General features: G+C 49.6%; 3 protein-coding genes across 7 annotated transcripts in view; all 3 read right to left on the bottom strand.

Moving 5' to 3' along the window:
• The window catches only part of OXTR (oxytocin receptor), a 7,264-nt gene extending 349 nt beyond the window's left edge, over nt 1-6,915 (bottom strand). The window contains exons 1-2 of the mRNA XM_063348308.1: nt 5,826-6,915; nt 1-909 (exon numbers count right to left, since the gene is read on the bottom strand). The exon at nt 1-909 is cut by the window's left edge and continues 349 nt beyond it. Coding sequence (XP_063204378.1) covers nt 662-909; nt 5,826-6,756 — 1,179 coding nt within the window. The 5' untranslated portion in view covers nt 6,757-6,915 and the 3' untranslated portion in view covers nt 1-661. The remainder of the gene's footprint in view (nt 910-5,825) is intronic.
• A 25,505-nt stretch (nt 6,916-32,420) lies between these two features.
• RAD18 (RAD18 E3 ubiquitin protein ligase) lies at nt 32,421-92,505 on the bottom strand. Of its 3 annotated transcripts, XR_010072826.1 has the most exons (14): nt 92,188-92,505; nt 91,703-91,784; nt 87,612-87,673; nt 86,070-86,140; nt 77,834-78,189; nt 75,572-75,671; nt 71,994-72,178; nt 68,497-68,573; nt 67,631-67,691; nt 61,604-61,738; nt 58,241-58,397; nt 46,792-46,854; nt 35,226-35,478; nt 32,421-32,634 (listed from the first exon to the last, which is right to left on the bottom strand). XR_010072826.1 is itself a non-coding variant. In XM_063348371.1 (13 exons), the coding sequence occupies exons 1-13, from the start codon at nt 92,245-92,247 to the stop codon at nt 35,376-35,378; spliced, it is 1,512 nt and encodes a 503-aa protein (XP_063204441.1). In that variant the 5' UTR covers nt 92,248-92,505; the 3' UTR covers nt 34,998-35,375. The 3 variants fall into 3 exon arrangements, 2 of the variants coding, with proteins under 2 accessions (XP_063204441.1, XP_063204442.1); XM_063348371.1 differs by lacking the exon at nt 32,421-32,634 and having other exon boundaries at nt 34,998-35,478; XM_063348372.1 differs by lacking the exon at nt 32,421-32,634 and having other exon boundaries at nt 34,998-35,475.
• A 34,938-nt stretch (nt 92,506-127,443) lies between these two features.
• The window catches only part of SRGAP3 (SLIT-ROBO Rho GTPase activating protein 3), a 122,095-nt gene continuing 106,702 nt past the window's right edge, over nt 127,444-142,836 (bottom strand). For 2 of the 3 annotated variants that reach the window (XM_063348425.1, XM_063348426.1), the window contains exons 16-22: nt 140,721-140,826; nt 140,220-140,447; nt 138,659-138,738; nt 135,537-135,717; nt 134,781-134,930; nt 134,089-134,416; nt 127,444-131,564 (exon numbers count right to left, since the gene is read on the bottom strand). In XM_063348425.1, coding sequence (XP_063204495.1) covers nt 131,148-131,564; nt 134,089-134,416; nt 134,781-134,930; nt 135,537-135,717; nt 138,659-138,738; nt 140,220-140,447; nt 140,721-140,826 — 1,490 coding nt within the window. In that variant the 3' untranslated portion in view covers nt 127,444-131,147. The remainder of the gene's footprint in view (nt 131,565-134,088; nt 134,417-134,780; nt 134,931-135,536; nt 135,718-138,658; nt 138,739-140,219; nt 140,448-140,720; nt 140,827-142,836) is intronic. The other variant, XM_063348427.1, reaches the window with a different exon arrangement.

Here is a 142,836-nt window from a genome sequence, read left to right as displayed (position 1 = left end):
TAAGGACACCCGGGCACCAGCGCTGTCCCCCCACATTGTCCCCAGCCCTGTCCCCTCTGCCCCCCTGCCCGTGGTGGCAGGACTGCCCTGCTCTGTACCGGCGGTGCCATGGGACTGGGGGGCAGCAGGGCTGGCACCGAGCAGGGATGGGGCTGTCTCTGCCCCACAGCGCTTCAAGTGCAGCAAGCGCGCCCACGTTGAGAGCCCGGTGCCCGCGGCGCTGCCCCATCCTGTGGGATTCCTGCTGCAGGCGGTGGTGGGGCCGGGTGCCGATGCCCGTGTGCCCGGGCTGGCACCTCTCACCCTGTGCTGCTGCCCCTTGCATCCAATGGGGACATAACATGCCTGCCCCAGTGGCACAGGATCATTCGGGGCAAAACCCATCCCTCCCGGTGGTACCTAAAAGCCACCGATGACAGTGGTTTGGGGGCTCAGAAGCAGGTTCCTGGCATCCAGTCCCAGGCAGCACTGAAACTTGGACGACAGAAGTCCTCCTCCTCCCCCCTCAGTTAAATAATGACTGCTGTACATGCTCACACGTGCACAGACATATATACACCTATTTACAGAGAACCCCCCTTGTTTGTCCGAATCCCAGCTTTTCCCTGGGAAGCGCTGGAGGCAGCAGGGCGGCGGAGCGAGGTCCCGGCCGGCGATGCCCTCACGTCATGGATGGATGCGTGAAGCTCCTCTGGCTCGTGCTCTTGCAGCTGAGGACGAAGGAGGAGGAGTTGCTCTTCTTGCTGACGCTGAGGTCGCACGCCGGCCGCGACTTCAGGTAGCGCGTGGAGCAGCAGAGGAAGCGCCGCATCAGGTCGTGGAAGAGGTGCCCGGTGTACAGCATGTAGATCCAGGGGTTGCAGCAGCTGTTGAGGCTGGCCAGGAGCATGGCGATGATGAAGGGGGAGGCTGCAAGGCAGAGAGCACAGCAGCGTCAGGACACAGCGCGGGTGGTGAGAATCACTACCCTGGGGTGCCAGGCACACAGCGCGGTGGGCTCTGCCGAGAGCCCTGAGCTCTGCCGGCATTGCAATGCCTGCAGGAACATCACGGTCAGTATATCCGTAAAGAGCTGGCAAATAAAGGGGGGGAAGCAAGTCTGGTTTTAAGCAACTCAGTTCTAGGTTTTTTCCCCCAGGAGAGCTGTGTTTCCCCGCTCAGCTCCTGCACTGCTGCCTGCTCAGCGCTACCCTAGAAATGCCTGGCCGAGGGGCAGAGCTGCCCCCAGCACCACCTGCGCAATTTGCCTCTGCGGTGCCCAAAGCGGGGAGGAGCGAGGGCAGCCTCTCCGAGTTGCCATGGCAAAGAGCAGGACCGGGAACAAAAAGAGCTGCGTGGCTCGTTTTTCCCCACCTGTGGCCGATTTGGGGCTGACTAGCAGCTTCCATCTGCTCCGGCTGTGGGGAAGCCACACTATCCCTCGGCCCCAGGGTGTCCCCAGCTCCCAGGCTGTCCCCACCACCAACACAGGGCCGACAGGACCGCGCCCTGCGTCCCATCCCTGCCTCATCTGTGCCTCTTTGCCCGGCGCTCTTCCAGCCCCAGGAGCGGTGGCATTTTTCTTCCCCTGGATTAATTTTCACATACGACACTCTGCCAGGGGAAATGAAGGCCATTTCCATCTCAGTAATGACGCCCAGGAGCCTGGCAATGCCTGCTGGCTGCAAGCGGAACGCTGGCGACAGGAGGCGATGGTGGCAGCGGGGTAACAGGATGCCAAGTCTCTGCCATTCCCGGGGCACAAAGTACCCGACAGTCTGGCGAGAATGGGCCGGTGGGACTCGCACCCGCCGTGGCAGCCCCGGCCCCCCGTGGGGCAACTCCCCCAGAAGCGGCTGCGGGCAGGGACGGAGCCTTTGTTCTGCTCCCCGCGTTCTCAGCCCGGCCCCTCGTCCCCTTCTGCTCACAGGGGACGTGCCAGCAGCGAGGACGCATGCTTGGGTTTGGCTGCTTCTGGTCCCCTTCTGCCTCTGCAAAAATCCACTCGCAGTTTTTAAACTAGAAAACAAGTGTGAATAATGAATACTAGTTTCCAAATTCACCTTTAACCAACTCATGCATAATTCCTGCTCTAGTGATGTCTGGTCCAACCGCTTTTAATTTCAAGCATATGCTAAAAGGAATCCATGGGGAATGGCTTACAAATCCTGGGCACAAGACCTGAAATTCATCATAGCATTTCTATCCACTTAAAAAAATCCATCCCCGGCTGACTCAGCTCTTCTCTCTCTGAGGGAGATAAATTGAATTTCATGGAGCTTACTGCAGGGCAGGAATTAAGCATGGATCTCTCCCTCCTCAGCAGGGCTGCTGGAGATCCCCGAGGGGTGCTGCACAGAGCAAGCTCTGCTCCTCACAGACCTTCCCTCTCCTCAGGCTCCAACACCCCCACGCGGGATGGGGTCGGCGCGCTCTCCGGAGGGGTCGGCAGAGGCAGGAGGCCGTGCCCAGGGAAGGGCTGCCGGACCCGCTGCCAACGCTGCTGCAGAGGGAAATGAAATGAGGACTGCTCCTTAATTCCCACACCCAGACAGATGCGATCACTCACAGCCCACGACTCAAGGCATCAGCTCCCAAGATTAAGGGACCAATATAACGGAGTTGCGCTGCTTCACAGCCTCACTATTACCTTCACAGATGCTTTAAGCCAACTTTGACTGAAAGCTCAAAATGCCACATGTAGCTTAAATTATCTGTAAGGTGCGTGGAGCAGAAACCTCATTTAAACTAATGTTCTGTGAAGGATCCCCAGAGCCGAAGCTGACACCTGAATCACAACCTGCAGCTCCAGACCACACTTCCAGAGGCTGTAGGTTTGCACAGCTGGCAAAGGTGGGGACCACCGCTGCCTGTCCCGGGGACACCCCACTGCCAAGGGGGGACATCTGATTTCCCGATATCCCACCGACACCCCCAGCCCCTCCCCGGGCACGCAGCAGACCCACTGACAACCCTGGCACCACAGCAGGGCTCCAAAGTGGTCAGCACAGACTTTGAGGCACTGTCACCTGCCCAGGGCAGCCTGGGGAAGGGACACCCAGGGGCTGCCTGGCCCCGACGTTCCATGGAGCCCGATGCTGAGCAGGGCGATAGCGTGGCGGGGGGAGAGGGGGCGTGGGGCCACATGGGTGGCATAGCCTGGGACCCCAGCCCCATCCTGCGCTGCCTGGCACTGCTCAGGGCGAGGGTCCAGCCTCTGCGCTTCACTTGCCTTATTTTATTTAAGTTGTTTTTTGAAGTGAGGAAGACCTGTGTAGAAAGCCATTGAAGTGGATCAGTACTAGCAGGGTGAGACCCCTCTGATTATCACTCTATAACTAGGAAAGGAGAGCTGCTTCAGTTTGTTTCCTTTACAGCCTCATCTTTTACCCCTGACACACCCCAAACCGCAGCAGACTTTGCCCCTGCGAAGGTGCAAGCACGGCCCGTGACAGGCTGGGCCAGGCACCGGGCAGGAGCAGTATCGGAGCTACACCGACAGCAGACCAGGTGCCGCGCATCCCTCTGCTAACGGCTGACACCTGCGTCCACCGCGCTCCGGGATGCAATGCACGGGCAGAAACCTGCAGGGCGCCTGCTCGGGATTCATTAGGATTCAGGTAGGTATAAGGAGACCTTCCCTTGCCAAGGACACTCTTTATGTCATCCTACATAGAGAAACCTAAATATTGCCTTAAGTAAGCGACCCTCCATCACACAGCCTTTGTGATCTGCTCGTCACCTCCCGGGGTGCAGTCCCTTGGTGCTGCAGACACGACGGAGCCCCGGGCTGCACAGCGAGCACCCTGCCCGCCTGCGTCCCTTCCTTCCCCAACATGATGCCCGTGCAGACTGCAAAGCCTGCAAGATGATAAACAGCCGAACTCCTGTCTGCCACGGGGCACACCTCGGTCAGGCGCCCTGATGCTGCCCGGCCAAGGCAGCCCAAGCCTCGGAGCAAAGGAGAAGAGATCCGGGACGCTGGGCAGCACGGTCAGGAACGCAGCAGACAAAGCCCGTTTCTTCTGCAGAGATGGGGACCCTGCCGCCCCTCTCATGCCTCTGGGCTGCCAGGGAGGAGGAGGGTGGGCCTGGGAGGAAGGGCTGGGGTCTCCCGACATTCACCATCCACAATAACCCGCCCAAGGCTTTTCCTCCCCGTGCCATGAAAGCCTCCAGCAAATGCCCTGGCAAAACTACCACCCTTTACTGCAGACACAGGCCCCCGAGCAACAGAAAGGTGAAGGAAAGGGGAGTTCGTTACAACTCAGCTGGGCTGGAGCTTCACAAAAGCAAAGCAAAGCCGAAAGGAAAGGCGTCGCGGGGCCGATTGCGCCGGGGGGAGCACGGGAAAGGTTCCCGAGTCAGCAGGCAGGGCTGGGAGCACACACCCCGCCGTCCCCCCGCGCCGCCCGGACCAGCACGGCCGCAGGGGTTTGTTTGCGGATGAGTCAGGTGGAAGCACTCCAGATTGCAGGTTTGACATACAGCGAAAGGGAGAGATGCGACTTCATCCCAGGGCACATCTAAAAGCTAGAAGTTTCTGCCAGCCTGAATCAGGTGGAAAACCAAGAGATGGCCGCCTGGAACACCTAGGGAGGTTTAAAAAGCTGTGCTTCACTCCTCCACCTGAAATAAAAGGAGCAGAAAGGAGCAATAAAGGCAAAGTAAGGAGAGCTGGTGCCAGGCAGGCTACCAGCTTCGGTTTCTGGTAGAAGAGATGTGAACGGGCTGGGGGAGACGGCAGGTTTTCCACTGAGTGCTATATAGCTGGAACAGGGTTAAAGAGGGGAAAGGAGTGCCGGTGTAAGCAAGCCGAGCCCTCCGCTGCACAGCCCCTGCCACGGCGGAGCTGCCGGGGGAGCCGGGAGGGGGCCGCAGCTCATCATTGCTCTTTGATGTCCCCAGACTCAGCATTTCGGCTGAGTTGGCTCAGTCTGTCCAAGGAGAAGCTGTCCCTGGACGCACTTTTCTCACACCTCACAAACTTGTGCAGAGTTTTTCTTTTAAGCTTTCCCGGGCAGTTCTCCCTGTGGGTACAGAGGGACCATCAGCCACCTCTGCCCGGGGACAGCAGACATGCACAGCTACAAGTGTGCAAAAGCAAGGAGGGTAATATATTTGACTCCGTCTGCAACCTTAGTGATGACAGGAGCAGCCAGCACCAAGTATAAAAAATGGCAAATCAGTGACACCATGTCCTTTAGGAAAAGCGTTTGCCCATAAATCAGTGGCTTTCTGCAGGAACGGTGCTTATTAGTCAGAGACAAAATAACAGCAGCTCTGTCCCGGGGTGGATGGGAATGGGAGAAGAGCAGAGAGAAAAGAGGGCAAAAGAGTAGAAAGCAAAGAAGTCAGTGAGGACAAAACGATAAAGCAAAAGAAAAGAAATCGGTCACTAACGCTGTGCAGTTTTTCTCCTGAGGCCAGCGTGGGGCTGAGCTCCCACCAGCCCCCACGATGCTCCAGCACCCAGGGTGGGCAACGGAGCCAAGAGGAACCCCGGAGCAGCCCCGGAGGGCTGAGCTCCCACACCCGGGGACAGTGAAAACCTCCCGAGCCACCATCCACACAGCCCGAGCCCTGAGTTGTGGTGGCCCTGAACTTGCCGGGGGCTGAGCCAGCCCTCGCCTGCACCAGGGAAGCTCACGTGCGGCGGCTGCTGCTGCCTCTCGGGTGTTTTCCCATTTCAGGACTTTTTCCTGTCTCCCTCCCAGCCCCCGAGACCCAGCTCGGAGCAGTTTCTGGCTGTCGCTCGCAGACCCCGGGCCCGCTGCTGATGTCCCTGTGGCCACTGAGCTAAGCAGTCCATGCAAACAAAGGGCTATGGGAGGGGGAGGACATACCTTCTTGCGGAGCATTCGTGTCCCACACAGACCACATCTGCACAAAAAAAAAGGGAGTCCAGCACACTATGAAAGCTAACACTATGATGAAGGTCATTTTGACTGTCCGGATCTTGGCTTTGGAGATGAGCCTCGTGCTGCTGACCCTGGCAAACGTCGTCCCGCTGCAGGAGCTGGAGCTCAGACCCACATTGGGCCCATGAGCCGTCTTAAGCTTCACATTCTGCCAGATTTTGAAGCTGATTAAGCCGTAGCAGATGCTCAGCATCAAGACAGGGATGATGTAGACCATAAGGGTTATCCAAGTGACATAGGCTTTAGGTCCCCAGGGCTGTATGAAATCTGCCCAACAGTCATAAACGCCATTCCCCACATCCCTCAGAGAAAATATGTGGATCTGAGGGATGCTGACCAGCAGGCAGAGCAGCCAGGTGAGGAGGACAGAGACCCGGTCTGCTCTCCTGTGCAGAGACCTCAGTGGCTGACAGATGGCCAAGCACCGGTCCAGGGACATCAGCAAGAGCATGTAAGTAGAAGCAAACATCCCCACTACCTGCAAGTACTTAATCAACCGGCAAAGGAAATCTGGCCCATAAAACCTGAAGGTGATGTCCCAGATGAGCTGGGGCAGCACCTGGAAGATGGCCACGACCAGGTCAGCGATGCTCAAGTGCTTCATGAAGAAGTACATGCGGGAGTGCTTCTGCCGGGTGGTATGGATGGCCAACAGCACGCACAGGTTGCCTGTCAGGGCGAGGAACAGGATGAGGCAGAGGACCGTCACCTCCACCTTGGCCATCTCCTCGTTCCTCTTCAGGGGGTCCGTGGTGGTGTTCCTCCCGGAGGTCTGGTTCTCCAGGCGGAGGCTGCCGTTCCCCAGAGAGCTGTTGATCGTCCATACGCCGCTCCCCGCAAAATACAACTTCTCCATGACCGGCTCCGTCCCACATAGAGCCTGGTGGCAGAGAAGGTGGGTGGCAGATCCTCCACGAAGGCGTCCCCGTTCTCGCTGGCGTGTCCCCGCCGCGGCTCTCACCTCCGCAGGCTGCGCCGCTCCGTCTCTGCCTCCCTCCGCGGAGCAGCCTGGCCCTCCCCGTCCGCGTCCCCGGGGCCGGCGGGCTCCGGCGGCTCCTCCCTGTCCCCTCCCCGGGCACCCGACGTTTCCGCAGGCTCCTGCCCCCAGACAAAACCGAAGCGCAGGAGGCGGGTCAGGGGAAAGGGCCGGCAGAGACGCCGTGTCCCCGTCCCAGCCCTCCCGTGCTGCTGTTCCCCGCACCCAAACCCCGCTGCAGCATCATCTCCCCGTGCCCGTACAGCCGGGGGGAGCGGCCAGCTCACACCCCCCCCCCGCCTGAGCAGCCCCGCTCCCACCCGCCACGGCCCGGGCAGCTCCCCGGGGAGCGCCGGGGTCCCGCTCCCACCTCCGGCCCTTCCGGGGGCAGCCCTTGCTTCCCCTGCCCCGCTGCCGGCAGCGGCCCCGGCGGGGCGGTGCGGTGCGGTGCGGGGCCGGACCCGAACCCCCGGGCGGGAAGAGAGCCGCGGGCTGGATCCTGACCCCCCGGGCGGTGCGGGGGTCCGGGACGGACCCTGCCCGCCGGCGGGCGGCTGCGCTGGGAGCGGCGGCCGCGAGAGGGAGCGGCAGAGCGGAGGCTGCCGGCCGGTCCCACGGTGATGGGCGGCGGCTGGCGGCACCGGTGCAAGCGGGGGCTGCAAAACCCCGCCGGCGACCAGCGTCCCCTCGCCCAAAGCCCCCCGCGACCCATCCCGTCCCGCGCCGGGCAGACCCCTGCGTGGGCGTGAGACGCGGAGGGTGGGAGAGCACCCAGGCCGGGCTCACCGCTTCTGAAGGCCGGCCCCGGCCCTCGGGGGCCCGTAGCCTCCCGGACGGGCAGAGCAGGGAAGACGCGGGGCGGCGAGGCAGGTGGGGTTTCCCCGGTGTAGCGCTCGGGCGCGGCACCGAGACCCCGGCGAGGAGCTCGGCCGCCCGCGGCAGCCGGCTCGATGCTCTCGTTGTCTGACAGGCGCTGCGAGGGGGTGTCGGACGGCAGCGAGGAGCGCTGTTCGGGGCTCAGGGCTCCGCTGACCAGCCCCAGGTGGGTGCCCAGAGCGGGGGCTCCAAGACCCCCCAGCAGCTGGAGCTGCCGGCCACGAGCAAAACCCCACGGCATCTGCGAGCACAGCCGCCTTCAGGGGAGGCTCGCCCTTCTGTTACCTGGCAGTTAAAACAACCACAAGAATTTTTTTTTTTTCTTTCAGGAGGATTATTTTAGAGTATTATTAAACTTCATTTCTATAATAAACCAAATTTCTATAAAAGAAAAGAAAGGTGGCTATTTGACATCATTTTTGTCCTGGTTTGTGGTACCACAACAGTTTGCCATCAGTGCCACTAGCTCAGCAGCACATTCCACTGGTTTTCCAGAGACTGGGGTCCCTAGGAGGGAAGCAGGGACCCAGGAGCGCGGGCAGGAGTGTTCAGGAGAGCATCTAACCACCTCAGCTCCCCATCCCCGAGCTCAGTGGCAGCAGCCACTGAGTCACTCCCAGGCCTTGTAACCAAAAGGGTGGCTTCAACGGGAATCACCTGGCCTGGCCGCTGCAGCCCCTGAACTGCAAGCACAAGCCAGCAGGGCTGGTGCTCGTCCGCCTCTGCTGCCTTCCCCTGAAAGCCACATCTCAAACTCTACTTAGCCTAGCCTTAGGCCTTGAATAAACATCTCTGCAGTTATTTTTAAAGATTTTTGGGAACCTTTAGCTCCATGCAAGATGTAGAAATATTAAATACTTTGGCAAGTTCTTCCCTCCAGGGTTCACGTTCTTCCTCCTTCAGGCAATAAAACGGCTGTGGGAACTGCTGAGGATAACAACTCACCATGTGCAGCACTTTTTTTTTCATTGTTCTGCCTTTTTCGGGAGGGTTCTGTAGGAGGAACTGACCGTGGGTGAAATCCTGGCTCCAGTGGGGTCAAGGGGAGGTTTGTCCTCGTCTTCTGCACGGATCCTCTAGCAGCTTGCAAGGCACTCAGAGATGGTGAATCTGCTTTGGGACCCAGCTGGGACGGCAGCACTAGTGAGGTACTCGCCTCAGGTGAGACAGAGCAGCCACTGGTCCTCTTTGCTCTCAGCTGAGGTGCCATTCACAACTACATGGATACTAATTTCCTCACAGATTAGAACTGAACCACTTCTAGTGCAGAAAAGAGCCGTACGCCAATTGTGTTGCTTAGACATGCTGCAGCTGAACGCCTCAAAGAGTGGTGTGTAATTGCCGAACACATTTTATTTCAACAGTGAATCATAAATGCTAAGCTGTGAAAGAGCTCTCCTAGGATTCATCCTGTTTGTCCCCTTGCCAATGCCAAACTGTTCCCAGGACTGCCTTTTCTAACGCTCTGGCTGCTCTGATTCAGAAGTGCAGGGGCTTAGTGAGCCGCTCGCTGTTGAGGTGAAGGATCATGCTCCTTGAGGACTGAACGTTGGATTTAAAAGGCTAAGTCATGGAAGGTTTTCATTAGCTTTACTCTAAGTGTCTTGGCTACAGACAGGCTCTTTGCTCACATCGCACTTGCAGAGGCAGGAGCCTGGAGGGGATCGGTGCAGCTGCGTCAGGGAGCCGGGGCCTGCGAGGGAGCATCTCCGCTTCCTCATGGAAGGGGGCTGCAGTGTTACCCCTCCCCATCACGGAGGGGATGAATTTCAAGAGAGATGCAGACGCTGCTGGGTGCCCTGGGTGCACACGTATCCCCGGCCATGGCAGTGTGGCCCCTGGCCCCCCACTGCTCCCCTTCACCATCGCTTTCCTCTGCCCAGCCTGCCACCTCCCCAGCAGCCATTTCCCATGGCTTTGTGTCTGGACAAGCTTCAGTCAGAGCTTTGTGTGCACCTTGGACTGGTTTGCCGCTTGCCGAGACAGCCAAAGTGCTCCCACTGCCCAGCCATGAGGACCTGCCCAGGGAAGCCATCCCCATTCACACAGAGTGTTGCTTCCCTCCTGGGCAGCTCGGCGACAGACACTATTCACCGGGGTTTGGCATCGACCTCGCCAGTTGTGCAACATCTGACTCTTCCACGTATTTTCTCATCTGTGACCCTGTTTTTTGGCTGTCAGTTTGGCACTGAAGATGTTTGTTTTAGTAAGCACGAAAGGGAAGAAAAAAAAAAGAAACCTCTCTGGTTGAAAATCAAATTCAGTAGCCATAAAGCAGGTTGGTGTCCCGACATGGTGCCGGGGCAGCAGCAAGGCTGCGGGGACGGAGCGGTCCCAGCAGTCCCCCTCCATGGCGTTCGCAGCCCAGCTCCCAGCGGGCTCTGCCCAGCTTATTTCATCCCAGACCCCAAAACTAAATGGCTTGAACCAGCTCTGGGACACGTGTATGCCTGTCACCTGGGCTCGCAGGAGCTGTTGAGGCTGACGCAGCACTAACGCTTTGATAAAAAGAAAAAAAAAACAAAACCCAAACCAAGCCCCGCAGGTGCCCGCTCCCCCGCCGTGGGCTGCACCGCCACATTGACCACTGCCTGGCTCTGGATTTGGCCGTTAGCCTGTGACAGCATCCCGGTGCTACCTGACGCGTGCCAGGGCGAGGGCAAGGCTCATAGAGGAAGTCACTCCGTCACTAGACCAACAAACAAGCTTTTCGGCAGCTCCGGGAGCACAGGTCCGAGCTCCCAGAGCCACCCAGCCACCGCTGCCCCCAGCCCCAGCCCGCGGCGGAGCTCCTGGGGCTGCTGCTCCCGCTCCCTGCACGGAACCCCCACCCCGCAGCCCTCCCGCCGAGCCCACACCTGCCCAGGGGAAACCGGAGCTTCTCCCGGTCCTGCCCGGGAAACCTTCCCCTTCCTCACCTCCCTGGAGCCCCCGGCGCAGCTGGCCAACATGGCACCCAGCGTGGTGCATGGGAGATGGGCACAGCTGAGGAGGGTGACCCCAAGTTATGCTCGGGGCACAGAGAGCAAAAGATGCAATAAGCAGAAAACTCAGGCTTTTTTTTTTTTTCCCCTTTTCAACTTTCCCTTGCTTATTTTCTTTTTCTCAGTTTCTGTTAGAGGAAAATTTCCAACCGGTTCTCAAAACCACTAAGTCCAGTCAAAATAAACTCACCCTGCCACTGCCAGCTGCCGTAAGAGTTCACTTCATTGCGCCTATAAACATTAATTTGAGCAAATAAAGATGTGACCGAGCAGCGGCTCTGTGCCACACAGCCAGTGCCCGCGGGCGCAGCCCACGGTGACACCAGTGACCGTGTCCTCTTGCGGGGGAGCCGGGGTCCATCCTGCCGCGGCTCCCGGTGCTGGCTGGCAAGTTCGGCCTCCCGACCTGGGAAGACAATAACGCTGTCACTGTGTGAAATTAAAATGCTTTACTGTTAATTGTGTGGGCTTGTTGCCTGCTGTGTGTCTGTGCCGTGGAGGAATGGTTTTGGTTTTGCAACTGGAAACTGTATTACTGGCAGACGCCGCTGTTGGGGGGTTTCCCTCCGTGGAGGCGTGAGAGTCAAACGCAAGAGCTCGTCGTTCTGTCCGTACGGCAGTTTTCTCACATAAATTACCACGTGTAAAACCCCAGCAGGGGCTCAGCGAAGAGGCACTTGCTGAGAACAAGGTGGTTGTTGCGCTGGCAGAGCCCTGGGCACAGCAGGGACGGGGAAGCAGCCCCGCGCCCCACGCTGAGCCCCACGGACCTTCTCCACAGCCACGGTCGGACTGAAGGCTCCAGCCATGAGGTTTTAATTGCCTCTCCTTCTGCCTGCAGTGGGAAGAGAGCAAAGGGAACGGCTGGAGCAAAATGTCCCACCTACGCAGAGCGGGTGGCTGGGGCTCGGGCCAACATCCCGCTCCTGGTGCCATTCCCTGCGCCGGCCCCGCAGCAACGGGGGATGCTCGTAGCCCCTCGCAGCCCCTCGCAATCCCTCACAATCCCTCGCAGCCCTCGCTCCTTCTTCAGGCAAAGCGGCGGCTGCCCCACAACTCAAAAAACAAACACACGTGATTTTAAAGCAAAGAATCTTGTGAGAATGAAAGGGTTTTCTGAGTCACCCCCAGCTCCTTCCAGCTTTAAAAATTCAAGGATGCCATAGAGTTGGAAACATTTTTATTTTAAAAATACATGCTCTGGAATAATCAAAAGCACAAACGCTACACAAAGCTAAATTTAATTGCGTTTCAGTTTACTGCTGCATCTGAAATAGCTGTTTTTCCAATAGCTATCTTGAATCCCAACTTTATAGTCCCCATGACACAAGAGGTCTGGCAAAACTTCAAGTCCAGGCCACTGTTTTACAGAAGGAGTCGCAGCCGCTCATGAACTCTCGCGTATGGACGTGGCCCATAGCAGGCATTGCAAGCTAGAAAATCAGGATATTTTATCTGGCTGCTTTTGCATGGGAATTTATCTTTATCCTAGAATTTTTTCCTAGTCCTCACCCCCTGCACTCAGTCTACAAGAGGCCCAACTTTGGTAAATTTCCTAAAAATACAGGGATGTGCAGTCCCATGCTCACACCTCCCTGGAAAAGGCGTAGTAGTGCTTCAGTAAAAGCTGCTGAATGTCAGGAGCATTAGATAAGGCCTGGGAATATACTAAGGGCAGAGAGAATGATGAGTGTTTCCCTGTCTGTCTTAAATGTGCACGAGTGAATCCCCAAGTATGATATAAAATTCCCACATAGCTATCCGTTTGGCATACTGATTTTCAGAGGAATACACACTGAGAGGAAACATTGTAAAATGTACTGTACTTAAGTCAACAGGTCTTTGGAGATGGAACATGGAAATACAAGCGATGCACAAAATTATTTGGTCCCAAACACTCATTAAAACTTCATTGTGATAATGAGGTCACTGATCATTGGTAATGTGCTACACGTCTTTTTTAAGATGCGGGTAAAATACTCCTAGGTAATGCCATACCAGCACTTACATCATCTGACTGCCCAAACCATAGTCTTGGCCTCAGTATTTTCAAACAAAAACAAATGCCAAAACTAGTCCTCAGATTGACTGTAGTAAATAATCTCATGGGAAAACACAGCCAAAGGCCGTGGTCACTTCAAGCGTTCCTGCTCTGTCCGCGCGCAAAGGGGCTTGTTGGGGCTCAGCACGGAGCTGCTCTGACAACTGTTGTTTTGTTTTGGAAACTATATCATCAAAGCATTGCTGGGAGGGAAAAACGGTCCAGAGAAGCTGGCTTGCACACAGGCAAACGAAAAAGGGAGGAACAACTTGGATGCTGCCGTCTCAAGCTTTAGAAAGCATTTCCAGTTGAAAAAGAGAATTTGCATGAGTTCATGCCACGTACCAAGACCATGTCTTTTTGTTTATCTAGGAACACTGAGCTTACTCAAGGAACTCGGTGTTATGATCCTTTTACATCATGTTGCTGTAAGGTTCACGGGATTGAAACCATTTCCTTCAAAGAAGTCCTTTACTTATTAAAAACTGTCAGCCTCTGCTCCCGTGGCCTCCTGCCCCTGGCCGTGCAGGAGCCCAGGTCATGCTCATTCAACTTCTCCAGATAAAGTCTTGAAAAAGAGCCTCAATTTGTTGGCGTTAAACCAGCCCCCGTTTCCATAACCGTTACCATTAATGCTGCAGCACTGCAAGTAAAAATCCCCCCCAGAGCCTCTGGAGATGCGCCAGTGTTTCGCTCGGTGGCCAGAGCTGCAGAAGGATGCCACCTCCTGCTCTCCCGAGGGACGCAGCAGCAGCGCCCCATGCAAACCGGTGAGCTTACACCTGTGCCAACGAGAGCGGGCTATCGGTCCGGCTGATCCTATAATCCAGGCCGATCCTGTAATCCAGAAAGTCCTGTTCAGGCTGTGGCAGACCTTCGCGAGGTAGACGTCCAGGGTTTCTGCAGGGAAACCCACAGGTTCCCATCTTCGTCCCCTGGGGCGCGGGCTGGGGGGTACCTGCTGCAGGGGGGGAACGGGAGCACGGGCACCAACACTGGCTGCAGTGGGTCCATGGTGGGACCACAGCAGAGGTCACCTGCGGAGAGAGGAAGGGTGGCGGGGGTTACACATGTTATACCCAACATATATAACTCTGCACAGGGTAATAAACACCCCCTCCACACCCCTCCTTGCAGGCGCTGAACCCGCCTGGCTGAGTGTACATGGCTCCAGAACGGCATTGTTCATGCTAAAATGTTTCTCGCTTCATCCCATTACGGCCTCAAAGCCCATAAAAGTCAATGGAGCCTGCACAGACCTTGGGAATAACAAGCTGACCTAATAGAGGATGGTGGAAATATGTATACATGTGGTTTTTAACAGAGACACTTCTGTTTCAAGCTTTTGGGAGATTATATGGGAATTTTACTTCTTCTTCTGTTTGTTTGTTTGTTTGGGTTTTTTTACTGTACTTCTGTATAACTTCATGCTATTTATTTCAGTTGCCCTGAATGCTCACTCATCAACAAGGAGAAATCAAAAGCAAAACAAATGTCTCTGTTGCGCCGAGGCCATTCTGGCTGGGGAGGGCAGGGGGTACTCGGGGGGACGGGGCCTGCTGCCCCCGCCTACACTGGGCCGGTGGTGGCCGCCTCCGAGCGGCCGAGGCCCCGACGAACAGCCATCAGAAAAATGCAAGTGCAGCAATAGCGAGTTTTATGGCATCTGCAAAACCAAGGTACGAAGCGACATATTATTGAGCATCACCTCCTGGCACCTCGGATATTAACTGAATATTTCCATACACGTAGGTATGAATCAGTCACGTAAGGCCAAGTACCTGCTGTGCAAGCCCTGGCCCCGTGCTGCCGGCTGCAACCCGGGCGCAAAGAGCCACAGCAGAACGCTTTTCTCCGTTAAAATGAGCCCATTTCTATTTGAGCATAACATCTTGCCTCGTTACAGTAAAGATAGAGGAGCCAGAACAAAAATCAAATATATACGTCTGCTTATTTTAATTTGTGTTCATATGTAAATTAGAGAATTAATATATGCATAAAAGAAAGTGAATCAACTTTGCTGCTCGCCATCACTTCCACAAAATCTGTGCTGAGTGATACGAAAGGGACTGCAGTCCTTCTCAAGGTAATGAAGCATATACCTGTGTGTATATACAGGTGTATATACGTGTGTGTGAGAGTACGTAGGTAGGCGTACGTTTAGAAATGTCCACAGCGGAGTGTGTGCGTGTGTGCGTGTCTATATACACCCCCTGCCGTGGCTCACTGGCCGTTTCTCTCACGGAATACCTGCCATGCGAACCACGCGCCTGGGCTCCAGCAATGCATCCGCGGGGCCAAATAATTAACCAGGGCAGCAAGCTCTCACTCCGAAAATGAAGCCCAACTACATTTATACAAACTTTTCTGCCTCGCTAATTATTCCCCATTTGCAGTAATGTGTTTACCTTCTCCTTCCCGAAGTTAGTAATTTGTCCTCCTCTCTATTTAATTTCAGGTGGCTGATTTGGAGCCAACTCACCAATTTGTTAGAATCACTTGGAATTCAGGTCCGCTCCTCCAGAGTGCTTGCAGCAACTCCTCCACCGCTGGGCTCTGAAAAAACCATGATTATTTACTTTCTTCTGAATGGAAAATAACCGGTGTTAGGCTCGCCCAACAGGCAGCAGTGATGATTTAGCTTAAATTCCCACACCTGGGTAAGGCATTCCAATCCCAAAATATCTCTTCTTCTACCAAAATGGACTCGCTGTAAACCAAAGGGTCGTTTATTAATTACCCCTGCCAGCAAACACGCCACGCTTGGAGAGCTGGCCTCGAGGCGCCAGGGCCCTGCCTGTCCCCTGCCCACGTCCATCCTCCATCGCAGGGACACACAGCCCCCGCCGTGTCCTCGGCTCCCCCCGCCTGGCCCTGCCTGCACTGGCACCTCTCAACGCCGAGCAGAACCTGGCCCGGGCTGCCCTCCCGCCCCGCAAAGGGCAGCCTCCCCCCGGGCTCAGGTACGCTCGGTTACTGCAGGCAGCTCTCGAGGAATAAAGTACCATCTGGTTTATATAAGCGGAAAAGCTCCCCGACTGCTTGTTCTTGGCTGTCCATTTTACCACAATCTATTACAAAACCACCTTCAAGAAAAACACACAGCGGTTGTGTGTGCTGCGCTCCAGCCGCCGCTGCCCAGGCGGAGGTGGGAAGCTGCCGCTCGGTGCCAGCGCTGTGCAACGCACGCACACCCACGCGCACCCACGCACGCGTGCACGGCCCTGCTCAGCACGGGTGCCCCTGGTGCCCCCAATACGGCTGCTGGAGGCAGGATGCTGGATGTGGGAGGCAGGACGCGGGAGGCAGGATGCTGGATGTGAGATGCTGGATGCAGGAGGCGGGATGCTGGATGCTTTTTTGCTGGCTGGTGGAAGCGGCTCTGCAGCTGCTTCACACACCTGCACCCAGCACCGGCTTTGTGGGACGGGGCTCAGCAGCTCCAGGGAAAGCCCCAAAGCCGGGGTGGTGCCTGCAAGACTTGAACAGATACAGCTCAAACCTCCTGGGAATAATCACAGAATTGCGGGCGGCCTGTACTCAGCCTTTATGACCCCAGCCAGGTACTACTCAATACTTCTGCCATGTATAAAGTAATCAGGATGGAATACTTTATTATGAAACTTATTCTCAGCTGAAACCTTGCACGAAGAAGTGTGTAAACCACTTAACGCAAAAACACAAAAAACCCACCCAAAACCACAGCATGCACGGAACAGGCTGATTTAAAGGCTTTTTTCAAGATTATGGCATTAAACTTTGAAGACGACACACATTTCCCCCCAGTCACTGCATGCTTCATGCCCTGGGCGTTCACGCAGTTTTACACTCTATTTTCCCATCTGGCACGTTAGTTACTTTGCAAGTTCTCAGTCTCTGCCCTCCGCAGCAGGGCTGGTCCCGGCCTCGCAAGGCTGCGTGCTCCGTGTTATCCCCCTATATCAGTACCTGCAAGCACTTCTGCCTTCAGCCCACTGCACTGAATAAGGCAAAGCGGAAAGACCCACTCTGCAACGCCTACCACAGTGGGCTGCTTTCACCCAGATATTTTTTTTTAACATCAGAAGTTAAATAGCTGCTTTATAGAGAAAGGCTTCAACTGGGAAAATTCCTACTATCAAAATTAACACTTCTGCTGATTAGACGTTTCAATTTAAAATGTGTGTTGACACCGGGCAAGAGTTAGACACTGGAGCGCGGGGCCCCAGATCTGTGGCGTGTGGGACCCTCCTCATATGGGTTCCCAGAGCCACAACGGCTTGTACAAACAAAGGGGTCTGGTCGCAGTGGTCCTTCCAACAGGGCAAGCTATGTAATCATCATTTTTTCATTCTGTTTTATGTATTTTGTTTGGGTTTTTTTAAACCTCAAATTGCATTTTCTCGTGCATGACCATCACTTAAAAAGTCAACACAATGGAGTACAAGACAGCAGCAATTTTTCTAAAAACCCCTAAGCAGAGGAGCTCTCACATGCACAGTGATTTTCACTTATGCAAACTAAGTCCAAGTAAAGTAATTTATTTATTTTTTACACCGATTGTTCCTTCTGCATCTAGACATATGCAGCTGGCTTTTAAACCAGGCCCTTTCCGTCAGGGTCAGTGATGGGTTTGTCCCCAGGTGAATCCAGCCCGTCCCTGGTAAGAGGAGCAGCAGCCAAAGGTGTCTTAATGGGCATGAACGGAAACTAAACAAACAAATGTAGGCATTAATGAGCAAATCAGAATAACAAGCTGTGATTTGTCAACCATTATCAAGGTAAAGGGAACTCAGCTGGCTCCTTAATTAATTGTCACTAAGTGCGAACAGGGGCCCAGCATGTTCTGATCCCCTGCCAAAGGCTTTCCAGAGCGCAGGGGATGAGGAATGGCTGATCCGCCACGGAACAGGGAAACGGGGCGCTTGGCGGGCAGTGACTGACGCGGGGGAGAGCCACGCGTGGGTTTGCCAGGCAGAACCACGCCAGGGAACCCTCCCTCCCGGGGGCGGCAGACCCTCGAGACCCAACCCCAGCCCCAGACTGATTTCCCGGAATGTTAAAAGCTGCAGCAAGTGGTGGGGACGTAGCATCCTGGAAGACACAACCGTGCAATAGGTGGTCCTTGCTGCCTTTTCTCGGGCAGCAGCAGCCCGGGCAGGGCACACAGCGGGCAGAGCTGCCGACGGGGCTGCTGTTGCCCTGCGAGAAGGAGCCATCTCCAGCGGCAGCGAGTGCTGCTCCCAGGATCCCGGTGGGAGAACAGGGCCAGAGCACAGAGAGCATCCCCAGAGAGAGGCGCGCTTTTCTGGGAAACCAGCAAAATATGTTCCCTTGTGCCCTGCGTGACGATGGTCGTTAACCCAGGCAGGCGCTGAGCTTGGGCTGGGAGCTGCAATCACAGCGACGCGACCCCCCGGCTATAAAAAGAGACATGATTCACATGTGAACCCAAAAAAAAAAGGTTCTTTCTAACAACAGTCAGACACAACTCGCTCACTGAGCTCACAACAGTACCAGAGTAATTGCCAATGCCCCGGTGAGGAGACGGCAGGGCAGTGCCGTGCCAGCCTGACCTGCCAGACCGTGGCTCCCTGTCCCGAACGCAGCCAAAGCCCAGCCTGGCTCCTGGGACACCAGCAGCCTCTGCCCGGGCAGTTGGATGCCACTCCTGGAGATCCTGGCATGCCACATCTGCCCGTGCCCGGGTGGATCGATGGGGATCGCAATGGGGTTTAGGGATGCCAGGTCCAGTGCACTGATCGCCACCGACCGCCCCGGAGCACCTCTGCCTCTGCTGCCCAAGGGAGAGGTGCCCGTGAGCCCCTGCCCCACAGCTGACAAGGAATTAAAAGCCATTTTGGGGGCTATCGTTTTGAGTGGAATATTACTTACTAACAAAGATGCTTCACTGAAATTTCATCACGCCACTTCATATGCATAAGAGTAGCTGCCTGACACGTACAGCCAAAGGGGAGTCACCCGGGATAACGAGGTGAACCAGGGACAAAAAGACCACACGTGTTCACATCCCACGTGCAGATCCCCAGCACTGCCGAGCTGCTGCCTTTTTCCCCAGTTAACGGTGCTGGGGGAACCAAAGGTTTGTCCCAAAAGTCCTCCTGCACTTCACCCGCTGCGTTACTTCATCTCCTAACTGTGAATCAAATATTCCAAAGCAAGGGGGGGAAAAGGGAGAAATCAGGGGCCAGTTTTAAAAGATTAGACTAATCACGACTAGAAACCTTTTGAATTTCAGGACAGAGTGTGTAATTAGAATTAGTGTTACACCTCAGCTGTGAAATCAGCGCCGGCGCAGCAGGAGAACAGGCTGCAGCAGCTCGGCCCCGCGCTGGGCAGGTCGGGGGGGGCTCCATCTGCCAGAGGCGGGCTGAACTGTAAAGCGCTCTGCGGGAACGCTCCCTCTGTGGCCACCGTCGCAGACTTCCCTCTTGGCTTCATCTGCTTCCAACGCAAGATACTGCTCCAAGCATTAAATCATAGAACAGTTTGGGTGGGAAGGGACCTTAAAGCCCACCCAGTGCCACCCCCTGCCCTGGTCAGGGACACCTCCCACCAGCCCAGGCTGCTCCAAGCCCCGTATATTCCATACCCCAACACACGCCCAGTGCACAAACCGGGGCTGGCCGGGGGCAGGGACGCGCGATCGCTGCTTGGGACCAACTGGGCAACCCATCACCGGGTGGTCAGCAATTGCATTGCAGCACTTATTTTGTATATTCTTTTACCAGTACTATTATTATTATTACTTCTTCCTTTACTGATCTATTAAACTGCCTTTATCTCAACCCACGAGATTTTTTTTTAATTTTTTTCCCCTTTTCCTCCTTGTCCCACTGAGGGGGGCAGTGAGTGACCGGCTGCCTGGTCCCAGCTGCCGGCTGGGGTTAAACCCCCACAACGGCACACGTTAATTCCAAATACTCTTTTTTATAGGAGCGTGGTTGGTTTGTTGAATGATTTAAGGCAAGCTATGCTGTATTTAATGTTATAATTTATCCAACTGGTTTCCTCATTAGCATTTTAACGCAATCCTACGGCTTTCCGCTATCCCAGCAGAGTGAGCAGGGAGACAGGGGCCGCACCCGCACACGGACACACTTTTGCCCCAGCGCAGTCCCTCTGCTCTGCAGAACGTGCTGCTGGATCCCCGTCCTTCCAGGTAAACTCTTTCTGTTTCACTTGCAGACATTTTTATATTTTTTTTTCCCCAGGAAACAAATGAATGTTTTGGATTTTTAGCCCTCTGATGATTCAGTTAATGAGGAACCTGCACTTAACCGAGGCTTTCACCATGAGCCGAACACAACAAACAGGACAAATACTCACTGCTCTAGCGCTTGGCTAAAGCATTTCGGACCTTCATTGAAAGGTACACCATAATACTGCTGAAAAATACGCTTCTGCCACAGAAAATACTGCCTTTTTGTCTTAAAAAATGTGAACTACCAAAATATCAAAAATTCAACTGGACGTTAGAGCTGGAAAGTCAATGGGGGGGGTGGGGGGGGAATTAGCATTAGTTAAAGAAAGCAAATACTTTCTGTAAAAGCTTTCATTAACTGGGAAAACCAATTTTCCCCTGTGATAAAAGTTGAGATGGAAAATTTTCCAATCACCTGATCCTATACCAATTTTCAGAAAATTAAACCATTTTTCGTCTTGTTCAGACTCTAAAGCGTCTCCAAAAGCCAGCTGCTATTCTATTACTTCTGACACAGAACACCTAAATAAAGATGGGAGAAATTTGACAGGAGAAATCAGGCCTAAGCGGTCTCATTTGGAAACAGAACTCCGGGACTACGCTGATGGTCAGGTTTCTCTGATCAGCTGCGGCATTTGCGTTTTGCCCAGGCCAGGCCGTGCGGGTGCGTTCCCACCCCATTCCTGGGCTGCCGGGCCCTGGTCGCTCGCGGGGGCATGGAAATGGCTTTGGAGAACAGCCACGGGCATCACAGGCTGCGGCAATTCCGTTCGTTTCCAAAGACATCCCTGCCCGAGAAAAGCAGTCTGATGGAAACACCTTGTCACCTGCAAAGCAAAGGAAAACCGGGTAACCCCCCCCCTCCAAATCCCTGCTGAACCCCCCCGGCCACTGCCTCTGGGAGAGGGACCGGCAGCGGGAGGCCGAGGGGACCCCGACGTCGCTGCCCTCCAGCTCCCCACCACCGCCTTTCACACGCCTCCCACAGACGCGCTGTTGGGGACGGACATTATTACTGTGTCTGTGATTATTTTGTTTCAAGCGTTGCCCTCCTGCCCTGGCCTGAGGGACCGCTCCGTGACTAAATTAATTTCCTCCTGAATGGATTTTCCGCCTAAAGCCGCCCTTCCCAAAGCTTTCTGGCCGCGACCCCCCGCGCAGCACAAGGCGTTTGTAGCGGGTGAGTGTAAGATGTGACCAACGCCATCCAAAAGTAATGAAAAGGTGAAGAGAGAATGGCGTGCCCCGCTTTATGATCCCTCAGAATAACTGTGTTTTTTCCTGCCTTTGCCACCCCCGTTGGAGCCGAGGGCTGGGACACACGGGGCTGCGCTGAAGCCCAGGCGATGCTCCGCTCCGCAGGCGCTGCTCGGGCAGGAGCCAGCGCACCGGCCTCTTGCTGCATCTCACCGCTTTTAAGCGCTGCCTTTGCTCCTCTTCGCTGTGACTTTTGTCCCCAGCCCGGCCGTTCGCAAGTCCCTGACGGCTCCCAGTTGCCCCTTGACTCGGTGACGGAGGAGCGGAGCTGCCCAAGGGAGCGAGGGGACGGGACAGCGTGGTGAGGACACTGCGTTTCCTCCGGCAGTGTTGTTTTTTCCCTTACATTATCCAATTTATGTGAATTTAGGGCTGGTGAGAGATGTGCAGCCAACAGCCCTGGGGGAGCCATCGATGGCACCCCGCCGGGACCGGCAGACAGCGGCCACCGGTCCTGCCCGGGCACCCCGCTCCACTGGAATGGGAATGAGAGCCACTAGGCCACCAAATCCACAGTTTTTTCCTAAGCCTCTGCATTTCCAGGGCTGTCTGCTCCACACGCCTCCGCAGCTGCTCCGCACGCCCAAACGCCCGCTCAGGTTTGTCACATGCACAAACGGAACTGCCCACCTTCGGCAGTTACTCACAGCTTGTCACAACAAGGACAAAAACCCCTGTCTCACCCGATGGTCCACTTATCTCCGCTCATCCTGGTGCTCATCCTCTCACAGGAGCGTGGGCCCGCGGTCCCTGCCCCACGTGCCACACACCTCCGGAGGCACCCCCCCCCAGGGTCTCACAACGTTTCTCACGCCCTGCAAAGCCACCAAAGGAGGTGACAAGCCACAGGAGGAGGTGATAAGCCATGGGAGGTGACAACCCACGGCAGGAGGTGATGCACCAATCGCCTGTGAAAGATCCCAAAGCAGTTTCTTAAGCTCAGATGTCTCTAAATATGCCAGAGAAGATGCTTACACCAGGTACATTAAGTGAACACAAAATCTCCCTCTTCAGCAGATGCCCACGTTAGACTTTAAATGGTGACTTCAACAATACGTGATATAAAAAAAATGAGTCTCAGCAGGTTGTTGACAGACCAGTTTGATTTATGTCTGTGTTGAATGTGTCCTTGCTCCTCTCTCTCTCTCCTATTACAGCAAGTAATTGCTTCATTATCTTAATGCTCCAATTATTGTGGTAGCACAGCTCTTTAGCTTATTTTCAATGGAAATGTAATCATCTGCAGCCACACCAGTTCACTGATCAAAGATGTTGCGGAATTGATGACCTGCTTCATCCCTGCATACGAATGTCTTTCCAAGTCGCCACCCAGCACCACCCTGGCTGGTTTGCCGAAGCTCTTTGCGATATTATTGCTCCTCAAACACAGAAGGTTGAACAGTTTACCCAATGACGCGTGGCGAGGAGTCAGTAACAGCTGAATTTGCGTGAAGGGATCGCCAGGATCAGGTGCCGGCTGGTCCAGCGTTTGCTAGTTGCTCCTGCGGTGTGGAAAAACTCCAGAGGAGGAAACTCGTCCCTCCAGGACAGCAGTCGTGGCCGAGCACGGCGAGACGCTGGCCCCCTGTGGGACTTGCTCAGAGCGCGGCGGGTTGGCCCCACGTTACTGGGCAGCTCCGGTGGGTTGCAGCAGGTGAGTGCGTGTCCCAGGAATGTCCCAGCTGTCGGGATGTCACCTTAACGCTGAGGCTTGTCGACACACTATCAAACTCCGGAGGAGCTGCAGTAACTACCCCCGAAACAAATACATCTGATTTGCATCTTTGTTTGCAGGCTTGTTTAATTGCTCGACACTGGCACTAAATGAGGCACAAGAGACGCGCTCGCGTGCGCTGGGATCTCTGCTTTGAGTCAAGGCTACATTGGGAAGCACAGAGATTTATTTCTGTCGATGTCCACTGAACGGTTTCAGAGCCCAGGGCGGCGGCTGCAGGGCAGGAGCTGAGCCCTGACCCACTCCTTACCCCGCGGCACCCGGCACCTGCGCGGCAGAGCCGAAACCTGGGGCGTGGATTTCTGCCTCTGCAGAAAGCGGGCTGGCAGCCCTTCCGTGCAAAGGCCTCCCCAGAAAGGGCTGCAGGTGGTGGCGTAAAAATTCAACATGGGGCACAGAGATTCTCCCACGTCACAGGGCAAGGAATGTTTCACGCTGAGGGTGGCGAGCCCCTGGCCCAGGTTGCCCAGAGAAGCTGTGGCTGCCCCATCCCTGGAGGGGTTCAAGGCCAGGTTGGACGGGGCTTGGAGCAGCCTGGTCTGGTGGGAGGTGTCCCTGCCCAGGGCAGGGGGTGGCACTGGGTGGGCTTTAAAGGTCCCTTCCCACCCAAACCATTCTGTGATTCTATAAGTTTAAACTTAGATATAACACCTGCTGGAGCATTACAGGGTAATAATACTCATCAGCACCTGCAGGACAATAATAAGAGCAAGACTTTTTAGATGAAAAATAATTAGAGCACGTAGAAGATTTTATGGCCATGCCACTAAGTGTACGTTTAACACTGAGAACAGTGATTAAATCCCCGTGTGCTACAAACCTTTCCAAACCTCCTGCTGTCGCTCTGCCCTTGCTCTCCTGTTCACACGGTCTGCAGGGGCTGCAGCCCCATCCTGGAGGTGCGGGTGGGCAGGAACGGGCCCACCTCCCCCCCGAGGGACCCCAGGGTGCCCCACAACGGTGCGAGTGAACTGTTGGGACAGAGCTGGTTTCACCCACGCCAACCCTGAACACCTGGCAGCAGCGAGGTGTGCAGACCCCGCAGACCCCGCGCCCCAGGAGTGCCGGGGCTGCACCTCCTCCTGAAATAACCCCCCCAAGGCTGGCAGCTCCCTGCACTCCCTGTCCCCTCCCTGCCCCACAGACGGTGACAGCCCTGTGCCACCCACTCTCAGCATCGCCGGCGCTGGCCCTGGCAGCCGGGCGAGGGAGGAAAAAGGGCACAAAATCCTCTTAACGCCCACAGGGACCAGGGAAACGGCTCACCGGCCACCGATTTGCAAAACCCTGAAAAAAACTTTAAAAGAATGTAAGCTGTTCAGTGTCCGGCCCTGAGGTGACCCTAATGTAAAAAAGTGAAATGAAGACTTGAAAATGGGAGTCCCAGCCTAAACTTGCTGCTCCAGAAAGGCTATAAACTGACAGCAAGGTGGTTTGAGATGGCAAGGGGGATCATTTCTCTTGCTGAATGGCTCATGGGGCCATAAAAGCTGCCATTTCCACAGCGTGTGGCGCCGTTCGTCACCGAGCTCTCTGGCAGGGCCAACATTCAAGGGGGGGAATTGACTCATAGGGTTGAAAAATTCCTCCGTGTGCTCCTAACGCTGACGCGCAGCAGCAAAACTGAAATTCGTGACATCCTTTCCCCAGTTGTGGGGGCAGCTTGGATCCAACTCAGGCGGGACACTTCCAGGGAGCCGAGTCGCCAGAACCAAACCGGCTTTCAGGGGGCTCTCTATAGCCTGTTAAACACGCCATGCAACTGTTTCATGGAAAATTAAACATTTTGACCAAGATTGCAGCTTTAACACGTTCACATGCTGTAACAGCATGGGGGTAACAGTCGTTTTCCAACAAGAGCAAAATCTTCCGTCCTTCCATGCCCTCCTGCAGCTCCAAGGCTGCTGCGGGGACCCCCCAGCCTGGCCTGGAGAAGCTGGGGAGCACCCAGCGAACCCCGACGGGAGGCAGCAGTACCTGCAGAGACAGATTTTGAACAGCTCCTGCCCTGCCCTGCAAAACCCGACCTGACGGGAACGCTGCAGTCGTGGCACACGGTTACCTCGACGCAGCAGCTTCCACACGAGAGACCGCAGAATTGGTAAGTTGGGATGGAAACCCAAAATTTTGCTCAAAGCAGAGCCAATACCTATGAGTCACCTACGCAACACACCTATGCCACAGAGAAATCATTTGCTCTTCAGGGGGAGGCTGCTAGAATGCCGATGGCTTTACTTTCGGTAGGCGTGGGCTCAGCTCAAACACGCTGCGGTGAGCCTTCTGCCTTTATTTGGGCTAGCACCATCCAGGAGCTGTGCGTCAGGTAAATCACCGGCGCCTGTGAGCCAAGCCAATGTGAGTTGCAAATAAATTGTTGTCTGCAGGGCTACTCCAGCGAGGGATTTAAAAAGAAAGGCTTTTCCTGGAGAACACAAAGCGGTATTCGATCGACTTTGATCGTACCTGGAGAGGCAGGGATGATCTTACCGGGAATCAACAGCTCGCTGCAAATTAGTACCAGCTGAGGGGCCTTAGTGGAAAAGAAGACATGAAATAGCATCAGTCCTCGCCACAACAGCCCGCAGACCCCCAGCCCCTGTTCCATCTCCTGCCCCTCAGGACCCTGGCACTCCACAGCCGCATCCCGCAGCATCGCCTCCCGCTGGGCACCCCCCAGCCGCTGTCAGGGTCCCCACCTGGCTCCCCTCGCCTTCCCGGGGTCTGTGCCGGGGCTCAGCCCGCCCCGCTCCCGGAGCACCGCATCTGGAAAAAGGGGGAGGGGCTGGAGACCCCCGAGAAGGACCACAGCTCAGCCTCTGCCCTCCCACTGGTCTTCAGCTCGCTGCAAAATGCCTAAAAACACGCTGTCATGTTTCATTTTGAAAACACGACCCCCCTGGGGAGGGGGTACGGTGGTCCCTGCGCCCCCCATGGCTGCCGTGTGGGGCAGTGGTGTCCCGGGGAGCGCGGGGGGAGCAGCATCCCCAGCTGGGGACGTGTGCCGGCAGCTGCCCCCCCGCAATTTATAATTACTTGCCAGTCATTTCCTTTCCAGTCATTAAGAGCTCCACTGAAATAAACACCCTTCGCTCAGCTGCTGTTATGAATGGCACCAAATAAAGCAGCCGAGCATTTCTTCCAGCAGCACTAAAAGAAAAAAAAATAAAAGTCACCAAAAAAAAAAAAAAAATCCCAACTCCGTGCAGGGTACGGCGACGCTGTTGCTGAAATACTGGTGCTAATTAACAGTGTTGTAGGAAGCCGGTGTAGGAAATGCAGCTCTGCACGAGCAGCCCCTCAGGTCACCACACAACACCCCGGTGACATTCCTGCCGGCACACTCGGGTTTCGGCTCTGGCTGCTCTTCGTTAAGCCCGTCACTGTGGCCTCGGCTGTTCCCAGAGCGTGGCTCGATTGCGCGTCTGGTCTCTGGTCTGTCCCTCCTGCGGCAGCGCCTCCTGAGCCAAAACTCGGCGGTGGGACTGTCACCTCCGTACTGCTGGCCCTCCCGCCTGCGCTCCGAGCAGCCGCTCTGTCTTCGTTTAACGGATGGCGGCCAGGAGAAGACAAGCCACGGAGGGTTGCGTAGCTGACAACACGTACCACAGTGGGTATGTGATGGAGGGGACAGCGTGGCGAGGGAGGGCAGGAGGCAGGGCAGGGAAGCACAGAAGGGACTTTCAGAGCAATAACCCCGCAAAGTCATTTTCTCGGCAGCGTGTCGGGTACCTGAGCGCGGGGGGGTTACTTCTGATAAGGCTGGTGAAAAAGCGATTTGCCAGAAAATTTGCTTAGTGTAGTTCAAGAGAAAACAGACTTCTTGGGCCAACTTCCAGACAGTTCAAAGGAGCTTCCAAAAGAAGGTGGTGATGAGCCCCAGGTCTTCTCAGGGCTCTCTTCATGCGGTGCACGGGCCCAGCCAGCCGCCAGCCCCGGGCACAGACCCCGGCACCTCCTGCTCTCTCCTGAGGGATGTTCCTCATCCCACACAGAGGGACCTTCTCAGTGCATTCACTCCCTTGCAGGGACCAGACTGTGCTACGATACACAGGTCACACCCAGCTGGTGGGGGGGAAATTAAATCTATGCAGCTTTATAGCACTGCTGTTTGCCGTATCGACAAGAAAATCAACCCATATGCATTCATGCTTCTGTCCAGGCGCGGTGGCACGGCCGCGGCTCGGATCAACCCTCCATCCCATTTGCACCATGAAGCGACTCGTGTGATGCCACCTGGGGGGGCAGAGAGCTCCCGAAAACGAACCGGGGGTTCTGCCCCAACTCAGCGTTTCCCATCACTACCGCAGCACAACAGCATCCCTCCGGCATCCTCATGAGTGCCAAAAGCACACGATTTCGGAGGAGCCAGCGGTGTGGGTGCGGGTCCGGAGAAGCAGACGACGACCTGTGCTAGCAGAGTGCATCCCCCGAGCAGCGCACGCCAAGTGCTCGTTAGGGGAATGCTCGTTAGGGGAATGCAGAATGAGGGAGGCTGGAACGAGCCACTCCTGCTCCCTTTCATCTTGCAGCACCCGGGTGCCCCGACTGCAGCGCCCACAGGAACGACACCCAGGGGCCCAGCAGCTTTGAAGGGTTTAAATTATTCATGGTAAAAACAACCCGCTATGAGTTTAACTCCGATCCATACCCAGCCACTGCAAATTGGCTTTTTTTTCTGTAATTGCCAGTAATTTGTATTACAAATTGCGCTGTCTGCGGCAGCGAAAGCAGGATGCAGCTATTCCGATGCCTGGGAGGACATCTGACACGTAAAAGCAGTAACTATCACTGCTCGTCACGGGGCCCTGCCAGCCATCTAAAATGCGGATCCTGGGAAGTGTCGGGATGAGTTTTCTCAACCATACCCGCTGCTCCGCCAGGGATGCTCCCCCGTGGCAGGGAGATGGGAAATCCTGCACGTCGTACTTCAGCATCCCTCCCACATTTCGGGCTCCACTGAAATCCCTCCAGCTGCAATCTGGGTCGTTCACTCTTATTTCTGGTGAGCACAAGAGGGAGAAAAGCGGGTACCAGTCACAGGAAGCAAACAAGCATCTCCAGCAGATAAATTGTAAATTGGCCGTTGATAGTATTTCCAGGCAGAAGTGCCTCTCGGAGCGCAAAAGCAGAGCTCAGATTTCAGTATCACACTGAATTGTTTTCAAGGACCTGTCTGAGGACGGATCATCACAGCAAAAGCTAACGCAACACTTAAAAACCCAGTGAACCAACACGAACAACAAATAACTGGTAATCACTTACGGAGTAGACGTGGAAGGTCGGTGAGAAAAACATGGTTAAACCTCCCTAAAGATCCTCTCTAAATACTTGTTGTGAATTATTTGCTCAGCTGTAATCAGGAGGCGCATTAAGTATTTAATAACGCAGTTACTTGAAAAAGATTTTAAAAGGCTTTTGTTAAAGACGTACCACGGAAGTGGGGATTCCAGCGGTCAGGGAGGAGGGTGGCCAGGCACTTCTGCACCCTTGGGGGCAACCATTATTTTTACTGAAGTTGCTTTATGACTGCAGCGCTCTCTGTTACTGTGCAAAGCTGGGCTTCCCACGCAGCCCATGCCAGCGATCGCACCCTCTAGGAAAATGAAATATTTCATTTTATTTTATTTCTAACTAATGTGCAATGCCTTCCCGAATGCCTGTGGTGGTGGGGGGGGATGCTGCAGGTCGCCTCGCTGGGTGGCAGCGGAGGGGACACCCTGCTTGCGCTCAGACGGGTGCTCCTGGGACCGACACCGGCCCAACCTGCCCAGGAGGAGTTGTGTCCGCACCTCAGCAGGGCCAAAGCAGCAGGCTTTGGAAACGCTGCCAACAACGCAAGAGAACGGCCCCCGGTACCCGTCTGTGTGCACACGTACCGGGGATTACCTGGGGAGGGGAAGCTCCTGAGGGCTTTGTGATGCCCTGCTTCTGGCCCACAAGAGTGACAAAAAGTGGCCCCTACATCAGATGAACCTGCCTCGCATTTACCCCCCCTCAGACAGCTGCTAAACCCCCTCCTTTAAGCAGAGGAGGAGGCCGGAGAAGGGCGGGTGGGCGCTGGAGGGGAGCAGTGCTCAAGATTGGGTGGAAACGGCAACGGGGGGGTTTTAGCTGCACAGCCCGCCAATCTGCGCTGGAGAACGCTCTCCAGCTGGCTGCACAGAGTATCAAAATAACGATGTAAAGCGCATCTACAAACGGCTGTCAGAGAGGCTTTCCTCCAGGTGCCGGCGGGAGGGACCAGCGCTGCCCGCACCACACGGACGCTGCGCCCGGCAGGGACCACGGCAGCAGGCGCCGTCCCGAACCCCGCTTGCCGGAAACATCTTCCATGTGCCCGAATGCAAAACTCCGGCGCAATCCCACAAGCCGGGCTGAATCCTGAAATTCCGCCTCTGGCTTACTCAGAATTGTACCAGTGATTTATAACTACGGAGTAACGGAGAGCGTTACACAGCTGCTCATCGGAAGCCGGCACACAGGCAAACACAGTGGGCAGCGAGAAGAAATCGTAAGGTAAAATTAAGAAACCTATTGTCAATTAGGAGCTCATTTAATCTCACACTCCGACTTGAAGGAGAAGATTCCTCGGGGCCTTTCTGGCTCGCGTGTGCCTATAAATAGCATCACTCACGTAGAAATGGTAGCTCTATTTACCGGGTTTTATAGTAAAGCAAGCAGCCTGAGCTGCAGCTGGAGGCCCTGGCAGTCATCCGATGCGAATCTTCACTGTTCCTTTCTTCCTACAGTCTGAAAATGTAATTTCACTTAATACCTTCCTGATGTTTTTTTGCTGTTTTGTAGTTTAGCTTTCCTAATTTGCCAGCCTTCTTACAGTTTTGTGCAAAGAATTCTTCTTGTTAGCGGCGCTGCCACCGACACAATTTGCTGGAAATCTCAACTTTTAAGATTACCAGTGTTAAAACCATGGCACGATGAAGGATGCAGAGATTTTTCCAGGAAGACTCAAAGCTGTATCTTATATTAAGAGATGCCCTAAAAAGAGAGATTTCGAACTCACTCGAAGCATTTACAGATGAACACTCAAGTTCTCCCAGCTGGACAAGCGACAGGGTCCCTGCGCACACACACGGACGCCCCCCGCCGTGACCTACAGCTCTGCAAACGCCCTCGGAGCGACATCGGAGACAGTCTTTGAGCTGCAGGATCAATTCAAGATGTAATTTTCTATCTGAATAGGCCGGGCGAATTGTTTATAGAAACCCCCGTCCTGAAGACGAGGGAACCCCCCGGAGCTCCCCTTTCAGAACATGACTTTGCTGTACCCAAAACCGGGCTGAGCTGCCGAAACACCAACGGGCAAAACTGTGCTTTACAGCAAGGCTGTCTGATGGGGAAACGAGCAGTAAACCATTTCAGCAGAGATGAGGAAGTACCCAAATATTCGCCTAAGCCTGTCATTGCAATGACCCAATGCATTAACCAGGCGCCCAAGCGCCGGGTGGCCTCAGCAGCCGCCCCCTCCCCGTGCCAACAGCGGTGAGGGCAACCCAGCTCTGCGCGCACAGGGCAACAGGCAGAACAAAGAATACAGGAAAATAAACGCATTCCTTTCATGATTCATCAATCACAACTCTCACACTATAATCTTCTCCCTAAAAAAATGGCAGTTTTCAACTCATCTACCCAATTCTTGCATAAATCTGTACTTTTCTTAGAGAAATTACAAGCTTGGTAGAAAACCCGATGCCCATGCGACTAGTTGTGGCACAACCTCGCATTTAGGCAGCACTTTCCCTCTCAGCCTCGCCAAGCGATTGCTGAGGTACCAAAACCACCAGAGCATCCCTGGCTCTGCATTTGGTTTTTAGCGCAGAACTGAAAATACTTCCCAAAGAAGAGGCTCATCCAGCTCCTGCGGGCACGTACCGAGACGCAGCCATGCCACGGGCTGGGATGACAAACGACGCTCCGACCGTTTTGGAGAAGCCGCTGGCACCGGGGGGAGGTTCCCACAGAGCCTGGGGAGATCCGGCATTTCCAAGCGAGAGGGAGGGGGGCTGCTGCCCCGCAGCCATCCCTGTCCCCGTCCCCCACCAGGGTGGGGGGGTAAAGCTAAGGGTGTTTCTGCCTGATATCACGGCTGGCTCTGAAACCTTCAGGGAGTTATTAAAAAGGTCAAACTTTGAGAAGTATTTCAGGCTTTTTTTTTTTTTTTTTTTTTTTCCTCCCCTTTAAACGCACCTTTTGAACCGGTTTGGAAGGAGGCTGGGTCTCAAGGTTTCCTTTTTCTGAGCTGAATTCTAGCAGGCACAAAGTAACCCAGCAAAACCCCAAGCATTCTCTAATAGACGCATGGAAACGTCACCTTTCAGAAAATACGACGTGGCTGAATTTGGTTCTACATCAGCCCCAATACACAGTGCAAACACCGGCTGTGACGTACTAAACCATGGCACAAGGAAGTGAAAAATGGCTTTTTGCAAACGGAACAGCCAATACGCCAACAAGGGAGTATTTGGGAGCTCACTAAACCCAAACAACCATCAGATGGTTGCACCCTGGTACCCCGTCACTCGCCGTGACGCCGTGTGAAGGGCCAGTGCTGCCGTACACCAGCGGCTCCACGGCCGGTCCCAGCGCCGAGCCGAACCCTCCTGAGCCGCGGCAGCCCCTCGCCAAGGGGAAGCGCGGCAGCACGTCCCGGTCAGTGCTGGCGTCCGCAGGCTGGCACCCCGGCCACATCGCCCCAATCCTCGCGCCAGGCGGGGCTTGGGGAGCCACAGAGGAGCCCATGACAACTCCAGACACAAAAACGGTTTGGCTTTGTAGTGGATGGATCAACAGAAGCCCAGAAATGGTTCTCGTTCCTTTATGATGCTAACACACACCTAAAATAACAGAATTCACACAGGAAAAAAACCCCACAAAAGTTAAGATCAGACTTGCAGGATCGTCTCACAGTGGAGTCTTTCACTCACCAAAGTTAATACCCTAGAATTTATCTATAATATTGTGTTTTACCTAATCATTAAAAGAATTGATTTAAAACTGCCTATACTAAGAAGTTGTCTTAGGGACAGGAATATTGCATAAAGTGTTCTCCCTAAGTAACGAGTTTTGGCAAATAAAATGGTTTAAAAAAAAGAAAGTGAAAACTTAATTAAATCCTGCTCTTTGCAAGCAGGAGATTGGATGGATTCATTTCATCCAGCTCATTGCCCTGCACAGCTCTCGAAGGCGGGATGGAAATCCCCGCTGAGCATCCCTCGCCGTGCGGGAGCAGAGGGGTCGGGATCTGCTCCAGCTCTGAGCCCCCATCCTGCTGCCCCCGCGCTGGCTGCATGTCCCGAGTCACCAGCTGCTGCGGGAGCTGCCGCAGACGATGGAGCGACACACAGAGCGCTCCAACAGCCAACAGCCAGCGCAGAACCCCCTCCAACCCCCCGCCCGCCAGCCCGGGCTCCCTCGGCGACTTGCCTTCCTTTTCACATGATGGTCCGAGTCATTTGCGTGATGAGAGGGCCGGGATTTCTGCTTGGGGCTATCTGTCCCCTCAAGATTTTTCTCCTCCAGCAAAGGAGCGGGTGCAGCCTCAGAATTGCTCCTTTCCACTTGTCCTTCCCCAGGCACTGGGAGTCACGGCTCCTTGCGGGAGGAAGGGGCCGGAGCATTACACTTGACTCAGTCACTTAATCACCTGAAAAAAAAAAAAAAATAAAAAATGAAGAAAAACAAATTATAAAAACAGCACAGCCTTAAGAAGGGTTTCCTTAAGACTCCCCATACCTCAACCCCCGCGCACCAGCTCAGCCCCCCCAGAACACCCCCCGGAGCAGTGGCTGCCGCCAGGGCCGCCTGGCTCAGCCCCGGACGGGGCCAGCACAAGCCACGGCCCAAAGCTGTAGGCATGGGGCTGGGCTCCCTCCTGACTCTGCGGGTCCCCGGGGTGACGGGGAAGAGCCGGGCACGCAGCCGCAGGTGGCATTTCCAGGCTTGGCACCCGGCACGGCACAGCGCGTCCCGGGCACCGGCTGCACGGCCACGCCGGCGGCACGAGCGAGAGCAGCCTTCGTGCCAAAAGCAACGTACAACAAATAAACATCCAGGGCCTGTGTTTGCAGAGGACAAAGTGGATGCACACAAGAAACAAACATTTTGGGTTTAACTGAAAACAGCTCTTTGGGGAAAGCCCGCCCCAAGATGGCAGGTCACCCTGTGGTTCACTGCAAACGACAACACAAGGGTCTAGAGCCAAAACGTTTGCACAAGGCTAAAACATTGCTAGGAAGGGTCATGTCTCCCCACATCTGCCCAGGCTGACAGGAAGGGAACCCTCCGAAACACACACCAAAGCGGGACTGAGCTCCGGCTTTCGGCTCGGAGAAATAATGCTTTGGTTGAATGAATGGAGAGAAAACAGTCACTTCCAAAACTTACGACTTTTTATATATTAAGGAGTATAGCTTCAAGGGCAACAGTTTTTCTTGCGTTCTTCAAGTGCCAGGTGCCAGGGGACGCGCTCTGAAGTCACGGTGACAGTCGGGATGTTCCGCTGCCGCCTGGGACGTGCACGGCCCCAACAGCAGCGTCTCGTCTGGCTGCGGGGGGTACAAAGCCCCTCGCCAGCCTCCGCACCCACACAGAGCGCGTACTTCACATTTCATCTGCTTTTATTCACTTTCTATATCCATTTTTTTTTTCTAAGTACTTTCTAGCCCATACTTACTTAATAAATCAGACTTTTTCCCCTTACTGGGTATTGAAATACATTTTCATCTCACATCACTAGTTATTGTCATTAATGACAGATTTAACCCTGCAAGCGCCACCCGGTTCCAAAGCTAGACAACACTGACACAACACGTTTATAGCCCCAGCTCTCAAAAAGGAAAGCTCGCAGACAGCTAAGGACCACGGGACCCCCATCCCCGCGCACCGGCGCTGCCCGGCGTCCCGCGTCACCCCCGTCAGCCGGGCAGCCCCCGCCGAAGAGCGAGGACACCGCCTCACTAGAGGCATATTCACCGTCCCCTCTGCAGCTGCATCTCGTGTCTGACCTTCCAATTGCACTGACAGAGTTTGCTGAAGCTGTTCTCTGCGCATGACAGGCGACATCATCACCGTATTAAAGAAAGATGACGTGCTGCTAACTCAAATACCATTAAAACGTAACAATAAAAACCTCCAAGGGATGCTCAGCGGCTGAGGTAAACCGATCTGCATGAATTTCATTGACCATTATGCACACAAACATTTTTATTCTTCTCTGGCTAACTGCACAAAATTTAAATCTGTCTTGTATTAATCACTATAATTAAAAGGCAGACCCAAAAGCAGAAGTCGATAATTACACTCTTTTAAAAGGTTTGCTTTCAGTAAAAAACAAAACAAGCAAACAAAATCAGCTTCCTGTTTTTCCTCTGCATCTACTTACCTCAATGCAGCGATTACAGTTTGTATTCGCCACAGATTCAACCCGTTCTACACAAAAATATTGCTGGGAACCACGGTTTGAATCATGGAATCACAGAATCGTTTAGGTTGGAAGGGACCTTTCAGATCATTGAGGAATATTTTGGAAAGCAAAATGTCCAGTCCCGATTACAGCTACCGTCTGAAGCCAAAAGACACAAAGACCTCAGTCTTCGACAGACTTTGCGCTTTCTTTGCGGAGTTCTGATGAAAGGCGATGGCCAAAGCTCCAGGGCTCCGTAAGAACATCTTGCAATATTTTGCATGGTGTGTACTTTGCTTACAAGCTGTGTTTTAAAAACCTGCCCAGTTGTTCAGCTTTAATTTTGTCGCGTTGCTTTATTTCATTACAAGACTTCAGCGTTTTCCAAGATAAGACTTTAATGCTAATATTTATTTTAAAGCTAGAGTATTTAATCTCCAACAACCTTCCAATTTCTTTCAAATTTAATGACTTTAAACTGAAATAATGACACATACTAATGAGAAAGTTTACATGGATATATTTTAAAAAAAAAAAAAAAAAGCATGTTTCTGTAGAAAGCAGCTCACCCCGTCCCTCAGCTCCCCCAGGCCCCATCCCCAGCCCAGGCAGGGAACCGGAGCATCCGCGTCAGCCCGACCCCGGGGAAAACGCTGTCCCATGATTGCTTCCCAGAGGGCAGAGGAAGCATCCGCGGGACGCAAGCAGGGACAGCGGCTCCACGCAGCCCCACGGATCCGCTCCAGGCTCCAGCAGCTCACCGGCGCTCCATGACCAACCTTAAACTTCAACGGCCCACAGAGCTGGGAACAAAAATCCACCAGCACACCCACCTGGCTATTTTAAGGCAGGTTGAATGACAGTCATGAGAAAATTCAGCATTTTATTAAAGTACCCAGATACACTGAAATCTGGAAAAAAGCAAGAGGCGTTTCCCAGCATTAAGCCTCCCGCGCAGGCGGAAGCTCCGCAGCAGCGCAGCACTAGCTCTTCTTCCGCTTGCTCTTGGGAAGCAGCTGATCGTTGTCTTGCGCTCGGGGCTGGCGTGACTTTCTCTTGTTAGCTCGCAGGTCCAGAAAACTGCTGCTGGAAAAAAAGAAAAAGGAAAATAGGGTTTTGAATATTTCACCTTCACTGGAGGCTGCCTTAAAGCGCTGTAAGCGGTACGTGGGCACACACACGAGCGTGTTACTGCTGATGGCGAAGAGAAATACAGCCCCCGCGAACTGCCCCGTTCACCCCGAGCCCGCAGGACGGGGCGTCGCGGGGCCTCTCCCGTCACCAGGGACCGGTTTGGACGGGGAAGGAGCAGCAACGACCTTTCAAATTCCTTGTCCATAAATGAGAAGAGGCCCTGGCACTGACGAAACCCCATTACATTATATCAGAAAAGGTCAACCTGAAAGCGAGCCCTCCTGCGCGGCACAGCCACCCAGGGCAAGGACGAGGGGTTTTGGCCACGGTTACCCAAGAAGGAAAGCGCGTGGGACTCCCGTCTTCAAACAGGCTCTCTTTGCCAGAGGCTCTTCTCATTTATGGACAAAGAATTTTCCACTGGAAACTCAAAGAAGTGTTTTCTTTTTAGTCATAGAGTTAATTTTAAAGAAAAAAAATTGTTAAACTAGCCATATTTAAATTAAGCAGCTAATTTCCATCATTCAGCCTCAGAGCTTAAAATTCCACGTAGTGTTGACATGAAAGATATTGCTCATCCACCAATAGCTATTACTAATTAAACAGTCCTTACAAATGCACTCTTTTTTTTACCATTTGCTAGGATGAATCCATCTTGCAGGGATTATTCATTTGGCTTAAACTGGTAATTCACAATGGAAAATAACAATGGAAAACTCTCCAATGCCAAAGTCCGCATCCCTGCTGACTGCCACGAGACATCCACTAGCAGGGATGAACGGGAAGAGCTCGCATCTCCACGCTCAGTTTGGCGCCAGGGTGGAGGCAGAGCTCCTGCAGCTCCGAGACCCTCAGCCACGTCCCAGAGGACCAGCGCCAATCCCGGCACAATGGGATCCAGGCTGCGCCTCTAGAGCCGGCGGGAGGATTGAACGCACGCACCTGCAGAGCACAGGGAGGAGACGATGCATATCCATGCCCTACCCGACCCGGCGCAGCCCTCGGCGCCGCCGGCCGGACCAGTGGGATCGCTGTACTGCGGATGGATGGCGAGGGCCTTTCCCAGCCTCACCCTCCACCCCCTGCATTCACGCGGCGGCGAGCACCGCTGCAGGGCGACGGGCAGAGCTGTGGCCGTCCGTAATGTCTTGCATTTGCTTTGGCACAGCATCGCTCCCTCTCTTAGATCAGTATTCTCCTTTCTCCAGGAAATAAACCCCTAAACTTGACTATCTGTGTAAACCCAGATAAGAGTATCTCAAAGTACTTCCAAATGTCCTTGTAGCTTATGATGGCAAAGTAAACTCTCTGTGGCAGCCTTCATCTCATACCAAATACCCTGCTGACAATAATGATATTTGAGTTTGAAGTGCTTGAGGACAACTGCTTTTTATTTTTACTTCCATAAATACTTTTACAATCCCGCCACTACTTATAAGTATTTCACTTTATAGAGGACCTTACAGATACGACTTTCTACTGCCCTTTTATTACATCCAGATTTTGTTCCGGAATGAAGTATCTCCCATTTTCTACTTTTGTTTTGCTGAATTTAAGATAGGATGCAAACATCAGGAAAAAAATTAACATTGAACTAAATAAGGACTTCATCAATTATTTTCCATAGAAATTAATAATATTTTAAAAAGGAAACTGAAAAAAAAATGGGGAAGTTAATTACAACTTTTACTAACCTAAAGCTTTGTAACTACCAGTAACCCAGAGAAGATACTGGTCACAGAAACCTGTTCCAAGAAATCAGTGATTGGAATCAATCTAAACACCCACCCTGCAAATACTCTGCCCTTTGTCCCAACCGGGCCCGTTCACACCACTGACAGCGCCTGGGGGAGCTGGGAGAGCGCTTCAGTGCGATGCCTGCGCGAGGCTGGGGGCTCCAACCAGCGACGCAGCCCCAGTACCCAAAGGGCACCCCACGCCAGCCAGACACCATGGGGATGCCCCAGAGACACTGTCATTACATATTTCATTACAGTTTTCATACTTACCGAGCCCTTCAGAAATAAACCAATAACTAATTCTTGGTAAGTAACATTTTAAGTTGGCCAAAGAGACAGAATCTGTGCCCAGTACCAGGACCGGTGACTCCAGAGGAGCCTACAACCAGTTTGCGCCTCAAATATCAGTATAGAATAAAATCCAGCCAGTAACACACCTGAGGAAACACACACTGCACGGGAATCGCTCCACTGAAGCAGTGTGACGTTTCACTAGAGAGAAAGGTAATAAAGTCCAAGAATAAGCTGCTTAATGAGGTTCCACTGCATTATGGGGAACTTGTGGGGGATGCAACACATTCAAAAGGCTGAAAAAGGGAAATACGGGGAGGGGGAGCAGAGAGGCACAAACCAGACCAAAACATTTGTTTTTCATACAGCGCTCCCCAGGAAGGTCAGCTATCGCAATCTCCGTTGGAACACTGTGTATACGGCACATTGTTTTCCCCCCATCGTTCCCTCGTCCTCCAAAGGAGGTCAGAAAAGAAAACCAACTAGAGGGATTAGAGGTGTAAAGGAACATGACTTTACAGAAACTGGTTTTGTTTCCTCTGGGAAAGAGAAGACTGAGGAGAAATGGCGATAGTCTTCCAAAGTGTAAAACCCACTTCTCTCCTAACCAGGCTTCTACGCATCACTCACTTTTCAGCAAAGAAATAACCGTCCTTTTGATGACGGTGCTAATGAAACAAATAAACACCAGGAGACTGTGGAACCCTCACCACCGGGCATCTGCATCGACCCATTAAACAAGGACCCAGCAGCCCCTTTCCCACCACAGCAGGTACGGGATTTATGGAGACACCAGACAAATGACTGGAAGCCTAGTAATTTAACAAAGCCCATTTGAGTTCCCAAACTCCATCTGATATTATTCTTACTATAGTTACGAGGAATACAAATGACTGCACCTGCAAAACTTTAGAATGAAAAATATTTTCTTATTCATCTGACACCTCTATGAGTTTGTCTTGACCTGAACTTAGGCCTGCCAGATGTCAGCTAACGCCTTCACACAAGAACACACATCTCCTGCAAGTCTGGCAAAAACCAAGAATTGCCAGTACCAACTACTCCAGAAAGCACAGTATAGAGCCCCAGATGACACAGAAAATCAATGCTTTGTCTTCTAAAATCAATCTCCAGCTACTTTTCCCTACGCGCTCACCACCCCGGAGGTGAGAGGATGCTGCAGGCTGCAGGCACGGGCTCCTCGCGCTGCCACGGCTCCTCTTTGGCAGCAGCCGCCTCCAGCGCTCCCATGGAGCGGAGTCCCCTGCTGAGGGAGCAGCCCCCCACCTGGCGCTCTCTCCCGAAGTGTAAAGGGTACAAAAGAAAACACAAAATTCACTAAAAAAAAAAAAAAAAATCTCTTTTGATTACAAAATACATGATCACATTCACAAACACGTGATCGGGAGATTTGTGTTTCTCCCCAAAACATGACTCAGCAGCCTGATGCTGTCATCTGCAGACACAAAAACGGGTTAAACAAGCAATTTTTGCCTGGAGACTTTGTTTAATAAGGCAATTTCTGAACGCAGGGTCCATGTCAGTCTAATATTAAATGCTTATCAAGCCACAAACCTGTAAAGTCGCAGGCACTGGTACAACCCCGTAAGCCAGCAACACACTGAAGCCAACAGCACTATCTGCATACAGAGCTGTGTCCCGCAGCGGCTCACTCGTCATGCCGAGTTTCATGCCTCACCTATTAACACTTACCTGCACAAAGACACTTGCTCAGAGTCAGGAACTTAATCTATACTTGAAGGATTAAAACCTTACTCTCTTTCTGAATTTGAATTTAAAACCACTTGTCTGCCAATAAAAATTCAAGTCACCAGCAGCAGAGACTAATAAACCAGTGTGGTTCCTGGGGACAAGCAGGCAATGGCTGGGTGCGCCTATTCCGCGGGGGCAATGGGAGGCAGAGACTGTGGAAAACCAGCCTTGGCTGAAATGGCTGAAGGACTTGCTCCGTGGAGCCAGGCAGGGCTGAAGTAAATGCATCCTTCGGAAAGCAGCCAGTCAACCGTCACGGACCACGTCTCTCCCTAAACCAGCCCTGGTCGATGTAGTGTGATCTTGCTAATGTGGGACTGCCGCTTACACAGTCTCCAGAAAATTAAGAGTTAAAGGTGACTTTGACGGAGTTAAGTATGTTCTTCGGCCAAAGAAAAAGGAAGTTGCCTATTTTAATAATTCTAACAACAGAAGAACAAAGAATTTAACTCCGAACTGTCTTACCCTGGAATATGTGTGGAAAATGTCTCTCCACTGCATGGTTGAAAAGACACGCTGAACTAGGAGGACAAAAATGAACGCGTTCTGATCTTTGATACACTGTCCATATCTGAAAGCTTTCTTCTTAAGAATCGAGGGAGCATTGGGAAGCCTCCAAACTCCGCACAGCATTGCCAGGCACTTCGGAAAGTCCGAGCACCCGCAACAGAGGCAGGTACCCGCCGGTACGCCGTACCTGCTGCAGGGACGCCGGCACCGTGCGGCAAGTGGCCAGACCCGACCGGGACACTCCTCTGTAAGGGGGAGGGACCAGCTGCAGGGCGAGGAGCCCCCCGCGGCAAGGAGGCCCTGTGGCAAGGAGCCCTGCAAGCCAGGAAGCTTCTGGGAACCCCAGGGCCTCTCCACACGCATCTCCCGGTACAGTAAGGACATAAGAGTCATTACTTCAGGGTGTTTAAAATAGATTCAACTTCGGTTTACGTTCATTTTAATTAGGCTAAGAACATTTTGGTACTCTTAGACTGTGAGCCACTGGTCGCATGGCACGGTGCCACCAATATTAAAAACGCAGAGCAAATGTACTTGACCTTCTACAGAAATGTGCCCGCGTTAGCATTTGGTGCGACAGATCCCTTCCCATGCCATGCGGTGCATTTTATAATAATGAGGTTTGCTTCTCCAAGGATAAGGAGATCCCAACTACACACTACAGGGTCGTTTGTCCCCATCTCGGGTCAAGTCAGGCACGGACAATGCGACGGCATTTCTAGCAGCCTGCCTCACCTCGGGGCTGAAGTGAACTTGGTTCTCACAGCATCAAGGTACGCTTCGAGGCAGGCGGGGATCTTGAATTGCAACAGAGCACAATTAATGACTAACTGTCCTTTTGGTAAAAAGTCAAAAGTCCTTTGTTTTGTTTTGGGTTTGGTTGTTGGTTTTTTTTTCCCTCCACACAACAAAGTCATTTAGGAAATACATCCAGCAGGTACCATTTCTGAAATTTCATTAAAAGCTCTACAGAAAAGCTGCAACTGTATTTAGGAGTGAAACTGAGCTATGACTGAATGGTAAAGTCACTATAAAAGCCACCCATCAATCCCCACATTAATTTTGAGGCATTCAGATCTGGTACTGCCCAAAGAACTGACCCAGGTGCGCAGTTAATGGGGTGTCATCAACCACCTATTTGCCATCCGCACCAGGGAACCGTGAGACTTTGAGTAAGTGCCCCCAAAGAGGTGCCCGAGAGCTGAAATGCTGCCTCAATTTCATCAGGTACCGAGTAATACAAACTTATGTCATCCCAATAACGTTACTCCACAGCAAGTGGATTTGTTGCTTAACAGACAATGAGAAAAGCAAGAAAAAAAATCCCTTTTGAAAGCTCAGAGAGCATCGAATTGTGTTTAAGTCAATTGCCGGAAAGGAATGAAGTTTTGCAAAAAATATGCTCCAAACTGCCACTAAAATATCCCTACACTGCTCCATTTTTGCACTTTCACAAATAAATAGCAAGGATGTCATATACAAATGAAAGACGACTCTAGGGAATTTATGTAATATCTCAATTTTCATTAAAAGCTACAAAAAAATAGACAATTTATTCTAAATGCAGAATATGTATGTTTATTGCTTCTTTATTAGATCTGTCATGTAAATTAAAATGCTCAACAAATCACCGTTCTCACTGAAAAAGGCACAATATCCTGGTTCAGGACTTCATCTGTTCACACAAGTCTCTCGCTCTCTGCTAAGACATAACTGCACCGAGAGATGCTGTTACGGCCAGAGCCCCTTCAGCTGCTCACCCGGACAGATGAGAAGGCTTTGTTTGGAAACCAAAGCTATAGATTTGCGCTGAGACTCAACCATCCCATCTCCCTCTTGCCATTTTTTCATCTGCTTAGGGAAAACAAAGAGTCAGCGCGAGTTTTAAGCTTGTTTTACATGGTCTAATTCTCTTTCAGAGACCTTCAGTCCATAATTGTATGAAACCTGTAACTCTGCTGCTAACACTGGCAAACACTAAAAAATAAAATGGTGATAAAAAAGCCTGTGGGAGGATCCAGTCCCGCCCGTGTCACCCCACCACGGCACCGCAGAGACCATCCTGGGTTAGGGACAGGAACATGGAGCTGAGTTTTCCCCCTGCCAGGTGCCTGGCACCCGTGCACCGCCTGGACACGCCGCAGGGGACACCAGCTCGCCGCTCCCGCTGGGGAGGGGAGAGGGGGGATAAAAACACTGATCTTCCTTCCTGCTCCCAGGAACGCACTCCCTGAATAAAGTAAATTCAAATTATCAAGCCGTGCTGTCACTACTCAGCAAAGAGCAGCCCGTTCATATCTCCTCCACTGAAGCTTCAACTTGAATTTAACCCTTCCAGAGACACAAGAAACCCCAAATCCAAACTGTGGAAAAGCGTAAAATAGGAAGATATTCTTTAGAAGGACTCAAAATCACATTTGACAAAAAGGAGTCATTTACATACAGAAAAATAATTTTCTCCATTTCAGTTCACAAAATGATCCTGCTTTTACGGATCATGCTCTGGGGCAATACTGGCTTGCCTTTAGTACGGAAAAGTAAGTGCAATAATAAGGATTTGCATCTAAAATACTAAGAGAGCATAAAGAAACGTATTCTCCCCGATCACAGCTGTAACTAAATGAAGACCCCTTGCCCTGGTCTTGCTCTGCAGAGCCTCAGCCAGTTTCGTGCCTAGACCTGTCACCAGCAGGTGGGGACGTCCCCACCGCCAAAGGGAGACCGTGTGGGGCAGCACACAGCAACGCTGTGACAGGTTCCGTCCCCACGCCCTAGTATCAAATAATGTCAATTGGGATTTCCAGGTACTAAAAGATGTAACAGCCCAGAGATGGACTATTTCAAAGTATTTTCATCAGTACAAAGCGTGCATTTGAGCCCCAGCGACACGCAGACCAGCGCTGCGCCTTTCACGCTTCCGCAGGGAAGGTGGAAAGCTGATGGAAAGTCCCCTCCAGGACAGGGATTCAGGCTGTTCCTTAGCTCCGGGCCTTTGTTCTACACGGAAAAACCTCACTTCTGGTAATCCCACCCACCGGCAAACGTTTCATGTGCTCCAGAGGCACGACGGCAGTATAACTCAATGCCAATAGTTTCAGTATCTGGAAAGCTGAACTGTAACACCACACGGGGCAAAGGCAAACGACATCCAAACTACCAGCCTGGCGAACGCGCCACTGCACACACAGCACCCAGCAGCAGGTGCGCCTTCCCCCCACCCCCGGCTTTGTTTGGTTTTGAGACTTTGCAAAATACAACTACCCTTGAAAAACAAATTACTTGGGACAGAGAATGAGGCAGAAATCTCATTTAGTTTTAGGCTAGCTTTACTGTTTTAAATTCTGCCCATTTCTAGCGTCGATGCCTACAAGCTTCCACAGCAGAATGGTAATTACCTTATGTTCAAAAGCGTATTAAAACACAAAGCCAAAAACTGGAGCTTCTATATCACTTGGTTCTCTCACTTGGAAATATCTGATTGTTAACTCTTACAAAAATAAAGTGAGAGAAATGGTATCTTTCTGGCATAACCCAACTCGCATAAGATCTGGGCTGGTGCTGAGACAGAGCCGCTGCCTGTCCGTGCCGTGCCGGAGGTGCCTGCCCGTGGTAGGGCTGGCAAAGCCCAGCCCTGGCTCGCTCCCACCCGCGCCGCCTGGCACCCTGCAGGACACAGTTCTGCAACAGAAAGAATAGCTTTCAGCAGAGTTGTAGATCTGCTGTACTTAACATTCTTCTGCACTTACCCAACCTGGCCTAACTTTGTTACCATTCCACTTAAACAAACCCACCAAATGACTGAGGAGTTTCTGTGTGAAGGGAATTATCAAAGGAACAAATGATTTTGCTGTGGATATGTATCATAACTAATGCTAACATCCAATACTGCTAGGTAGAAACACTCCATTAACGAGCTCCAGCGCTGTTTTCATTATTGACATTCCCATTTCTTCTTCCACCAAGGAACACGTTTTTCCAACTCATGCAAGAAGCCACAGATGCCAAGCCCTGAGGGCACAGCGTATTCTCTCCTGCACTGCAGAAAACAATGCTGCCAGTTGGCATCGCCAGAATGGAGTTCGGGGAGCACACAAAAAGAATAGACAGTAATTTGATTGCACCGTCACCAAAATATTGCAAGCCACTATCTGCTGATAAAGAAACTGGAGTCCACCACCTGCAAGTTTGGGGATGGCAGGCTCCAAAGATACGGAAAATACAGCTGGGAAGGCGAAGACTGTTGGCCTTGCCATGCACTTTTACAACATTTCGCAAAAATATTTTTAAACTGGATGATGTTTTTAACACGTATGGTAGACTAGCTACTACCTGCAACATTAAAACTAGATGTAATACATAGAAGCCATATACTCCAGGCGTTACACAGACAAGTAAAATCTCATGAGAATTATATTAAATATCCTCATACAGGAAGCACAGAATCACCAAACCCAAAGTTTTCCCTCAATAAAAGGGGCTGCGAGGAATTCTTATAGAAAATACTGAAGAAGTACATAGTCCCCACGGTAATTAATTCCCATTCTACCATTGTTTTAAAAATGTATACCTCTTGTTACCATTCCTCATGCTGGTGCTGCTGCAGAACAATTCACCCCATGGCTGTTACCCCTCGGCCTGCTCCCGAGCCCTGCCGGCACGGGGCACCGCAACCCCGCGGGGTACAACTTCCAGCCCCATCCTCCCCACCACGCCACAGCGGGCATCTACATACTCAAAAGCTGAACCGATTGGGTGCATCTTTATGCCAATGTTTGCACCCTAGTAAAGGTGACTGGCTTTAAAAGCAAAAGCACACAAGCTCATCACACCAACATCGGCCATGCCACCCTTGCACCTTCACACGCATCAGCTGAAGTAATTTTAATGGGTACAGTTTGGAAAACTGGAAGCAGTTCCAGCCAGAGGATTTTAGGTTGCTATGGAGTCCCGGTTTGTCATGGATAAAGCAGGATGCTACGCCAGCCATGGGAACAGCCATTCACATGGTGCTCTGCCGCCAGCCTCGTGAACTGCCTTCACGCAGCCCATCGCTTCTGAGTTCTTAGGTGCCCATCCTCATCTCCTCGCGGCTGCCCAGTACCGTCCCTCCCGCCCCTGGGTTCCCACCAAGTGAGTCGGGGCAGCTCTGGTAGCAGCGGCTTCGCCGGGTGCGTACTGCCACGGACAGAGATGCAGTGTGCGAGACCTGCTCTCGCACAGCTGGCGGGGCTGCTCTCAGCTGCCTTGGCTTCTCCGCTCACGTCTCTCACTCCTCTGCAAACACAAGAAGATGCACTCAAAAAACCCACCCGTTTTCTCCATCTCTTGCTGTGCATTTTCACGCCTCAAGCATCAAGAGAATGCGGGAAGCTGCAGGACGCTGGCCGGCTCCCTCGCCTGCAAGCCCTCCAGCTCCGGTAGCCACATTCCACCTTTCCTGGTTTGATCACAGTTCAGAGCCACAAATCCTGATGGATTGGCTTTTATTCAGGAGCCCAGTTCCTCGTGATCCAACTCACTGAGATATACTACTTCACAGGTTAATTGGTTATTACCCAATGAGGTGGTTACCAGGGACTTCAGATGATCCCTGACACCTATTTATCACACCTATGTCAAACTTAAATCTTGTAGCAGATCTAAAAACATCTGTGAAAGACAGCTGTGGCTGCTGCTCTCTGGTACCTGGCAGCAGCACCAGATCGTCACCAGGGGAGGGAGACCAGCATCTGCAACGTGTACAACCAAGTATTTCATACTTCACTGCCCGTCTCAACCAGTCACTTGCAGAACTACAAAACAAAGTGCGCTTGTGAGCGCCCTCCCAGTAAAGGCGGCTCACCTTCCCAAAGCGATGCCTCTCTCCACAAGAAAGGCTTTACGATTCCTCTCTGTTTTCCCAGTGGCGAACTCCAACACTGACCTCTGACGCCACTGTAATCAAGGCCTTACCAGTGCTTCCATTAAAGCTCCTTAACATCCTTTAGATTATCTAAGCACACACTTTAAAAGTTTCAAATGTTACTTTTTTCATTGATTATGAATTTTAAGAGCTGTCACGATCTATTGACCACGTACGTATGTATGTAACGGATAACAGAGAAAATTGTGTCATAAATAGTCTTTAAAAAGCAGACGAAGAGAATTAAATGCAACATGGCTCTCATCGCGCCCCTAAGACCAACCACCAAAGTGGACGTGATATTCCAAGCGATCCCAGATGGAGCCAGTTTCAGCTGCAAGGGCGGACTGTACTACTTGTGCAGACTCCACCAGCCTTCATTCCTGTTTCTTTGTATAATCACTACAAAGCTTTTCAGCTGATCTAACATTGCATTATCCCAAATTTCACTATAACTGCACACCTTCAACACCCCCGCATATCCCGTATTTCCTCTCCACCTCCATGTGTTTCATTCGGTTACTTCAGGAATGCCTGGATGGTTTCTTAGTATGTCTTTGTACAACACCTTGCACAGCTAAACCCAAATATTACCACGATATAATAGAAGGGGATATTTAGTTTTAAGAAATAAAGTGTTAAGATTTTAAAAACAAGACAGTGTTCTTCTCTCTTCAAACTGAAGTAAGTCCAAAAAGACGCTGCAATTCCAGCATGTTCAACTTGACAGAGATGTAGGTGGGACTGACAACAATGTGACTTTAAATACAATAGAAGATCAGACTGTCTTAATTTTCCATAAAAATCAGTTAGATTAGACCAATGATTTTCAACTACTCATCTGCAGATCCTTGGAGCACCCAGGTATTATTTTCCAAGGATCCAAAACCACTGACCAAATTGTATCTCCCACTACTGGGGAGATCCACCCAGAACCTGATGTTTCAGAGACATCCGCCTCTCCTGCAGCAAACGCCTGGGATGCCACAAACTGGAAACTCCTGACCAAAATCGGTCACAAGGACTTCTCCACGCATATATTCCACTTACTTGTCAGAAGATGTTGAACATGTCTCAGGCTCTTGCAGATCTCTCAAAATGTCTGAGCTGGAGCTGAAGGGGAAAATAAAACAGATGTAAATTATTTTAGCAATACCTACAGCAAAGCAGGGCTCCACTCGGCAAAGGCGGTGAATCCACACTGGCAAGGAGAAGCCATTTCAACCAACGGGAAATAATTTCTACCAACAGCACAGTCCAGAAAGTTCTGGCTCTGCATCACGTAATTTTCAGAGTTACTGCTGGGTCCTGTTTTCATTATTTACCATACAATTCTCTGTTCGTGGCTGCCTGTTGGTAACTACAATACCTTTATATTCACACGCACCAGACGATTTCTCTGGAGAGGATCTGCAAGATACTTTGGTGGGTAAAGTACAACATTTCAAAGAGCAAAGGCACTTTCAACCTCAAAACTCAAAGTTTAGGTATAAGCTTACATTTTTGCCACAACCAAATCAACATCCAAGAAAAAAACGTTAACGTTGAAATTGTTAGCGACAAAAATCCAAACTGCACGACTGTCAGCACGTCCAGGTAAAAGCCAAGTGAAACGCGCTTTTCTGGACACACAGTAACTCATCACATGAGCAGAGGGGACCCGTTTTGAGCTCCTTGAAGCCAGTCTTCCTTGTCAAACCTTCCGAGGAAAAGGCACGACCCCGAAGGCAGACAGAAGCATACACTACGCAGCGTCAACCTGCTGCCATCTGCCCCTGAAGGAACGTTTTGGCTCTGTCATCTGATCACATGTTCTGAAAAGAACACAACTGACCACTGAAAGACTTATTTCATAAAGCTATTTATTTCTTAATTAAAATAACTAATTTAAATCTTCAATAGATGCTTTTCTCAGACAAAGGAGAAAAAAAAAAAAGCATCTCAGTGCCTTGGAAACTGCAAAGGGAGGTGAATGAGGATTGAATCAAGCCCGATGCGTCACAACTTTTTTCTTAACCTGCTTGAAAAGATTATTTAGCTTTTCATCTTCACACATAATTTTACATTCTAATGGGACAAGGAAAATAAACTATTTCTTTCTTAAGTCAGTATTTATACACTTACTATAGAGAACGCATCAGGTCAACCTCAGTACCAGTGCTGGGCAGGTGAAAAGCTTCAATGTAAAGGATTTAAGATGGTAACTCCAAATAAATAAATAAAGACGAACAACCCTACATCATGAGTTTTCGGCAATAAGCTTAACTCTGCCAACCTGGCTCACAAGGGGCTCGCGCCGGTCCCGTCAGTGCTCAGCAAGCCTCCAAGCCCTGGCAGCAACGAGCGCCCAGCATGCCATCCCAGACTGCTCTGGTGAGAGCGAGCACGTCCACACGCGCAGTCTTCACGGGTTAATTTGTTTCTATACAAAATTTAAATGTACTTTAAAGCTTCTCCAGTAGTGAAGAGATCCATAACACTAGAGGCTAAGCACCCCTCTGCAAGGCTGCAGAGGGGCTGCCTTATCCCCGCTCCCCCCGCAGAAAGGGGGGGTTCCCCAGCTCCTGCGGGACCCACCAAAGGGATCTCCTCCGGGCACCCACACGGCACGGCTGGAGCGAATGTGTTTGCTACATTCCTATGTGTTTTACAGTAGTCACAGAGGCTACTTAAATCAGGGCATTATTAAATTCAGCTATCGCTACTGCGTCAACATGGGAAGAATCCACGCGGCTGTAGACAGACGCACAAACGTACATAGACACGTATTTCATTAACTCCAAGTATGAGCTCAGTGATGTCTGTCAGACCCCTTCACGTCCTCAAAGTTAAAAAAAAACCCAAACCACACAGATGTCTTCAGCCTACATTTGAAATAAGAAGAAAATTTTGTCAAATTCCAATAAAATCCCAATTAAGCAAACACAACAGTCTGGTCAATTATTGATAAATAACTTCTATTGCACATTCAGGCTCTGCGATATAAACCATTGCAAAGTTCTCAAGTACATGCCAAATTGCAGGGTGGCAGAAATCAAATAACACATTGGAAAATGTTGTTTTCTGGAAACTATCTTTCAAAAAGACGTCTGGCAGCTCCAACAGTCTATACATTATTGCAGAAATCGCATAACAAACTATGTCACACAAACAGTTGGGAGGTTTTAGTGTAAACCCAGGGACAGCACTTGGACACCAGCTCTCTTGGATTTACTTTAAAGCTTTTAGAGGAAATTATTCCCCTGTTTGTTAGAAAATAGCAGGCAGATTTTCAAGAACAGGAGTCAGCAGTTAACCGAAGCACTTAATATTTATAACATACTGCATCATTAGAGAGAAGATAATAATTCAAACACGAGAAGGAATTTAAACTGAAATAACGTCATTGTGCAGCCGAGGAGGCTCAGGGTGCAGAGAGTGCCTTGGGCACACCCCGGCCACTGCCAGCGAGCCCGATGTGATGCGATGGGTACATGTATGCCAGGCAGCCAGCAGAAGTGCTCAGCCACACGGTTTGTCACCACCACCGGGGCGCTTCTGACCGCGCACATGCTTTTGGCAGCTCCCGGTGTCCTGCCCTGGGCCAGCACAGCCTGACCGCGGCTCTCCGTGCGCACGGCTGATCCCCCATCGCCGGGCTCTCTCCCAGAGATGCGGCCAACGCGTCCTGCAGCGCAACACGAGCATTGCCTCCAGCGCCTGCCCTCAGCCGGGATGCAGCCCCAGGGATCCCCCATGCCCCACGGAATGTGTGACACGTGCCTGGCCCTAGGGCACACCGGGACGGGGAATCATGTGCAAACACTTTTTTTTTTTTTTTTACCTTTTCTTATATAAATTAATAAATGGCAGGCAACTCTTTATAAGGTAGCAGGATTGTTTTCCTCCATTACCATTTTGTCCCCTCCTGTTGCCTGTTCTCCCCTCTGAAGTGAGACTCATCAGACGTTACTGTGGTGATAACTATAGAACCACCAACAGCATTTCAAGGGCGAAAAACACCAGACTAGATTAGAGGAACTTTTAACACATGCGCATTCAGCGAGAAAGATAAATAGGAAAAAGATACCAAAAATATACGCAAAGCACTGGTGCCATATGGAGAAAATTACTTTGAAACAAAATGGATTTAGAAGCTTTGCGTGCCATTTTAGAAACTCTTCAATAGTTCCCCAGGAGCTTTCATGAGCTGACGAATAAATCTGTCAAATTACAAACATTACTCAACAGAGCGGTTTTAATATGGAAACAAAAGACACCTGAAACCAAAAGCTGTGACTGCATTTACAGGGAAAAAGGGTTTATCCCTGCATGAATTACCAATACCGGTGCCCAGGGTACCTGGAAGCGGAGCAGGCACAGCCCAAACCAGCCCCATGGGCGAGTGCCGGGGTGGCGAGGAAGCCCTGGGACACGGCCCGCGGGAGGCAGAGGGTCACCGGCTCATCCCAGCTGCTCCTCAGAGCACGCGCTGAGCAGGGCTCCGTCTCGGTAACGCGTCTGTCTGCTGGATCCCCACAACCCACCGCGCTCCCTCCGTACCGACCTGCCTCTTCCCGCAGCCGGCACTCGGGCAGCCGTTCACATTTCTTATTTCAGCACCAAATCTAATATGAAACGGTCAAATGAAAAACACGACAAAACACACTGCAAAAACAACAGTGGATGGGGAAAGTTTTGACGTCCAGCAGTTTTTTTTACCCTCAAAATCATAAGTCCATCAAAAACTCATTTTTGGTTCACAAACTGGATGCCCAAGGAATAAGTTATTATCATACTTCTAAATCCTACCCTGATGTTCCAGTTACATTTTTTTAAAGCAAAAAGGGGGTGGAGGACAAGGGGCTATTTGTGTGCTTTTAGTCCCCTAAAATAGAAAAAGAACAGGTTTGATGCCTGAACATGATGTACTTCCTTGCCTTGAAAATGTAGCGTTATTATCATTTATCACCAACTGCGTAACAAGCAAAACAATAAAAGTGAAAAAATTTGGCTAACACTCAGAACAACAATGCAAGCGCATAATTTGCATGTGTAATTCAGAGTCCGTGCCTACCAAATTATCTTAAAACTTGAGCACAAAATGTCCTCAAGTGAGTGAGTTACCACCTCGGCCCAGCGGTGCAGAGGGAGCGGGCTATCAGCTCAGGAGCGATCAGTGCCCCAGCAAACCCGATCAACCCTTACGCTGTAATTGCCGCGAGAGACCGAGGACTGATGTAGGTAACGGGACGAAACCAAGCTGCAGCGCTGCCAACCTCCCAGCTGCAGCTAAAATGCCCTTTGTTTCAGAATTTCTTCAAACAGTCCACTGTTCCAAGCCAGTCACTCAATGAAATGCTTCCCTGCATCGAGTCTCTCTTAAACATCAATTGCTTTTACAAAGACTGAGAAATTGCTTGATCTGGAGTTGAAGTAATTATATACCTTTTTTCCACACGCAGGGCGGGGTGGGGGAGGTGGGGGAATAAAAATAAATAGAAGCTTGCAAATAAAAAAAAAGCCTCCTTAAATATAAACAACTTTTCAAGTAAGCAAAAGAAAGTTTGACCACCAAGGGAATTCGCATTTTAAAATAATTCTTTTTTTCCCCCCCTGAAGAAAGCTCCTAAGCTGCTCTTATCATTGAATGAATTCACTTAAACTGAAGAAAATGAATTAAATAAAAAAAGAAACAGCTACCTCATTACGTATGTTGTTTCTCTAAATCTTAGCCTAAGGGGCCAAAAGAGATCACAGAATTGAGAATAGTTTTGTTAATTTCGTCGGCGTTTTCTGCCTTTTCAGTACCCCGCAGGTATCTACCTGCACCGGGGCCAGACAAAGCAAAACACGTCTTCACACTTCATTCAGGCTCCAAATCCAAGGCAATTTCCCACAAGAGGTTTTCTGTCCTTTTCTTTAATAAAGGTCATTACTCTATCCTAAGATTTTACACATCAGTTCCAGATGAGCAAATTTTTGTAGCAAAACCATTAAAGCTCTGAACCGGACCTGCTCCACGCTGGCAGAGCAGGCGACAGGGTGGGAGGAGGTTTCCTTTCCTGCACTTAGTCCCATCTCCAGGTTGAGGAAAGGGCAGCTCCAATGACTCCAGCCATTCCCCAACTCTTCTGCAGGATTAGTTTCCTCAGGCCACTTATAGACAATCAACCAAGAGTAAACTATTCCTTTCTTGACCATCATTTGGATGTGACCCCCCCCAAACTTCCCCCCCGCCCCAGATAAACACACCACCTTAAAATAGCGAGAAAAAAGCTGACGTAAGTGTGAATAACATGTCTCGTTCTAAAAATGAAGGGAGCAAATGCCTCTTTGAATTTGTTTATTTTAAGGCAGATTAAGTTCCTTCTTGGCTTCGTGGTGAACAGCCAGTGTCCTTTAATCAGTCCATCTCGCTGGGCATTATGTACTTCGCTCTGGCACGTGCATTGTGCATTTCTTTCCTCGGTGCTGGCAGGAGAAACGAGCTCCAGGCTGTCTCGTTTCACCAATGTCATTTGAAGGTGAAAGCCCGGTTGCAAGGAGTGAGGGAAAATGGTTTTCTCCACCGTGCAATCCTGCTTCCACCTTGACCTGCCCGGGACAAACAGCAGGAGCTTGCTGCTGGAGTGGCCACCAGTCCTACATGACATCCAACATTCGCTGTTTACCACAACGTCTTCCCTGGCTCCCCAGCACCTCCTCTCCACACCACGCACCCCTGGCACCACCGAGCATGGCGTCGTCTGCCCGGCTTTGGAGGACAGCAGGTTTGCCAGCTTGGGGCCTTCCCCCGGGCTCCCCATGGGAGGGCTCTCATCTATACTAACCATTACGGAGCTTCCACTGTTTCACTGGTTTTCCTGACTTTTTCCAGGCTTTCTGGGCTTTCAGTGGCCTCCTCTGCAGCTCGGGAGCATGCCTTTGACGCTTTCCTTCAGAAAAGGAAAAGATCTGCTGGATCTTTCTTAGGAATCTGCAACAGTTGGGACATCTAGGCTGAAGCAGGAGAGAGTTCTGGGGTACTATCACTTCTGTTTTCAGGGCTCAAGGATGTCCCAACCCCATGGCTGTCGAGTAGGGACTGATGTCCTCCTGGATACAGGCCATGAATAACCACTTTCCCCCATACACATCTGGGGTCATCCACTGTTACTGTTTGAAATGACTTGTCCAGGACTCTCCCCACCATGTCTCACACTTCTTGGCCATTTGTTACAGCTCCCAGTTTGTGGAAGAAAGGTATGAATCAACAACATAGCAGAGAAGTATCGTCATCCTTCCATGATGAACCAACCCACATTTGAGGCCAAAAATCAAAGATAAAACACTCCTGTCTAACACTGTAATATACATCATCTCTGAGCCAATGTAGTTCAAGATTTATTAAGTCAAAAACGTACTGAAGAACTGAAAAATGCAGTTATTCCTCCGATCAACACATTTTCATATACCTTCTCATGTGACAGTGACGGCCAGCTGCAGGATCAGGACAACGCTTTCTTTAAACTCTGCCAGCAACTGACAGGGAAGAGCCTGCAAAGCTTTTTCAGCCGCTCCGTCCTGTCAACGGTCTCTCCGACAAACCCGCATCTCCTGAGAGGTTTCCAAAGGATTGCTGCCATCCAGTGAACTCCAGACTAACTGAAGCACGGCTCCCTATTTCTGCCTCCTCTTCAGCTGATGAACTAAAGCCCAAATTCTGCAAAGCACATAAATCCCAGACTGAGTGACCAGCTAAATCCAGATCATAGATCCTGATCAATAGCTCCTAAACTTAATGCCAAAAAGCCCCATTTACTGCAAATGAGGCCCCTTGCCTGGGCACGAATCTCACCTGGCAGACGCTGCAGTCACCCCATGTATTCCAACGGCAGAGAGATTTATACAAGCTGCAGATATAGCACTTCTCCACCAGGATTTCAAAATTAAGTCACTGTGTTTCAGCGTACACCTCAATATCTCAGACGAGGCCAACAATATATATTATCTACTGCTGCAAGTCTTCCACTCCAGTCATCAAGAGCAAACGCTTTCTTCTAACACAAAGTTTTAAAGAGAAATAAGTTGATTAAAAACCAGGATATTATCCCCATTATATAAAATACTTTTAATAGAATATTTCCTCTACACAGTTCATAACCGCAACACTTATCACTGTCCCACCTAGTTTCATTTCCAATTTTCTTATTGTTTAAGTAGTTGCGTAAAATTTGGCTTCAGTCCCAGAAAGTATAAGAATGCAATGGGACTATTTATATGGAGCACTAAAGTTCTATGAAAGCTTTATGTATGACTTCATAGCTTTGAAAAATTATCCTTTAGAAGTCATGGCTTTGTTTATCTGTTATCCACATATTGGTGGGATCATCAATTTATGAAGAGACCAACATGTTTGAGCCAATGCTATAACCTCCATGCATGGCCTGTATTTTTTTTCCAACAGGTGTAAAATTTTCACATTTTCTCAATGAAAGCATCAACTTTTGAATAATATCAGTACATCAGTGATTATTGTACAATGTATGAGTTTCTAATATTGACCAACTGCGCTCTCAGGAAACATTGATGTGAGATTGACAAAAGACAGAAGGTCTTATGAAGGAGAAAACATAGGAATCATTAATTTATTTGCAGCATCTTTTTACAGAGCAACCCTCTAACTTCAAGATTGTTGTTATATTCCTTAGGCTGCTCAAAATCCTAATTTTCTTTTAATCCATCATACATCAGCCTTCCATTTAGAAGTGCACTCTTCATAAAAACACAGTGTGCCGATTTGGACTTACAAATATATTTCAAGTTTTGACGTTTCAATGTGAAAAACATTTACCCTTGTCAAAGGATATCCTCTTATTATCAGAAATAAAATACAAGCCTCAGAAAGTCATTGCTTGGTACAATAGCACAATGCTACTTAAACCCTCAACAACTAAATCATTCTTTTTTGATTTGTGCTATATTTATTGCATGACAATTAACAAAACATTAACCCCATAGTAACCAGAGAGTGACAAAACATTTCACTATTTCATGCAGTTTATAGAACTACACCTACTTCTTATAATCTCTGAATATCTTGCCGTAATTCAGGTCCGGTTTGATTACGCCGAAGCGTGTCCGCAGGGGACGGAGCAGGTGCCAGCTCCGCGCGGAGCTGTGCAGCCCCGGGCAGGGCAGGACCTGCCAGAGCACCAGGGCCAAACACAGCATCGCACCGGGACACCCGCCCTGCTGGCGAGCCCAGCACCGAGCAGCTACGCGAACAGCAAAGAAGAAAAGCACATTGAATTCTTTTTCATAAGCGTTCCCCCACACTAGTATTTGGAGAGGGGATGATCCCTGTAACCTTTGTTTTGTTTCCCAGAAAACTGCAGCAGAGCATTCTTCAGAGAGGTACCGTTTGGCAGGAGGAACACTGCGGTTAAACGAGAGGGGCTTCACAAGGCAGCGGGTGTCAGGAGCTAAGCTTTCCCTCCGTTCTCCTTGCTGTATTCACCTCTCTTTGAGCAGAGCAAGAAAACAGGGGTTTGGCTGTAAAGGATGAGAATCTACAGTGTGCGATGCCCAAGGCACACTCCCGAGCCCAACTGCCGATCACTGGAGTTTAATACACAACAGAACACGGTGAAAAAAAAAAAAAAATAAAAAATTACCATCCGAAGAACCCTACCACTTTGTTGAACTTCTTGACCAGCGCAGTAGCTAGCTTTTAAGGTTACACAAACTGCCCTATATTTAAATAAAAATAAATAAAAAAAACACACCACACATACAAACCAGGGGATATGCACAAAGTAGGAAAGCAAAGAGAAAATCCCGGAGAGATTCTGAAAAAACAATCCTGTGCAGACTCTAGTAATCCTGTTCCTCTTCCACAGGGGTTGAATTTAAGAGTAAACCACAGGGAGCTATTAAGCATGTTTTTTTAAAAAGGAGGTCCAAATATCTGTGATGCATACCCACCGGTCTGTGCAACCGAGAGGTTCTGTGTGTGATTCAAGAAGTCTATGGAAATATTTCATTTGGACAGGGGGAATGCATAAAAAGAAGGAATAAACAACTCTGCCTTAAGCCAGACATAATGCAAACAAATGCACACTTTCCAACAAAACCTGCCAACTTGGTTCATGAAAGCACACTCACATCATCAGTAACTGCCACATGCTAATATGCGCTAGCAAACTTCCTTGCAGACTCTTAGACACCCTTTCATCCAGACTTTAAGTTTATATACACAAGCCTGCAGACAGAAAAAGGTAAAGAATGAAAGTTTAACTTTGATGTTAGAGGCCATGGGGAGAATCATTCATAATATCATTCACACACCAAACTGGCAGCGAAACAGAGATTTAATGATACCTTGGATGAGCTAATACAAGCCCTTTCTACCTCCCAAGAACTCACTCTGTAAGATTAAAATACCAAATTTTCCAAGGTCCTTAATGCCAAAATGTTAATTTGCAATCAAAAAAATAAATTAAGTAAAATTGGGAAGAACAGGAACATCTCATGTAAATTCTGGATGAGGAACCAAGCTGAAGGCATTTATTTTGTGGGACTGAAATAACAATCAGAGCTCTCGGGCAACCACAACAGCGGGCACGGTGAGAGTGAAGCAGCTCCATCCATCATCCGCGGCCCTGTCAAACGTGACATGGTGCACAAACCTGCGAGAGTCGGCCTTGCCATAGCCTGGGGGCTCTGCCAGGGATCCTGCCCCGGGGGGGCTCTGCCACACAAACCGATGGAGGCTCCCTGCTGCCACGTGCGTCCCCAGCACCTCCTGACAGCAGCGGAGCAGCCACGGCCAAGCTGCAGACTGGAAAGCTGAGGCTTCAGGCACATAAAACCAGTCTCTGGAACAAAGCCACAGGGCCAGCTTCTTCCCTTCTAAGTAAGCGCTGAAGAGCTGTTTTCCCTGGCCCGTTCCATCCCTCAGCACAGACCCCGAGTGCAGCAGCTTCAAGAAGAGACGGTCCCCACCCAGACCAGTGTGAGCAGCGAGAGCCTTTTCGGAGGTGCATCTCCCCCTCCAGTCTAGGGCTTGGCTCCTGGTCCATTTCTGAAAGGGCTTCAGTGCTTGAAACGTGTGTGCGGGGGGGGGGGGGGGGGACCATCTCCAGAGGGTCCTACTGAGATCTGTGGATTCTGCTCTGAAGACCACAGACCTGAAACTAATATACTCTAATATCGGGCATTACAATGTGCAAGTCTCTTCATGAGTCCAAGGCACTGGACCCTATTTTAAAAGTAAAGAAATTACCAAGATAACAGTTACCTCTATCACGGGGAAGGAAAAACTACCATCACTTGCAGGACACCCTGAGAAACTTAGATAAAACTAGTACACATCAGTAATCTTAATAGGTTTGTTACACATTAAACAGCAAATACGATGATATGTTACGTTTATCAATTTTACAGTAACAATTCAGGCAGAAGGACACATACAGTGAAGAAGGGAAAGACCACCAGGAGGGGAAGGTCTTTATTGGTACATAACGCAAGTCTGAAGCCAAACAAAAATGTAACAATATGTTGAAACAGCAACAACGACCTTTTCTGCCTCTGCATAAGTGATCTGCCCCAACAGCATATTGCTATTTACAGACAAGTATTTACTATAAGCTCCCATTTAGTCAGACAGTTATTCTGTGTTTGTTTTCAATGACTTTTTCACCTTTCCTCCAGAAACTGGGGCCACAGCTATCAGTATTGCAGTAGGATATTCATCTAAGTATTCATCATCATCTTTTGATGCTTGCTCAGTAGTAGGTAGCAGATTATGATCCATGAAGTAAATATCTTAAACAGATACAGACGCTACCTTCAGAAACTAGACAGATCTTATCAGCCATAACAGGTGAGTCTCCTTCCAATAAAGTTATCACTGAACTATCAAAAGCATAGAATTTTACATTATTAATAAAGCGTTCCTCAATCCTTCGTTTTCTGAAGCCAAATAAGGCAATTTCAGGAAGCAAAACTAAATGCATGACGAAAGAAAAGTGAATGGCTGTCAGGACTTCAAGGTTCAGTGGCATTCTACCACTGACTGCAAATAATGGGTCATTTAAACTCTATTTCCTACAGCAATACTCAGCTTAAAGAGCTACTAAAAGACTTAGGCTGTATCAGGTTTTGGACCTCTCTAAATAAAACCTCAAAGAGAAGGGAAGGTGACGCAGTGGAAGAGAAACACCAAACATTCTCCTGGTTCCACAGACATTCCACTCACTGTTTCTGTCTCAAAAGGAAGATTTACACTATCACCCCTCTATCCAGTCATTACAAAACCATCAAGTGAATTCTAAATGTGTATCAGCTCCATCCCTTGAGCAACTGAACAGCCAGAAACATGGAGAATGAATCAGTAACCGCAGCTCAGGAACCCATCTTCTGAAGCGGGAGATAGATATATAGAGAGATAGAGAGACAGAGAGACAGACAGACATATATTGCTCAAGGTCACTGGCAAAGTTTTTCCTGGGAGAAGAGACTCTTCTTCACTAACCTGCTTGCAGACTCAGACAGCAGTGAGAACGCAGGAGAGCCTGATCTCTGGCCTTCCTCCAAGGAACGAGATTCCCTCCCTTCGCCATCAGGCGCTTCTGGCTGGGGTAGCTGGGCCTTTCCAAGGACGATAGCTGCGTCGTGCTCTTCCGTATGTTCTACCAAGAAGAAAGGCAGAGATTAGCAAGAATGACAGAGAAAAATACCATTCTTTTAAGAAAAAATGAAGTTTTAAAATATTTAAATACCAATGCCTCATTCCCACTTATTTGCTTCCCGAAACTCTCACAGTTTCAAAGGTTTAACTTCTTTTCGGCGTAGTAAAAAAACCCTCCACCCTCTAAGAACCAGAGACTGGAACAGGAACGTTTCATTGTTATGAGTTTCAAACATGAACAAGGAGAGAAATAAAGGGTAAGGATGTTTGTCACGTTTCAGAAGATGAGACTTTCTTTCAGAAATTAGCAAACACTTAATGAGACAGCACTGTTCTCCACTTCTTGCTACCAATTCACTCCATCCACTGCGCGAGACAGCTTGATCGCTTTAAAGTTTTACAGATCAAGTTAACAGGTTTGTTTTCAACAGGGGAAGCATTACAATTTACTTCCTTACGCATTTAAGAAAGACAGTGTCAATCTAGATAACTGGCATTTTCATTTTTTGATAGCAAAAATCATTTCTAGTCAACACATATCAGACACAAATTGTAAAACCGTTCCGTTATTTTTGTGTCAAATGATTTTATCTATGAGAAGATGAGCAGTGCTGTGAAAAGATACCTTCTACCTCTCTAAAGAAAAAGCAAACATAGACTAGGAAGTATGGTATGCAAAGACAAACTTCCCTTACACCATACCCACAAATATTTTCAAATGAGTTATTTATCTAGAAAGTTGCACAGGACCATTAGAACCCTACTGAGGCTTATCTCGCTAACAACCCTTACTACGGCCATTCAGAGAAGTGCCCTGCCCACCCTCACGAGCCAGGCCACGTTCCTGCTCCAACCTGGGACTCTTCTATCCCAGCAGAAACGATCTTGACAGAAATGGCCGAGCAGAACTAGAATTAGAGCGTGGAAGAGCTATGCAGTCTTTGAATTTGTCTACAGTTTGCCCTTTCTCTTCTGCTAAAATGTGTTATTAAATATCAGGAGCACATTTTTGTCTGTTGAAAACAACCGGCAGATAACAGTGAGTCAGTCGTCTAATTAATGACATATAACTCCGAAATTAATCAGTTAAAAATAGCAAAGGTCCTGTGCAATACGACAACCCAGAAGAGGTGTATGACAAATATTTAGCAAACTCTCATGATGCTCCCCCTTAGGCAAAGCAAAAACCTATGTTTAAAATTTATAAAAACATAAAGACCGGAAAACGAACATTTTAAGTTAAAAGATGCAAAACGAGACAATGTAAATCAGGAAGGGAAGATTAAAACATCACCAAAAACAGAGTAAGATTTTCAGAGAGGTTTAAGTTACAGCAAACAACATTACAGTGGAGGGCAATGGGGGATACAAAGGGGTTGGGGTTTGTTTTTTTTTTTTAAAAAAAAAAAAGTACATTTGAATTCTGTAGAATGCCACTGCTTCCATGAGAATCCAAATAAAGGGTTAAGGAATGCATAGGAATGCATACAAGCCTTTGCTCTTAGCAGTTGTGCTTTCAAATGGCAAGTCATCAGCCCGCTGCTGGTCGTCTTCCTTTCACGTGTTATCATTTCCAGTTTAATAAAAAGGTAATTGCTGTTAACAAGGAACACTGAGGAAACAGGCTTTAGGCATTTGTTCCTTCACCCATAAATCTTCCTCTTGATTTGTTTGTTTTTTCTAATGGCTTACAAACATTCAACCAGGTGCAGACATTTGATATAAAACGAGAAACTGAAATTTCAAAGATTATTGAATGCTCAGTGCACAAAAAGCCCCTTGCAGGTTTGTGAGAAGCAGACAAGGGGGTATCGGGTATTTCAGTCACCACGATACAGGTTGATACACCTGATATAACTTATTTTCTACCTGAGCACTCTTTTGGAAAAACTATATGGCTTTACTTCAGCTTCTCAGAGCACAAAGCTCCCCAGAGGCCAGGCACCCAGTACCTCACAGTAGTCGACCTCTCCAGGGAGCATCGCTAGAAATTAATATTTCAAAGTCTGTGATCCCATTATCTAATAACCCATTGCTTCTGTCTCTGCTACAGAAGAGGAACATCACCATAAATTACGTCAAACAAGATAAACTTTATCCTTGAGATTCCTTAATTTTTACCCTTCACATGGAAAGGATTATGCACTGCTTCAAGGCCTGCATGAAACGATAAGGATAAAATTCATACTATTATATTGGTATTTTCATTTATTTTTATTCTTAAGAACTCTGCTAGAAGAGACAGCCAAAGATTAATTCCATTCAGCTAAGGAAGAGCGGGGATTTGTGAAAGCTGATACAAACTACACTGCCATGTTTTCCCAAGGATACAGGCAACAGCACATCCAATTCTGGTCTATGGAATTCTCTCCAAAATTCAGTATGTTGAATTCATTAAAACTCCGCAGGTTATATTAGGTTGAGGAATCCTCTTCTAAATCACACATTCAAAGATATATGTACACTGACAAAGCAACCAGTAACATAAACCAAAGGAAGCTGCACAAGCGCACAGGGAACAAGTTAAAAGCACACACGGGTATTTCTTGGATGCCGTGGGCAGTGAGGATAACAAACATATGCTGGATGCTGTTCCTAACTCATAAAGAACCGAGTAACTGCAGTTGTGCACTCCCACTTTTCACTATGTGAAGTATATAAATACGAAATGAAGTGAGTTAAAGGCAACATACTGTATGAACAGTCCTAAGTAAGCCAAAGTATTTTATTGTTTCAACCTCAGGACAAATAAACGCTTGTTCCAATCCACACAAACGTTCTGCAGTTCCCAATTACCGACTTCCCATCATATTGATAATACAGAAAAGCTGAAACCCAGCAATACCCACAATCACCTTCATTTCCAACTTGCAGATTGTCCGTGCCCACTCTCAGCAGCTGCAGTAGATCTGACTAGAAGCTGAGATCCCACTTCAACCAGGTAATTAAAATATGCACCCAAATCAAGCACATCTATACACAATCCACTAAAATTAAACAAATCATGTATTTATCATGGGTTGTGCTTATGTGTCACACTAAAATCAATGAGAGTCAGTCTTTTTAGGGTCTGTTTGATTTTTGTGCCTGTTTTCCCCCGAAGGACTGTGGGAGAAGAACAATGGGAGGAAAGAACATTTCTTTGGGAATCCCCCACTCATTAGCGTGGATCAAAGAGCGGGACTACATGAAAACAACACTACTAACCTGTGGCCGCTGGCGATTCTTTGACAGTGACTTCTTCTTTGTTTTGAGCACTTTCTGTTTTCCTCTTACCACTTTTCTTCCACCGATTATTTACTTGATCCACCAAAAATAGAAATTCACTTCTGTGTTTGTTTCCTGCAATGCAAGGGTGCGTTACTGATCTCTGCCACCGGCCTCTTAAGCTATGCCATGGAAAGTGAAAAGGATGTGAACAGAAATAAACACAAAACACGGAACTAAAAACATTTTTGTTACAGCAGATGAAAACCAACTCATCACTGCAATATATTCCATATTCTATTAATGATCCAAACCTGTGTTTATGCTTTCACAGAGTTACCCAGTAGCCAAGAACACTTGCACGGAACTGTGTTTGTTTCTTCTTTGTATTATCTTTCTTTTCCCCCTAAACTTGTTCAGTATTGCAGTTACCATTGTGACAACATCTAATATTGTAGTCAGGGCACCAAGCCTGTCAGAGTTGAAGGAGCATCTGGACGATGCTCTTCCTCATACACTGCAGCTCCAGGTACCCTGCAAGGAACGCTCTGCTAGAGAGAAAAGTCTCACAACTATGCTGTGAATTGCTTTAAAGTTACTTTGGGTTTTTCCCCCTGTTCCTGCAGTAAAGCAATGTCGAAAGCCTTTGCGTCATGCTTATTATCCTGTTTTGATTCAGGTCCGCTAAATCACAGTTAACTGCTCTTTAGCATTCTCTTTGCACTTCCAGTCACTTCGTATGTTTTAAGCAATCCTCTGGTATTCAGTCAAAGCAATGTTGGGTTTTAATCTAGATACTTCAAATTCTTTACTCAGAGGCTGGGAAAATACTCAGGATTACCTAACCCTCACTAGACACGAAGGGAACACTGTTGTTTTCCCTACAGAACACACCAACTTCTACTGAAACAGCGTATTTGAGTGCAGCTCCCCAGAGCTGGTACAGCCTGAAAGCCCATCAGCCCTACGCATGGCTTCATCCCGATGCGTTACAGCAAAGGAAGCAACTGGGGATTTCCTTTATTTGGAAGGACTTTCAACAAAATCACTCTGAGAAGCAGATTTGTGTGTATAACACACACCGGGGTGCACACGCAGTGCCGACAGCAAGGGCTGACTGATGACAGCAAAGCACATGTCCTGCTGAATTGGGTACTTGGGCATCAACTTCCAGCCCAGCTGAAACAAACAACTCCCTCATTACTTTTCTGGTTTGTTTCTTTGCTTTTGTTGTCTTTTTTCCAATCAGTCGCTGAATCACCTTCTTTCTCCTCCGCAGGGTGGGGAGAGGCAGGAACAACCCGACCCTCCCGGCAGGCGCTCCCCGGGTTCCCCCCACCCGCAGCTCCCTGTCCCCCCCGCGCTCCCCCGCGGCCCTGCACCTTCTCCCCCTCCTGCATCCCGCACCCCATCCCACCCAGCCCTGGCTCCCCCGCGCACAGCACTGACCCCCTCCCGCACCGCGACGCCTTCCCTCGGCGTCCTGCGCGGGCACCCCGGGGGACGGGGTAGTCCAGCGCCCCGAGAGGGACAGCCCTGGCCGAGCGCTGCAGGGGGCACGGCACGTTAAAATCAAGGCTCTACATCCCGCTGCAGTTGCAGGAAGGGGAAAAGCCAAGAGAAAATCCTATTGAGTTCTGCCCCGCAAAAAGAAGAGGATTTAAACCAACTCCCTCTCCCTGCGCAGCTGAAACCGCCACATAAGGTCAACAACTCCTTTAATAAAAAGAAAGTTCTTGTCCCAGCTGCTCGTGTTTGCGCCGCGACACATCCATTACATAATCGCTTTGGCGCTTCAGTTTTTCCAGTATTACTATTTTTTTGTTGTTTTGTTTTATGGTGTAACTCCAAAGCTTTTCAAGTAAAAAAAGAAGCGTCCTAGCACAGCAAGGCACTATCCAGAGAGCCTGTAAATCACCCCTGCGCTGAAACGACATACCACGCACATTTCATACAACTACAGGCATCTCAGTAATAAAACAACCGCAGATACAATTACAAATATTTAAAACGCAAAACATAAATCAGTAAGCCTCTGACTAACATTGCAAATTAAAAGATTTATAAAATGAAAGAGCAACAGAATAAATGTTTTCTGAACGCATGTATTTCTTTTCCTGTAGACGTTTTTCACTCTTTAACTAGAGGCCTGATCATGAAAAAAGCAGGACGAGGGTGACACGGGGCTGACAGTGTCACCGAGCTCTGCAGGAGCAGCAGGAGCTGCTGCAGGGGACAGTGTACTTAATTGCACCTCCCAGGCACAGCTCTGGCGGATGCTCAAGCAGAGTTCCAGCCAGCGTATAATCCAGCAAGCCAAAATATTAATTGCTATTTCAAAAACACTTCACACACCAAAAAAAAAAAAAAAAAAGGCAAAAAAAATACCAACAATGTAATTTGCAATTTACCAAGAGCATAGGAAATTGTAAAAATGATAAGAAGGAAAAAAAAAAAAAAAAACACCAAGAAAAAAGGGTTTCATCACAGCTCTTCTATCTTGCTTTTCAGCAAGGCTATTACATAGCTCCAGTGTGTTGTGTGTTTCATATGAAATACAGAACAAAAAGTATATGGTTGGGTTTTTATTCAGAACTTATGCCAGAGTTAATTAATTCAGCTATGAATTAGGGACCTAGGGTGCAAATGTTAGACATTAAAAAGGAAAAAAAAAAATCTTCTTCATTGTGTAATAAAGCTTTTTAAAGTCCATCTGTGCTACAGTAAAAAAAAGGCATTTGATAAAAGTTCTTTTAGTCTCTAACTGTCCTCTAAATTTAATGTACAATTCTTTTTTCATGCTCATGATTTCTTCCCTATTGCTTTTGTAAGAAATAATTTGCTGACACTAGTTATCATTTGCCTCTTTGGTCATCACTTTTTATTAGTTTTAAAGCCATATGTTCCCATTTAAATATTTTTCTATTGTCTCTTTTTTTCCTCTCTTTTTTTTTTTTTATATTTTAGATATTCAATTGAGCTGCCTGAGGCTAATTTATTCACTTGGTGATCTTGATAATTTTGAAACCATATCCTTTTAACAGTGTAAACTCAATAAAATACCTGGGTTTGGAAAATTGAGACGGCACTTATTATCTTCTTGTTCTAAAGTGCACACAGCAGAGGAAGAAAAGGAAGGACGGGCACCGCCAACCCCTGGGCACCGGCAGCAGCGCGGTGCTGGAAGGGCTGTTTCGCTCCCCATTCCCACAGCAGGACTGTCTGCAGGGCTGCAACACCAACACAACCAGGGATCCAGCTGCACGAGGAATTTGGGCACGTCCAACATTTAAAAGCAGCGAAGTGGGGTTTTGTACAGGAGGAGCTCCCCGGTGACAGCCCCGCACCCGAGCGGCACGTCCCCTCGGCAGCCCCTTGGCTCCTGGGCTGCTCCACGCCAGCCCCACCACCCCCAGCGGGTCCAGGTCCACAGGGAGCAGGATCGGGATCGGGGCAGCCGCACTCCCGGCAGAGGCAAGCGCAGGCTCCGTCCTGGGCACTGCTCTCTGCGGATGCAGCGCAGCACCCACTGCTACATACGGCGCAGTGCTCTGCTCCACGGGCCGCCGGCAGTCACCCAACTCGGGATTTGCTCTTCACACAGCTACTAAAGCCTTGTGGGGGCAACAGCCAGTTTGGGATTAATACTTTTTAAATTATTTTACTTTTTTTTTCCCCCCCCTGCATTGCATTGCTAGAGATTTCTGTGTGGCAAGAGAGTAACTATTAACCAGTTACTTGGAATTAGAGAAGCTTAGGTTCAAAACCACAAACAGTGTGTGTACACTTAAAAAAAAAAAAACAAAAAAAAAAAAAACATTCTCAGCAACAAAAAGCAAGGGAAAAACTTGCTAAAGATTTAGGCCCTTATTTAGCCTTCACAGAAACCCAACTAAAATCAACAAGGCTAAATCTAGCTGCATTATGGAATAATTTATATGCCTGAAGCAAGGCAAGGGAAGACAGGAAATATGACCATATTGCAGATTTAAATACACCCTTAACATAATCAGAACAAGTTGTCCCTTCGCTGCTCTGCTCCTCGGATGAAGGCAGACCAGTCCGATGCGCACTGACTCTCGTTCTAGCCTGACATGGCTAACGAGCACGTCTGAGCGGGCAAGCAGAGCGCAGGTGAGGCAAAATGAGTGGGAAACAACAGGAAAGAATTTGTGAATAATAAAACACCACCAGGGAGCTAAGTACAAAGTAATGCTTTGTGTGTACAAACACACAAAGAAGGGTCAGGAAATCATCTGTAAAAAGCAGTTTACGTTAGCCATTTCTCCACTAAATTACTATAGCAGGATGCAAGCCCTGCAATCTTCAACTCCCACAGGCGTGTGTGCTGCTAAACTAACCACAAAGGTGGTTAGATGGTTCCAGGGAGAGAGAAAACCCTGGTCCTGAGTTTAAGCACACAGTAAGGATAAACACAGTTTAAAATACTGTGCTTTCCCAGGGTCAAGTTAAGCAGGAATCAGTTCTCTGTTGGGGAAAAAAAAAAAAAAAAAAACACAAACCCACAAAACAAACAACAAGGAAACCAAAAAAGACCACCCCACCCCCCCAAAGGAAAACCACCACAAAATTGTATCATTGAGCTATAGCTCTCGCTGCAATATTTTTCTTAATTTTTGTCTCTTCTTTCCCTTAAATATCTATACCAGTTACACTTCCTGAAACAAATGGTGTTACGCTGCCACGGCAGGAGCAGGTTTAATAACCAACACAAACAGAGGGGACTCGGTGTAAAAGATTAAACAAACCGTAACAACAAAACCAGAAAAAAACCCACCCAGTTTGCACTGAATCCCGGTTGCCTGCACGGGGTGGGGGGGGAAGAGGTCAACCAAAGGAGCAGAGTATTCTTTTTCAAAGATCGCTTCAAAATGAGGGGGCTGGACCGGAGGGGAAGTGAAAAAGGATGCAGGGAGGAGACAGGAACGCGCGAGTGCTTGTGGAGAGGGGTATGAAGGACGGGAGCCAATGCGAGCAGCACCGTGAAACCCTGGATGATTCAAGAACCACAGTATACAAGTAAAATATAGAAAAAGCATTTTTGGCTGAGTTAAAACATACTTTTTAGCAGTAAGGGCCACTTTGACAACTGTAGAAGTCTAAAAAACACAGGGTTGAGAAAACATGCAGCCATAAAATATTTTAGAAATACCATATAAAATAGAAACTACATCGCTTGTTAGTTGCTTGCACATACAATGGACACGCTCTATGTATGTAATTTGCTTGTACATATAATACACACGGATTCACGTGCTGCAAGCCCAAGTTTAGAACTGGCAAAATAATTAACCAATTTACATGAACCTGAGTAATTCAGATTATTCTCACAGAATGTGCCAAAATATCTGGGGGCAAGGAAGGGTGAAATCTGTCAAGCAAAGCACAATCAGCTTCCCCCGCAGTCACAACTGCTCTTCTGTCCTTCAAAACTGGCACCATAAGAACTGCGGAAGAGCCTTATGCAGAGCGGGACACTGAACCAGGGCTCCCTGCCACGGGACAGCCAGCAGCCCGGGGGCTCGAGGGGACACAGCCAGCATGCACGGCAGCTCTGCGGGGGCTCGGGGAGGCCTTCCAGACAAGTTCTGCTCCTTAGTTCTGCCTTAGGGCTCCCAGCAAAACCGTGCAGCTGCGCATCACACATCCAGCGCGGGAGACAGAAAACCCCTACTTTGCTGTCCTTGATGTCCATCACAGACAGGAGGACCATCAAGAAGGTAAGTACAAAGCGCATGAACGGAGCTGTGCCAAGGAGGCCATCAGCTTCCATCTCCGTCTTATCCAGCCCTGGCATGAGTGTTGTCAAACGTCAGTACTGAACAGAGACTGAGTTTTGAAGAGGAAGTTTCAGCCCAAAGAAAGAACTTCAGTTTTGATTTATTAAATGGGTTGCAGGGGAAGCACACACGCATGAAAAGCGCCACTTTTGTGTGTATATTTTGGAACAAAGGAAGGGAAGGCGAATTTAAAAGCAAAATGAAGCGAAACTCGCATATTACTTACGATAATCAGTGTGGATCTCATCTATTTCTTCCTCTGTCTGGTCCTTTGTGAAGGTCAAGCTCTACAGAAATCACACAGATGTTTATTTACAGAAACAAAAAGATGATGAAGTTGCATACTTTAAAACCAGAGACTTAAAACTGGAAGAAGAATCAGCTGTCTGCTTTTCCCCCCACCAGCTCTTGCCACCTCAGCCGCAGACAGTAATATATATTTAAAATATGTACAGCGACATAGGCAGTGTTAGGTTAATGGTTGGACTCGATGATCTTAAAGGTCCCTTCCGACCTCAACGATTCTATGATTCTGTACATGCTGTCTTGCTTTGCTTTCCCAAAGTTAAGAGGGCTAAGCCAAGCCACCCCATGTAACACCCAGCATGTGTGGACCATAAACTATTTCCTAATGCTGGGCAACAAACATGCTCCAAAAGTCACAAAAGTATCATATGTCATGGGAAAAGAACAGGCACTATTGCTGATACGGAAGCAAGGAATTTGCTAGCTAAATCCTAGAGAATTCTAGGAAGCAAAATACTCCCCACACTGCCATGGAGGGTCAAAACCCTCCAATATGACCAAGGGGAACATTTCTCAAGAATTTTTATTGCAATCAAACAAACAAAAAAAAAATGCTCCTACTTAAATGGTTTGGGCATACGAACATCAGCAGTGCAGGAAAAACTGCCCATGGCAAATGAGTGGCATGAGAAAATAGTGTTGATTTTAAGATGGCATATGAGAATTCCAACACACAACCTGGGAATCTGGGAATTCCCATAATAAAGTGATAGACAAACATGTTCAGTGCCCTCTCGACAATTTCTCCTAGCCATCCCCCTCTGAGAGCAAAGATAATTAACTTACATTTTCACCGGTTTTGTTCATTTCAAGCTGAACCCGAATCTTCTCATTCTTTTCCAGCTCTTTAACAACCTCTGCAACTGTTTGAAAATACAGGAAAGGGAGCTGCTAAATGAAAAGATGTAACAGCATGATTTAAATTTAAATCACAAAGAGACAAACCAGCATTAGCTCTCCAACAGTGAAAACTCAGACTCCAGTCTCGGGCGAATCCACATGGCATGGTTTTACACCAGTGAAGCGGTTGTTGGTGCAGAGGCAGCGCTCTGAGCGGCAGTGCCCGGGCTCGGCAGCCGCAGGCCTCGGCCGAGCTGCCCGCAGCTGGTCCCAGCCACCTCCCGGGACGTCACTCTCATTTCCTTCGTATTAAATTCATGGGAAAATATAGCCTTTTCCAATCATATTTGAATCTTTCTCTACCACACTATAGTGTTTCTGTGGCACGCAGGCATGTTTTTTTTATAAAAAGAGTTTCCATTTTATAATATAACTTTAAGTGGAAGATAAAAGAACGACATCTGCTGTTTCTCTTATTTTTACCTCCAAGGACGGCCTTCCAAGGCAACACAGAACTGTCTGCAGACTTATGGCCAAAACCCCTAGTCCAAAGATGAATTACAACCTACTCCAGCAATTAGGTCAGACACCTCAAAAGCATATGAACAGACATAGCTGTGTTTTGTTAACATTTAACTAAAACTACAGCTATGCAAGGCCCTGTAGGGTTTATTTTGACACTTTTACAAATCTGTTTCTACACTTAATCATTTTCACAGAGCTGCTAGGTATTTCTTAAAACAAACACTTTCACTAGACAGTACAGTAGCCAGAGAACAAAAGCTTATTAATCTGTGAAGGAATAAAACCTGTTCAAAACTGGTTTAAGAAAATCCAGGAATTTGGCACCTCTGCTTCCTCAGAAGCTCAGCTCTGCAGCTTATGTAGTGACCTTAGGTTCACTGCTACCGCCCAAAATGCATGTCTGCATCTTAAGTGTGTGAGTTTAATAATTCATCCTTTACAAATAGGGACTGAGCCAGAACTCAGTAAAAGTTTAGCTAGTCCGCCCTAAATAATGCAGAAGTACATCATGAAACCCTTCATCTAGCCAGCACGCATGAAGGTCGCAGACGCTTGGTGCTACCTCATCACCAGCGGCACGTGAAGGATTGCTCCAAGAGCCCAGTACCCACCACTGCGTGAAAGACTATAGGAGACCCGCCTGCTCCCACAGCGTCCGTTCTATCGCACCTCCAGTGGACACGGGGCTCCAGTCGAACCAGCACACTCCTCACACCAACAGCAGGGCCACCCCGGCCCCACCACCCTTCCTCTCCCCCCACCGCAGCTACCGCGGCTGCCAACAGCCCACAGGCACTGTGCTGCAAAACTGCTCCGCTCCTCCTCAGCCATGGGACACGGGGGGCACACCTCCTCCACCTGCCGCCGCTTTACGGCTGCTGCTGGCAACTCACAGAGGGGCTTCGACAGCGTCTAATTACATTTCCAAGATTAACATAAATCATAGCCTGATTGAAACTCAGATACAAGTGCTGTTCTCACAGACTTAAACAACAAACCTCCTAAACTTCTATCATTGCTGAAGTCAAACACCATCTCAGTTCTGTGTGCTGGTTCCCATCCCAGAGACTTTCTGAAGTCCTAGAAAACAATTTTTGAAGGCATTTATGTTTATTTTCCAAAGTACTTAGGCACAAACTGAGCAGTGACACTTGGCACCTAAATCACTTGGGCACTTCACCTTCTGCTGGGGGTAAAAGGGGTGCAAGCGAGCGGCTGCGTGGTTCTAGTTGCCGGCTGGGTTTGAACAGCACCACCTTAGTCAACATCTTAAAATGGTTAAAGGAGCAAAATGAAAAAGCGAATAGTGTTGGCTACAAACTCGCTTTTCTCATACACTTGCTCTCACAATCCAAGCCAAGAGCTGGCAAGTAAAATCAAGATTTCAAAAAGCAGGAGCCTAAAGTTTGGCTGCTAAATTCAGATTTATAGTCCTCAGTGACGGACTTTATTTTTCAAAAAGCACCACATCTGGTGGTTCTGCCTGTTTAATAAAGGAGTTGAACACAGCCCTGCCCACTCCCTCGGTTCCCAACAGTCCCACTCCCAGCAGGACTGGTCCAAATACTTTCTGAGCCCTTCAATACACACAAAACATTCAAAATTGTTAACAACTTCTGGAAGAAATGGCAATACTGTGCTTCAGGACTAAAGCCTCTCTGAACACATGGAATTAAGGAGCTCAAGCTGAGGATGAGGAACAGCATTTCTCACCGCTCCATCTCTGAGGTGCCCAGAGCAGCTCTCGCCAGCAGCAGGACTGACCCCCGCTGCAGACCGGCAGGCAGCTCCAGCCCCAAACCAGTGCAGAAAATACAATACCAGCTATATCAGAGTTTCCAGGACACTGACGGCTTTGCAGCTCCCAGGAGAGTAATATCAGAACACGATCCTGTTAGAAATTCTGTTAAAAGGACTGTTTGCCTTAAGCTTCTAAGCAAATAAAAAAATAATATAACTATAAATCCGGTGTCTATCTCACCCACGCACGCCGGTGTGTTTGTGCTGTTACTCGTACCACTTGCAGAACTGAACGGCGAGATGACAAATGACACATCTTTAAAAAAAGATGCGTGTTTTCATCTTGTGTAAAATAGAACATAACAAGATGAGCTGGGACAATTCTCCCTCTAGCTCAATACATGCTATTCAAAATTTTAAAAAATGGCCACTCTGCCTGCAAAGCCTGGCAGCACAACCCCCCTCCGCTGCTCCCAGCTCCAACCCTGGCATTTCCAAGCATTAAGCCTGAGCACATGCAGCACCAGACTGCTGTTCAGAGGAGGTTTATACTGCACTCACGTTAGAGACTAAAACACGTTCTCCTTATCCCATACAGGTGTTTAGTGCTATAGTATACAGTCTGAGTTTAATTGTATAAAATTGCTGCCAAACACCTAAATTGATATAAACTGCAGCAAAACATTAACGCTTTCTTATTAATTCATTCTACCCTTACCTATTATCTCCAAAAAGAAATTTAATTCTGAAATGAAATCCAATAAAAATATAAAAGTCTCAGTGCACAGAAGGAAGAGAACAAATTCCAAACAAAAGATAAATTAATAATCCATTCATTTGCTAAGAACCTCAGGTATTTCCAATTTTTTTAAGTAAAAGCCTTGGAGTCTAATTTGGAGACACTCATTATTTTTTCAGAACACGGTTAGTAAACCAGGAAGTATCAAAGAACTTCAACACATTCTTGCTGAATACTTCCAGAGTATAGCAACACGTTTCTGGTTTTCCTTAAGTTTCCTTTTTTTACATTAATCTTGATTTGTATAAGATAAGTTCTTCCAGCTCCAGTTTTACCAAATATTCAAGCCAGCCTTATTCCTACCCTGAGAACTAAGAGAAGGAGAAACGCATACAAAGAGTTCGCGATGGTAACAGCTTTCCTAGAATTTCTAACTTACCCGATTTGGGATTTAGAGAATCACATTGAGCGTTATACATGTGCACAAATTCTTGGTGTCTTTTAATGAGCTGCTGCCGGGTCCCGTGGGTAGACAGTCCATGTTCCTTTAGTTTCTTCCTCAAATCACGATCAGAGAGCAAGTTGTAAACAACTTTAGACATAGGCTTCCTTTTGTGAGCAGAACTGCCAAAGGAAAATTAAACAAGCTTTTTTTAATAAATACTGCTATGAAAACCAAAGTACTTACATTTTTACAGGGCGTTTCTGGGTAATAAATACTTGAAAGAATTATTTTAGTCATGACAGACACACAACCAATTACACAGGGTATCACAGATGCAACAGCAACAGCTCTAGGAAGCCAGAATACTTTTTCCATGTGCCACAAAGAATAATTCAAGTGTGCAGAAACCAATAGGTCTAGTCTGGTCTTCTTTAGGAAAAGATGCAAACACGACTCGTGTGACAAGTACTGCAGCTCAGTTTGTAATATCTACAGCAAAGGCTTCAGAATCACATCAGCAAACACAGTATTGTACATCTTCATTAGGATGAAGCCTACATTTGCTCTGAATTCAAAAGGAAGTTCACATGAATTCAGATTGCTGAAACACAGGTTTTCGACCCAAGCACTGGCCATGTCTTACCTCAATGGGTTGGTGAAGTTTTAAGGCATTAAAACTGCAAGCCAAAACTTGCATTAGGAGATTTTTCAGCTTTGTGGAAAAATGACTTTGAGAAAGATCATAGAGTCATGGAATGGTTTGGGTGGGAAGGGACCTTAAAGCCCACCCAGTGCCACCCCCTGCCCTGGGCAGGGACACCTCCCACCAGACCAGGCTGCTCCAAGCCCCGTCCAACCTGGCCTTGAACCCCTCCAGGGATGGGGCAGCCACAGCTTCTCTGGGCAACCTGGGCCAGGGGCTCACCACCCTCACAGCAGAGAATTTCTTCCTCAGATCTCATCTAAATCTCCCCTCTTCCAGTGTGAAACCATTCCCCCTCATCCCATGGCTCCCCTCCCTGATCCAGAGTCCCTCCCCAGCTTTCCTGGAGCCCCTTTAGGGACTGGAAGGGGCTCCAAGGTCTCCCTGGAGCCTTCTCTTCTCCAGGCTGAACCCCCCCAGCTCTCTCAGCCTGTCCTCCCAGCAGAGGGGCTCCAGCCCTCCCAGCATCTCCGTGGCCTCCTCTGGCCCCACTCCAACAGCTCCGTGTCCTTCTGCTGTTGGTGCCCCAGAGCTGGAGGCAGCCCTGCAGGGGGGTCTCCCCAGAGCAGAGCAGAGGGGCAGAATCCCCCCCTCGCCCTGCTGCCCACGCTGCTGGGGATGCAGCCCAGGGTTTGCAGGGGGTTTCTGGGCTGCCAGCGCCCATTACCAGCTCATGTTGAGCTTCTCATCCACCAGCACCCCCAGGTCTTTCTGCTCAGGGCTGCTCTCCAGCCATTCTCCACCCAGCCTGGATTTGTGCTTGGGATTGCCATGACCCAGGTGCAGGACCTCGCACTTGGCCTTGTTGAACTTCCATGGGGTCGACACAGGCCCACCTCTCCAGCCTGCCCAGGTCCCTCTGGATGGCATGCCTTCCATACACAATACAGTCATACGTACCTGAAAGCAAATCTGTAGTTCCCATTTAACAGAAGGGTAGTTTGGCAACACACAAAGTGCCATTAAAAAGAATTAATAGTGCTCACAGATGAATAACATCTAAAACCAAAATGTACTCCTTCACACCGCCTTATGTCAGAAGAATTCAACATTCCTGGCATAGCTAGGGAAAACATCTTAATTACAGGAAAACGCCATAGAAAATTCAAGTCCTACTACAATTTTTGTCATCTAAAATTAGCAGAACAGTTTCTTTTTGCACAAATTAGCTCAGTCTTCTCTACACCTGCTGGTGAAATACACGAGCCAACAAAAGTACTGCAATCCGTCTACTGCCTTGCTCGTCTTCAACTTAAATTATTTATTAGTTACAGAAGAACAGCATTTAGTTAGATGCTTTTCTTCCTGCAGCAAAATACAAGTTCAGCTGCACTGCTCTGAATTACGGAGAAGTTAACTTTCTGTTGTGAAAGCAAGAGACTTATTGGAAAACTGTATTCAGCACTTTCGACTTACTATGTTGAAAATAAATTTTAAAGTTTAAAAAAAAAAAAGCTTTCTATGTATTATAATTCACCAGCAGCACGACGCAGGAGAGCAATGACAGCTTTGCGAGCAGACAGCTACAGGAAAACAGTTCACAACAGTTTTGAATCATAATGTTGGTGTGGGTTTTTTTCCCATCCTTGAGAAATGCAGTGTTCTTTGTGAACATACACTTACCTGTTGTAATTACTCCTGTGCAGGTTTGGGGGACTAAATTATCAGTTCCGCTGAAATACTGCTCAACTGTTAACATAGCATGCCATGTGCTCCTAATTTGGGAATAAAAAGAGCTAAAATTCCTCAGAGAAGAACTAGAGATGTGTTGTTACTGAAACCCAAACAACACTGCCATAAAATAAATACATTGCCAAAAAGCCAGCACTTCACAGACAATAGCCGGTCCCTAAGGAGAAGTATCTTGCATGATACTTTCTTAAGATCAAGCAGTCTAGATAAAATAAGCAAAGTTTAAAATTCTGTTAGGGACATGGGCTGGAGACCAAAGAAAGATCTGGCTTTTATTTTCATTCATTGAGAACAGAGAAAACACTAAAACCATCCCCAATAAAAATTAAAATGTAACATCAGATTTCAATATTAATTTACTATTTATTCATCTTCAAAGTCCTTTAGCTTACAAATTGCATTCTAAGCATGACTGGGCAAAAGAAGAGCTTTAACATAAAATTACTTTGTAATTGAAGGCTCAGAGGAACTGGAAATGCAAGCTTGCAGTAAAACCGCATGCAGAGAGTCCCTCACAGTTCTTAAATCTGAGCAGTTAAAAACAATCGTGGCCTAAATTTATGCTAGTAAGTAAAATAAACGGAAATTACACTTCTGATGTGAATGTGGCGACCGTGACGAATTCTAGGGTGGAGGCAAAATGTCAAAGGCATGCATTAATCTTATGGAAATTGAGATCTTAAAGAAACAACCTTGACTGTGGCAATTTGAAAAGAACCACAGCGAGCAGAGTAAGGTGCAATTTTTATTTTTTAACTTGACAGCCAGTGAAGAAATTGTCTTTTGGCCCATCTGGATTGGGGGAAGCAATTCATTCACCAAGTGAAAAATGGGAATAAGTGTTATCTGAATAGAATTTTAATGCTAGTGAGCAGAAATGCGACGAGAATAAGGTACAGATTAAGTTTTACTCCCTGCGTTGAATTCTTTAAAACATTGTCCAGTGTTTTCTTGCCACTAAAAGCCAACAAGTAATTCTGCTGGCAATCCACTTACTTTCTTGAGAGGGGAACATCACCGTTATCGTATTTATACGGTGATTTTAGAGGAATCTATACAGCAGGTAACCAAGAAACAAACAATCCACTGTATTATAACCCATCAACTTATAGTTCTTATTTCAGCAGTGCAGAAAAATGGCTACATGCATATAGAAGTTCTCAAAGTTGTTTCTTACCTTCTGAGGCTGTCCTTCTTCTCATCTCTGGTCAAGCAGCTATCCAGATGTTTGTTTATATATTGCTCTGGAATAGCAACCTCACAAACAGGACAATCCACTGAAAAGCAAGGGAGAAGGAATTCACTAGCATGTATATTGCAGCAAAGAGCAAATGTTTTCATCTGAAACAGTAACTGTTGATTGAAGAAAATGAAAATCCAGAATTTCACCTTTTTTTTTTTTTTTAAAACATCTGGCATGTCTATCCATAATCTTCATTTTCCATTTCCATTTTCATTCCAGAACATTTATTTCCCTCTCTATGTAATATCAGAATGGTTCTCATCTTCCCCGCATCAGATGGAATGAGATCTCTAATAAAAACCTGGAATAACATACATACTACACAGAAACCTAGGGGCTAATATAAACATAAGCATATTTCCATGCTAATGGCTTTCACTTTTGCAGTATTTCACTGCTAAATAAAGGAAGCGGCTTCATTTTGGTAAAACAGTATAGCACAAACTTTATTCCTATGAACATAATGTTCCCAGTCTCGGGCTCTCAAGAGGCCTGTGAATGCACGCGCTAACCCTGCCACGCAGGGATCCTACGCCCCAGCCATGCCTATACTCATCGCTCAGTACAGATAACCAGATCGCGTGACGTGGGCTCAGAGGCTCACAAATGCCCCACAGCACGGTCCCACTCAACTCAGAATTCTTCCTGCATCGTATTTGCAAGAAGCACCTATAAACATTACCTGTAGAGACAGTCGAAAAACACAGACTGAAAATATTTGTCTTTAGCAATCACATTATGTCAAAAACTAAAGGCTAACTTTAAAGGAACAGTATGAGAAAGCGATTTTTTAACTGACATGCTCTGTATTAGTATGAAGGAAGTCCGTTTTCATTTAAAAGACAAAACAAGAAAGAACCTACGAAAAACTCTGTGAAATGTTGTGGGAATTGAGGGAGTTATCTGGTAACACTGCTTTGCAGTTCCTGACTCCCATGACATCATATTCCAGTCAAAGGTTAAAAAAAAAAAGTTGGGACCATAACATAACACAATAGTTCTGAGCAGTCTATTATTGTATTTGAAGTTAACATTTTAATTCTTAACACAGGAACAAATAATACTCGCTAAACCCACTTCAGCACTGCCTCATTTCAAGTCTTTCTTTTATACTGTTTGACCAACTACTTTGCATTTGTGGAAATAATTTCAATGTGATGCATGCCTGAGGATTTAAAAAGGTCATAAAATGGTAAGCAAGTGAAAAATTCATTTGCTCAAGAATAAATGAGTGCTAAAATTTCATATGAGTTTTAAATTACTAACGTGAGCAAGTTTTATGCATCAGACTAAGAAATGTAACTTCTGGCTAAGTTGATGCCATTTTCCTGTGGCAACTTCTCTGGCTGTATTACATCTTTAAGCAGTATTTACCCAGCTAATGAACAAATAAGAACTTCAGAGTTCCAGCTGAATAAACTGTTAATCAAAAGAACAGATAAATATGAACTAGGAAGAATCAGTGCTGGACTGATTCTACAGTGTTGTACCGTCTTTTATTTTAATTTCGGCTTTTAATTGGGTCAATAGGATGGCTGCTACCATGTCAAAACTAAGAGGATTCTGTCACTTTATTGTAGTTGATTAGTATAAATGGGCATTTTCATGCTTCAAAATAAATTAATTATAACACTGTAGAGTTACAGAGGAATAAAGCAGATTACTTTCTTCTGGAGAGTGTATGAATAGGAATATTAACAAAACTGAAACCATGATCATTTTGATTGTGGGTGCACCCCTCAAATAACAAACGCATTATAAAATACCTTGCTTCTGATTAGTTAAGGATATGAGAGCAGAATGAATGTCGATGTTGTCTGTCTAGTCATTAAGGGGAAGGAGAAGAGAGAATGATTTCATTTTTTACTGAGTAAGCCTGTTGTGCAACTATTGTTTTTCAGAGCTGTTACTCAAAGCAAAGGAATCTGTAAGTGCTGAACTCCATTTAATTACCTGGCATCAGCCCAGGCTTCCTCATCAAGCATACGCTTGTAACAGAGCCGTCCCACCAAAGCAGTATCTGAATGAAGCGTTGCCCAGTTCAGTGGGAAGCAGCTGAACGTGCCAATGCTGATCAGAACCACGCAGAGAAATGAGAGGAGTGCCACATACTGAAGGGACTCTAATGCACACAGCCAACCACAGCCACGGACTTGGGGAAGAGAACAGGACAAAACCAAAAATTAAGCATCTCACCTTTCTTGACTCCTTTTACCACAGACGTAGAAGGCTTTTCATGAGTTTTGGTGCACTCGGGACTCTCTTGTGATCCCACTTCACTCTCTTTACCATCAACCTCTGCAGAACTGCTGTAAAGGTTATGGTGTTCCTCAGTTTTGAAAATCTTCCGATCTGTTCCTGCCAGGCCGTCTGCCTTTGTTGAGGTGCAAACTTTTTCCTTTTTCAAGAATCTGTCAATCATTGGCACCTCTTCTTTTAAAACTGGACAAGAAACAGGACTCCTACTGTGGCTTTTGCCAGCTGAGTGCCTGCTACCGGCCAATGGAGATGAAATCCGTGGAGCATCCGAGACCAGCTGGAAGAGTTGTTGTCTAGAAGCATCCAGAAGACAACATGCGGTTAGGTACACTGGACAGTATTAGCTTGTTCTTTGAAAAGAAACCAGAATGAAAACAGATCGAGCTTTTTTCTCCATTCCGTCCTCCCTCTCCTCCTCACTTGCACGCAGTGCTTGAGGAGCTCACACCACCCAGGAGCACAACCCCTGAGCCTCACCACGCTCTACAGAATCTTTCTCATCTTCAAACAAAATAAATTACATTTTGCAAGTGTAATAAAACGCCTCTGAGAACATCAAATGGAACAGAGTAAAGAACAAAAGGTTTTCCCCCTTACTTGAAGATGGTAGGGGACCATTTTCGAGCCAGAGTACTTCAATCACTGTGTCATAGAGCTGTGACAGAGGCTCCTGAAAGCAAAGAGCTTCGCAGAAAGCGCTGCCATGTTCCTCCTGTCCCTCCTCACCGTGGGTCTCCTCAGCACAGCTGCTCACTGCCACTCAGCTGGAGAGAACCCCACCAGGAGATACCCACATGCTCGTCAGCTCTTGAGATTTAGTGTCAGGTAACCTGAACGATTTCAGTCACCTTCCATCAATGATCAGCCAAAGAGCACAAACCCTCCATTCTTTTCTCATCTAAATTAAGGGGAAAACATAACCGCCCTCAAGAACAGCCCCCTTCAGTCTCCACTGGAACACTTACCACCCAGCTGTGCGTGCTTTAACCCCACCCATACTCCCTACCATCCGCAGCGACAGCAAACGTTAAGATGCGAGTTAAACAGAAGTCTCTCTTCAAAGCAATAAACTTGCATTTTATCGGTAGGAACACAGTAGCAGCAGAAGGTTCATTCTCCTGCCTGTCTCATTAGTACTTTTAGCTTTGAGCTAATATGAAGAATATATTATAAAGTCACAGTTGTTCTGCTCGGGCAATGGCTTAAGATCTTAGAGACATGTTTTATTCCTACCCTCACCCCAGGGGTTTTTGCAGAACCCTGTTTATTTTACCACGTATTTTACACAGATCGATCTAAGATAAATTAAGCCAGAGGCTGCATTCTTGGCAGGGAGACTGCATAGCGACACAGCAGCTAGCCTGCCCGCATACCTCGTGGTTCGCTTTCATGCCTGCGTCACTGCAGGTGGAGGGAAGGCTTTCCCAGCTAACATCAACGACAGACAATACATGTCCCACTCTCACCCACTTCTACTTTGACAAGAGTCCTCCACGTCCTGAGGGTCACAACAAAATTAGTAACATCCACCCAAAACCAGCCAGCAGAAGTACACATGCAGTCATTAGCTCATTCGCTTTTCATTCACTGCTCCATCATCCCTGGGCAGCCTGCACACCCTCCCCTTGTCGGGCTCTCCGAGAGTGCCAAGCCTGCCCCAGGACTCGCTACCATTCTCACAACCACCACCTGCTGGGCCCCAGCCTGCTGCATCATCAGGAGTCCTACCCCCACCCCCCCCCAAAAAAAAAAAACTCAATTGCAGAAAAAAAATTACCATCTACAAGCTCTGAAAAACTAGGACTGCTTACAAAAAATGGAAAATCTTACAGGGAAAGGAGCATCTCCCTAACAACAACTGGAGGAGATGGGTTCCCCTCTTAGAGATACTCTGTCCCCACTTGCTAAGTGGGGTAGGGAGGACCTTCCCTTCACTTCTTTTTAGAGCAGGATAACACAAAAAGAAGGGATGGGAATAGGGTTAGCTTTTGAGGATGCTAAGGAGCCTAAGAGCCCCTACATCAAAAGGCACAGTATACCCCCACGTGCCCCAATCCATGCTGTGCTGAAGATTGTTCAGCATTGGGTAACCACTTGGAAAACTCTGCAGTCTTTTAAAATAAAGATTTCTCATGTCTGAGAAGAACAACTAATTGAGAACTGTCTATATGCATCAATTTGTTTTTCAGAGACACGTAAGTCACAAGGTGACCCCACAATGATACTCGTTTAAGTTAGGTTCCTGGTGAACAAGCGGAACACCCAGCTCAGCACACCGAACACTGCAGTGGTTATATTCAGGCTGGATCCAGAAGCCCGATGTGGAGTTTGAGTTTCCTGGATTACTGGATGCAATGACCACACCCGTCAGTGGCAGTTCACGTCTGTCCTGTCCCAAGACACTAACTTTCTGCTGCGCAAACAAGTGCAATTAAGTGTGGCAGCAAAACTATGTTTGTCTGTCTACTTATGCCTAGATATGGACTGGAAGTTTTGAAGGAGGTTAATTCCCCGTCTGACACAGACACAGAGTGGTCAAGCTACTGTTGGCGCAGGATCAACTGGACGGGGAGCTCAGGAGCAAGTTACTGGGAACATAAACTGAGCGCCTTCAGGCAGCCCTGCTCCTGCTCCACAGCTGCTGGTTATGAGAGGTGTATTTCATCCAGAAGCACCAGAAGGGTCTGACAGTGTGATCTACTCAGCACGGCCATTAGCAGCAATAATCGGCAGACAAAGCATCACATTTTACTGCAGATAAACGCACAGAATTCTTCAACTTAAAGGTAACAAACTATAGCCTCAGACGACTTGTCACATCTCAGATGGTCATTTCTACAATCAGGTTCAAAAGCAAACAAATTAGTTGCCTTTTATTCTTAATACACTTAGGCAAAGTTTAATCCTCAAAAAGATGCAGCTGGGTGTTCAACCAAAGATGTACTTTTTAAAAAATTTTTTTCCCCCTTTTTGAAGAAGGAATTGATCTTTTGGCTATGTAAAAAAAAGTCTGTTTCGTCAGGCTCCCCAGGTTTTCACACAGGCAGCCTTCCACGGAAGTAGCTAATCAAAGTCAACACACAATTCTTTTGGCTATTAAGCAACCAATTTTACACAAAAGCCCAGCATCCTGTGATGCAGCATGGCTCAGAAAACATAAAGCAGATCCATAAATGCAATCATCTGGCATCATATCACAGTTTAGCTTTCCCATAAAATAAAGAATGATACAGCCCCAAAAGGCAAAAATATCTGAACAATTAAGCAGTTGGCTATATTCATTGCCTTCACCTAGAGAACGCAACTGATCTCCCTCATCTTTTCATTGTATTTTCTATAGCTTTTGAGAGCTCCTCCTCTTGTCAAAGTAACACGTTCTACTGTTTGTAACTACCAACTACATCTGTTTATTTTTCTACAACATATATTCACTAGCTAAAATGGATTTCCCAATGTGTTCATACGAGCTGGCAACACTCCTCAAAGTCAAACTTCACATCAGTTTATCTTTTCACCAGTGTTATCTTTTGCTCAACATTTCTTTCTCAGGAAGCATCACGACAGTACAGCTTATGGTACCTCAAATTCCCCGACGCAGAGACTTTGGCAGTCTGATTCGTCCCTCCAAACACAGGGCCTGGACCCGAGACAGACTGCCAGACCCCAGTGAGGGGCAGCTGAGCAATTCCGATGCCGGCTGAAGGGAGAGCTGGCAGGAGGGGTGCAGCTCCATGGCTGGCAGAAGCAGGCGGCAGCCACGCAGCAGAAGGCTCAGAGTGCAAAGCTCGGCATTTTTGCAGTGAATCCTGTACGAAAGGACAGGCTTCTGAACTCATGAGAGCTGCTCCAGAGCTGACAAGACAGACTACCCAAATAGAAGACTATCTCACTTCAAATGCAACTTGTTAATACTTGCATGAAGGCAGCCAGAATAGAGAAATCGGCTGAAGAGAAATTCCAGATTCTGCAATAACAGCTGTCTCAATAAAATATGGTCTGATATAAAACAAAGAGAGAAACCGGAAAAACAGTACAAAAACCAAAACCTGTCCTAACAATAAGCTGATAATAAAGGTTGCTTTAATTACGCCATTGGTCCACAAATAATCAAACAAAGTTCTTCCTTGTATTAAAGGATTAAAACTCATGAATAGACTTTCTGAAGGGAACTGATATTGGCACAGAATCAATGGAAAGAACAGGAGGACAAGAACATTAAAACTTGTTTCCAGAACACACATGAAATCTCTGTATGCCTTTTTTTTTTTTGGTGGGAAAATACAGAAAATGCTAGTACTAAATTCAAAAAAGGAGAGAAAAGTCCCAGACTGTCTTTTCCCAAAATGCGGTATTTTGGGCCTGCTGAGTGGCTTCACTGACTGCGTGATGACATCTAGTGGCCCTGACGGACCTGCGCCCCACCGAGCAGCACCCCACACCCCGGCACCCCAGGGAGGGAAGAGCCAGAGCACCGCCAGCACCCCTCCCACAGCCCTGGGCTCTCCCACGGTACCTTTATCAACTGCCACTCCCTCAACACCAGAGCCAATTACTCCAATTTCTCCTTATTCACAGGAATTCTGATAGTTGTGATTGGAGTGACCCGGACAAGCATGACTGCCCTGGAAGATTCACCTGGCATCCAAAGACAAGAGAAAGCGAGCAGTTGATGGAGAAGTCCACCCCCAACCATCACCAGACTGTCCAGCTCACCTAGAACCTGATTCTACTCGTAAATGTCAGGACAACACAATTTTCAAAAGTCTGTGTTTTGCAAGCAGTTTTCAACATTATCTAATGTTAAGAATTTAACAGAGAGTACTATCAGTTCTGAAAGGTTTTAGCAGATACAATTTTACCTTCCTGGCACAAACGCAGTAAATGCATCACAGCTGACAAAACTGTTTAAGAGCAGAAGCAGCACCTTTAAAAGCTGAAAGATGAATCAACAGGCACTGTTACGTCCACTACCCAAATCCTCCTCCGAGACCCAGCCTCTTTAATCACTGGCCTGGGGTAGGACAGGGAGTTACCCTTCTTTTAGTTTAACTAAAAATGGATGGTCACCTTTATACACTGCGTACAGCATACTCTCTCTGCCAGGCATGTTTTAATAACAGTATAAACATCTCACAAAATTTTTTGTTCTTCAGCTCTGCAAGACTCACCAAAAAAATTTCACTGCCCTCCATCAAGATCCTGGTTCCCATTTTATCGTCTGTTTACTTCTCCCTTGCTGAAGCAGCTATGAAGCAGAGGAAGTAGGTGGGAATCTAGTGCTTCCACATAAATAAATTCCAAGGAGGAGATGGGGTTGTGAATCTTCCCAGGAACAGCTCACACAGGACAGTCCTAACTGTCCTGCAGTCCTCCTGGAAGTTTAATCAGTGTATTAGAAATGACAGTACCTGCTCTCTCAAGCACTCGGAGTAGATGTGTTTATTCCTCTGACTCACTAGCTATCAAGTAACTCTGATTAGGAAGCTAAGATATAAACCTGAAAGTTAAAACATATTTTTCTTCCCTATGTATGAAAAAAACCACAGATCATTTTCAGCAAGGATTAGTTTTCTACTTATGCAAGTATAATTTTAGGTTTTATTGCTAAATTTTCTAACTATGTGATGCAGAAACGGACAATTTCCATCAAAATAATCGCTTTATTAGAGGACAAAGAAATTAATTTCAAACCACCGAAACTTTAAACTTGTTGGTTTTGAAGACACTGGCCTCATTGCAACTGATAAAAAATATTGTTCATAGAGGAAAGATGGCACAAAGAGCGCTCCCCCTCCTGCTCTCCTCACCTGCCCTGAGTGATGAATGCTGCCTGCAAAGCGCGGCAGGAGCAGCAGAGAGAACGCTGAGCAAAGGCTGCTCTCACCCTGCCAGGAGCCTCCTGCAGCTCCGCAGCCTCGGGTCTCCTGAGCACAAGGGCAGGGACACGTGAATTCAGACCTGCTAAAGCCTATTCAAACCACTCCTCTACCCTTCCACGCAGAATATAACATTAATGGGCCACAGCGAACAGCACAACATCTTCATTTTTCCTGGGAAACGTCAGAGTCCACCACTTCTACTGGGAGGAAGCAGGATTCCCACGACAGCACTCACCGAGCACTGATGATCACGAAGGCTCTAATTCCGCAAACACTTGTGCCCAGGCTAAATGCTGAGCTAAATGGGGTCGGCACTCAGGTCTATTCAGAATGATTTCCATTCCGTGCACACACTGACCTTGGCACACAGCTTTTACTTTGCTAAGTACCACCAACATTAACATTTTCTTTCCCTACGGGCCTGACTTAAGAAATGCGTTTGCATTTTGTGAAATATTGAAAAGATTTAAGGCCTAATTTTCATAAGCGCCAAACTACCTGAGGCTCAAAGTCAGGGCAGGATGGACTTGAAGAGCTCAGCACATTTCAAAAATCAACCCCTGGACTTTGGATTTGGTTTGGGAAGGGCCAAAAGGAAACTTGGGGAAGGAGGGGGGAGACAGAAGATTTGTCCCATGTCAGCATCACCAGGGCAGAAACCAACAATGCTCCTGTGAGCTTTCAAGGCCAGGCTGGACGGGGCTTGGAGCAACCTGGTCTAGTGGAAGGTGTCCCTGCCCAGGACAGGGGATGTGGAACTAGATGATCTTTAAGGTCCCTTCCAGCCTAAACCGTTCTATGATTCTATGATTTACCAATACTCGTATCACATAAGACTCTCCAGGTGAGTAGTGTTCCCCTTGATCTCAGGGCCAGCTGCAGAATAAACGCAATCCCAGGCCGAGAGGCATGAACACAGGGCGCCCAGCATCTGAGGCAATGTGAGATTTACTCACTGTCTATATTCCTCTTACGAGCCTGTCTCATTAAAGAGAGTTGTTGGGCCTTGCTTACCAGGATCCAGAAAGAGCCCTGTGCTGGCTGTGTCCTAGCTTACCCCCCAGCCAGTGCAGAACAGGACACCACAGTTTGTGTCTAACTTTATTGATCTAACTTTATGTTGAGAAATTGATCGAACTCCAAGTCACAAAAGGAAAAGATTATTAAACTACTCTGACCGGTAAGATTTATACTGATCCATTAAAGCAGTCAAAAAAAATTAACGTTTAAGATTCAATATCATAATGGATCCAAGTCAGCACTACTTGTTCCCTACAAAATTAGACATTACCAAAAAAAAAAAAAAAAAAAAAAATAGTAATCCATTTATTACTAGGAAATACCAAAGCTAAAATAATGGAACTGTAGAATTTCAATTCTTCAAATAAAATCAATTCAATCTAATAGTGGTCATACAGAAGATGAGATCTTCATCACAGAGAAACTCTCTCAAGAAACAAAGCGATCAACTGAACTATGCTTCCTGTCACTTACGAAGCCAAGAATCTCACTGACTTCAAGCTCCAAGTTCCTTTAAGAGAAAAAGAGGATAGTGTATTTGTTTCCCATAGACATAGGAATACCCACAAAATACCTAGCAAATCACTGAACTGCTTCTAATCAAAAGAAAACAGACAGATAATACAAGAAATTGCATATATCTACTGTGGTAAGTGTTTACCAAGTTATGCTTATTCTGTTGTTCCCGTCTTTCAAAGGGATGAGAAGATCAAAAATGAATTAAAAATGAATGGAAAAGTAGATAAGAAATCCAGGTGAAAGCACATTACTCCATTACTTCCCTTATCCAGGAAAACTCACATTTGTGGTCCCTCAATACCTACATTTTTCCCATCCAATGACTTCACCAAGAGAATTCTCTTGCAAGTGAGCCATTTCCACTGGACAAAATCCTTCTGTTCAGGATTTCCCCTGCACACGTAGGAAGGATCTTAGAAAATCTTTATCACCATTATTTTCCCTGTAGAATCCTGACACATCTGCTTGACTTCCTACGTGCTGGAAGAGGCTGTAACTCACACGGCAGCTAACCAGAAGCAAAACAAAATAAGCTTACCCAACCTCCACACATCACCTGAGTGGACAGTAACCTCCAGCCAGAAAAGCACAAACGTTTGTCTTTGACAACACTTCTGTGACACCACATATTTTTTCCCCCACTCAGTCCTCTCCCTGCCCCTCTGCAAGGACTCCTAGCCTGCTCACACACAGTCAGTCCCACCTGCCTTGCCAGCTGCCAAACCAGAGAGAGTATTCATAAAATTACAGTATACCTTGCAGAATTAAAGCTCTTCACTAGTTCATCTAATGCCCGGTTGTTTTTCAGGTCCGATTCGGAGACTGCCTATTAGAAAAGGAAAGAAAGAAAAAGAAAAAAAAAAATAACACAATAGACATTCAAGTGCAGTGAAAATGAGTACCCAGAAAATGTTCAAGTGATCAATAATTTGTTTCTTGGATCAATGCCTCAGCTACCCCCTGCTAAATTGCTATGTGAATGAAGATGCATACCTCTTTTTTCCTGAAAAAATTTTTTTCCTGAAAAATACCTCAAACTAAAATAACTGCCTGAGAACTCTAAGTCTGGAAAATGGCACGTAATAGATGAAAATGAAGGATAAAGCTAAAGCAACAAAATCCAGTGTACCCAATCTTCCACAATGCTTTATTGTAGCACAGTTCTAATTATCTTGAAAACCAAACCAAGGGTCCCATGAATGTGATAAGAACCTCAAGCAACAAGGCATGAAAACGGATGAGGGGAAATGTTAATCTTCTGATTATGGAATGAAAATATGAATTATGAGATGGCTTTCTCCATTCAATTCATTCTTTTTAAACAATTTCTGATTTTTATCTCTCTGGCTGTCTCTCTCTGCTCTTTTTTACAAAGCTTTTATTAGTCTTCCTCATATCAATACCTGTGATTTTTAAGAAGGCAGTAGTAAAATGTACTCCACCAAGTAGTCTGCACTTGTTTGAATGTTTAAAAACTGGCAAAGCTACAAACAGATCTGTTTTCCAGACTTGAAAAATCTAGACCGGTTCACGCTTTAGAAACACAGAAGAATATTACTTCTATTTTGACAATATTCCTGAAGAGCCATTCATTGTTTTTAGGCAGCCTACCATTTTTAGGAGTTCAATAAAGCCCAGTGGGCTTAAGATGAAAAGTTAGATTAAAGTTTAGAATAAATTGGATTATGTGTTTCTTAATGAAAAAAGGCCTTCAAGTCAGATTGTAATAATCACCCACCTGCAGCGCAGGCCAAACTTTCCTCTAGTGCTTTTCACACTTAACCTAATTCTCATGGCAAACGCCTCCTCTCCCTGGTGCATAACACGGTCCTCTCGTCCCCAGAAAGGCTTCCCCGTACAGTCAGTGAGTTTTAGGACTAGGCGGTCTGCAGACACTTCTAAAAACTCCTTGAAAGATGAAGTGAGGCCACTCAATCACGGAAAATTTAAGTGCTTAAATTTCAGCACTCATATTTTAAATGACGGTGTGTTTTAACAAATTAAGAGGCAATGTTAAATCTTTCGCAACAGATTGTATACACAGCTCTGAGCCAAAACCTAGGTTTGATCTTCCATCTACTTCTGCCGGTGCTGACAGAAGAGTAGCTCTGAAACAGGAGAATTCCAGTTGTAAGAGCACCACGCTTCGCCCAAAGAGCTGCTCACCAAAAAGAAAGGTGGTAATATACGACTAGAATTATTTAGCATAGTCCAAAGGGAGTGAGGCTCCTGAGATTTGCCAAAAAAAAAAAACCAAACAAACAAAAAAACAAGCTGAGGAAGAGAAAACCACTTACCACACAGCATGTTGGGCACTGAGTTTTGTAGGACAAAAACTTGCGTATACAAAGTGAGCAATCTGGAAAAAGGAAATACATAATTTTTAAAAGGCATACTTCCAAATGCACTTTAGCATCCTTATTAGTATATTTTCTTTTTGTACAATATATGCAAGCTATTCCACAATACGCAAATTGAAAATACATAGTTTTTCCATAGAATTAAAGATTGCCATTGTAGCAAAAAAAATAAAAATCCGTATTTTATGCAAGCATCTTTCAACATTTAATCTCAGTCCCTCTGTCAAAAGCAGATGTTTACATTTGTTTCTTTAACGCAAGACAAGAAAACCTTAGTCTGCTACCACCACGAAAAGTGGTGTGCTTGCACTGCTCACTCCCCCAGCACTGGGTTGGTTTTTTTGACATGTCTACTGTAGGATCACTTTCATCTTCCTGCATAGCCCCAGACAAACTCTCTATCCTCTCTTTTTCCCAGGTGTTTCTTTCCCTTTCCAAAACAATACCAACCTGTTGTTGAGGGAAAAAGCTAAAAAGGATGGGAAACAGCACTGGAATGCTGAGAGACAGCTTAAATGTTTCCCAGGAAAAGCAAGTTGTATCATAGAATGGTTTGGGTTGGAAGGGACCTTAAAGCCCACCCAGTGCCACCCCCTGCCCTGGGCAGGGACACCTCCCACCAGACCAGGCTGCTCCAAGCCCCCTCCAACCTGGCCTTGAACCCCTCCAGGGATGGGGCAGCCACAGCTTCTCTGGGTAACCTGGGCCAGGGGCTCACCACCCTCACAGCAAAGAATTTCTTCCTCAGATCTCATCTAAATCTCCCCTCCTTCAGTTTAAACCCATTCCCCCTCCTCCTGTCACTCCACTCCCTGATGACAAGTCCCTCCCCAGCTTTCCTGGAGCCCCCTTTCAGGATGCTTCAATAGACTCTTTGGTGAAATATGCCATGAGCTTCATTTTGTGGCAGTAAATTCCCAAAGTTATTCTACTTTCTCTACTTGTCTATGAGATTTCATAACCACTTCAAGACAGAAAAAGTTTCATCACTCTCCAGCAAAACAAACATTCACTTACTAGATCATTACTGGTCAGAGTCTCAGCGCTTATCACACTTGGCAACAGGTACATAACGTATATTTCAAAGACCCTCTATGAAGGGGTCTAAAAAGCAGCAGGAGCATTAATGCACTAATTCAACACTTAAAACTGCAAATCTATCTAAATACTCAAAAATTACATTATATAGTAAGATGTGATATGGGGGAGGAGAAATCCATAAAAAAAATTTTAACCGGGTGAATATGAATCAACTTGCAGATCTAGCCTCCCAACATCCGACAGCCAGTCACCTTCAGTAAGCGATGGGACTGACCGATGTTCGCAGCCATCACTGCTCGGAGCCAGGGCAGCTGAAGCGTGTTCAGGGATGATAAATCACATAAGCTCTTAGCCTTAAAGTTTGTGCCTAGGGCTGGCTCTGGGCCATGCAGAGAAGACGATGGCCTCACAATTCTCTGTCCCCAGTCCCTTCTCTCCCACTCGCCTCCTCTTCCTATGGGAGAAAGCCCCACCGCGGCCCAGGTCTCACCCTGCCATTCCTGGGGGAACAAATCAGTGTCTGTCTACTGTAGATGGCACAAACACCAAGAATTAAGTGGTGTCACAAAGTTCGCTTCCATCTGCACAGACAGACCATACTCACCTGTAAAACCGCATCTACCAAACTAGTTATAAGACTCATCAACAGCACTGTATTTCAGTAGAGAGAAAAGAAAATCTCAAAGTATTAATTTAATCTGAGAACCAACATTGGATGCTTAACGACAATGACAGAGTGAAAGCATAAAAAAATCACTGCCAGCAAATAGCAGTCTCTATTGACTTTAAACTGGAAGTAGCGAGGTTGTGAGAAGAAAGAGGAATAAAACAAGCCTGGCATGAGAAAAGTCAGTAATGCCACAACTTACACACCACACATCAAAGACCACAGCTGTTTTTTTAAGTGAGTGAGCAATTCTGAAACCTGCTTAGCTGGAAGCATAGTAGTCATTACAATACAGATTTAAAGAATGGAAAATCCTGGGTGACAAAAAAGAGCTCCCCCCAACAGCTACAGCCAGTTTCTATGAATAAGTCAAACAGACCCAGGTGCCCCCACCCACCTTCCGAGCTGCGCTGGCCCAGAGCAGGGCTTGCGCGGCTGTGCTCGTGCCGAGCTGTGCCTGCAGTAAGGGCGCCCACTCCAGCTGCTGCTTCACCGGGGCCAGCCCTGACAGCGGAGGCAGCCAAATGCAGAGCTGAGAGACCCTCAACCACCGCCTGCCACCAGCCCTGGCTGGTCCCAGCTGCCTGGGCTCCTCAGGAGAGCAGCATATTAACACCCCCATGCCAGCGGCTTTGCCCACGGGAAGCAGACCTGGCAGCGATAAACTCTTACACTATCTTGGCTTGAATAGAATGAGTTTGTCCTCTTGGACTGAAAGTATCAGAAATCTCAGGGCCGCAATTCCCTCTGCCCCCAGTGAGATGTTCGTATCACAGGAGATGCCATCTTCAGACGCTTTTAGTATGTGAAAGAAACGTGAACGGCACATCTATTCTGCATCTAGAGATAACATCTGAAGAACACAAAGACAACCAAGTAGAAAGTATTTCAAGAAATCTTGATTTACTGTAGAAAACTTAAGGTTGCTGCAATTTGCGGGGAGAAATTAAATGTGTAATCTGATAAAAAAAAAAAGAAGGGAGACAGATTGTTTCTGAAGTTAAGGGCCTCTGAACCCAGCCGTATCACAGGCAGGCTGGAACACCAGCTACTCCAGAGAATTTCCAATGTGCCCCACCATAAATATGCTGTTTTCAATGGTGATAGTTTTGCCAAGCCAAACTACATTTCATTGCCAAACTACAATGTCCTCCTTAATGTACGGAAAAGGAAGTACTATAGTTTCTGAAAAAAACAATTATAAGCATTTATTTTAACGTGAGAAAAGGCGATGTACTTCGCCCTAATCTGACTTTCAGTAAACTGCTCCGCTGCCACGTTCCAGCAGATATCAGCCTGGGGCAGACAGAGCAGCGTGGAAAATTTTACCTCATAACACTTAATGCTCTCTGCCATACAGCTTTGCATTTTGTTCCGCCCTCAAGATGTTATGAAAGATATTTAGATGAAGAAATGTAGGAATAGGTGGCGTTTAAGTGCATTAATCCAGACAACACATGTTTGTGTTGTCAGAAGGTTGCGACCATAACTGCACGAGGAAAGGTTGCTGACTGCTTATCAGCTTTCATCCAAAAGAGCTCCTGAGAGGCAAAGGGCCTCACTGGCTAAGCTGCGAGTAGAGAAGCTACATGTTCTCTAATTGAAATAAAGGATCGGTAACCTCTGCTCTACATGCCAGTGAATAATAAATGGTCAAATGATGACTTGTCTCTGAAACTCTAAACTCTTTCGAAGGCATCTTTCAGTAGTTTTCTGTCATTCAGCTAAGGCGCAAGCCAGCCCATAGGGCCCCCACAAGGTCATTCTCCAATCTTGCATTTCCTGGGAAAGATGTATGAAGACCAAACCATTCACTCAAAATTTGAGTGCACCTTCTTCAGCCCTACCTGTCTGCCTTAATCTGCCAACTGAATGACAAGTCAGGCTTAAACGGAGTTGCAGGCCACGACACACTCCCATCACAGCCACCTGGAACGTAAGGCAAGCTGCACTTGCATGAAATACGTTAATTCTAAATTCCACACAGTCACAGGACAGAGGGAAGAATGACCTCACCGCCCCTTTATTGACCCACTTACCTTGGCTCCTGCTCAAGCAATTTGTATTACAACTCAAGTAAATTTAAACTGCAACCACCAAGGCAACAGTGATGTATTGAACTGACCCGCCATAAGATACATTAATGACGGAACAGGAGGCACAGACTTACAACGAAAAGGACGGACCAGTTTTGCGGTCAGCACTACGCGGTCAGCACTCCCGCAGCAAGTACGGGATGGGACGAGTCCCGCAAGAGCAAGCGACGGGCGGGCAGCCCTGCCAGCGTGCCGAGCAGCCGCGCTCCCGCCGCCCTACTTACAGTTATGCGAACACTGAGGGATGATCATGGCGATGCTGAAGTAATCAAAGCAGATCCCACACCGCAACAGGTCATCCACTGCCTGCAACGGGAAGCCGGGGTCACCGAACGGCCCGCGGTGGGACACGGTACGCGGCCGGCTCGCTCGCTCGCTGTCGCTGATGTCCCCGCACAGCGCGGGTTAGGAAATCCCCCGCAGCAGGCGAGGGCGGATTCAGCGTCCGGGCGCTCGCCCGCAGCCCCACAGGAGCGGCGGCCGCCCTAGGGCAGCTCGGGCCCGCCGGGGCACGGCCAGGCCCGGAGGAGCGGGCCGGGCCCTCGCCCGCCGCCACGGAGAGCAGCGGTGAGCAGCGCGGGCTGTGGGGCCAGGGCGGCTCCGCCCGGGGCCGGGACACCCCGCGGGACGCTGCCCCGCTGACGCCCCGACCGCCATCTCACCCTCCCTCCCGCCGCGCCGGCTGCAGGCCCCGCCGCGCCTCACGCACCTTCAGCGGGAACAAGCTGGCCGGCCACAGCGGCTCGGACACCGGCAGCGCCAGGGCCATGGCGGCCCGGCCCGGCTCTCGCCTCACGCCCGACCTGACCCGCAGCGAGTCCGAATCCCCCGCGCTGAGCCCTGCGCGCCGGCACCGGGCCGCGCTTCCGGCGGCGCGGCGGCCGCCGGGAGCTGTAGTCCGGGCCGCGGGGCCGGGGCCGCCCGGGGAGGGGTCCGGCCGGCGCCCCCTTCGTCTCCACCGGAGCTGCTCGCTTATCGGCGTGCGCCCGGGCCGTTCCGTTAATCCCAACAGCCCCTGTCCCCCGTAACCGCCCTCCCGGGGCAGCCCGGCCCCGCCGAGCGGGCGGCCCGAGCAGGGGCAGGCCGAGCCCGCCGGGCCCGTGGCCCCTCGCTCCCCGGAGGAGGGAGGAAGGCGAGGGCCTCGGCATGGACCCTGGCGCCGCCGCCCCACGCGGGTGGCACCGGCAGCGGGTGACAGCGGCTGTCCTCGGCCTCGGGGCGCGGCGCGGGGGACACGGCCCCTCCCCAGGGCAGGAGCTTCCCCCTGAGCCTGAGGGGCCTTGTGAAGCGGTGAGCTCCTCCTGTCACACCTGGAATATGTTCAGTTTCATTTTCTAATTAAACGCCTTGGGAAAATTTAAAATCCTATGGGTGACTATTAACTGATTTTTCAGCACCAAATGCATTACCTACTGGGCATTTTCAATACTTTCCCCTTTTTAATGCACCCGTGGAAGTCACCTCGTAGCACGGACATCCGCAAAGCAGCTGGGGACGGCAGTGCTTTCTGTGCATTTCTGTAATGGCACTGATTCCGAGGCATTCCTCGTGTTCGTTGATCTCCCACGGACAGCCCATGGATGCCATAAAATTGTCAACTGCGGTGGTGGGTTGTTTGCTCAGGTGACAAATGAGATGTGATCCCATAAGCTAGATGTGAGAGTCTTCACCCGTATCTTCCAGGACACGCTCATTTAAAAAACATCTAAGACTGTGCCAATGAGATTTGGAGAAACAGTCCCCTACGTAACTTCCCCTCTGCAGTTAACCTGCTCCCCCGCCTCCCTGTCACGGCTGGTGCTGTTTGCGTCTCTCAGTACAGGTGCGCGTCAGCCCTTTGCTATGGGAACGACCTTCTGCTCAGCGTGCACAGGGCTGTGCTGGGTTGCCGTGGAAATGGGCATCATCGCCATCACCGCTGTCCTGGGCACAGCCAGACCCGGCTCTTTGATTTCCACAGAGGGGACATCACAAAACCCAGGCTAAAAATACATGGTCTTATGGATGAAAAACAAACACAAAAAAAAATATGGCAGGTGATCATGGCTGAGTACTGCCGATGTGGTTTCAGAAGGTTTAATAACTGCCAGGCAGTTTTGGGGAACTTAGCACATAGCCAAAGTCACGTAGGATAAAAATGCAAAACAAATTGCACTGTGTGGGTGCAATCCAAATTTCAGAAGCCAGGCATTTACTGAGACCTGCACCAAGGCTCCGCCGCCGCTGCTCAGGTAGTGCCCACGGCACACGGTGCACACCGAACAATGTCAGTCCCCTTGCAGGCACTCCACTCTGCTCTGCACGCAGCTACAAATATTCCTGCTGGAATTAAATTTGTTGTAGCAGAGTTTTTTACACACACGGACACACAGTGCATACACTTAACTATTTTATATATTAGTCTGCAGAACAATAATGCCTCACTTTGCCTCCTTCATTTCACAGGTTTGTTTTAAGCACGGCACTTCTGTAGCTGCTGGTGACTCAAATGTGCTGTTATCCAAAAACCATGCACACGCATGCTTGATTTTTCCTGTAAGATGAGTTTTTGTAACAGTGTCATTTCCATGGTTTTACTCCTAATTTGTGGTAGTCTGATTTTCGAATCAGTTAAAATAAAGTCAAGCTCTGTGAACTGGCACTCAGTAATTCACAGATATATATATACATAAAAGGCACTCCATGACCCACAAGGTGGAGAAGGTCAGAAGAAACACTCATAATGGTCTCTGCTGGCCTTATGCATTATGACTCTCTGAATTTATATATTTGAATGGATCTGATTACTGTCTGACGCTTGCCAAAAGAGCTAGAATTTACAGAATAATTTCATTGCCAATTAAGCACCCATTCTTTTCACCTTAAGGAATCCATTTCTTCTGCTTTCTCTGCAAGCTGTGAAAATTTAATGTACCAGTCTCTTACGGTTCTTTTTCAATTTTCTGTTCTTTCTCTTCCCTTCTGCATTCTACAGATCTCGTTCCAGGTTCACACACTTTCTGACATGAGCTTATTGCTTGGCAATTAACTCATCCTCCCCAGGAATGGACACGAGGGTTTCATTACTACAGCAACATGTTTATTTTTTATTTCGGTAGCCTGATGAATAGCAAAGGGCAATGAGTTTACGCCCAAGCACCATCCACACAGGCTGCTGCTGATTAAAAAGCAACTTAAACTATTTCCACGGTAAAAGCACTGTAGCAAAAAAAACTTGGAAAACCTGTGCTTTCACCTGAATCCTTCTCCATCATACCAAAAAAGAGAGCATGCACCCTCTTAGGCAGCGTGGCCAAATTACCCCTTATCTGGCAGGAGGGATGAGCTCAGGGCCGCGGGTCGCTCCGTCTCACGGGCAGCGTTTAGCAGAGCCGTCCTGCAGTGCCTCTGCTCGGCAGTGGCCCTCTGCCAGGGATCTGGAGAGACACGATGCGGGGTGGCAAGGACAGAGCTGGGGGCCGTCTCAGCCGGGGTCTCACCCTGGGGAGGGGCAGTCCTCCATTAGACGCAGCACAGGACATTTCAGTGGGAGCTCTGTCTGGCAGAGCCCCCCAGCCTTGGTGGCAAAAAGAGCGTGGTTACTGGCGAGCATTTTTCCTGCAGGACACGGCTCTCCCGGCGAGGGCACAGGCACTGGGAAGCCTCTCCCACCCCTCCAGCTGTACTGGGCTGCGGGAGGATCTGGTCAGGCAAAAGGCTCCCGCCTGCTCCAGCATGATGTGCCCCAGGGAGCAGATTTAAACCCCGGGCTCCCGCAGAGTGAGGACAGTTATCCTTCTCTGTAGGAATGCTTCCCGCTGCTTTATTGGCACTTTGGACTTTGGTGCAGCAGTACTGAACGGGTTTATTTTGCTGATCTGCCAAGTTACAACTTGTTATTATACACAGAACAGCAGAACGGGGAACATATACACTCCTCCCAACCCTCTCAAATATTCACTTAAATTAAAATACCAATAGCTACCAACCTGCATTTCTGTGAGCTTGTTGCCCTGTTCTGTTAGCGGAGAGAAACGTATGGAAAAGCTTAGCAGGAGGTGGAGTAGCCCGACACGAAGCAAATCTCCAAAAGCTACTTATTTTCGTATGTACTGTTGAGACAAAGAAAATATTTAAGTGGAGTTTTACATAGTTCCCAGCTGGTTGCGCACAACTTAATAATGTAAAAAGCGCTTGTTCCCACATGGTGCTCCAGTGCTCCGTACAGAACTGCTGTTTTTCTCTGTGCACCGACAGGCAAACGGCTCATCTTCAGCTGCCCTTAGTAGCTTGCTCTTAAAACAAAACACACCAAGATCTGCCTCTCGTGTGTATGTGTCACGGGACATACTCTGTGATAGAAATACACGTGCACCATGGAAACAAGCCTCTGGAACACGAGCATGTAGATTGGATGAAAATCTGCAAAAGAACATACTGTACTTCAAAAAAAAAAAAAAAACCAAACCCAAACCATAGAACATTTTGAATTGATTGTTTCTAAATATTTTCAGAGATTCCTTAACATTTAAAGCAGTGGAAAGTTTCTCATCACGCCATTCCCAGCTAAAAAGACGAGCCTAAATACCATGAGTAAGATTGTTCAAAAACATTTAACATCGACCTAACTCTGCCCTTATGTTAAAGTTGGCAGTAATTTATTGATTTCTACATGACTAAAGTTAGTCTGATGTTGAGAATTTTAGAACAAAAAAATTCCACCATGAAGTACTAACTCTTGAGACGGGATGATGCAGAGTCCCTGTCAAAGCAATCCATTCAACAGCAATCTGAACTAAATATTCCCTGCGCCAACCAAAATAACAGCGTTTCAGATGTGCCGTCTGCCAGCGCAGATAGCCTGAGCAGCCCATCAGGCCAACACAAGTTAACCAAGACAAGGTTTGGCCCAGAAATGTAGCTACGACCCAGCGCTTGTCCAAAGAGCTTTCCTCGTTCTTTCCTGGACTGTCCCGAAGGCACCGGACAAATGCCTGCGGCAGCATGGCAGAGGGGCAGCATGTAACAGCCTGGGGGGCAGCCGTGGGCTCAGCACCGCAGCGGGAGCTTACTCTGTAGTGTCAGAGGTTACTTACGTGACAGCCGGCACATCAACTGGCATCATCTTTTCCTAATGAATAGTTTTAGCTATAAAACGATACTACCTGAACGTATCAGTGATTTACATTTTGTCTTGTTTCTACTTCCAAAGTTTTGTAAGCAGTCGAGATTATGTGCTACAAATATATAAATATCTATTTTAATCAATACGTACAACCTTTGTCATTTAGCAAGTCATGGGGGTTCAAACACAGGGGGTTTACACGGAGTCGTTGCTGGAGGTAGAGGGGTGAATTTTCAATGTCCAGTTAGGCGTTTCTACCCTAGTTTTATGCTTTAAGTAAAACGTAATCTAGCTGTGACATTTACTGCATTAGTAACTGGTAGCACTAAACACGTTTTTTTTCCACGTCAGGAATCTGTTTGCAGGCTCCTTCCCTCTAAATCAGACCTTTCAGGACGCCAGAAGCAATAGAAATCTCATCATTTCCCCACCCCCAGCGAAGGCTGGGTGCAGCGGAGCCCAGGCAGCGGGTCCTGGGGGCAGCGGGGCAGGTGAGGAGCCGCAGGAAGGCGCCCAGGAGCAAGCTCGGGGTGAACAAAGCACAGGAGGGACTCACCGCTCACCGTCTCATTTTTGATGATATTTGGCGATACAGCATCAGCAGTTAGCAGAGTAACTCTGGCTGAGAGCCGCAGTGCTATTTCAGACCCTCCCTTTCGAAGCACGCTACCAGCGCTTCTTAAAAGGTCTGCTGTTAGAGTTTTGTATGGAAAGAAGTACGTAAAGCTGGGATCAAAAGTCTCTCTAGAGTGTACTCAATTTGTCTGCCTTAATCTTCTCATAATAGTCACTATTACCCAGATCGTCATTTAAGAACTGCTATTGACTATTAGAAAAAAAATGCAGACAGACTTCTCAGGCATGAAGCTGACGAGAACAGTTCAAATGAGACATATAAATTACTTCACTGAAAAGTTCACTCTGGAAGTATGGTATTATTTCACAAAGCTAAATCCCTCTCTTCTCCCACATACCACAGTAGGGTACTCAGCGTTAGCACTGGCCTGGGATGGGGTAGGAACACAACTCCCGCGGGCACAGCCACGCTCGGTGCTTCCTGCGCGTGTTCCCGGGGCATACAGTCGCTTTTCTGTGACCTGCCCAGGAGCTGGTGCAGACCACAGTGTGCTAGCACCTCAAGAGACCAGGATGTAAATATTTGAAGGACTGCGCCAATATCGGTGTATTTATCCTCTTAATATTCCTACAACAGAGAGAGCATTTTCCGTTTTCACAGGCAGGAAAACTGGGACATTCCGATGCTCACTGTCAGCATCTAATTCCTAGCAAATGTCTAGCACTTGTGCCAAAGTTCTCTTTTCCGAGACAGAAAGAGCTAGCAGAAGCAGGAAATTTTATTCTTTTTCCCCTTCTTATTTCAGAGTCTGAAACGGTTCATTAAAAATAACAGCATTAGTCTAACAAGATTATGCAGAATTGCTTTCTTTCCTGTCCTTTTCAGGGACAGGAGGCACTGACGAAAGTTCACATTTTTGCTTCGAGGATTTTTCATGGTACTGAGCTTTAGTACTCGGCCCAGACGTTGCCCGTCAGCCAGCGATGCCAAGTGCTGCTCGGCTGACAGCAGCTGATGGGATCAGAGACCGGAGGGGGCATGGAACGAGTCAGTGTGGGCGGGCGGCATTCGGCAGTGCCGGGATGGCCACCACCACAAGGAAAGGACCGGCTGTCCAGTGTGTGCGCCGTTTAACTGCTGGGTATTTTAGCTAAGAACAGCATGTAGTGAAGCACAGCATGCAGTAAAATGTGCCTACATTGGTATAAAAGACCTTGCTCAAGCTTTTTTTAAATTAAAGAAAGCAAAGGTAAAAAACAAAAGCAAGTAAATACATAAATAGCAAATCCAGAGGTCGACGTACATTAGCGTGAATTTGAGGTGCTTTGTCCTTAGTGAACACAAAATGAGCTCATGCGGTGCTTTTCACCTGGGAAAAACACGGGTTTGTAGCACGATGGTGGCACAAGCAGCCGAATCCGGGACCGCCTGAGCGGCGTGGGGGAGTCAGCCCCGCGGCAGTGGACGTTCAGCTCCCAGGAGCTCGTTGTGCTGGACAGGAACGAGCCAGGAACGTTTCCCATTATCAGCGTTTCTGGCAAACGCTTGTCCTTTCAGCACAGGACAAGGGAATGAAAAGGCACAAGCCACAGAAAGGCCTCCAGCTCCGCAGGCATTTCTCATAGGTGCACCTCCTGTTTTTAAACAAGCAGTAGATGAAATGCCTTCTGAAAGTAATGGAAGACTTGCAACGAGATAATGTGTTAGACCAAAAATTACAAGCCTTTTCACTCAATGTTTACAGCCTCTAACTGTTGATTAAATAGTTTAGTTCTTCCTATACCACCCGCTTGGCAAGGGGCATTGACCAAACAGGCTGTTTAGCATGGCAGAGGCGGAGAAGGGGCTGTTCTGCAGGGCAAGGTAATGCTGCCGTCTGCTCCTGCCATCCATCTGATGTCCTCTAAATGGTGTAATTAAGCTTTGAAGTAGTGGGGCAGAACGGAAAGTTAAGCTTTGTGAATGTTACGTACTCGTTTCCTTGCAGTGGCTGTCAGGAAATACTTCCGTCCCACATCTTTGATGCTATTTGGTTCAGTGGACTAACCTGACCAAAAAAAATCACTGTTCTGGGTGCTTCGCCCTCAGGGAGCTGCACAAGCAGAGTCCAGGCACCTCTGACACTCCTGGGGCATTTCATTCTGTGTTTCCATCCTTTCCTCGGAGAGCTGAGAGCTGGGCAAGCTAGAGCATCGCGAGCAAACAGAACCACCAGAGCACAACGACAGGCACGGCACTGTCTGAAGCACACGGCATTGAGGGCGTTTTGCACAGTGAGGCACTTCACAAAGGCGATGGCATTGCGCAGAGAGATGTTTTATGGCTGCTTTTACACAATCCGGTTTAAACCGCGATTCATCTTTAGTGGCAGTTTACGATTGATGATCGGCATCACGGGGGCCCTGTGAGACTCTCGTGCATGTTGCAGCCTCTGTCCCTCCCCCAAAGCATTGCTGCTGCCGTTTGTGGCTGGGCACCACGTTCCCTGGCAGGTGACGGCGCTGGCTCTGTTCAGCTGAAGCTCTCTGGGGAGTTTGTGTCTGTTCCCAGTTCTCAAACCCACTCGTTGAACTTCAGACAAGGACCACCCCTGTCCCTCACCTTCCTTCTCTGTTAGCCTGATCAGGAGCTTCACGTGGCTGCTGTAAAGCTTCTAACACCTGCAGCTGTGAATGTGAATGACTCCTTTAGCGTTTACAATTGCCATTTTTGCCATGCTTGAATGTCCAACCAGAATAAAACCATTGCATTATACATTTCATACATTGCCCTCCCTGCTGTAACATCTCTTTGAGAGGTCAAAAATATGACCTTCAAAGTCAAGGTAAGGAGCAAGTTATATGATATGGATCATTACCCAAATATAGGTTACTCACACTGATCACAAATAAATGAATCCCTTCCCTTCATACGACACAAAGGCCCAAAATCTAGGAAAATTCTTTTTAATTATACCTCACCTTTTCTTTGCAGGACAAGCAGGCCAATTAAATGACAATGCAAGGAGAAACGCTCTTTTCCAGTGCAGAAGAAGCCGGAGCGGGCAGCGGTGGGGGCCGTGTTGGGGCTGCAGCAGCCCCTGCTCTGGGAGGGTGGGGAGCTGCAGCAGCCCCCGTGCCTGCCGGGCTGCCTCCTCTCCGCCGGGCAGGGACCTGCTCTGCTCCTGCAGGTACCAGCAGGGGCTCTGCTGGAGTAAACGTGCTGGTGGGAGCGTCCCTGGCACACGGGAGGAGTGTGTGCGATGGCTTAGATGGACACCTCTCCTCCTGCCGCCCTGCTCCCTAGGCGGATCCTCCACCCTCGCCAGAGCTGCCCTGACGCAAACGGGGACCCTCAGGCTCCATCCTGCGCCTCGGACTGGGTGAGAACCTCCCGCGCACCTCAGCACAGCATCACACCTCCCCGACTTCATCAGGCCAAGCATCCATTACCAAATGGGATTTAAATGCACTGTTAATTAGACTCCGATGTTTGCAGCCTATTGTCACCTTGGCTTTGATGAAACAGGGAAGCCTGCGTCTGCTGAACGGGGAAACCACGAACTATTTGAAGAGCCATTACAAAAATAGACCTCAGCAGCCATGGAATAAGCTTTCATCAGATACAGAGTGCCTTCCACTCAAAGCCCGGGCTTAACTTCTATGTCTTAACCAACCTCTGCAATTAGATTAATTGTGCTGTCAGGGAAGATGCTCACGGGGAGGACTTCACACTTCACAGGGGTGGAGTGTCAGAGCAGCAGGCGGGGGGGGGGGGGGGGTCAGCCCTGCAGCATCTGTTAGTTTTTTCAACGTGTATAAATCACTGGGACATTCAAAGACATCAGACGGCAGAGGCTGATTCAGAGGCGCTATTGTTTCTTCATGTCATCAGCTGTTGGCCAAAAGCCTCCACTTTAATGACGGTCGCACCACCCCACCGCCGTTTTCTTGGCGAGCAAAGTGCAGCAGCCTCACAGGCAGCGAGCGGCCAACGATACCGAGAGCTTCGGGCACTGCCTTCTGAGTACAGACGACAACAGGGAAATGCCCATAACCTTTCATTAGTCAAAATGTTCCCAGACCATGTGCTGAAAAGTGTTTATCCCCCGCAGCAGAGGTTACACCGACAGGTAACGCCGAAGTGCAGCCAGCTCCCTTCTGCTGTTCTTTGTCTGTGCGCAGGTCCACAAGCATCTGCATCTGCTCACTTCACACAGAAATGTCTTAAAAGCACAAACAAAATCCTTTAATCTTTTTTTTTTTTTTTTTTTTTTTTTTTTAAGTCTACTTCAAGGTTTTTAGGTCAATGTAAATCAGTGGAAAAAAATCTTTGAGTCTTACAGAGCAACATGGAAACTTCCATGAAGAAGCTGTTAGAGTTAGCGGCTGAAGGAGCCAGAAATAATGTTTAAACTTTCTCTTGAACTGTTTTGAGATGGACACGCTGAGTAAAATCACTCTGGGCATTTCATAATAAACCGATGCTGATCGAGTTAGACCTGACCTGAGGGCAGCATGAAATGCCAGGGGCTGCTTGACAGGCAGCTCGGGGAGAGGATGGACCCGACGCAGCCCTGACTCGAGACAGGGACACAAATTCAAATAAAAAGCCATCGATGAATTAGCCTTTGCTGATTTTGGCCTTCTGCCACAGCAGATGCATGTTGACGTTAGAGCGCCGCTGTTCTAGCACATGCTGATACCTCCCATTTGGACACTGATGCTGATCCAACAAATGTTATGAAAATCACAAGCAATCTCACTAGCTCCGAGTTACTCCAACATAAAAACTATCAAACTGATAAGCTGTGCACAGCTAGACGCATTGGTAGGTCTGTAATGTTTTCCATCCAATTTGATCACGTCCAACAGCTTATTCTTTTGCCAGCTTTTTGGTTTAGAGTCTCTGTTTGGCTGCTTGGTTCTGAGCCTGGGTGCAATTCCTCCCCCCCCCGAAAAACCTGAACAGAGTTAATTCAGCTACTTATAGAAAAACAAGGACGCTGCATGCTTTTAAGATACAGTACCAGCAAAAAGACCCCATAATTAACATCCAAGTACCAGGAAAGGCAGCGCTAAGACCCTTTGTTTCTCAGCATGAGACTACTTTACTTTCCAGGGCTAAATTCCTTTTAGTGATTTCCTATGCAGTTATTCCACATCTCTGGGTGTGCACAACATTCAGCGCGCTGTATTCACCCCCAGCCAGAGCTGCAATTAAGGTAACAGACAGGAGCTATCAAACAGGAAACAACATTTTGCATTCCCACGCAGAGGAAAATTGGGTAAAATAGGTGAAATACGAAGGCAAAAATGTCAATACATTAATTGAAGTGTTTCTCAGTTGGTATTTCAGCTCTCGTGCACAGATTTAGCCTTTTTCAACTGAAGCACTTGGGAGCGGGGTTTGGATACAAATAGCTCCTAGCCTCTTGTGCCGTGCCTTTGCTGACTTGCCACCAAAATGCTCATCACTAAGACTTTTTTCTTTTGCTAAAGAAAACGTTTGGTTTGTTCTGCTGCTGCATTTATCATTTCACTGACGCCCTCCCCTGTTGCTGAATATGAAGCAGCTCTCAGCCTGCTGGGGTGGCACAGCTCCTTCTGCTCCATCGCCAGCCCCCGGGGGAGCTGCTCCCCCCGGCCAGGGACAAGTATCCCCGTGGACACTGAGAGCGGCACCAGGCAGGGGCAGGCAACGAATGCAGCGGTGCATTGGGCTGTGACTACACCCAGGGGTCAGATTTACAGAAGAACCCGTAAATCCCCAAGGTAACATCCACAGGAGTCAATCTCCACCACGCAGCTGTGTTTAAATGCTTACAGCAACAGCGTTTAAATACTTACAGCGACCACAAGAACATCCCCTCTGCCTTGGAAACGTGGAGCAGAGCAGCATTTCATCTACCTCAGTCTTACGGTGACCAAAATACGATGCTCTGGAGGAAGATAAGACCACATCTAAAATGCTGTATTGGGTGAACGCACCAGAGGGGGAGAGAATCTCATTTCCTGCACTTGACTTGGCACGAGCCAGGATTTCTGCTCCACAGAAGGTGGTGGCTGCTGCCAGGACAGCCTGTGTCACAGGGCTACAGAGCTCACACCCAGGGATGCGGATGCAGGTACAGCAGCATCGCCAGCACCTGCTTAAAAAGAGCTTATCTAGGAAGAAACAACAATTTGGATAATTGAAAACACACTTGATTAGCACACAGAGAGGGGCACTAAAGAGCCTTGGCTGGGTTCTTGCCTTCCTCTTTCATCAGCCAAAATTCCAGAAGGATCGCGGTGCCCCATGCTCCAGCGAGGCAGCCAGGCCATGCTCAGCATGGAAACCGTCCCCGAGCCACCGCTCTGGGAGCAGGATGTCGCTCCTGGCACACGGAGCAGGAGGGGGGGCTCGGGGAGAGGCTCGGTGTCACCTCACTGACCGGCTGAGGGTCAGAGGTGTGTGTCTGTGTCCTGGTCTCCTTCGGTGTCCGGTGGGCCGAGCAGTCACCTTTCTAATGCAATTAAAATACTTCAAAAGATACATGAAGTGAAATACATGACTTTGAAAGGAAAAGCCTTGAAATTAAATCTAAACAAACCTCTAGCCCCAATCCCTTCTGCTCAGTAGGTGTTTGTGGAATTACAGAAAGGTTAAGTTCCCCGAGAGAGCTGTTTAAATGACGACTGTAGAAGGCAACACTCCGTGCCATATCTTTCTGGACTGTTTAACCACAGCAGCTCTGAACAGCTTGCTTTGCCGTGTCAGTGGGGAAAGCGGTTCTTTTGCCATTTCCCCACATAAGCCAGAAATCTCTTCATCAAAAAATCTTCATAAGGAGATCTTTGTCTTAACAGTAAACCGCTTGATTTGGAATGTAATACAGCAAAGTGATCAACTACTTTGTTTTCTACGAGATTTATCTTGTAATCTTCCAGGGCAGCGCTCTCTCTAGCTCCGGCCCTGCTGGTCGCCCAGCAAACGTCCATCCGAATGGATGAAATAACGGCAGCCGCGCAGCCGAGGCTGCGAGTCAGGACTGAAACTCAAGGGGCTCCCCCCTGATCTGCAAAGTATTCCGCATAAATCTTTTCCAAGCTGCTCTGGCTTTTGGGGCTTATATTTCCCTTTCCCCGAAAGCAGTTCAAAGAACAAAGTGGGGCGGATAAAGGAGTCGAACAGTGGGCAGGAGTTGGCAGCGAGGCCACTTTGAGAATACATCGGTCCCCACACCCGCTCCATCATGCATTTGTTTATTTTCCCACCATTAATTACTCAGAAGTGCAAGAGGGGGTGAGTATCTTTTCACCGGGCTCTGCCCCGCTCAAGCACTTCCCAGCGTTGGTTTCATTAGGAATACAGTTTTTGCCATCCAGCCCTACAGCCGGTTACGGAGCTTCCGCCCGGAGCTTCCCGCGGCAGGACCCCGACCCACTGGCACCACAGCCCTCTGTCCCAGCTCGCCTGCTTGGTAGCCACCGCCGGCGGCCCCAGCGCCGACAGCGACGTCTCGCCAAGATGCTGATGAGTCTTCGGCAGCCAGGGAAGATATATTGCCCTGAATCACGGCTTTGCTTACTGTGCCTCCGCAAAGACTCTCGCTGCTCCTCGTGCTGCTGTATGTGTCACCTACGACGCATTTGTCTCCTCGTTGTACCAGGTTAACTGCTGCTCATCAAATAAACGGGTTGTAAAATAGCTAGAAGAAGAGAACTATGAACAGGCAATTTTGGCTCCCAGTCAACGTAGCCTTTTTATGCCTGGATTTATGTATTAGCGGTGAAACTAAACAGGGAAAGAACGAGCCGTTTATAACCAGAGCACCTGCAGAAAAACCAGCTCCAGTGAGACGCGCGCAGGGAGAAGCGAGCCCATTTCTGGACGGTGATAAATGGAGATCTGAACTCAGCCTGCAAAGAACACTCTTTTCCTGCCCAGGGTAGAGCTGACATTTCGAGGTTGTTTCCAGATCCAAATTCGGTGGGACCGAAAGGTACAGCTAGGGGGGAAAAACTACAGTTTTTAAAAAGGGTTGGTTCAGATTAACTAGAAATTGCCACAATAATTTAAAGCTCTTCTACTGCTGCCCCCTCTGGTTTGCCTTTTGCCCTTCCTGTAATTCAGTCTTCCAAATAACTCTTGCAATAAGAAGTGAGGACACTTCATTTTGATAAGTTCAAAATAAAGTCATTTCCTAATTCAGTGTCCAATGAAAGTGAGTCCCCTTCCTATAAAACATAACACATGTTTAATACTCTCTTCCATACCAAAAATTTCACTGAAAATTTTCAGTCAGCTTTATCTGAAAAATCAGGATACATGAACTTCTGTGATATCTGCCCTCCTTTAGTTTGCAATTTACTCAGACCTCTCTGATAATTAATTATCTATGAATGAACAAGCAGAAGCAAATACATTCATACACTAACGTATGACCTAATTGTGAAGTGCTATAATTGATGTTGATGTCCCCTGGCTTTATGTGCTCTTATCTCATTGTAGGAAAAAACTCTTCCGTACATTGATAATTTTATGAACCGTAGGTGCTGGCCGGCCCTGGTATTTCTGCTCGGCGCTTGCAAGGGCACCCTCAGCCCAGCATCACCGCGTCCCACGAGCCTTCCTGGGAAAAAGCCGGTTAAAAACAGAAAGAAAAGAGAAATTGTTGGAAGTTCATATTTCTGAGCCTCAGGAAGCGTTATAAACAGAGGAGATGAAAGAAACACAAAGTCCTGCCAGAGGCACCAGCGAAGGGAATTGCATCGTCCCTCCGAGGCTTTGGCAAAGAGGCTGCAAGCTTTTTAACGGCACCATCAACAGGCTTTCCTTCCCTGCTTATTTGGGCATCTTCTGGGCAACTGGATGACCAAGAGCCTTTGTCACCCCTTTTCCCATCAAAACCCTGGCCAGATCCTTTTAACTGAAGCCTCCCAGTACGAATTCCGATACAGTCCCAGAATCATCTGTTTTCTCCTCCGCTCTCGTGTTGTCTGGGGCTCCCAGAAATCATTTAACAGGCAAAAAGAGCTTCTTGTTGTCATTGCCAGCCATTAAGCATAGCTAACTCTTGAATCCTTTTTTCTCGTTAGTACCTTTCTGTGTTATTTCTTTCTGCATTATTACCTTTCTCATCTATAAACCCTAAACCGCACATTTGTTCCCCATCTGTACGACTGGGCCGGGCAGCCCCCCCGCAGCCGTGGCACTCTGCGGTGCTCACTGCCAGCTGCTGCCCTGCTTACAATTACTGGGGAAAAAAAAGAAAGAAATATAAAAATGATATTAAATAAAAATCTATTGGAAACATAAATCAGTGACGGTTCAGTGTGGCAGATGGTCACAGAGGTCGTGCCCAAGTTTTCTTGTTCGTTTAATAATTTCACTATAAATTTGCACCTGCTAAACTGGGTTTCCTCCTCTGCGTGACTATAGGGTAAGAAAAATTGCATTTTTTACTTAAGCCGGTTTTCTCCATATTGCTCAGAGCTTCTCGCTAAAAGGAAAAGCTGATCCTGTGGCTGCTCCACACCAGCCAACTGCACCAGCCTCCAAGAAACCATTCGGTTCCTTCCTGCAGAGCAGAACCTGAAGGCACACAGCTCCTGTGTTACTGCTGGCTGTCACTTACATCGGTATAGAGGCTTCCTTGCTGAATTTCACCGAATATGGAAACTTTATATAGGAGTCATCCTTCTCCCAGCTCTGCAATTCAGCTGACTCTGGGGAGAAATAGAGTAATTGCTTACAAGTGGTGTACGAGTATTTAATGGTGCGGGATGAACGGGAAGAGTGGTGATGACTGGGATTCGCAAAGCTCTTCTCCGGCCAACTGCCAACCAGCCGCACAGGAGGAGGAGTGGGGGGTGTCAATCTGGATTAAACCAGGAGTAGGAAAAGGGTTGGGGGGGGGGGTTTGCTTTGCTGTGCACAAACCACCGGGCACCCACTGGGTGGGTGAAGGCTCCACTGCCCCGGGAGCACCTTGGAAAGAGCAGCGGGTGCCCCACGGCACGGCACCAGGAGGAAGAGGAGGAGGAGGAGAACCAGCAGGAGCCGGCAGCCCCGGGGCAGGGCAGGGAGCTGAGCAGAGTGTCCGGTGCCCCGTGTGAAGCCCCTGAAACACGGAATCAGCAGGGACCAGCCCCACAGACTGTTCTGTAATTTTTTTCCCCGCCAATGCCATCTGGGTCATTTGAAATGAATTCACACCTAATTTAGGGCTGATAAAAACTGTTTCTGGGTGAAGTTATCATTTGCTAAAGAGACCCGAGCCCAGAAAACCCTCACATATGTTTTTCTAACACTTCTTCAGTAAGTACTTGAAACTCTGGTCCTAAATACACCCGGGTCACTGCGGATGCCGGAGTCCTCAGAAATGAGGCCAAACCAGGTGGTTTCAGCCAGTCCAGTAGCCCCAGCTCTAGAGGAGAGGAATTACCATCACAACGTGGAAAATTTCTTCATCGTCTTTTGCAGCAAAGCCGTTCGTGTTGCTGCTGACCCCCGTGGCTCCGCAGAGGGCTGGCTGTGCGGGGGGGGCACGGGGCTCAGATCCAAGCCCCAGGTGTCACGGCCACAAGCCTGAACTTCCCATGGAGAAAGTAAGAATGTCTTCAAGCACAAATCCCCAGCCTGGGACATCCTTTATAATGAAATGGGCTCTACTTCCACATTTGCAACGAGATGTAAACAGCTCGTGTTTCCGACAGCTCGGCCGTTCATCGTGGCTAAATTTGCACATTTGTATTTTGAATAAAGCGGCTCTTGGCCGCTCTCCCCGGCTCAGTAATGAGATTTTCCGCCCGTCAGCCGTCCTGCACCCTCAGTGGCTGACATGTTTTCTAGATTGCATAATTTATTGTGGCTAATCAGCCTCGCTACTGCCGCTTCTTTTCTCATACATCAGCTCACTGGTAGTAGTCCGAAAGTGCTCTTTGCTATAAAACACTTCGTTATTGAACTGAAAGTCTCTTCTGGCAAAATGAGCTACCGAGACAAAGAAAAATGGGAAAGCAGGTTCCTCCTCCTCAGCAATACTTCCTGATATTTTCTTTTTCCTCGTATAACTTTGAGGAAGAACTGGTGCATTTGACTGATTTTGTGGAAACCTCATCTCTTTATGCTGTTCCAGAAAAAGCCGAAAGTCTTTTTCCCATCCCCGCTCCCAGCTCTGGGGTTTCAGCCCAAACCCCTCCTGTGACTGACGCCCCCAGGCCCAGCACGAGCACTCGGGCAGAGACCAGCATGGGGCTGGGGGGGAACTGGTGTGTGGGGGTTGTGTCCAACCGGGAACCCTTGAGATGGTCCTGGCCAACACCAGCGATTCACAGGGCTTCCCTCAGCTTAACGGTATGCAGCAAAATTTGTGATTTCTTCCACTATTCATACTTACAGTGAACAACACAGTTAGGAGGTGCAGGTGAATAACTGCAAAAGAGACTAAAAGCCACATTAACTGGAGCCTGGTAAACAATATTGCCCACTGTCCCGCTTTCAGAGGAAAACCGATTAGACTGACTCTGTTCTTTTTACTACTAAAATTTCATTTGGCGTAAATCACAATTCTCCGGCCAACATCTAATGGGCTAAAGGCAGAGGGACGGCAGGCGGCAGCCGCTGAAGAAAAATGGCAAGAGAGTCGCTGAAGTTAGCACTGAGCAGCTGGGAGAAGGTGGAGTCCCTTCCATACAGGTGGATTTATGGTGCTGGATGGTAGGATACATCCTGTGGTGCCTTCTCTGGCACGGGGAGGCTCTGAGAATTCCATCGCCTGCACACGGGCTGATGGGTTCTGCTCGCTCTCTGCAAGCCCTTCGTTTGCCTTTGGTTTCCACAGGTGTGCAAGCTGAAAGCAGACATTTTAATAAGCTCCAGCTTGCAGAGATGCCTCCCAAGAGCCTGTTCTGATCAGAAACAGAGAAAACAGGAGCAGGATGGTATGGCATTTATTCATTTACGACACATCTTACTAAGCAGAAGGGACTTGTTTCTCCAGGGTCCCATCTCTCAGCCCCTGCAAACCAAACCCAGCCTGATTTTCCCGCAGCCACAGCACAAAAATCCATTCCCCTCCCTGGAATACCTTCTGCAGCCCCACCACGGGCACAGAGGAGCGCTGGAGCCGCTCGGGGAGGGAGGGTGTCACCAGGTCCCCCAGCCCTGGCACCCCACTGGCAACTGGCACCAGCAGCAAACGGGAACTGGCTGCTCCTGGTGGGAGCCGCTGCCGTTCCCGGCTGCCCAAGCCCATCGCTCACTAACGACCGCCACAATGGCTGCACTTCCCCTTTTCTTCAGAAGAGAAATGCTGTCACAGGTAATCAAAGCTGCATGAACCAAACTCTGAATTCGATAGCGTTTTGTGCTGAGACTGTAGATTGTTATTTGAAAACATTTTCTCAGTTATCTTCAATCTTCTACTCCCCCTTTAAATGTTATTCCTGTAAAATTATGTTTATTTCATTCTCCAGACAACTTGGAGATTTCTCTATAGCCTTCACTAAACAATTATAAAAATTAAAACCCTAAAAAAACTCAAGCCTTCTAGTTTATCTGTATTTGTCAGCTAATATAATAAAAAATTTAAAAATTGGATTAGACAGCAACTTGAAAACAATCCCAGAACATAAAGAGGACTTAAAAAAAAATATATAAAAATATCATATTTGTAGAAATATGTAGGGCAGAAATAAATTATAAAGATAAACTGATGTATGGATGTAAGTTTTAAGGATCTCCTTCCAAAGGAGAAGGGCTCTCTAGGGCAGAAAGGGCTTTGTGCTCCTTTCCCAGAGGCCGGCCGTGCCCCGTGCAAGCAGCGCCATGGGCACCCCGAATCCACCGCAGGCACCCCGAGCCTGCCTGCGCTGCCCCGCGCGGCAGAGCCGGCAAACCCAGCCACAGGCAGCCAGGATGCAATGGGACATCGGCTTCTGCTCGTATCCCTCCTCCTGGCCAGCACAGCGCGGCTCCGCAGTGATGGATTTGCCCTGTCGGGAATGTGCCCAAGCATCGGCAGCCTGGGGACTCACACCTCGCGTTGGCCTGAGCGGTGCTGAGTGACTCCGTCCAAGCTGCGCCGTGACGAGCTGCAGCCTGTTATGGCAATGAAATGCCCATTCTTCTCAAAACTCCAGAAGCTGGCTTAAATATTGAATTCTCCCAACCAACATGAGCACCCAGCGCTGCTGTCCGGGGACCACGCTCCACACCAGCGAGCGGAGCAGCCGGGTGCCAAGAGCGGCGGGTGCCCCGTGGCACCTCTCAAACCCAGCTCCTGGGGGGGCGAGCTCTGGGGGGGAGGGTGCCCTGGGTCCCTCACATCACCTCCGCATCCACCGAGAGCCACAGGGCAGAGCCCTTCGGACAGTCAGTCACTGGTGAGTCGGGGTAAGGCACATGGAGGGCTTGATGCTGGCTGTGAAAAACAAAAAGCATCGTATGTTGACAACCGAAACAGCAGGTAATTACTTAATTGACTCCATGTTTTCTACTTTGGTACAGAAGCCTGCAGCACTCAGGCTAAAAGCAGAAGTCCATTAGTAACGCTAGCAGCGGTTCACCTCCCAGGCGGCAGAAAAGCAGAAACCTGGAGCGTGTCCTGGGAGGTGGGATATTTGGAAGCCAGAGAGACGCTGCAGCCAGCCCGCAGCTGCAGCCACAGCTCGGGGCAAGGGCATCGGCTGCAGAAGCAAACCAGCCCCGTTCCCCAGCCCTGCCCCGCCGCAGGGGCAGCCCCAGCCCCCCCGGACAGCCAGAGCTCCGGGGGCTCAGACGGGGGCTCAGACGCTGGCTCCCGCTGCCGGTCTCTGCCACTGCGGGAGCACAGAGCAGCAGTGCTGGTGTGCCCCATGCTGCGGCCACATCTGACCTCGGTGTCCTGCCAGGTCCCTCGCCCAGATCCACGGAGTCACTGTCTCTCAAAGAAGTTCAGTGGTCAGTATAAACACGCTCCTGCTTCTTCAGCTTTTGGGGACAAGTTACTGGGTCTCTTCTCCCAAGTAACAAGCGATAGGGCAAGAGGAAACAGCCTCAAGTTGCGCCAGGGGAGGTTTAGGATGGATATTAGAAAAATTTCTTCACCAAAAGGGTTATCAAGCATTGGAACAGGCTGCCCAGGGAAGTGGTGGAGTCGCCATCCCTGGGGGGATTTAAAAGACAGGCAGACGTGGTGCTGAGGGACATGGGGTAGCGGTGGTTTTTGTCAGAGTTGGGTTGGCGGTTGGACTCAATGGTCTGAAAGGTCCCTTCCAACCTAGATTATTGTATGATTCTATAAGCTCATTTTCAGAAAAGACCCTGAAACCTCAGGCTGAGGAGCCCCTGCCAGCACCCCGAGCCTTTCTGCCATGGACACGTGAACTCACACTAGTCTAAACAGAGACACAGACCCAAAAATGTCCAGAATGGAGAGATCCATGCAGGAAAACAAGAACAAAACTCAAGCAGGATGTATCATTAAAAATTCATCATAGAACTGATTTAGCCCAGTTCCCCACTGGGCAGTACTGGGCTGACGAGCAGCAGTGCTCCTGCCGGGATACGGGCAGGGGAAGATGGGCCGCCTTCAGCTGGGCAGAGGGCACATCCCGGCCTGCAGGAGGCTGTGCTGGTTCTCCACTGGGGCTGCTCAGCACCAAAACACAGGCCCAAAGCCCCTCGTCCCCTCGCGCTGCTGCCCTCCCACTGCACCAGCAGCCAAAGGTCTAAACCAGCAAGAGACAAACAAGTTCGAAAGATATGGCAGAGAAGCACTGCCAGAACGGGAAAGTGTGGCTTGAATGAAATAACGTCTCAAGGCTGGTTTAGCTGACAGGTCTTTAAAACATTTCCTTGTACTTTTCATAGGATAAACCAACCACAACATAATTTTCCAGGAGCCTGGCAATACACATCCTTAAACCAAAAAGATCGTAGAATCATAGAAGGGACCCCTCGTCCCATGGCTCCCCTCCCTGATCCAGAGTCCCTTCCGGGACTGGAAGGGGCTCCAAGGTCTCCCCGGAGCCTTCTCTTCTCCAGGCTGAACCCCCCCAGCTCTCTCAGCCTGCCCTCCCAGCAGAGGGGCTCCAGCCCTCCCAGCATCTCCGTGGCCTCCTCTGGCCCCGCTCCAACAGCTCCGTGTCCTTCTGCTGTTGGTGCCCCAGAGCTGGAGGCAGCCCTGCAGGGGGGTCTCCCCAGAGCAGAGCAGAGGGGCAGAATCCCCCCCTCGCCCTGCTGCCCACGCTGCTGGGGATGCAGCCCAGGGTGCTCAGTCCCCGCTTGTGTCATGGCACCGACACCCCCCATCGGGGGCTGCTCCGGGAGGGCACAGGCAGCATGTGATGTTACTCACCGGCAGAGCCCAGCTAATTCAGCTGTCGACGCTATACATCAATAACCTCTGCTTTAAAACACAGATAATGGCCCCAGTTAAGTTGACTTTGGCAGGAATAGAGCTGCCCGCGCAGCAGCCAGCGCAGGAACAATAGGTTTGGACTTTGTTGTTATCGGCTCATTGCAGCAATGCAGAGCGTGTTCGTCAGCTGGATCCAAAGCTATTAGTAAACACCGCAAGGTAACGGATGGCTGAGCGCAAGGTTTGTCCCCAAAAGACCTATGAACAATGTATAACTTCTTACAGGAAACAATCATTTATATAATTCCTGTGAACTTCTGATACCATGCCAGAGGAGGTGGGAGAAGGGAAGGCATTAGTCATGCACTAGCAGATGTTTTGACTTATGTAAGGCTCTTTTTTCTTTCTTTAAGAAAAAACTCTGTATCTCACCCTGGAGGCTTCTTGATACTCCCCTCACCCACAGTCATGTTGGTGGTGGGGCAGTTCGTAGGTCTCGGGACCGCAGGGAAAGCAGCTAAGCTGGGGCTCTGCTCCTGCAAGGAATAATTACGCTCCTTTCACTGAGTAGCACAGCGAGCTGCTATGGAATCATGGAATCTCCATGGTTGGAAAGGACCTCTGAGATCGAGTGCAACCATACACACACAAAAAAACCCCCACACCCTACAATCTCTGCCACTAGAGCGTGCCCTGAAATGCCAAATCTAGACGTTTCTTAAACACCTCTAGGGATGGTGACCCAACCACCTCCCTGGGCAGGCTGTTCCAGTGCCTGACCACTCTTTCAGTAAAGTAATTCTTCCTAATATCTAATCTAAACCTCCCCTGCCGCAACTTCAGACCATTTCCTCTGGTCCTGTCATTATTCACCTGGGAGAAGAGGCCAACACCCACCTCTCTCCAGCCTCCTTTCAGGGAGTTGGAGAGGGTGATAAGGTCTCCCCTCAGTCTCCTCTTCTCCAGGCTAAACATGCCCAGCTCCCTCAGCCTCTCCTCATACGACTTGGTCTCCAGACCCCTCACCAGCCTGGTACAGGGCAGGGAAGGTGCAGAGCTTTCTAAGCCACAGCCAAGGAACGCGAGCCCGTGTGTCAGTGACTGAACACACTGGGCTCAGGCCCCACGGGAGCCTGTCCCTGCCGAGGGATGCTGTGCTGTGGCATGGGCTCAGGAGACAAGGGACACCCTCAGAGGGACACAGCCACCCGCCAGGACTCCTGCACTGCCCACCAGCCGCGGTGCACAGACACACGTTTCAAAGTGTGAGGAGAGCAAAAAGGAGCCGACTGCCACCTCGGCTGACATCAAGGTCTCCCTCCTGACCCCGCTGCCCACCCTGGCACAGCTGACCAGACACAAACCCATCCTCCCGTGCCTTTCCTTTCTGTCACTCCAACAGCCATCCCCACCGACATGTCCCTGCTGCTATTTCTCTCTTGCAGCGCGGTCCCCTGCCTTTTTAACACTGCATCCTGACCCCGCTCACCGTTCCTCACTCCCAGTGCAGCGTGTGCTGACACGTGCCCACTGGCCAGCAGCCCATGCTGTCTTCTCTGCTCCTTCCTTCAGCTCCTCCAGTGGCAGTGAGCCTCCAGAAAGTCATAGAACGGTTTGGGTTGGAAGGGACCTTTAAAGGTCATCCAGTGCCACCCCCTGCCCTGCGCAGGGACACCTCCCACCAGACCAGGCTGCTCCAAGCCCCATCCAACCTGGCCTTGAACCCCTCCAGGGATGGGGCAGCCACAGCTTCTCTGGGCAACCTGGGCCAGGGGCTCACCACCCTCAGCACAAAACATGTCTTCCTTGTACCTAGTCTAAATCTACCCTCTTAATTTAAAGCCCTTACCCCTCGTCCTATCACAACAGGCCCTGCTAATGACAAGGGGATGGTTAAAGCTGCTCAAGATGTCAAGAACATTTATTGCTTGCAGCTGAGACAAATCAGGGTGGGAAACGGGCACATTTGCTTTGAGCCAGCATAGGAAGGCTTGGGTTGGTGGCCAGCATCAGTGGTAGCCCTTCGTCATGGGGAGCACCTCAGGTAGCACGAGGCCCTGCAAGACCTGCAGAACTGCATCCCACCACAGTCATCAGAGACGGCTCAAGCTTTCTGGAAGAGCAGCCAAAGCATCTGCGCCAAGCTTTCACTGTGGAGCTCAGGCTCATCTAATTTTCAAAATCCCTCAGGCGGCTGGTTATCTTAATTAAGATATTTATCTTTGTTAAATAGAACCAAACACATTTGCATGTCCACAGAGAGGTGTTTTATTCATACTGATGGCCACTCGGGGTAGAATTAGGAGCTGTCAAGAGGGTGTCTGGCCTTTGGATGCTGGCAATGGGCATGATTAGATTTAAAGGGCTGGGATAAGTTTTGCTCCAGTGCTGGAGCTTCATTTCCAAGACACAAACCTCCATTGGTTTTGTAGCATCAAGTACTCCAAGCATACGTCTCCTAAAGATTCCTGGGGAGGGATGAAGTGTCTCTATCCTGTAGAGCAACACTGGTTTACCTGCAACGCTCACTCTGATCTCTATGCGCGAGATGTATTTAAAATTCAGCAAATTCCATTTCCTGCACTTTGGTCTCATGAAACACTCAAACCAAAGCGCTTCAACATCTGTTGCCTTCCACCCGGCTGACACGTGAAGTGATCCTGAAGTGCCCCAGGAACGCAGCACTGCTTTTCAGCGGAGCTGCAATCATAAAAAGGTTTCCAACTCCACACAGCTCTGCAGTGTTTACAGAAGATGGATAATGCTGCAATCCCTACGGCCTGCTGAAATCTGGTTTCCAATGTTTCTATAGAGAGCGAGCCTGTAGGCGTATATTAAAGGGGGAAAAAAAAAGTTAACAAAAGTTGGGGAAATACTCTTATTTTTCCCTCTGCGACAGCAGCCAGCTGAGGCACAGGACACGATACGACTTCCCCAGTGGAGCGGGCAGGCTCAGCCCTGGCCGCCGGGGCTCCAGCAGATGCACTCCAGCTCTGAAACCGTCCTGAGGGTGTCCCGGCACATGGACACCGCGCTGGGGCTGGCTCTGCAAAACCCTCTCCCACCTCGCAGACACCCTGCAGAGGAGGTTTTAATGGCCACGAGACCTCCCACAGTGGCTGCACTGCTCCGGGGGGGAGGATGCACAGCAAACCCCCTGGAGCGGGCACCGAAGAGCTGGCCCGGCACTGCTGCTGCGTCCTGCTGGAGCCTGGCCATGGGCAGGCAGGGAGGGGGCAGCCGGGGGCTCCCCCACTGCCGCGCATCGGCACTGGAGAGCCAAAGGCAGGGCTGCAGGGAGACGGGGGATATCCTGCTGCTTGCGCGCTGGAGCAGGAAGGGAGACATTCAAAGAAAAATATTAAAATTAAATCTAAAACCAGAATGCACTGGAACCCAGCACGTACCGCAGCGGTGCTAACTGGTACCAGTGTCCCCCACGCTGACGAGCTATCGCCAGGCAGAGGTGGGGGAATTCACTTTCTAAAAAAGTCTTTGCCAGTTTCAAGAATCAGTCTCAGCTGGCAAATCCTTTCCCCTCTCCACAGGAAATGAAACATATGCTGGCAGAGAATGTCTCCAAAACACATGCGCACCCACCCAGCAAAACCTCCGCCGCGTGACTGGGGCTTTGTTGGCTCTGGCTGCAGCCCCTGGGAGGCCAAAGCTGCTGGGCAGCCCTGGGCGCGGAGCGTGCCGTGGACAGAGGGCACCCGGGAGGAAAAAACCCATGAAATGGCCCAAGGTGGATGTGGTGCAGCCACAAGTGATGAGGGCACATTTAACATATGCCCGTAGCGATTAATATATATCCTTATCAACAAGACCAACGCAACAGAGCGGCTGCCAACCGGGGCAGTGCCGGACCCATCAGAGCAGAGGCCGGCAGGTCATGGCCACCCAAAGGGACGCGCAGCCCTGCCCGAGCTAAAGGCAGCAGCAGGGTCCCTCACATCCCTCCCAACTGGGATGCCAGGGCTGGCTGTCCCCAGACCACCCCACTGGGCCCCGGCTCTCACTGGGAGGGGATGCCCCCCTCCCTAAGGGACAGACGACCACCCCAGGTTGGACACTGGCTCCACAGCGTGGCCCGTGGCTGTGTGCAGGTGGCTGCGGTCAGCAGTAGCACCGACAGCCACGTTCAGGGCAGTCAGACTCACAGGCGCTACGGGAGAGGCTGGAGGGGGGCACAGCCACACACAGCCCCACACCACAAGCTGGCTGCGGGCTTCGGGCATGCCATGGCACCGCGCTCATTTCTGCTTTAAACATGGATGGAAAATCTTTACCTCATTTGCTAAAAGCACTTCAATGTCTTTACACAGGGAAAAAAAAAATTAAAATGTATTACTAATTTGGATTATTTAATTCAGTCAGCAAGACTGAAAGCACTTGCTGCACTTCAAGGCCAGGTTCAAAGCATTAATCACTCTAAATTCTGCCACCATTTCCTTTACATTTCATTTCTATGTCATTTTTTCATTCATTAGCCGTGAGCGTGACAAGTGACAGACTGCCCTTAGGTGCATCTTTAAAGCACGTGCAGTGAATGGCTCTTGGATCCACCTAAGTTCTGAATTATTGGATCCACCTAAATAAAAGGCAAATCACCCTCTGAGCATTTCTTGACAATTAATTATCCCAAAGATGACTGGAGGAGGCCAAGGTTTCATTTCAGCACTTGGGAGCAGTCTCATGTTCAACTGCCAGGTCCTCGGTGAGGCCGAGACGTGAGGGCAGGGCACGGCCGCCTCGCCGCACCAGCAGAATCTCTCCAGAAGCATTTGCAAAGTTAAAAATAAGTGCAGTGCTATTTCTCTTCACCAGTGAAGAATGGTGTTTTGTGTTTAGTGGTGTTTGGCGGACAGTTAGTTTGGTGTTTTCCTTTATCTTCTTCTGGGTTTGCACTGAAACAATTTTCCATCAGAAGAAATTACGTGCCCTCAGCCCATTAAGAAGCAGGACCCAGAGATGACGGGTCCCATTTGCGCCCCCAGTCCGAGATACAGCTGCAATGCCACCGGGGTCTCCGTCTTGTGCGTCGCACCAGCACCTGAAGCGGTCAAACCCGAAGAGGTTCCAGAAGGTGAAAAAGAGATTTTTATCTTGGTTTTCCAGAGAAAAGACCATCTCACAAATAACAGCAGAAAGCAGCCCCGGGGGTTACCGCAGAGCCGATGGGCAGAGGCCAGTCACAGCCCACCCCAGCTGAAGACTTCACATGGCAGCCAGGACACGGTTTGGGGCATTTGAGGGCACAGAAGGCGGCTGCGGATGCTGCGAGCTCCCGCCCCACTCTAGACCTGTCCCCTTCACCAGCGGGACGTTATCCACATCCCCTCGCAAACTCCTCTCACCCTGTTATTGTACATGTGCTGCTAATTCAGTGCAATAAGCACTATTCCCCCCGACCCCGAGTGTTTGGTAATACGTCCCTAGGCTGACACACACTGCATTGGAGAGTGCTGGGGCTCCGCCAGGGCACATCCCGGCTGTGGTGGATGCCAGCGGGTCCCCCCCCGGGGCCTGGGGAGAGGTCAGGCACCCCCAGCACCAGCCCCATCCCTCGCTGCAGAAAGGGCCGGGGAGTCACAGCCGAAAGCAGAGCACTGCACCCAGCGCAGGGCCCCGCTGGGGGCTGGCGAGCAGCTTCCCTGCGAGGAGGGACGATTACGGTGATAGGGGACGAATGACAGAAGCAAAAGAAAGCCAAGAGCATCAATTGCAAGAACAACTGGAAGATGACAGAGACACGCTCCTGGGCACAAATTCTTCTGCATTTATTCTAGTGTGCAACTGAGATCTCCTGCTCCTTTCATCATACCTGTAAACAACTTTGTTGTTTGCTGTGAATGATCCTATCATAAAAGGTAAGGACATAATAATGGGGCAGGCATCAAAGAAAGTGAAATAGCAGAAGAACACAACAGAAGGCAGGATGGCCGGGCTGCCATGCCTCTCCCGCTGGCCGGCAGGCTTTGCAGCCATCCCATTCTTCCCCGCATCCCTGCGAGAACACGGCATCTTAAAAACAGTAACGATGCACTCGTACTCATCACATTTCAATGTAATTAAGACCTTATTCCTTGATGCTGTCGTACTGAAAGCAAGTTCAGTGCATGCCTGTCCCCAGGACCGCCTCCGCTCCCTGCACCTCCGGCAGGTCTGCTTTAGCTCAGGAGAAGTCAGTGCTCTATAAGGAACACCATTGATTGAAAAGAAGAAAACAAAAAGAGTCCTCGAGGAGGAATCGATGGGAGCTGCTTTCCCAGTCACTAGTGTCTAAAAAACAAATGGGGTCTGTTGCAAATCAAAGGCAGTGCCACATGTACTCCGCGAAATACTGCATTTGTTTCTGCTCAGCCACGCAAGAATCCCTGGCCCCTCTTCACATCATCGCTCAAGATAATGTTATCTTCAAAGCTTTTATGAAAAAAATATTGCAGCAGAGATAACATGCCATGATGCACATATTGCACAAAGGACAGGCTACTTCAGTTACAGCAACCTATTTAAAAAAGGAAAAATATATGAAGTTCCCCTCCCAGATTACAGATCAGCTTCATTCCCCCGTTGGCACCATTGTTTGAGTTAGTTCCACTGAAAATGCATCAGATTTCCGATCTTGGGGACAAGGACAGTGAGTTTCAGCTGTAATAACTGTCCTGGATAAGATTTAGAGTCAAGCTTGAGGAAAAATTATTTAGAAATCATTTGTTCGCTATCATGCTCTTTCTATGTTCTTTGCTGACTCTCCCGTCTAATAAAGCACCCAAATCTCAGTATTAACAAAAGCTGAGAAAAAAGTTCTGGAGACAGTTTAGCTCTTGTGCAATGCAGTAACTGCCCCTGGCGCCAGGATGAAAACACACTGCAAAATACTCAGAAATGGACAAACTACCTATTTTTTTAAAACACAGTTATTGTGTCTGTAAAATCTTAGGGGGTGCATCAGCGCGGCATCGCTCTGCTCTGGGGTGTCCGTGACAGAGCCCCCCCAGCGCCCCAAGGCGCCCACACACACCCCGCACCTCCCAGGGGTCACCAACAACTGGGCAGCACTGGAGCTGGGGGAGATACTGGTCCCCAGTGCTCCCTGCCGGGGTGGTCGCAGCCAACCCCCGGCCCCAGGGGCTCCGGGGCATCGCAATGAACGGCCACGTCTGCCCCAGCCCCCCCCCCCGACCCCGGGCACATCCCATCCGTCTTTGTGTCACCCAGTTTGCATCCAGAAACAGAACTGTGTACATGCGTGCAAATCAGCGTGCAGATCATCTCTCCTTTGATTTGCATGTGCCGTTAGATTCACGAGGCGCTGCTGAAAAGGACCTGGCAGATAATTACAGTGCCACGCACAGGCGATAAATACATATTTTGATGACCTTTTTGGTAACTAGCGAAGTAGTAAATCAAGTTGAGGGCACAAATAAATAGCAAGAGTGAAGTGGTATTTGATACCCGAAGGGTGCGTTTGACCCCAGCTCCCTCCCCTCTTCTTTTCTGGCAGAAATCTCAGTGGAGAAATATCTTGTATAACACATTAGTACAGATCTCAGTAATGTGAACCACTGAATGGCTCTATAATACAGTGCGGGCAAAAATACCCATTTTTAGCTCATTTGTAAAGCGCTTTGAAACCTTTACCTGAAGCCTTGCCTCTCTTGGATAAAAGTCTCACCGGCTTCAGTCAAGAGAACGACTGAAGGTTGCACTCCCAAAAATACAGTGAATTCTTCCTTAATGGTCCCTGCTGATTCAACCAACTTCAACTTTGGAAATACTGTCTGAAAATAACGCAGTGGTTTCCAAGGGGTGAACTCCCACGTGCACAAACGCCCTTCCCGGGGCCAGAGGATGGCCCTGTCCCGCTCATTTCCCCCTGCCCAGGGAGGTGAGGGCATGGGAGAGGTTTATCGCGATTTCCCACAGGCCCATGGCTACGTTTGCTGGGGAAGGCCAAGAAAGGAAGACATAGACACCATGATTTTACCTCCAACTCCTTTTTTTATCATGTGGCTTGTCTCCAAAGCCCCGTGACACCCTCCAGCAAGGGGCATCAGCGAGACCCACCACGCAGCTGCCTCAGACACCACCACGCCTTCCAAGCTGCAGGGGCTCTGTGAGAGCTGCGGCTCGGTTCCCAGCCCAGGAGGGGCGGCCGGGCTCCCCTCAGCCCCCGCGCCGTGCCCTGCACATCACATTGAGCAGCAAAATGCCAAACTGGAGCGGAGTGGCTCCGTGTGCCCCAACCTGGTCGGCTTCCAGGCCAGCACAGGCATCTGCAAGCTGTAGGTTCCTCCTGGTCCCAAACCCCACATGGTCCTGAAGGGCTTCACCATCCCAGACCTGGCAGGATCCAGTGACGTGAGGAACGTAGCAGTTCTGTCCCCCGATCCCTCCAATACGCCAGACTGGGAAGCACTTACACATATTCATGTGTGTTTTCAACTTCAGAGGGAAACTAACACATATGTTGGTGTGCAGTAGTGTGGAAAGTTAATTTAAATGCAAATGCTGCATTTGCCCCATAGAAATTAAGTAATATGCTCAATTTATTGTTTATAAAGTTAATGATTATTATTCCTTCAGCCAGGTAACTAGGCATGTTGGAGAGAAATGACTCGGGTCTGAATTTTCAGCTAAGCAGGAGTATGGTCAGGTGTGGCCACTTGGTGTTTTAGATGGGTATCCAATGCTTGAACACGGGCAGGTGTAGGAGGGGCCCACACAAGCACCCAATTAGCACATCAGTACCAGCCGTGCATCACCGTGATGCTGTGCGTGAGGAACGTGCAGTCTCCTCTGACGGCCTCGGCATCAGCCCTCCTTCTGCAAACCCAACACTGGCAGGAGCTCATCACGCGGGTACCAGCACATGCTACTCTGAAACAATGGCCCCACATCGCAGCTACAAACAAGGTATCGGTGTTCATTATCCAGCCAGAAAAAAGGCTGTTACTCAAGCTGAACAGAACGTTACCCAAGAAGCACTTAGCGCCACACATGAATTATTAAAGAGACTGACCGCAGGTGCATCACACAGATAAGAACATAGACCTTCATGCTCAGAAGCATCATGCAGCTACCAATTATATAGATATTTAGAGAGTTATGGACTCTTCCTGAAGGCAGGCTTCTCCATAGCTGTCAATTAAAAACAATCATCAATTATTGCAGCCCAGAAAGCCAATGGCACCCTTGGCTGCATCCCCATCAGCGTGGGCAGCAGGGCGAGGGGGGGGGATTCTGCCCCTCTGCTCCGCTCTGGGGAGACCCCCCTGCAGGGCTGCCTCCAGCTCTGGGGCACCAACAGCAGAAGGACACGGAGCTGTTGGAGCGGGGCCAGAGGAGGCCACGGAGATGCTGGGAGGGCTGGAGCCCCTCTGCTGGGAGGACAGGCTGAGAGAGCTGGGGGGGTTCAGCCTGGAGAAGAGAAGGCTCTGGGGAGACCTTGGAGCCCCTTCCAGTCCCTAAAGGGGCTCCAGGAAAGCTGGGGAGGGACTCTGGATCAGGGAGGGGAGCCATGGGATGAGGGGGAACGGTTTCACACTGGAAGAGGGGAGATTTAGATGAGATCTGAGGCAGAAATTCTCTGCTGTGAGGGTGGTGAGCCCCTGGCCCAGGTTCCCCAGAGAAGCTGTGGCTGCCCCATCCCTGGAGGGGTTCAAGGCCAGGTTGGACGGGGCTTGGAGCAGCCTGGTCTGGTGGGAGGTGTCCCTGCCCAGGGCAGGGGGTGGCACTGGGTGGGCTTTAAAGTCCCTACCCACCCAAACCATTCCATGACTCTATGAACACCAGCCTCTTCTAGCCCCTTCCCCTGAGGCACCCGGGCCTGCTGCAGGACGCGCAGTGACAGGGCAGCCCACGGCGCAGCCCCGCTCACGCGGCCACCGCGGCCGGCGCAGGGCCAGCAGCGCAGGGCGACACGGTGGCAGCGCCTCAGGCCCGCGGCAGGGTCCCCGCGGCCACGCTCGTCCCGCCGGCGCCGCGCTCGCCCCCGGCCCGATGCGCGGGGCTCGGTTGCCACCTGCCGGCTGCGGGCACGCCGGGTCCGGGGGGGACGCCCACCGGCGGCGGCGGGGGGGGGGGGCTCGGCTCTGGCGGGCCACGGCACAGCCCACGCTCGCCCACCCGTGCCACCGAGCGCGGAGCGTGCGAGCCCCGCACGCCTTTACGCACCTTCGCCTGCCCGAGAGCCCGGCCGGGGCCCCCCCGAAGCCCCCAGTGGCTTTTTCTCCAGAGGAGGTGCCCAGGACCCTCCCCCTGGGCGACAGCCGGGCTGGGCCAGGAGCGGAGCGGCCGCTCATGGCTGGTGGGGCCTGCGGGGGGGCTCCATGCTGCCAGCACCGCTCTGCTCTGCAACCGCTCACCCCCCCCCCCCCCCCCCCCCCGCGCTCCCCTCCCGTGGGGCTGTGCCCGGAGCTGCGCTAATTAACTGTAATAAGGGCCGGGTGGGCCGCTGCCCCCTGGAGATGCAGGGCGAGTCCCAGCTGCGGCCGAGCCAGCCCCCCCGCGGCCAGGTCCCGGCAAAGCCCCGCTGACACGGTGCCCGCAGCCGCCACGCGTCGGGGGGGGACTGAGGAGATGCGGGAGCTCTCTGCTCCCCCGCGCTGCCGGGACGGGGGGAAAGTGAAGTCGTGAACCAGTGGCGGAAAAAACAACGGAAAGAAACGTAATACGGGCTCTGAATAAACCGCCAGCCCGCGCGTGGGGTGCGCTCAGGCTTCGCAGGCGCTTTTTATTTAGATATGGGGCTTTTTATCCGCTTGGCAGCTAGAACGCTGCCCGGAGCCCCGGCTCTGCGGGGCAGGACGCGGCGTTGGTCATGGCTGGGGGCAGGGAAGGGTGCTCGGCCACCAGGAGCGCTCTGCGCCGCCCCAGCCTGCGCCGGGAGCTCGGGGGCTGCGGGGAGGGGGCCGGGGACGTGTCCCCCCTCTCGCCTGGCTGCAGCATCGCCTGCTTTGGGGCGACCCTTCCCCACCCCGCTGGCCCCCCCGAGCCGGCAGCAGGACGGTCTCTGCCTCTCGGAGATCGCTGGTGAAGGCTGAAAATTAATGTCTGCAGCACTGTGTGACGCAGCGGTCAGCAAAGTGGTGATCAATCAGGAAGAATTATAACACGGACTGAATTAAAAATGTACACGGATGGGGTGAAATTAAATATTAATAGCCACTCGTCACGCAAACTCATCCCCCTTCAGCAGCGTGCTTGAGCGAGGCCATACAAGACATATGTGCAAGGCAATCCGCTGGCCAAACAAACGCCCACGGTCCTCCAGATCATGGTGTAACACCGTCACCGCCGGCTGGGGCCTTGCACTGGGCCGATGGCTGCTCCCCCCACACCAGCCATGCCCCGTCACGGCAGCAGAGCCAGCCCCGGGCGAGCGGCACCCAGGAGCCAACCCCGGCTGCCAGCGGCTGCAGGTGGCCCAGCCTGTGGAGACCCCCTGTGTGGCAGAGGCTTCTTACTCCAAACCAGCTTTAGCAAAATGAGTTTATAAAGCTGCCTGTATCCTCAGCCCAGGAACTGGCGTCCAACCTTAAACCCAGAGACGCCAGGCGATGCAAATGGGTGTGAATAAGCAAGAATTCAGAACAGCTCCAAAAAGGCGAAGGGTGCAGGTTTAGCCGTGCCACAGCGCAGCGGTGGCAGCAGGAGCAGCCTGACGTGACAACTGGGCAATGCCCCAGCTCTGATATAACCCACACTGCTCAGAAAGTGCCTTGTTTCCTCTGCCAAAGCATCACGTCTCACGCTTTAAGGACTTGCTTTGCTGGTACCAGAAACCAGGGTGTCCCCTTCCCTGCTCCCCTCCCCAGGGACAGGCACACAAACCTGCCGGCTTGCCCGGCATGGCCATGGTGGGACCCAGCCCACCCCTCGGGCCCCGTCGGGTCCGTACGGTCGAACACGCAGCCTCTGCGGTTGCTGTTCTGTGGGGTTTTATTCTGTGTGTTCTTGTCATTCCGACTGTTAAACAGCCGCCATCGGCAAAGCCAGCTTCTTCCAGGTGTTTAGTCTGGTTCCTGTAGGTTTCCAAAGAGACAAATAAAACGAGGTGTGAAGCTTCTCCCCCCAAATTAAAAGCACTGCCTCCCCCCCTCGCCCCAAATTTATAACTTTTTCTGTTCAAAGTTGAGCCAGAATTGGGCCATTTGTGATTGTCACCCTAGGGGTAATGAGACAGAGCTGTGTCCTATCATGCTGAGTCTCTCCTGACCTACCTTTAGGGACGTTACCCTTTATTTTTCATTACAAATATGTTGTTCCCCAGTGTGAAACACGTTGTTTGGTGCGGAGGTGCCCTATGCATGGCAGCACACACTCGCCTGGGGGGTCAGCTCCTGCCGGGACGACAAAGGACACAGGTCCCAGTGCCCATTTAATATCCCAGTTAGGGCACTAAAAGCTTGTTGTCAGCAGAGGAAAGGATAATTAGCTTAACACCAGCCTGTGTTAGTTAGGAGTGCTGGGGAACCGGGACTTTTAATTGGAAATCAATTATCAATTTACTGATAATGTTGACATTTACTCTCAGGCAGAGGCTCTGTTTGGCTCATTAAGTACCAGCGTCACTGCGGGGACCTTCTCAGCTCAGGGAGAGCCCAGCAGGAGGATAATTTGGATGCAGGACAGACCTTTGGTGAAACCAGCAGTGCGTGTGCCTTCAGAAAACTCTTTTAATTCTGCTGCTTTGCTTGGTCTGGTAATAAATCTCATGGGTTAAGATGTGCCGTGAGGTGTTGCACGTGAAGCGCAGCCCCTGGGTGAGAAGTGGCCGCTAGTGAGGCGGTGGCCGACGCCGGGACCGGGCAGGGCTGGCAGGGCTGTGCCTCCCGGCGGCCCCATGGCAGGATGCCGTCTGCACCGCAGGGCCGAGCTGAGCACATCGTGGGGTGTGATGGACCATGTCCTCCTGCACTGGCCATGGTTTTCACATCCACTTGGCTGGCACAAGTTAATCCTTTAAAAGCAAATACCAGGCTGGTCCCGACGGCCTCGGTGCCTGGCGGCGATCCACCGTTGCTGCAGGAAGGGCCTTTGTTGGTCTCCTTGGCTCACCTGGCCCCTGAGCCCCCTCTCTCCGTCCCTTTGGGAGGAGGTAATTGCTCTTGTCCTCTTGGCCACAGAGCGAGCACTGAATCATCTTTGCTTCAAGTGCATTTTGACATCTGCTGGGTCTGACATGGCCTGTGTGTCGCAGGCATGCGTCGCCTTCCTGCAGCCGAGCGCAACCCGTCCCTGTGGCAGCGCTGGGGGGGTCCCCACACGTGGGGCTGGCAGCAGCGGGGGGACACTGGCGGTCAGTTCTCCTGTCACAGCCCAGGCGAAGCAGCTCTGGGTGCCTGCAGCCGACAGCGGGTGGTGGCAGGGGGGAGGCACCTGGCCAGAACCATGGTGGGCAGAGGATGGAGGCACCGGCCCCCAGTCCCAGAGGGGCTGCCCCAGGGAGCTGCGTCTGCAGGCAGGGGGGCAGCAGGTAGACCCCCTCCCTGGTGATGGAGGGGAGGAAGGAGCAGGGAGGAAAAACACCCTTTGCTGTGAAAATAAGGGAGCCATGTCAGATCTCGTCCCTGGAGAGCATGGATGGGCTCACACTGTCAGCGGCTGGAGGGACACGGGCGCGCCATGTTGTGGTCCCTCTCCCTCCCCTCCAGTGATAATTAATGTCTGTGTAATCAGCTTCTGAAAAGGAAAGCAAGCCTACTTTCAATGCATTTCGAGAGCAATATAATCTAATCCTCCTGCACGGGCGAGCACTGATGTGCTGAGCGGCTGAGCGGGTGCTCGGGCAAAGGGTCAGGGTAAAACATGGCGGCAGCGACAGGAGATCAAGTGTCGATCGCCCCCAGACACACGAAGGGCGAGCAGGGGGGACAGCGGGGACGCTCAGCCCAGCTCCTTGCAGGCACGGACGCCTGCCTACTGCCCGAAGGCTGCTCACGGGGGCAGCATGTCCCGGCCGTGAGCACTGGCCCCACAGTGGTGCGGTCCCGGTGTCCCTGACGGGTGCCACCCCAGCCCTGTTGAGCTGATGTCCCTCCTGAGGTGCAGACATCCGAGGTCCCGAGCAGCTCCTGTGGGCAGAGGGGAAGGTGAAGTCTCTCCGGAGCAGAGGTGGAGGCCGCCATCCTCCCCGACCCCATTCCCCACCCGAGGCAGCCTTTCCCTCTGGGAAGTCAGAAGCGGCCCGAAGGCGCTCTGCCGGAGCAGGAGATTTGCAAAGGGATTTAATTGCCTGAGGATGAGCGGGGGCCCTGACGTCTGGAAGCGGTTCCTGCCCCCAGGGCCAGGGGAGCACAGGGATGGGGGGGCCCTTCCCCACCAGCCCTTGCCCCAGCAGGAGCTCGAGACCCCGCACAGCCCCTTCCTCAGCCTTCAGTTACTGCGCTTGCAGGGCAGTGATCTTAAAGGCAAAGATTTGTTAGAAATTAAATGGAAGAACATTGTCCTTGTCTTTACCTGAAAGCATTTTAAATAAAATTTAAGAGAGACACCACCTCTGAAACACGGGGTGCATCTCGGCTGGTGCCGATCAGCACAGATCCTCCCACAACAAGGGAAATGGGCAAATTTACACCCCCTTGGAAGTGATGGTTTGTTGTTTTTTTAATTGGCCTACATCTCTCTTCCCTGTGCATTTTCACCATATGCCCAGGGCTGGGAGGAAGGAGCCCATCTGTGCCCTCAGTGGTTCATCTAAACAAACGCGGTGGCACACGCCAAGTCCGCCATGGCGAGCAGCCATGGGCCTGGCTCGTGGTCACGGGGGCGGCAGCCAGGAGACGCGGCCAAAGGCACCGCCATGGCCAACGGCACGGGAGGGGGCTGTGGGGCCACCGCACAGCGACTGCGGCCAGGGCTGCAGGGGCAGCGGGGAGGGGGAGCCGCAGGGACGGGTGCGGGCAGGGTACAGGCAGGGTGCACACAGCTCCCAGGGGCCCCAAATGCTCTGAAATCACAGCCAGTGTTTTTGAGAAAAGTTAAGCAGTTTTATTCAACGGGATGAGTCCACACCCAACCAGTGGCTTCATCTACATGGCATCGTCAGCATACATGACAGAGGACCCACTCAGACACTCTAGCTGAACGGCATCTCACCGTACGTTACAGAGACAACACCAGAGGAGGAGGAGGACCGTTACAAAGGGCAGCCAGCCGGTGGTTTCCTTCGGCTTCCCGGCGTAACCAAACCCATCCCCACCAGACTACGCAGCCCAGCCACTCGGAAGCAGATCAGACTCGGGACATCTACTGCCACACCGTGAAAACCACAACACTGCTAGTTAAATAACACAGTCCGGGGTTTACAAAAATCACCTACCAGGGGGACTTCAGCCTAAGGAAGAAAGTGCACTGTCCTCACCACCCCGGGGACCGGCACACTGGGGCACGTCGCTGCAGGGCCTGGACAGAGAAGGATGGCCGCGGGTGCCATCGCCACCCCGGGGAAGGTGGGCGAGCACCAAGCTGTCCCTGCCGAAGCCGAGCCCGAGGTCGGCCCTCGCTCTGCACAGCAGAGAAACAACTGCTCTGGGAAGACGCCAGCCTCGCCGCTGCCATGGCCCCCGGGGCTGTTGCCGTCCCCCCACACCCCAGCGCCGGGTCTCACCGTGACCGGAGAGCTCTGCAGCTACAGTCTTTGCGCCTTTAGAGAGGTATCGAGGATCAGGGTAAAGTTACTCATAAAACATGAGCAGGTTCCAGTTATGGTACTCCTACAACATACATGCTTCCATTTTGTGCCAAGTCAGCTTACAGAAAAATACATTTCTTCCCTTAAATTTACAGTAGTTAAAACTACAATTTGAATACCGTATTAAAAAGGGGTAGTTTATTCTTCAACAAAACGTGTTGGTTTTCTTTTTTCTTAAAAAAAAAAAAAAAAAAAAGAATTAAAAAGGACTTTAAAAGCAATCACCCCCAGCACAACGCAACTGTACAAAGGAAATCATGATGCGTACAGCTCCTAGGACATTAACTCCAAGCATTTGTTCTGGTGCTCAAAAAGGCACTTAAAGATAAGAAAACAATTGTATTAAAAACCCACAACAAAACAAAACAAAGGAAAACGAAAGGCAATAATTTAATAGAAAGACACTGGAACTTGTACCGTATCTTCAAAAGTAAGAGGGGAGGAAAAAAACGCTAATAAACATGGTTTTGCTATCAAGTCATCTTTGAAAGTATATAAAAAAACCAGAAGACTGGCAAAGTGAATGTTCTCCAGGAACTAAATGGAAAAAAAAAAATACTAATTACTGGCAATGAATACACAGCTCTCGTGCCAAATGGGTTTCTTCCCTCCCCCTAAAAGCACATTTGCTGGTTCATTACTGCCCAGACTGACAGACTGTTTGAACATCTGCTGCCCGCAACGACAGAGGCATCGACCTCAGGGGTAGCCTAAGGCAGGAAAGGGGGGGGAAATCATGAAGAAAAATAAACAGCAATATGAACTAATTGTGGTAATTACAAATGTCAACAATGTTAATAGACAAGTACATAAACACCATTTCCCCTTACAGCATTATACGGAGGAACAATGACGGAATCACTACATACAGTACTTCTCCCCCACTGTACACGGAAAGGTTAGCTTTGCGGCTCGGGGTTTTTTATTTCTTATTATTATTACTGGGTTTTATTTTTACATTGAGCTACGTACTAAGTGCAAAGATTTGGTGAGTGGCATTGGCTTTCATCTACTCTTAGCCTATGTTTTTGTACAGTTTACATGTTAACAGTTACTTTCCAGCATTTAAGCAAGAACAGCGATATATATACACAGCCTGGCCGAGGCGGGAGCGGGACGCGGAGGGGACACATGCTCTGGGCACAGGGACAAGCAGCGGCCGGTCCCGCCAGTGCGTGACGCCGGGTCCGTGCCCGGCCCGTGGAGGTACACGCTGCCCGGCGCCGGCCGAACGTGTGGGCATGGCATGGGTGAGGGCCCCAGCCCGGGCGCCAGCAGCGGCAGCACTGGTGGGCTCAGCCACCCGGCAGAGCCTCCGCCGCCTCCTGCCGCGGGGCTGCTCCTCCGGCCGCACGCGCTGGGGTCTGCAGCCGAGCTGGAGGGGAGAGGAGATGAACGGGGGACAAAAAAAAAGCAAAAGCCCTGGGCAGGGGCAGGTGACGCTGGATGGGGCAGGAGGGCTCGGGAGCTGCTTTGCCCAGGGACAGACAACAGCAGAAATGGAAGATGGAGGGAAGAAAGGACGACCATTTAGGAGCCATTAGTGCGGCTCTGCTGTGCAGCTGAGAGACTGACGATGGCCCGTTTCACGCTGGGCTTGGACGTGATCATGTGGAAGTGACCAGATTAAACCACGGGTCATTGCTTGGAAATCTGTACAAGAGGAAAAAAAACTGCAGGAGAAGCACAGAGTGTCTTGAATTCAGCACTTACAGAAGAGACTTGATTATCAGACAAAGTACCGTGCAATCCCCAGCTCTTTCTGCATATTTTTTTCTCTGGGTTACATGTTCAGAGGAAAAACAAAATGTAGATTCTTTTGCATAAACTCAAACTGTTGTATTATATAGTACAGTACAGAAAGTGCAAAATATCATCCCATCAGATCGGTTCCGCATCTGATATGGTCAAATATGGCTCATGCTTTTCATGCAAGACGACACAATCTGAATCAAGACCCTCATGTACTGCTGTGCAACTTCAAATAAAGGAACGTTGTTGTACCAAAGCCTCCTCGCCTCTTTAGTCTCAGCGGTCGATACACCATTAGGGCTTTTTTAAAATAAAAAAAAAAAAAAAAGTGTGTGGGGAAAGGGAAATGAAGCATCTCGAAACTGTGTAAGATACTCTATTTATGCGTTACCACAGGTTTGTTGTTAGTCCTTGTTCACTCTGAAATCTTCAAGCAAATGCGAGTTCTGCAGACCCCCACGGCGCAGGCAGGGCTGTGCTCCGCTGCAGCAGCCACATCCTCCCCAGGAGCCGATGGAGCTGCCTCCTCTTCTGTCCCGGCTCCCACCGGGAGACGCTGGCCGGGGCGTCTTGGGGTCCAGCCTGCACAGACACTCCAGCCGGCCTGGCACACGCTGGCAGTTACGAACTTCCAGCTCTTCTCTGTTGGCCAGCAGTGAACCAAACCCACTGTATCTTCCTCCTGCTCCCTTTTTTTTTTTTTTTTTTTTTCAAATGCCAAGAGGTGCAGAAAATAAACTCCAGGATTGGCCTTGTATTGCTCGACGCACAGCTGCTACGTACCTCCACGCACACACACGCACACAAATAGCCTGGAAAAAAACCCAAATCAACCCAACGTCTCTAGAGAGGACATTTCAGAGCCAGTTTCTGAGGTAAATCTACTTTTTTAAAAAAGTCACCGAATTCTGTACACTTTTTTGTTTTTTAATATATACTTCTACATATAGCGTGTATTCTCCAGTGCCAACACATAGACCCGCCGTCTCCTCCTGCCACAGGACTGCAAGCTTGGGGAGTGTTTCTGCATGGATGGGGGTGTGTGTGCACACGTATGTACATACACACACACACACACACGTATGTACAAGCAACCATCAGGCCTCGGCTACGCACGTGTTCCCCGTTTGGAGAGCTTCCTCTTGAGCAGGGTTTTGGCTTCCCACTTGGCCGAGCGAGGCTGTGCCGAGCTGCTGGCCCCGCTCCCGCCACCCAGGCGCCCCAGCCTACATGGTGCCTGATTTATCCGCCGAGCTGCTGGGGAAGAGCTTCTCGGTGGGGGTGACGGCAGGGCTGCCCACCCCCGAGCTGCTGCTGCTGCTGGAGCGGTGCTGCACCACCGGCCGCACCGGCCGCATGGGAGGGGGCCGCAGCTGAGCCCCGGCCAGCCGGGCCGAGAGGGCCGGCTTGAAGGTGGTCATCATCTCGGTGGTGGAGCTGCTGCTGCGCCGCATGGCAGCGTCGGGGTCCCGGATCAGGATGGTGTGGAGGGGGCTGGCGGGCTCTGAGTTGGCAGCGCCCATCGGGGGGTTCTTCATGGGCTCCAGCGTGTCCAGGACCACGTCGGGGGCCTGCTTAGCTGTGTTCTGCCTCTCCAGCTCCCGCAGCTCGTTCAGCGCTGTGCTCATGGTCTTCTCGATGTCCTGCGAACACCACCAAAAAGGAATGTCAGCACCATGCCATGGCACTGCCCCACTCTCCTGCACCCCACTCTGTGGAGAGGGTCCCCCCACCCTGGCATGTGTGTCTGGGGGGAGGGGGAGGTGTCTCTGACATAAGACAGAGCCTCCAGGCAAAGAAGGAGCTTTAGGAGAAGATGTAAAGCCCAAACTCTGGCCACACAAAGGCGCTCCACATCTCCCAAGTGAACAGGAGTTTGGTTGCCAGCTCCAAAGGGAGCAAACCCTGAGCACCATGCGTGATGGGGCGACCACGCGTGATGGGGTGACCACCAGCCTGTCCACAGCTCCAACGGGACAAGGCATCTCCACACCCTCCCCCAGCACTGCGGCTGGTTTCTCCAAAAGCAGTTGCCCTGCAGCCTCCATCAGATGAATGGGACCTCTGCTTCCCTGTGCCTACAGGGCAATGGCAGGTGTGGGGACAGAAACGCACAGGGATGTGTTCGGAGGGAGCAGCACGATGGCAGCTCTCCATAAATAGGAGAGAGGCAGCGACAAGGCCTCTCCCTGCGTGCGGGGAGGCAGCCCAGGTGAGACCGGCCCCAACCCTCACCACCCCCCCACCTTGGGTCAGGTCTTCTGGGCATGGCCTCCACTGGTCCGTCCAAGGAGATCCTCCAGAGGGTGAACCCCCTGGTTGACTGAAAGTACCCATTTAAAGGAAATTAGCTAAATTGCCTACAACTGCAGCGCTGATCATCTCATTCAGAAACAGAGAGGCCCTAGTTTGGCTTCACTTAAATCCGCCTTAACTGAATTAAGGCCACTAACTCAGGAAGAGACCATCTAAAAAGCGATTTAAGGGAACTGAGTCAATCGTTTAAAAAGTAGCTCTAGTTGACTCTCCTTGCTGTCCTTGTGTAGACAAGTCCTTAATTTTATAAGGACTTTATAAAACGCTTGGTGAGCCTCAGATAACATTCAGAGGATCAGCAGAAGGGAAATAATTATCAAGTTAGCTCCAATTAATTCTATTAAGTGGTTCAGATAATGAATGAAAATATTCTCCCAGAGCTAAGCCTCAGGACTACCACGTCCAGCAGTCCTACAAGACTTCAAGGCAAGTATTTATTTACATCAGCTGAGTGAGAATCTTTTCCAAGGTTTAAAAAAACAACCCAAAACCCCAAAAGCCAAGAAAATTGTGCATATCATCTCCATCCTCACCATTCACCCGTCCCACCGGAAGGTCCCAGACCCCCCAGCCCTGCACCGCACCTGGGGAACGTGGCCCTAAGGTGCCACCTACGGCCACCAGCCCAGCCTGGGGGCTTTGTGCACGCTGTCACGCCGACCCGAGGCCGACGTGGTGCCCAGTGGGAGCCATCGCTCAGGGCACGCGCTGCGCTACGACCATAACTTTGTAAATTGATGACACCAAATGCAAGCTCTTGATGGACAGAGAAGCTGGGTAGCGTGCTGCAGAGCAAGAGAACAAGGAGCGTGGCTGGTGGAAAAGCAAACAGGACAGTAAGAGTTCTTCCTTTCTGCAATCATTGATTACCCCACTGAAAGCAGCTGAGTGGACACGTAACAGCCTGCCAAACCCTGTGGCACACAGGCTGCTGCCAGGCGGTGGGCGGCGGCGTCCCCAGCAGCTGCACCCTCCGCCTGGGCATCACCCACCGCCCCACAGCTCTGCTCCCGCTGCAGGGGGGGAAACCGCAAACCGCCGGGGAACTGCTGACATAGGGGATGTGGAACTGCCTGTCCACAGTGCTGCCAGCCCCCAGGCCCTGCAACAGCCCAACTGCGGCCATTCACAGATCCGTGGGGACCGTGCCTGAACCAGGTGGTCCCTGAGAGGCTGGAGAACTGCGCAGCCTCCTCCATGGAGGGACCGTTCTCCCAGGTGTTAACAGGTTTGGTGTAACCTGACTGGTACCTGGCTGGGGGCCTCTTGCCAGCGGTAGGGAGAGGAGACCTGCAGGCTATGCTGGAGGTAACGTGAATTTCATGAGCGCCGTGGAACCGATGGCCTAGTGTGATGCTGATGATATTGCATGGCTGGAGACACCATAGTGGGATCAGGCTAACATGCTGAGGTCCTAGCTACAAACAGCCAGTAGCAAACGTGAAGCACTTTTCTCCAAACACTGAGCATCAGTCAAATTCTGATTTGGCAAATCCAGTTTTCTCCTCTTAAGCTCCTTATGGAGCATCAGATGAAGATAATGCGCTTCCCTCCCTGTGGGAGGCAAGAGCTGCCAGCGCATTTCAGTGGTGGATCGAACATTTCTGTCTATTGTTTTGAAGAAACAAGGTTTGTGGAAGGAGGCAGTATCTTTTATTAGACCAACTGATACAGTTGGAAAAGCAGTCAAGCTGTTGGCTGATCATTTTTACCTTTAAACCATTGCAGCTACAACAGCGCTGTAATTCTGAAGTGCGTTGAGATGGAAGGGGCTCTGCGGCGCTACCCCAGTGACTTTTCTTTTATCCTCTCGATCCCTGGGGACCGAGAGCCACTTCACAACCCTCTTACCTCAGCAAGCGCTTCTGCTTCTAGAGATTTCTGATCTCCGAGACTACTGTGTCTAGTCGATCCACAGGTCGATCTCAGCGGGTGGCCATCAGACAAGGCCTTCCTGTCTGGGAAATTGATGCTGCCTGCACTGCCGAATGTCGCCATTCTGCGCTTTTCGGGACTCTCAATCCTGCCCCTGTTAAGAGGTATTTTGTGGGGGCTGCTAGGGCAGGCCGCTGCTCGAGGAGGAGTGTCTATGCCAGGACCCATCCCTCGGGGCGGGCTGTGGGTGTCCCCCCCGCTTCGACGGCGAGGGATAGCTGCACCGTCAGACCTCAATCTCACTCTGCAAAGAATCCATCACAAGACTATGTCACCGTCCGTCAGATCAAAAGCGTCTGGTTGCATGCTGTAAGACAATTGCTCAGCTCTGAGAGTTCAGATCAAACCAAACTCCAGCCTCTCAGCTCCAGAAGACTAAAGCAAGAGGAAGACAGACATTTTAGCCAGTGCCAGGAAAGGGACAGCATTGTACCTTCTTTACTTCAGATCTACATTAGCAATGCATATGAAATACCCCTCCACGCTCGCATTGTTCTGCAGTGCCTACTGGAGCCTTCCCTTCTGTCTTGCCCTACACCACACGCTGACTCTCCCCACACGTGACAGCGACCACCTCTGTGTTCATAGAAAAACGAGAGTTTCCCTACCGGCCCATTACTCCCCCAAAGCCATAGTCCACAATATGATCCGTCGGGGACTGGATGTCGTTCTTGGAGGAGGCCTTATCGTCCAGCAGCGGTCCACTGCTTGCCTCGCTGTCCGCCTTCTGGCTCAGGCTGTCGGAGAACGCATCATCCCTAGGGAAAGGAGACCCCGTCAGTACCAGGGCTCTGCCCCAGGGAGCGGCTAGGGCCCAGCCACTGCATGGACCTGAACGTCACCACTCTAGCACCTCTAGACTTTGTCAACAAAGGCTTGGACCAAAGCCACCACTTCAGACAGTACCCAGAGCTTGGAAAAAGCGAATGTCAGGTTTCCATATCCCCCTGCGCTGTAGCTGCCATGTCAACGAATCCAGGTACAGTGACAGTGCTTGTAACAGAAGTGTCATTTGCGAAGGACCTTGGGATCTGCCTGCAGGCCAGGTGGCACTGAACAATGCCAGGTCAACATACACAGCGGGCAAGGCCAACATTAAGCCTCGGTCATGCCACTTCGAGCGATCAATGACAGACGGGGCTCAGGCACACTGAGGTACGCTATTTAGTGCTTGGCTTTACCAGCTTGAACGAGAAACAATCTGAGGCAATAAACGGAGAGGGATATATGAACAGATCCAGATTTCTCACCAAAGTCACTAAACCAGGGAAAATCTGGCCACCTAATTTTAGGTGTCTAAATAATGGACCTCATGTCAGTATGTGATTTTAACAACCTAGATCAACACGTGCCACTTTACTCACATGTCTTGCACCACAATGTACTGGTGGGGTATGAGGCCATCCACACCATTATGTCTCCCTTCCCACCAGTCTTCTGATGCTCGATGGTACAGGAGCAGCGAGGCCCCCTTCTTAAAGGAGAGCTCCCGTGGAGACCGTCCGATGTAGTCAAACTTTGCTATGGCTTCAATCTGTTCCACTTCTGCAAAGGAGAGAAGCACAGACAGAGAAAAGCTCAGTTCAACAGTCACAAGAGCACAATAAATCCTAGAAAGAGGCATCTCATCAGAACAGCACTAATGCTGCCCTAGCTTCCTGCGAGTATCTTACACTGAGTACAAACCATCCTATTTTTAGACCGATCAATTCTTTTTGTTCTTCCAGCCTTCCTGGAATTTCTCACAGACTCCCAACTACCAGCAATTACAAAAAGCTACAAACCAGATGGGGAGTAGTTGAAATCTCCCTGTGTGCATATCTCATCGCCACCCACACTCCCATTTTCTACCTATAAAGTGATTTCTTCAGTTACAGAACCCCATTATCCTCCAGACTGGGATCTTGTCAAGCTGTGTCAGACACTGTGATCAAAGCCCCGCTTACCTTCTCTTCCTTTCCTTATCCTGGAGACAGTTTGGTCTGAATTATTGATGAGGAACGAATCCCCCTTTGGGGATCCCCATAGAAACGATGACACCGGCTCTGGCCAGGCAGCTGCTCTGCATCACACCCCCGTATCTGCAGACCTTCCAGCACTCTGGCTCACTGCTTCTCCACTTTCTCTAGTTTAAGCTCTACCAAATACCAGGGATTCACAAACTGAGAGCTCAGGGCCTGCCAATTCAAGAGGGCTGAGGCAGGACTTCACTTTGGGCAGTCGTGAGCACACCAGGAACCTCTGAGCCCCTGGCCAAGGGCACCAGAGCGGGATGTGCACCCAGGGAGGAGCCCAGTTGGCGCTGGGGAGCCTGTGGAGGAGCCCAGCTCTTCTGCAAATCTGTTTCCAGCTGGGAGCACTGAATCCCAGAGAACCCGCGGGAGGGACTGCAAAGCAGCGACAGCGTTTCTCTGCAAGGGCAGGAGCAACCTGCACTCCACCTCACTCGCTCCCAGACGGGTGAAAACGCAGGCTGCACCACCCAGCTACCTCTAGCCACTACCACAGCCGGCAAGCCAGCAGTTAATGTACCTTGATTGAGACAACCAATCGTTTTAAACCCCACCTGGAGACTGGCAGATGGGCGATGACAAAGCTAAACAGGGCAAATCAGCCCAGTTCCTCCAGCTCTGTCACATTCTCATTAAAACATGGAAACTTGCTCTGCTCCATCTGCCTCCTCACTAACCGCAGGCTCAGCATCAGCAGCAAGCAGGATGCGACCTCTCACTCTGTTCAGCGACAAAACCCACACAGAGGAGGAGATACCGGAGGAGGACATGGGAGATGCTGCCTCAGACCCCTGCCCCATTCATTCCCCACCTCACGTGGGACAGGACAGGTCACTTTAACACAACAACTCTCCCCAGTTTAAAATACACACCCACAGCAACAGGAGCGGCAGGGTGCTGGGGAGCAGCGCGGCAGGTCAACAGGGAATGCTCTGGAGGAAACGTAGCAGGGGAGGCAACCAGGAGGGGTCTCACAGCCCTTATGAAACGTTGAGTTTCGCAGCAGGGAGGGTGTGCAGAGCAAGGGAGGGGGGAAGAAGGAATATGTACATTCACAAAATAAAGCTGCTCTTCTTCTCCACACTTGCACCACAGTTAATCACCCGGAAACTCCAATCAGAGCTATTAATGTGACCATCGAAGCATAAAATTGGCTAAATGTCAGCTTGCTCTCCTTCATCTTCTTGTCCTGTCGGCTCCTGTTTGTAGCTGAAAGCAGGTCCTGAGCTGTCTGGCCCAGCTGCGCCCTTCCCCTCCTCCCCATGGGTGCCAGCCACCCGGGCTAGCCCTCCTGCCACAGAAGGCGTCAGCATTTGTTGGGGCAGGACACATCCAAGGGAATATCGGCCACCAGGAAAGCAGAAGAGGCATTTGGCTGCCCAGCGCCCTTCCAACGCAGCAAAGTCCTGCCACTAAACGGTGGTGTGGGGCTGCAGGTTCGCGGCCCCTCCGCAGTGCCAGCAGGGTCTCCCGGGCTCGCCCCATGGCTGTGCTGCCAGTGCCTCGGGGGCGCGGGAAGCCCAGCGCTTCCTCCTGTGTTGGTACCGCGTCCTGGAGCGAACACGCTTCTTGCCCAGCTCTGCCAGCGCCCCCGTTTCCATGCTCTTTGTGATCACCCTGAGCGTTGACGCTTTTACTAAGAGCCTGTATGTGAAACTCCAAGCTGGTTTACACGGAAGCGCAGGCAGACAGGAGCTTGCAAAGCGCTGGACCCAAGCCTCCTTCAGAGCATTGGAAAACACTGATGACACACCCAGATGCGAGGGATTCACGGATTCACACCCGGCTGCACCCCTCCGCGCGCTCCAGGCTCACAACACATCCTGCTTCGCCCGCTGCAGCCGGGCAGCTCCACGGGCAGCAGGAGCAGGAACGCGCAGGCAGGTACTTCCTCACCAAAGGAAACAGAACCGGCTGCAGGAAACCAGGCTGCAGCTCGCTCGAATACAGGGCATTTAATTTCTGCTCAACAGGGGATGATCCACAGCATAATGAAGCCCGCACTTCAGAGGGCCCCCAACCTTTACTGTTCTCCCCGCAATGCGTCCGAGGGCCCCGAGTGAACAGAGCTGGTCTCCCCCACGTCACCCCCCGTCTCCCCTCCTGGTTTTGTGAGCCGTTTCACACAGCATGTCCTCACCATCGCACAGCTGCATGTAAGCACAGATGACAAGGAGAAGGGGAAAAAAAAGTCATACGTGGGATTAATGGGATCTCATAGAACAGCTCCAAAAAACCAACCCCTGTGTCCCGCTATGGAGTCAGACCACTGCAAAGGTCCACGCACACCCTATGGGGAAAATCTATACGTAATATTTATTAATATGCATACTCATTACTAAGCACACAAAAACGTCGACCCCAACTGAAGTGCCAGAGACTAATCCAGCCTCTGATCTGATGCGGGGCAAAGTGCACACTGCTTTCCAGCATCCACAGCTCTTCTAACACAGACCCCGTTTTCTGCTGCTCACCTTCGTCGCTGGTGTGTGGCTCCGTGCCGTTGTCATGGTCAACTTCATCAATGGTGCCTGGCTCGCTGTGCGGGCTGTCACTGAAATAAAATACACCATGCCTTCAAAGAAAGAATGAGATTTCTGTTCCCAAGGCACTTAGCAAAATAAGTTGTTGAGGGAAATTCTGGCCCCAGTGACACTTGAAAGAATTATGGTTTTAGTTTTTGTAGGAGTGAGATGGTCATTTTAAATCACATCAGGTCTCTGAACTTGCTTTGAGAACAGCAGTCACTCACGCCACGGTCTTCAGGCCCAGAACATTACGTTCTGTTGCTTGCGCATCTTATTCATATTTAGCAAAACAAATATAATAAAGTGATAGCAAGTTAAAATGTTCCACATACTCATTCACAATGAGTTTTAGCATTTTATTCTCTGCTTGCATCAGTAAGGATGATGGCAGGTGATCAGCATCAGGGAAGATTAGGTCTCAGAATTGTATTAAACTTGCACGAAAATCAATTCAAGGCTGTTATAAATACTGGTTTCTTAAAACTCAGATCTGAATGTTGGTTTAGAATTCCAGCATCCTCCAGACTAATGTGTAACATCACTTACGCTTTTAATGTGGGAATTTGTTTATGGAGTTTTCCTACCCTGGATGTACTAATAGGGTGAAATCTGCAGCAGAAGACGCGATGCGATGCAGTCACACATGGCTGAGCCCGTCCCTGCTAATGCAAACTCATCTGCCTTCTAATGCTGACAAAACAAAAGGAACTGGAACGTTCAGATTAACTCTGGGCTACGGAATTTCATCAAAATAGCAAATTATGATGGAACTATGGGACTTTACTCAAAACATCCAGCCTAGGAGGAATTTGGTTAGAATTAACCTGAATTTCTGGTTTGCTCTGAACATAGTTATGTGAACTGCAGCTAAAAGATTTTTTTATAAATATTAATACTCGTATTGGATACCATTTTCTCCCGAAGATTTTACTGAGGTTTATAGTGCTGAGTCAGCATGAGAAACATGGAAAGAAAAACTCAGTGAACTGCCTCTGTTTTCACCAGCAAGGCTGAAATGAAAAGCAAAACTGGCATGGAGACTAATTGGTTAGATGTGCAAAATCCTCTTAGTTTCACGGAGGTATTTAAAACTAAGAACCACGCAGACAGCCTGATAGGAAGTAAGAGTCTTAACCAGTGTAAAACAGCGCAAGCATATCAAATATATATCACTTGCACATCTAATTCTTAACATTTGATAGGAATAAAAGCAAGAAGGCATGCCCCTTCTGCAGAGGGGCAAATTCACCCCAGTGCTTGGCTGCCCTGGACATGAAGTCTGACCTTCCCCAGAGCTCTCCTCACTCCCCATCCGCTCAGGGATCTGCTCCCGAGATCCCTCCTCCCACACTCCTGTGGGCTGAGGTCAACTCTGTCTACAGGAATCAAGCCAAAGCTCTGCCTTTTCTTCCAGGTTCGCTCTCAGCACAGAGTGCCAGAAGACAACCCTACCAAGGGGACCTGGCTTTAAGTTCTGCAACCAACGGAGTCCTGTCCCGCTCCTTACCAGTACTCCTCCCCTCCCGTCATGCACTTCTCGTAGACGGGTCCTTCCAGCTCTCTGTGGCTGGGGAAGATGCCCTCGTGGTTAATGATGATGGTTTTGATGACCTCATTGACATGGGCTTGGCAGGACACCGGATCCTGCCCATCTGGAATGTGCATCAGAGTGGGCCCGAAGCAGATGGCCAGGTTGTAGGGATCCATCATGTTCTCATCGCTGTACTGCGACAAGCTGCAAGCACAAGCGTTAGGGAGGTGTGGTACCGACTTTCCCCATTTGCTCAGAAAAGCCTCCCACCAGCAAACCCCCACTGCCCAAAAAAGCAACCATCACTGAGCTCTACATCTTCCCCGAACACACAGCCACGGCGAGGCAAGGCTGAGAGGGCGCAAAATACAACTCTCCATGGCAATACCAAAGAGGACTCATGCAACAAAGACAGGGAAGCCCTGAAAAAAAGGAGGGCAAAGAGAAACTCAGTGAAAGAGGAAAAAAAAGACTTACTGATTAAGGAAAGCAAAAAGATATCTCATGACCACGATGACAGCCCGAGGCAGAGTGACGATGATTTGCTGGATCTGGTGCACTCTCTCGGTGGGGTTCTCGATTTCTGGAACACAGGGATAGAAAGCACATCTTTAAACCTTCTCAGGACCAGACAACATGGCACCAGAAGGGCTTGTTCCAGATCTAGTAGCCCACCATGCACGGAAAACAACAGCCTGTTTCCAGATTTGATCCACTGGTTTGGCACTAAGGTGCAAGCAGAGAATCGGGCTCAGTGCTCTTCCACTGGTGAATTCATATGTATGTTCAGATTCAGTATAAACACCAAATAAAGACGTTTTAGTTTTAAGATAACTGTTTATGCATTATTGAGTTTGTTCCTCAACAACTACTCTACTTCTCAAAAGTAGAGTACTGGGAATGGAGTCAATACAGTATTGGGACATGGAGTACTGCTTGGTTTTCTAGTCCAGATTTTAAAATGAGGTTTTTATTCACGTTACTCTTACGGGTTAACCATCGGGGCCTTCTGAGCCCTTCTGCTCCAGTCTCCCACTGGTCTGAGTGGGACTTTCAGCTGAACCAGTTCTGCGTCAGCACTTTAAGATTCTCTTCTCTCCATCGCAGCGCACAAACCCCATAGCTGCTATCGGAAAATGGTTTCCTTCTGCAGGAAGGAGGGTGGCTTAGAGCTGTCTGCTTTCGGTGCCAGCCCACCCGGGGACCCCCGCACGGCCCCCCGCAGCCCTGCCCCAGGGCGACGCTGATGCAGCCCCCACCTTTGCCTGCAGAGCTGCTGGAGCCCCCTGCACCGCCCCGCCGGGGGGCTCAGCGCCGTCCCGCAGCACCGCAGCACAGTCCAGCCCCCGCAGCTACTCTTTTTTCAAAGCTAGTATCTGCTCAGTGTATTATGGAGGTAGTTAATCCTGTGGCTTTTATTTTACAGAAAGCAAAGATTACCGAAGCTTTCCTGCGAGCACTCAGCCTCACAGAATAAGCCCCATGAGCGCAGAGATGCTTACTTTATTATGCTGGATCAAACTTTGACATTTGCTAATTGTAATAAAATTCACTGACCACATGTATCTGGTCTGCAATTTGATCAAAAATTCTAAGCAAAATTTGGCTTCAGTCCAAAGATGGAAATCTTTATAATAATTTAATTTTGGAAATTTTTGAGGAATGTGTTGATCCCCTGTTATTGCTTACTGGGTTCCCCACTTCTTCAGTTTGGTTTTATTTAAGAGGACTTTTTTTTTTTTAAATCAAATAAATAAGAACTGGATCAAACCCTACAACAGTAGATATCTGTTCTGAAACCCAGAGGAACAAATTGTCTTGAAGCACTTGCCTTTTTTCACTTCACAGAAATGTTTCAAGCGCCTGTAATTCAGAGGAATTAATGGAGTAATCATCAATCACTTGACAATACAGGCACCCCCCTGAATGAACCTTTGCAAACAAAGTGCCTTTTCTATCCATCCATTTCTCACGTGGATTTGGGAAACGCTTCCATGTAAATTCTCAGTGCCCTTAAGGCAAAAGGAAAAAGCAGCCTTTCCCCAGCCTGGCTTCCCAGCACACCGGGGAAAGATGCAGCTTCACAGCTTCCCGGGGCTCGGGGGCCAGGCGACACGCGCAGCAGCACCTGCCCCAAAACCCTCGCTCGGAAAACCTTACCCAGGGCACGGGCAATCACAGTAGCTTTGTGAGGCACTGCGGAGGAGAGCCCAAACTGCTCGGCTGCGTTTAACCTTTCCGCTGTAATCACAAAATGAGACGGAACATCCTGCAGCAAGGGTGGCATTTTACTGAGCCCTGGTTCTCAAAGGAGGGAGGCCTCTCCAATCTGCTCAGCTTGGGACATCTATTAGACAGCCTACACTTACGTGCGTTTAAGGTCAGAATTTTGTTGGGAACAAGGCAGTTTAATTCATTTAAAATCTATCATAGAATCAATCTGTCTTTCCCTAATCGGAAGGTAGCAACAGCAGCAGGGAAAGAAAGAAAAGATGAGGAAAAGAAAGATTCTTGATAAAAAGAGAAAAAATAAAGAAAGAGAGAAGAGACTAATATCCAGAAAATTAACAGATGATGTTTGCAACAAAAAGCT

The sequence above is a fragment of the Chroicocephalus ridibundus genome, chromosome 10 (genome assembly GCF_963924245.1).
Source record: "Chroicocephalus ridibundus chromosome 10, bChrRid1.1, whole genome shotgun sequence".
Classification (NCBI taxonomy): Eukaryota; Metazoa; Chordata; class Aves; order Charadriiformes; family Laridae; genus Chroicocephalus; species Chroicocephalus ridibundus.
The sequence above is the reverse complement of the archived record's forward strand: the minus strand, read 5'-3'. Positions and strand labels throughout refer to the sequence as shown.

What these genes read in the sequence shown, in the direction of transcription:
- RAD18 (XM_063348371.1), bottom strand. Translation starts at nt 92,247, where the DNA reads ATGGCCCTGGCGCTGCCGGTGTCCGAGCCGCTGTGGCCGGCCAGCTTG. An exon ending in GGTAAAAGGAGTCAAGAAAG is followed by an intron (nt 75,672 to 77,833) that starts GTGAGATGCTTA and finishes CTTGCTTTTCAG; the next exon opens with TGGATTGTCCTGTTTGTGAG. An exon ending in TTCTCTAAATCCCAAATCGG is followed by an intron (nt 68,574 to 71,993) that starts GTAAGTTAGAAA and finishes ATTTTCAAACAG; the next exon opens with TTGCAGAGGTTGTTAAAGAG.